Source organism: Conger conger, chromosome 2 (assembly GCF_963514075.1).
Source record: "Conger conger chromosome 2, fConCon1.1, whole genome shotgun sequence".
NCBI lineage: Eukaryota > Metazoa > Chordata > Actinopteri > Anguilliformes > Congridae > Conger > Conger conger.
Genome location: NC_083761.1, coordinates 8829992 through 8974170, shown reverse-complemented (window position 1 = coordinate 8974170; position 144179 = coordinate 8829992). Strand labels below are relative to the sequence as shown.

Genomic DNA, 144179 nt, shown 5'->3' with positions numbered 1-144179 from the left:
CAAGCAAGCTCAGAATCACTTGAATGCACCCTTGCGGTTAAAACCTTGGCAACCTTGCCTTATTTCCATGGCGATATGTCAGGTTAATGCTCATTAGAGTGCACTCAGTCCATGATGTGGGGGTGGGCCAAGGGGTAGGCTGTAAAATGGGGGGGGGGGCACATTTATGAGACAGGAGAAAATAACTTCCTGATTTTATACCCTTTCAATAAGTATTCACATCAGTCAAATTGAACTACATCAATCCCACAACTTATAGTTTAAATACTGTTGTTTTTACAAAAACAAAAACATTTCATATTTGAGCATGTCCCAGGCTGCATTTTAGGAAGAGTTAGGCCACAGAAAATGTACGGTACTCGCCCATAATGTGGGTCGGATGCTGAGAAAGATTGGCAACCAGCTCCAGACCAACTGGGGCCCGATTTCTCTTCCGCCTACAACACCAGACACGCACCGGATACCTCCTCCGCCGCGTTTCTATTTCCCTTTGATTCATCACAGAAAGATTGAAGGAAAGCGAAGAGAAAAAAAGTGGGGTTTTATTTTTTTTTTTTGACAGTTGGAACGTTTCGTTTTGCCGCGTCTGGGGGAGAGGAGAGCGGATGTTGTGGGATTCGGAGTGAGAGTGTCCGGCAGGGCCGAGCGTCACGGTGACGGGCGAGGCCGTCTCGGTCCGGGGCAAAGTGAACGGCCTGCGTCTGGCCCTCGGGGTGCCGGGACAGGGTCGGGCAGGCCTGGCGGTGCCCGGGTGCGGCGGTGGGCCCGTTCCCTTCCCTCGTTCCGTGTGTGATGTGTAATGAGATGGGCCGCTGGAGGTTTCGTTGGGCCTCGTTGTTTCGTGCCACACCCCGTTCGTCTTCATCTCTCCCCCCGATTAAAGGGCGTGTGCTGGAGGAGGCCGTCAGGCTGCGATGGACTGCCTGCGTCCCTGTGTCACGTCCTCTGTCCCCCCAATCTCTCTCCCCCCGCTGTGTTAACCGCGTTTGATTTCAAAGGGTGGAAGGGGTCCCCGGAGTGAGACAACAATCTCAAGCCCTTGTGTGTGTGTGTGTGTACAGTATGTGTGTGTGCGCGTGTGTGTGTGTGCGTGCGTGCGTGTGTGTGTGTGTGTGTGTGTGTGTGTGCGCGTGCGTGGTGCTGGTGACCTCACCGTGTCTCGGTTGTGCCCCTCTGTGTCTCTCCTGGCCCAGGCTGCGTGGCGTTATTACTCCACTGACGGTAGCAGACCGTACCTGAGTGCCACCTGGAGGCACTATGACAGTGTCCTCCCCGTCCTCAGGCATGTATCCTCAGCCAGCGGAAGATACACCTGTGACTTGTACTGTTTTTTTTTTTTACTAATCTGCTTTTCATTTTTTTTCTTTTATCCCTTCTTCCTCTGGCCTTGTTCTCTTTTTTTGTTTTATTTCCTCCTCTCCCATTCCCCTGGTCTGGTGTATTCTGCATGCAGTGTGTTTGGCGTAGTTATGCGGCTGATGAGAATTCGGTTTCCATAGCTACCTGGAAGCCTCATTTGAAGGCGTTGCACACCTGCAGTCCTACAAAGTAGGTACAACTATGGCAGCTGGTGTTGTATTTGGTGTCTGTGTTCCTTTAGCTGTTGTTATCTCCTTTTTCCTGTTAATTGGTACTGTACCTGTATATCTCCCTCTTTAAGTCAACGTACTTAACTCACTTTTCACTGTTCTGGATTCTGTTTTCCTTTGAATATATTCATACATACATTAGTTCATAGTTTTTAATATTGTTTATTATTTTCCAAATGGTTCACAGCCATCAAATGGACCAATATTATCCAGGCTTCTTCACATTACATTAGTTATTTTGCTTATGCTTTTATCCAAAATGACGAAAAGTTGATAAGACTAAGCAGAGACCGATCTCCCCTGGAGCATTGTGGGGTTTGGGGCCCAACAACTGCAGGAATATTATTGTGGCTGCACTGGGGCTTGAACCACTGACCTTCAGGTCCCAGTCATGAACCACGAGGTGATATGCAGAAAGACGTCAGCGCACGCACAAGCTGGTGTGGCAAATCTCTCTGTATCGATTCCAATTACCGAATCGGCCCCGCCATCAAGCCTAAAGTCTCAATCAGCAAGCACCACTCTCTCCTGGAGCTCAGAACAGTAATGGAAAAAAAAGAACTGTCAGTCAGATTGTATCTAGTGAATTGCAGGTTTCTGCAAGGTACTCTGCACCTCCAGAATGGCAGCAGTGACTGAGCCGGCAGGCTGATAAAAGCTATTCATCGCTATTCATTTCCGAGCGGCAGGGACAAAAACATGCCGGTGATTACAGGGAGCCTGGAAATATTGGGCGAGCCATCTGCAGAAACACCAACGTACACACACGCACACACACGCACACACACCAGACACACTCACACATGCACATACACACACACACAAACACATGCACACATGTGCACAGACACCCATACATGCGCATACACTCGCACGCACACCAGACACACGCACACAAGCGCACAGACACACATACACATGTGCACATGTGCACACACACATAAACACATACACAAGCACACACACACACACATCCACACACACACACACAAACACTCACATAAAAGCACACACACACATCCACGCACAAAAAATATGCATGCACATATACATACATGCATACTCTCACACACACATCCACACACACACACACACACACACACAAACACTCACATAAAAGCACACACACACATCCACGCACACACACACAAACACCCAAAAAATATGCATGCACATATACATACATGCATACTCTCACACACACAAGCACACACGCAAACACAAGCACACACGTCCACACACACACACACATACACACACACAAACATACACGTCCACACATATGCAAATACACACGCGCGCACATACAAATTTGACTTCTAACTTCCAACAGGTCATCACTGTTACTGTATGACAGATTAGCCTGAAACAATAGCTCTTAATTTAGAATGTAAAATACAAGGGTGGACCATATGAAAAGTCAGTTATGGGTGACAGAATATTCTAGTTCACAATTTGTTGTCTCTATAGCAACAGCAGTGTCATATAACTTCAGCAGTACAGTATGTCACCCTTAACATCTTGCCTTCTGCAAGTTCAGCCACAGACACTTTTTAAAAATACAAGATATGCACCACCTTAGTCGTAGGTTCCTCTCCTTGCTTTCCTAGTCTGCCTGCATGTGTACTGTGCATTGCTTGCATGTGTGCCTGATGTCTGTGACCAAACCTTGTAGTTGGTCTTGTGGAACTGACAGTACGTCTGTTTCAAGTTGCTTTTTCTCAATGTCTGGCGGTTTGCTTTCGATGCACCCGTTTCTGTGTGTTTGTTTCCACAAAAATGTACATTTTGGGTGTGGCTGACACAGGTGAATGCATTTTTAGTAAGTTCACTGAACAGTTGTGTGTGTGTGTGTGTGTGTGTTGCGTGCGTGTGTGGTAATGTGTGCTTAAAGTAAAGAATTAATCTGTTTAACTTTGTTCCCTTTCTATAACCTGTCGTGTGAAGGAAAGACCAGGGGGAAACCTCTACAAGGTTAGTCTAACTAACTTTTACGAACTCAGTGTGAATGCAAACAGTACGTCATAATAAATGTCTGTATATATTGTTTTTTAAGTTATCACGTGTGTCAAAAATGTTTGTTTTTTGTTTTGATATTAGAAACACGTATACACACGCACTCAAACACACGCTAGCACAAACACACAAACACACACACACACACACACCACTCATATCTACATGCTTTTTCTCACGGTTTTACCTGCTTTTTGCAATCGAGAGAGAACACTGTGACCAGCTGCCCTTCTCCAGCAGTGCCCTTAAAACACAGAGAGAGAGAAAACGAGGGAGGGAGAGAGAGGAGGAAAGAGGAAGAGATACAGAGAGGGATTCATAGAAAGAGAGACCGAGAGAGGTTGAGAGAGAGAGGGGGAGGGCAAGAGAGGAATAGAGAAAGATAGATGCAATAGAGATACACGAGAGAGATTGAGAGAGGGTGGAGCGAGAGAGGGAGAGAGAAAGAGATATATAGAGAGAGAGCATTAGAGAGATATAGAGAGATTGATAGAGATGGGTAGAGTGAGAGAGGTTGAGAGATAGAGAGAGAGATAGAGAGCGAGCCACGGGTGACCTTCTCCAGCTGCGCTCTCCTGAACACACGGAGCCCTGGTCTGTCACTGCTCCTGTCAGACAGGACTGAGCAGGCGGCTGTGGAGATGATGTGTTTTTTCCATCTGGGCTTATTTATATTGCTCATTAAACCACCCCCCTCCCTCCCCCTCGCCCCAGTCACTGCACATGCACAGACTGCCAGAGCCCTTTCACAACCAGACCTGAGCCACACATCAGAGGCCGTCAGTCAGCCGTTCTGCCCTGCTGCAGCTGTCTCTGCACTCTCTCTCTGTCTCTCTCACACTCACCTTCTCTCTTTCACCCTCTCTCTCTGTCTCTCTCACACACACCCTCTCTCTCTTACCCTCTCTCTCTCTCACGCTCACCCTCTCTGTCTCTCTCACACTCACCCTCTCTCTCACCTTCTCTCTTACACTCTCTCTTTCTGTCTCTCTCACACTCACCCTCTCTCTCTTACCCTCTCTCTCTCTCACACTTACCCTCTCTGTCTCTCTCACACTCACCCTCTCTCTCACCCTCTCTCTCTTACCCTCTCTCTCTCACACACTTACCCTCTCTGTCTCTCTCACACTCACACTCTCTCTCACCTTCTCTCTCTCTCTCACACTCACCCTCTCTGTCTCTCTCACACTCACCCTCTCTCACCTTCTCTCTCTTACACTCTCTCTCACACACACCCTCTCTCTCACCTTCTCTCTCTTACACTCTCTCTCACACACACCCTCTCACCCTCTCTGTCTCTCTCACACTCACCCTCTCTCTCACCTTCTCTCTCTTACACTCTCTCTCTCTCAACCTCACTCTCTGTCTCAACCCTCTCTCTTACACTCTCTCTCTCACACTCACCCTCTCTCACCTTCTCTCTCTTACACTCTCTCTCACACACACCCTCTCTCTCTCACCCTCTCTGTCTCTCTCACACTCACCCTCTCTCTCACCTTCTCTCTCTTACACTCTCTCTCTCAACCTCACTCTCTGTCTCAACCCTCTCTCTTACTCTCTCTCTCTGTCTCACCCGCTCTCTCAGAGACAGATACAGTACAGTACAGGTATATAATGCGTTTGAAAAAGAGGCAAGCAGACCTACGTTTCATGCAGTATTACTGGAACATACATTTGAAATTCCGCCCTTCCTTGCATGTGTCACACAGAGCGTGACCCCAAGCCTAGTTCTTGGGCACCAGGCATTATAAGAACGGCTGTATAAGTCCAGTCCTGCTCTTTACTCGAGTGATATAAATATCCATTCTGTTCCATCTCCTAAGCGCGCTGCGATTGGTCTGTCAAAAGCGTCTGTCTGGGAGAAATGGAGTTCTCGAGTCCATTGAGTTCAAAAAGAAAGAAATTACGTTGATTAAGCCCATTTCCCCCCCCCCCCCCGCTTATTTCAATTAGCTGTGAAATTGCGATTGCGTGGTCTCCGGCTGACATTTACAAAGGACAAACACATAAAAAGAGGGGGGGGGGGGGGGTGAAAAACCAGAAGAGAGCTTTTTTCTTTTCTTTCTTTTCGTTTTTCAATGTTACGTAACGGTGGTAAATTAGTGGCCCCTGAGAACGGGCGTAAGACAGCCGGGAAGGCTGCGGGCTACAGGCTGTTTCTCCGAGCCCGGCTCCATACTGCCCCCTCTTCCTTTTCCGGCAAACAATACCAAAATCAGGACAGGAAATGAGTCTGCGCATGCTCGATTTGAGCCCGGAAGATGGAGGGACAGAACCTGATGACTGAAGAGCCGGTCTGTAGAACCTCACTGGCTGGCAGTCGCCACGGCGTCAGCTGTGAAAAGCACTCTGAAAGCCGATTGGATCAGAACGTAGTGCGTTATATTGCATTATCTATGTCTTCAGCGGTGGCCTGGGCCCAGGGAGAATTAGATCACGGTTGTTTCTTATCCATTTATTCATACTCCTTGTTAGATTTACCATAGCAAAAGAGCCAATTATCTCGCTTCTGCAGTGGGTTAAGAGCCTATAAGGATTGTGGTCATTTGAAGACTTGAGCTTTTTTCCCCCAAATGATTTGCTGAACCCAGGGGGCCTGTACTGTACGTCAAACAGCTATCCTCCATTGCAAAGCACGGCAACAGCTGAACGAGCCGCAGCAACCTTCATCCAACCTCCATTGGCCTTCGGTGCTCTTTACAATAATGCACTGAAGCTCATTTTCATACCAACCGGGGCATGCACGGTAAAGTGTGTAGCACAGGTACTCATGGGGAATGGAGTGTGTAGCACAGGGAATCCTGGGAAATGGAGTGTGTAGCACAGGGACTCCTGGGAAATGGAGTGTGTAGCACAGGGACTCCTGGGAAATGGAGTGTGTAGCACAGGGACTCATGGGAAGCAGAGTGTGTAGCACAGGGACTCATGGGAAATGGAGTGTGTAGCACAGGGACTCATGGGAAATGGAGTGTGTAGCACAGGGACTCATGGGAAACAGATTGTGTTGCACAGGGACTCACATCATCAGTTAATTTCATCTCTTGCTCATAAAACTAATGGAACCCTCACTGACCTGATCCAAAGAGTAAATTGCATCTGTCTGAGTGTGTGTGTGTGTGTGTGTGTGTGTGTGTGTGTGTGTGTATGTGTGAGTGTGTGTCTGAGTGTGTGTGTGTGTGTGTGAGTGTGTGAGAGAGAGAGAGAGAGAGAGAGAGTGAGAGAGAGAGTATGCAGTATGTACACAAGTGCGCATGTGTTGGAGTAGCATCAATATTTAATGAAGCGCCAGTCAAAAGATTTCCCATTTTATCTTGCTTCACTGCACTGCTTATCAAACTGTGAAAACAAACCTCTGGTGAACATGTGCAGGCAAATTAGCAATATTGATATCAGCGGATGAATCGTCAAACAGGTTTGTGTCAACAGGACAGCGATTCCATTTCTAAAATATCACTGCTGCTTACACAGGAAATGGCTCTTCTTCTTCTTCGTTGGTGAAATAACACATGACAATCTATTTCCCCTCATTCCTAGTAAGGTTCTTAGTAATAAACAGAAGCTCTTCAGGAGGTATACCACACGGAAACATAGGTACCCAGCACCCCCTTAAGTCATATGATCTTTGGGAATGCTGACTAATCATAGGTGCATGGACTAAAATGTATGTCTCTGACCGCATTGGCATCCTCCTCCTCTTGATTCAGGGGGCGTCTAATTGTAAGACGAAAATGTGGAGATGGTGAGTCTGGTGGCCTGCTTGCACTAAGAACTACTGCATAGAAAACTATTCAAGCAATGTTACTCAATAGGTCTGGTCATGTACGCTGTGTTTTGTCATGTATAGTAGTCAGTGCATACACTTTTATATACAAATATATACATATATACATATACTTGCTTGTGTTTATGTAACATAAGCTCAAAAGGCGTCAGAAAATTCCAAAGGTGATCTAAAATAAGATAATAACACAAATCTTGCAGTTGCTTAATGACCTTAATGACCTTGAAATACAGTGGCTGTATAACATGGAAATTATGTTTAAAAAAAAAAAAAAAAAAACCTGACGACTATTCCCCAGTTTTCTCAAAGAAGCAACTTGATTGTTTGAACAAAAATCTGAACCACCTCACAGCAAGTGACACCAGCCAGTAAAGAGTATGACTCAGACAGCACTTGTGCATCAAAATGCAATATGCTGAAGGGATATTAAAATAAAACATGTTGTCAAGGTCCTCAAAATATTGGCAAATATATAAACACTTGCCACTGAAACAATGCAATACAGTTTAATGCACTGCTGTTACCTATATTTTAAATATCCACGTACTGTATTCACAGTTTATAGCCATAATTTGTTTCTGTAAGGGCGGCCTGTAGTGTAGTGGTTAAGGTAAATGACTGAGACACGCAAGGTCAGTGCTTCTAATCCTGGTGTAGCCACAATAAGATCCGCACAGCCATTGGGCCCTTGAGCAAGGCCCTTAACCCTGCATTGCTCCAGGGGAGGATTGTCTCCTGCTTAGTCTAATCAACTGTACGTTGCTCTGGATAAGAGCGTCTGCCAAATGGCAGTAATGTAATGTAATGTAATATAGATCCGGTTTTCTTTTCAACAACACAATGTAATGTCTACGGTTATACTGCTACACGCCTGCCCCTGGGTGTGTTGTACTCAGGAAGCTATAGTCTCAGTGCAGATGCTCTTAGTGCAAGTAGCCCGTTTGTTCGCTGCCTGTTGCCTGACTGTTTGGCAAACAAAGACCCGGACGCGTCCTGCCCTTCAGGTCCTTCTGCATGAGGTCTCTGTGCCGCATGACTACTGACGCACGTCTCGGTGTATTGGAGCCAGTGACAGATCGCTTCTTTAATACGGGCTATTCCCCGCCTATATACGCCTGCCGAGCTTCCCGCGATCGATATTACCGACTGAGTACGGTCCAGTGGCCCGGTGGAATTCTGGTCACGTCCTGCCTAGTGTCCAGTTGAACAGATGAAACTGGCGACGCGTACTGGAGAAAATGAAATGTAGCATTTTAATATTGTTAAAACAATAAGTCACAAAGCTGGGTGTTCCCCTTTTCTCTCTCGTAGTGTGGTTTTTACGTGGGAAGTTAAGTCCAAGGGGTCTATACTGTGGCCAAGATTGACCATGGAATGTGGTACCCCTTTGTGGTCATGAATAGTTGTTGTCGGGAAGTGCTTTTTACATGAACTTGCAAAACAACCAGTGTTGAAAATGGGCAGTATTATGATCAGCGCCAATATAAATATATTTAAATGATAACAGTATTTATCAGTACTTATTTATCTTAACTCGTATCTAGTATTATATTTTCGTTTTTTATTATTAAAAATATTTCAGTCATTCATAATAATAATAATACTTACATTACTTGATATTATGAATGATACTTATACAGCATATTATTTTTGTACAAGACAATTCAAAGCCCTTTCCAAAGTAGAACAGCAATAACGAGGAAAACTATGAAGGAAAGGCAGGTGAAAATACCTGCAAATGAGATGCACAGATAGGACCGTAGGGGGCAGGGCCCTCAGGAAAGGCCAGGTGTTCTGTGTGCAGGTAACGAGTAAAGCTTGATTTATACTTCTGCGTCGATTGTACATGGAGGCTACGACTTTGCCTACACGTAGCCGCGTTCCCTACGGTGTAGCCCAGGGGTCGGCAACCCTGGTCTTGGAGAGCCGCAGGGTGTGCTGGCTTTCGTCTCCACCTTAAAAATAAGCAACCGATTCAGACCCAAGAAACCAGGTGAGGTGAGTTAACCGTGCAATCAATGGCTTTCATTGATCAATTAATGCCAAGTAACAACGAAAGCCGGCACACCCTGCGGCTCTCCAGGACCAGGGTTGCCGACCCCTGGTGTAGCCTGACGCGCGCCTTCCCAGAAATGTAACTACGCGTTGCGGCGATGCGGACCGCAAGAACTGTGATTGGTCCGCTTGGTAGCATTGCATTTCCGGCTGCTCCGCCATTGGTCAGTTTCAGTCGCCTGTGCTGTGTCCAAAATCGAAATCAGTAGACTTGATGCCTCGTTGCCTGATTAGTAATCTGTCCTTCAAAAAAAGGCGACGTCGGAGGTGTTTTCACAGCACACAATTGAGAAGCACTTTGATGGCAGAAAGGTGTCTGAGTGAAAGTAAAGTGATTTCGTGAATCGTAATTACAAGCAATTTAGCTGGCTGGCTCAAAGAGGCTTAAACATCACGTGTGTTATTTCAGTGTGTTAAGCAATTAAAATGTTGTTTAAAAAGTAAAACTAAAAAACTTTGTGAACTCCGCCGCTGTTTTCAGCCGCCATTAATTTAACAGAATTAAAATACATACAGTTAATCGCAAATGATTATGGGATATAATGACAATGAAAAGCCGGTGTAATTGCAGGGAGACACAACACGGGGCGGTCAGTAAGGTAGTGGTAAAGGAACATGACTGGGACCCGCAAGGTCGGTGGTTCGATCCCCGGTGTAGCCACAATAAGACCCACACAGCCAGTGCGCCATTGAGCAAGGCCCTTAACCCTGCATCGCTCCACGGAGGATTGTCTGGATAAGAGCATCTGCCAAATGCCATTAATGTAATGTAATGTAACACACCAATGCACAAGTATAAATGCTCTCAACAGTGTAGGGTACTGGTATAGGCTACTCCGTAGACTCGATGCAGAAGTATAAATCAGGCTTTAGGCCCCTCCCTACTCTCTCCTGTCTGCTCCACATCGACCCCCCCTCCCACCCCCCTCCACCCTCCCCTGCATGAGGCTGTGGTGAAGCCCATCCACACCGGCACCCGCATCATCCCTGCATGCGCCCCGTCACGCTCCCGGACCCCGACCTGTCGCTCCCCACTCGTCCCGGGCTCCCGGTAACCCTCCAGCTCCCCTCCGGGGCCTTGTTACTCGCTCCGTCCGTTTCGGGAAAACGGTCACCGAAGCGCTGAGTCACCGCGAAGGAGTCGCAGAGCGCCTGGCTTGAGCGTACTGCCTGTGTCACCGCATCCGGTAACACTTTACTTTACAGCCCGTTGGTTACACAGTACTTACCGGGTAAGTGCTCAGCTACTTGTGTAATTATTGGGGAAGTACTTTCATTTCACTGGTAAGAACTATAAAACACAGTCAGTAAGTGTGAAATGTAAGTACTATATGAGTACTTATCTCATAGTAATTACCTCTGATTCAAAATAGCTGCCTGATAAGTTCCTGATATTTACCCAGTAAGTACTACAGTATGTAATTAATGGGCTGTAAAATAAAGCGTTACCCAGCATCCCCTGCACCCCTGCTGCAATGCATGCTGGTCTCAGATGGTCATCTACCCTCCCTGTCAGTCCATCCCTAACATGTACATTGGACGCTTATGCAGGTCTATGGTGTACATTATAATCAAGGGCAAGGAGAGAAGACATTCATTTGTTAATAATGAAATGACAGAATTATTTGTTTTATTCAAACCTCTCAGGATCTAAATAAAGTGAATATCTTTGCTCCCTGGAGTACAGTGGCGATGTACAATATGTAGATCAGTCCTATTTACAATAAGCATGTCTCTCTTACTTTGGGTTGTGTTTGAGGAGATTAAACATATTCACTCTGAAACTGTTGGGTGTATAGTTGGATGTAGTGTATAGTGACTCTCTCTCTTTCCCTATCTCTCCCCCTCTCTCTACCCCTCTTTCTCTCTCTATCTCTCTCCCTCTCCCCCCACCTCTATATCTCTCTCCCTATCTCTCTCACCCTGCCCCCTTCTCTCTCCCCCTCCCTCTCTCTCTCTCCCCTCTCCCTCCCTCTCTCTCTCTCCCCCTCTCTCTGTCTTTCTCCTCCCCTCTCCCTCCCTCTTTCTCTCCCCCCCCTCCCTCTCTCTCCCTCTCTCTCTCTCCTTCCCTCCCTCCCTCCCTCTCTCCCTGGCGCAGTCAGAAGCTGAGCTTTAAGGAGCGTGTGCGGATGGCGAGCCCGCGGGGGCAGAGCATAAAGAGCCGGCAGACGTCGGTGACGGACCGGCGCTCTCCGGGCGCGGAGATCAGCGCAGAGGGCACCAGCCCCGCCAAGGTGCAGAAGAGCTGGAGCTTCAATGACCGCACCCGCTTCCGCCCCTCGCTCCGCCTCAAGAGCCAATCACGCGCCACCCCTGACGGTGAGGCACGCCCACACATCCTCTCATTGGCTAATAAGCTGATTACCCTACTTTGTATAAAACACAAGGGTCCACCACTTTTGCTGTTACAATATTTTAAAAAATTAAGTCTGTTCTTAACCGGCTTTATGTGGGCATTTAGTCCTTTTGCCATGTACAGTATCAAAACAGATAAGTCCCTGCTGTTAAAAAAAAGAAGAATGTCTTTGCTAAGATTTAGCCAAATGTCAAGGTCTCAATTACCTGTGGTGGGACTACTACAGCAAGTCGTGCTGTTTGAAAGAAAAAAAAACAACGCTTGGAACTGCAGTTGGAAGTCTTCTGCCTCTATTAAGACCTGGCCAGGGAAAGAGAGTGTGACCGTGCGTGCCGCTGGCCTTGCGGAGAGGGGCTGTGTAATGAGGGGGTTTGGGCTGCGGTGGCGCTGTTGCCCCGCGCCAGCTCCAGCAGAATGCTAGGAATGTTAGCGCTAACATCCCCGTGCCCGGCTGCCCGGAGACCGGCGTGCCAGTGCGACTGGGAGGGCCGGGCCGATCACCCCAGCCAACTGGCAGGGGTCTCCGTCGAGAAAAAAAAACTCCCTCAGCCTGTAATAACAGGCAAACCAAAACACAGAGCTGGCTGCCCGCTGGGGCCTCTGTCCCTCAGGCACTTTCCATTATGTCCGCCCTTATCTCCATCACAGCAAAGCCAACCGCCAGAATCGAATATCCTCTCCCAGCGTGAAGTACAGCACATAACCTTCTCAGATGGGTAACCTCAGCTCTGCAGGGTTCAGGGTTTTTTTATGCTTTGATACAGATTTTTATTTGTCTTATTTTTATTTTTTATACTTTTTACTGTGGGAACCCACCAGAGGCGTTTCCCAGCTTCCCTCTTCTAAAATGAATCCAGGAAAAGGGATCTGTGCCAGACTAATGCGTGTATTTCACGTTTGTGGCCAATGAACAGGTGTGCACGTATCCCAGAGAACAAACATGCAGTAGCATTGGTCAAATATGTAGATGTTTTGGATTCAAATACTTTCTCCATTTTACTCCACTTGTCTGGAGTATTGGAACCTATGAAATGCTCTCAAAAAGTGCAAACCCAGTCTTCTGGTCCTCTTGGTTGGCTCAATTCCACTAGGCAAGATCAATCGAGCACAGAAAAGTATTTGAGAACAATTACGTATTTGACCCAGGTCTACATCGTGCCCTCACATCCTGCCTCACCTGACCTCTTTCGGGGCCCTGTGTTTGTTTTACAGTTTTAATAAGCAGAAGCCAGTGGCTTTGCGCTTTGAACCTGTGTGTAGCCGTACGCTCATTATCGTGTTTAGGGAGGTGCTGGTGTTTTGTGCTGCTGTCTCCTGTCCCGGACAGACCCTTCCCCCCGTGGCAATGACTTCTGAAAACATTAAAGTGTTAAATCAAAGGATTTATATGATTGCCATCGGGATAAAGGTCACTATGTCGGTGTTGATTTAGCAGTGTGCATTTAGCTGCGTCAGAGGAATTGGAATTGCTAGCACTAGTTGTTAGGGTGGCGGGGGTTCGGGGGAGGTGTAGGCTGAGAGACACAGTCCTGCATTTGAAATATACTTGTGACCCGCTTTTAGACAGCTGGCCTTTTTGTAGCTATAGGTTAAAAACATGTGAAGCTTTAAGTGACATGTGAACATTGTCTGCTCACTGTCTGCACACATCGTCTGCATCTGACATGTTTTATGCATGTGAAATAACTATAAATATCATAAATAACACGATATCAGCTAAGTTTGTGAACTCTGCTTAGGTTTCATGCTTTGATTTTCATACAACGTCAGTATTCCTAGCCGTTACTTTTAGCTACATTAGGGGTATCACATATCTCAAAATCTAGCAAACTAGCAAGTGCATATTAATGTTTGCTAATGAAATTGTGTAAAGCTGCGTTATGCGACGAATTAAAGCAAATTAACGTTGACACCACAGAACCTACAAACTCTGCCGTCTCCATGGTCGCTGAAATGTGGAGGAAACGCAAGGGTGTTTTATTTAAAAATGGTTCCCACCCCTCCCCTCGGTTACTCCCCTAGTTTGGGTAGGGCTCCCTCGCACGATTCGTCACCAGTATGTCACCGGAGGGCTCACTCCTTTGGAGGGAAGAAGCGAAGGGACCCTTTTATTTAGAACAGGGCCTAGGTGAGCCTGACAACCCTTGAAGCCCGCAGGTGGACGCCATTATGTTTGAGTCGTTTCTTGTGTCTTACTGTGAAATATGTGTCTTTGTTTTATACTCACTGGGGCCTGTTTGTCTCTCTAATGAGCGTTTTAAAGAATGTCTTTATCCGTATTGTATTTTGGAGGCTATATAACTGTTCCATTTTGTTTTGTTTAAACCTGCAAAAATGGTTGCGTAGTTCAGCAAGCATGTGGGCTGGATGTTCAGATTCTATCTAGGGAGAAGATCTTGTTCTTAAGCAGAATAAGATGTAACCACAAGAACTGCTAAAATGTCAACAATAATATTCTATTGAACACGCAGATTTCAGGCCGTCCAACTCCCTGCAAAATAACCCTCTTTGGAAGGGTTTTAGTGTGTCAGCATTTTTAGCATGTCTGCCTTTAGCGTGTCAGCTACAATTACAGGAACGAAAGACCCACTTACAGCACGTTGCTGTTTCCTGAGTGTCATCTGAAGCAAGATGAACCCGGCAGTTTTAGATTATGAGATGTGATAGTGTGGATACAGGCTAATATGGGGTCTTTTTTTCTTTTCTTGGCTTCTTTATTTCTTCTCCGAATTTGGTAGCCAATTGTACCCTGTCTAATTCAATTAGAGCTAGTATTAGATACACCGTCCACACCCCGTCCCTCAGCGGCCCTACGAGAGCAACATGCCTTCTTCAAGCCGTCTCGCCACACGCTGGTAACCGTGATTCCGAGGTGCTTTTTTGTGCGGCGATCTAATAACCCTGCCAAGTCCCTCCCCCTGGAGCAGAGTGCCAATTATGCTGCTCCACGTGAGACGGCCAAACTTGGCTTTTTGGCAGGACCGAGAATCGAACCCCGGTCCCCGGTGTGCAACTGCAGCGAACTGCAACCGCAAGTCTGCATCTTAGCCTGTTGCGCCACCACTGCCCTTAATATGGGGGGTCTTTCTAATGCTCTCCTGGGGGCTGCCCCACCCATCACCAATGCTGTCCAAACCTCTTCCTGGAGATCCACCGTCCTGGAGGTTTTGATTTCAACCCAAATTTGGTACACCCATTTCTGCTAATTAGCACTATTATTAGCACAGATGCCCGCTTTGTCAGGGTTGCAGTAAAAACCTACAGGATAGTAGATCCCCAGGAACAGGTTGAGGCAGGCCTACTCTACACTGTAAAAAAAAAAAAAAGCTTCTCGTTTCAATTATGAGTGTCCGTGCTGCCTTCAACTTTTTAACTTGAGAAGGCACGTTTTTTTACATTAATTAGTGAGAATAACATGTCTCCTCAAATTCACTTAACTTTTTAAGGCAGAATGTATAAAAACTTTTCTTTTTTTTTTGCAGCGTATACTCTGAGTACAAAGGAATAGTCTGCACACTGTATATGCTCCCGTGTAACGTGAATTTATTCGCACAAAAAAGTGAAGTTCCGCGCCTAATGGCGTTCGGTCCACTCTTTAAGCTTCCCAGACGCTGACTCGAGGTGTGTTTATTCAGGGCTTTCCTTCGGGCCTGAACCTGAGCGGCACTAATGAGCGCGCAGCGGCCGCCCAACACCCCGCCCGCGACACAGCTGCCGGTCCTCTCGCGGTGTGAAGATGGCCGTCGCGGCTTCCCTCTCGCAGTCGCGACGAGGTCCGGCTGCTAAAATAGCTGGCGCTCCTGCTGCTGGGAAGCTTGTGTGGGTGTGAATAGTCCCGGACACATGGTGAGAGGGTGTCTTCGTCGTCTAATCAGTGCCAGTTTGATCATCTAGAGCAGCGGCAGCAGGCGCAGGTGACTCTCTCTGTCTCTCTTCGCCTGGCTTCTTAAATCTGAACTGGTTTCGGGGTTTTAAGGTGAAAACACAAAATCAAGGCGGGCGTGTATTCCTCCTGGACCAGGACTGGGGAGTCCTGTTCTAATTCAGTTGGGCCCTTGAGCACGGCATTGCTCCGGGGGAGGATTACGCAATTTATAATAGTTATGTGTTAACCATTTTAATCACGATGAGGATGATGATGAGGATGATGATGAAGATGGGAACAATGTGGGAATGTGCCTTGGCTCCGGGTTCAGCGTGGGTGCAGGGGGCCCTCTCTCTCCCTCAGGAGGGCCTTGGGAAAGAGCAGCAGCGTTTAGTGCCGCTCCAGCCCATCGGAGAGAGGGCCTCTGGGGTAGCCCATGCCCTTTGGCCATACGGTCCTGTTGGCTGACTGTGCAGAGTCCCCGGGCCCTCAGGGACGTTCCACGGGACCCCGCGGGGCCGTCTCAGAGCCAAGGCCCGGTCGCTCTGGGGCCTATTGGACCTGGGTCAAACACATTCCTCACATGCTTTTAACTCTTTGCACGCTGGCCAATTTAGGGCCTTTAGATCCTGAAAACTGTTCAACTAAATATGCTGCCAGCAAAAGTGTGCATTCGTATGACTGAAGAACATTACTGTTATTTTAGATGATATGAGTATTTCTCATTGTCAGTGATACTTTGAGATTTTACTCATGTCTATCAGCTTAACATTGTTTAAATAATTATTATGCCCAGGTCTGAAATGTAGCGCATATGCAGTGTGCTGTACACTTACAGCAGAAAAGAAGAAGTTAGATGTAGCTGTGCCAAAGCATGGGTGGGGTGTGGGTGTAGATATGGGTGTGTGTGTGTGTGTGTGGGTGTGTGTGTGTGCATGTGGTTGTGTGTGTTGGCATGTGGTTGTGGGAGTGTGGGTGTGCATGTGTGTGTGTCTGTGTGTTTGCGCAAGTGTGTGTGTTTGTGTGTGTGGGCATGTGGTTGTGCGTGTGTGTGTGTGAGTGTCTGTGTGTACCTGAATGTGTGTGTGTGTGTGTGTGTGCTCTGTTCGTGTGGTCTTATTAGGGTTCTTCCCGGCCATTACTGGCCCCTGCAGCGGCCCTGCTGGGTGCAGTGTTGGGCTAATTAAGGCGGTTCCCATCTCCGCGCGGGCCTCCGGGGACGAGCAGGTCACTCAGAGGCCTTTCACAGTCAGTGTCTCCAGGGGAAGCCTGGCGGAGACGCCTCCAGCAGCCTGGCATTCGGCTCTGACCCGGGGCCGCAGATAGTGCCTTCTTCTGGGGGTGTGTGTACTTGACTCTGCGTTTCGCATTTAGCTCGTTTCGCCCCCGTAAATGCTGTAACTGACAAACACCCGCAGTGGGGTGGGTGACAAATGCGCCTCTTTAGCCATTTTTCGAGTTAACAGAAAAAGTCCTGGAAAGAATGGTTCTGCGTGACCGCAGTGGTGCTGCTATAGTGCTGAACTGTTTCCTGTGAGAGAGTTCCTGCTGCTGGTATCTTTCTGCAAAGTTTGCACGTGTTCCTGTAGCCCACACCCTAATGCAAACCAACTCTTTTCCTTTCATAAAAGTAATAATTTGCTATTTAGCTGACACTTTTATCCATTCAACAAGCATGGAACAATCCCTCCTGGAGCAATGGGTAAGGGCCTTGCTCAAGGGCCCAACAGCTGTGCGGATCTTATTGTGGGTACACTGGGGCTTGAACCACCAAGTCCCAGTCATGTACCTTAGTCACTAAGCTACATGTTGTCACTAAGCTACGTAACATTCATGTAGCATACACTCTTACCTAGAGAGCCTTATCCATTACACTGGGAAAATATCAGTTTTTTTAGTCTTGTAGTGAGACTTAAAATCAAGTTTTAAAAAATCTTAGTTTAAAGTAATTTCTGCTTGACAGGTGATATGTTTACCCCATTGGCAAATCATGACTGTCTCACCTCATTGGCAATTGTTTTGTCTTATTTAGCTAAAAAGTCATATAAATAAGATCCAACCATCCATCCATTATCTTAACCCGCTTATCCTGAACAGAGTCACAGGGGGGCTGGAGCCTATCCCAGCATACATTGGGCGAAAGGCAGGAATACACCCTGGACAGGTCGCCAGTCCATCGCAGGGCACACACACCATTCCCTCACACACTCATACCTACGGGCAATTTAGACTCTCCAATCAGCCTAACGTGCATGTCTTTGGACTGTGGAAGGAAACCAGAGTACCCGGAGGAAACCCACGCGAACACAGGGAGAACATGCAAACTCCACACAGAGAGGCCCCGGCCGACCAGGATTCGAACCCAGGACCTCCTTGCTGTGAGGTGGCAGTGCTCTAAATAAGATTTTAAGAAAATTTTTAAGGCTAAAATACCAGTTAAGACTGACTTATTATTTTTATTTTTTTAATGCTCTTATCCAGAGAGACTCTTATGCATTACATTGCATTACATTCACCCAGCAGCTACTCTTGTAAATGGCTTGTAGGGAAAGTGCATCACCAGAGTAATGTGTGAAACAGCACCAGACCTGGCTCGCATTCCCAGACCAGTGAGTGTCCAGTAAGTGCTCCATCAATAAAGCACTAAATGTAAAACAACGTGCGCTGACCTGGAAACATAAACACATCGCAGATTCATACGGCTAACATCCATATAAATGCTTACGAAGCGTTTCATAACAGTCCTAAATTCAACACGCGGCAGATTCTGGCGTTCCAAGATGCAGTTTAAAAATGCGTCATGTGATGATTCACGCGTTCTTCCATCCTGTTCTCCCACTGCTTTACACCAGGCTGGGGCTACAGCCACCACTGTTCATCTAGCAGGGCCATCTACATCTCCTCTGTCTCTTTATCTGCAATATATGTGTCTGTATGTCCGAATAAAGTGGCTTTCTCTCTCTCTCTCTCTCTCTCTCTCTCTCTCTGTCTCCCTCTGTTTCTCTCTCTTCTCTCTGTCTCTATCTCTCCCTATCTCTCTCCTTCTCTCTCTCTGCCTGTTTCTGTCTGTTTCTCTATCTCTCCCTCTCTCTCACCCTCTCTCTGTCTCCCTATATCTCCCTCTCTCTCTCTCTCTCTCTGTCTCCCTCTGTTTCTCTCTCTTCTCTCTCTGTCTCCATCTCTCCCTATCTCTCTCTGCCTGTTTCTGTCTGTTTCTCTATCTCTCCCTCTCTCACCATCTCTCTCTCTCCCTATATCTCCCTCTCTCTCTCCCTCTCTCTCTCTCTCTCTCTCTCTCTCTCTGTCTCTCTCTCTCTCCCTCAGCTGACACAAACCTGAGTGTGGATGACGGGTTCGATGAGAAGGGCTGCCATTGCGAGATCTCCGTGGAGGACCTGACGCCCGCAGTCAAGTGCGTGATACGAGCCGTCAGGTGAGAGACGGCAGCCTGTGTTCTGGAAGCTTCCCTCCGGTCTTTCTCTGGGTCCCTGAGCCAGCCTGGCACCTGCGGGCCTACCGGCCCAGTGCCAAAACCTTATGAATGTCCTTTCCCTGTGTGTGTGTGCGGGTGTGTGTGGGTGTGTGTGTGTGTGAGAGTGTGTGTGTGGTTTCAGAGGCAGTTTCCCTGCTTTTGGCACTGAGCAGATCTACATCTGCAATTGTGGTCAGGGCTCCCTTGAATAGCACTCTTAATGGGACTAAATTCTATGGGCCGGTTTCATTGCGTTTTGTATGGAGAATCGTCAACATTGAATGTAGTCCAGGACTAGGCTTATTCTGTGTGTGCGAAACTGGCATTGTATAATTAAACAAATAGTAGGCCTAGGTGAAGTGCCGTTTAGTAAAGAATTAACAAATTGATTGATTGCTAAAAAGATCCAGGTATTTTCAGAATGAAACTGATTCATACTCCTCATCCGCGGACTTTGACATAACGGGACACCAATCCCCGTCACCACCTCCCCCTCTATGACAGTTCTGGCCCTGAGGAGTGAGCTGTCCCCCCGCCCAGCGGCCCCTCCACATCGCCCCCTATGGTTGTCCCGCTGCGCTGCGGGTGTGGGAGGGCGAGAGAGAGGTCGTGAGAAATTCGGGCCTCTCTCTCTGAGTTTAGATAAAGATCGGTTCCACAGTCCCCTGCTGCCTAATCTTCTCCACTCGCTGTGCACTGTGTGTTTATTGCCCCATACCCCCCCCCGCAGGTCTCCTCATGGTGCGGCAGGTACTGCGATACCCTCCCGCTAACTTCTCAGGGCGATACGTTTACACACCCTGCCACAGAGCGGGGGAAACGTCTTTATAACCGCAGGTCGTGACGGATGGTGCTTTCTTTTAAAACTGCTAGAATTCAAATGTAACAGAAAGAGAAGCTTTTGCACCTACGGAGGAGTAATAGATAGTAGGGCAGGACGACAATCTGATAGGATCAATAGGAATACTGCGCTCGCAGTTGAAAGACAATACATCTCCATATCACGGTTTCACATCACAAAGCTGTTAAAACACTGCGGTGTTATTTTTCTAATATGAGTGGCAGGATATTTTATGTAACCTTAATCCACACTTTGCTTTTCTAAAGCTGCAGACTCCCTTGGAGGTCCGAAATTGCGGCCGATCATTTTTTGTTTGGTGAGGCCCTCTAGTGGCAGCCTGTGTACAGTGCAGCCCAGCGTTGCGAGCTGGGATTTTGCCACACTAATAACTTCGAGTCTAACATCTGTGCAATTACATGCTTTGCCGATGACAACCAGTCCACAGAGAATTGCTGTTGATGAGAAGGGCTTTGAATGGTGGCTGAACCTCGTAATGGTGTCTGATTGAAAATTTAACTGGGCAAAAAATTTGAAGGTGCATTCTGTCATTTTACCCATGGGCAGGCTAATCAGCTAGCGACCCACAGGCTAAATACAGCCCAACATGGACCAACTGTACTACTGCCCTTTTTTGAACTGTCACAGCTGTCATAGCTGCCTGTCCTGTGCCTGATTAGTTTTTTAATAATAGGACAAAAAAATGACCACACTTGCTATTTCTGGTAAAATGCTTTAATTTCAAAATGCAACACCTACACAGAAATGAATTAAAGTACTATGAATTAAAGCTTACAAGATGTACTAGGTAGACTGGTGCAATATAAGAAAAGAGACATACTTTGAAAATCAAAAAACGACTGAGCAGGGGGCGGCACGGATGGTGCAATGGGTAGCACTGCCACCTCACAGCAAGGAGGTCCTGGGTTCGAATCCCCGTCGGCCGGGGCCTCTCTGTGCGGAGTTTGCATGTTCTCCTCGTGTCTGTGTGGGTTTCCTCCGGGTACTCCGGTTTCCTCCCACAGTCCAAAGACATGCAGGTTAGGCTGATTGGAGAGTCTAAATTGCCCGTAGGTATGAGTGTATGAGTGTATGAGTGTGTGTGTGAGTGAATGGTGTGTGTGCCCTGCGATGGACTGGCGACCCGTCCAGGGTGTATTCCTGCCTTTCGCCCAATGTATGCTGGGATAGGCTCCAGCCCCCTGCGACCCTGATTAGGATAAGCGGGCTCAGATAATGGATGGATGGATGGACTGAGCAGGGGACATGTTTGTTCATGTTTATGAACGTATCAGCTTGATGGAAAGAGCCACATTGAGAAGCAGGCGTTTTGTCACTGTGGATGTTGAGCACTACCCCTGCTGGTCACTACAGGATAATGAAGTTCCACGTGGCGAAGAAGAAGTTTAAGGAGACGCTGCGTCCGTACGACGTGAAGGACGTCATCGAGCAGTACTCTGCCGGGCACCTGGACATGCTGTGCAGGATCAAGAGCCTGCAGACACGGTGAGGCTCGACCGGAGAGAGACACACACACACACACTCAACCAGAGAGGGACGCATACCTGCACACACACACACACACATGTACACACACACACACTCGACCGGAGAGAGAGACACACACACACACACACACACACACACTCAACCAGAGAGGGACGCATACCTGCACACACACACACACGTACACACACACACACTCGACCGGAGAGCGAGACACACACACACACACACACACTCAACCAGAGAGGGACGCATACCTGCACACCCACACACACACGTACACACACACACTCGACCAGAGTGAAACACACACACACACACACACATACACAGACAGAAAGGCTGAGTGCAGAACAGACGGCCTCTGACTCAGTGTCAGGCAAACCCTTAGATGAGACACAGAGGAAGACGCACAGACACCAGTAAAAGGAATGGAGATGACAGGCAGCAGTATTCCCTCGTTCCTCCTATCCCAGTTAACCAGCTCTGTGCCATGGGGGTTACTGTAACGGAGTTCTCCGGTGGGGAACGACTGCAGCCAGCGGCCACCCTGCATTGATCCATGAGCACCTCCTTGTTGCAGCGATGATGTGCATGATTGATACCTCTTGTGTACCCTTTCCCATGCAGGCTGGACACCATTGTGGGTCCACAGCACACCCTGGGCAGCAAAGCCAAGACCCTTTCCTCCCCCTCCCTGCACCCATATTACAGCCAGCATGGAAGGAAGCACTCTTCCACGGGGTCAGCCCCCACGTCACACCCCCCCCCCCCCCCCCTCCACCACATACTCACCCCCCACCACCCCCTACTCTCCTGCATGCTCCTGAAATTCACTTGGGAGTCCAGTGTGGACGCAACACACCTGTACCTTGTTCGTTCACCAGAGGTGGAAAAATCCAGGTTCAGCAAGTCAAAAGTCCTCCCCGGTAATCGCCTACTTACCACAATTCCTCAGCCAGGAGGGAGAACTGATGAGTTGATGGGTGGAAGAAAAACGTGCAGGACTTTTACTTTCTGGACCCTGGACTTTACACCTCTGTTGCTCACCCATCGATCCACTTAGTTTTCAATAGTTCATATTGAATTATTGTGTGCCTTAATATAAACCCCTTCACAAGTACATAATTGCTTAATGGTAATGTATGCAGCTACTAAAGTAAATGTATTGAAAATTTGGACACAAACAATTATTCTAATTGAAACCATTACTTAAAAAATATAGAAAGTTTAAAATACAAATTCATATGTTCGACACCCAGTACAATTTCTCGGACAGTAACTACAGGAAGCCATTTTGAAAATGAGCAGTTTCCAGCATTTGACTCCCATTAACCTTGATGAGATGAGGAATGTTTTCCGCTTGGAAACATCTTGTTATGTTTGTGTGTGTGTGTGTGTGTGTGTGCGTGTGTGTGTTTACACACTTTTTACTCAATAGCTTCCTTAGAAATCTCTTGCATGGGCATGGCTTTGGGGCACTGTCACTAATGAAGCTGATGTGTCTGGGTGCAGCGCTCTCTCCCGATCAGCCACTTTCCTCCCCTGTCACTCATCAGAGCAGGGCTGCCCGACCCTGCTCGTGGGGATCTAGCATCCTGAATGTTTGAGCTTGACGAGATCTCTAGCTGTTGAACGAATGATGTGTGCGTTGTTAGGGTTGGAGTTCAAACCTACAGGACGGTAGATCTCCAGGAAGAGGGTTGGGCAGCCCTGCTCTAGCTGTTGGATGAGGTGTGCATTGTTAGAGTTGGAGTTCAAACTTACAGGACGGTAGATCTCCAGGAGCAGGGTTGGGCAGCCCTGCATTAAAGCAGTGAACTCTGAAGGATTCCAAAAGACAGCGTTTGTATTTTGTCTCATCTGTACATGCACCTGCTCAACAGTACCGTATGCAATTTTGTCAAGACATGAACACAGGGCTGCCAGATGAAATTCCCAGGCCGAGGACAAAATTATGTTATTATTATACAGTACTATTTATCACAGATCAGCACTGTACTGTACACTGTATGTGTCAAGTGTGAAATCTCCTGAACACTTTGCCTGCGACTGCGACCCATGTCACTGCAATATAAATGTCAGTTAAAACCAAATACCTGTATATACCTTTAGTATTTTCAGCTGAGAATAAAACAGTTATTGAAACTGCTGAAGTTTGCACAAAGTGTGTGCTCAAACTTATCAACAGTTAGCCCTGATGGAAAAAAAACAGCTCAAGTTGAAATAGCTGTTGGCCGGTTGACCAGTTCAGACTAGCTCCCAGGTTGACATGGTTTAGCTGGTTGACCAGTTCAGACCAGCTCCCAGCTTCACATGGTTTCACCAGCTCAAGCTATGGTTGACCAGCTACCAGCTCAGACAAGCTACCAGTACAAGCTGGTTGACCTGCTCATACACAGCTAGACCACCTTGGGGTGCGTTTCCCGAAGCCTTCTTAATGCTACGTCGTTCGTAAATTGTACCTTAAGCTCTACCTTAACGTTTCAGCGTGTTTCCCGAAACGTTCTTAGCTAAGTATACCTTCTGTACGTCGTACTTTCGTAAGGTTGGTCTGGACCACTTTTAGCTATACCTTAGCGATGTTGTCAGCTCACTCCGCTAGTGGCCATCACTGTCACGACCGCAAGCCTCTGAAATCAGCTGTTGCTCTTAGTTACATCTCAATCTGTTAAGCAATATATTCACTAATAATTCTACAGTTGTAGTTGGCTAATAATATTACTAAAATGCCACATTAATGGCACTGTTTTCCTACAAATAATAAACAGGTAAATTACAAAGGATGCATGTTGCCTAATTGCCTTTTAAATGACAAACTGACGATTTCCCACTCCCGCTGTGTGCTGGAGCGATGTTTAAACATTGATTATTTTTTCGTTTCTTTGTTTTTTGGTTTTGTTGGACACCGTAGTCCTAATACTGGAAAATAATGTTTCTTTATTCAGCGCCACGTCTAACAATATCTCTATTTCGTTTGCTGTGAAGCTGTGGGACCGCTTATTTCTTTGTTTTTTTCCCGCCATATCTTATGTTAAAATGAAAAATAAGAAAATAAGAATTATAATTTAAACTAATTTTTTAAAAAGGTTTTCGTGTTGGTGCGTTTTGCTTGTTGGTGCGCTTTTATTGAAAACGTTGGCTAATCAGAGAAAATAGTAGTGAATTACACCAGTAATGTGATGGTGCTTCTGCCAAATCAACCCTGATTGCAAAGTAATTTAAGGCACTATGACAAAGATATTTAAATAATGTAAATAAAACATGACATGCCAAAGAAGGCGTAGTATTGCTGGATGGCGTAGCCACAAACCGTATCAGTAATCGTATATATAATTTGGCGAAAATTATATATACGGTTGGATAATTTAGTTTTTAATACGTTCCCACCAGTCGTGATAAATGCAGTATTTTAAAGAATTCCTGCAGTGTTTTTATTAATAAATAACACTACTTTCTCTCATAACGCAGTCAAACAGTCGCTGCATGGAGTGCATAATCGATCTTAGAGCGAGTCGATGGGCCTAGCAACGTCGCACGTAGAAGCTATCCCTTAATCAAGTTCGGTAAGTAAGTGATAGTTCGGGGAACACACGTAGAAAAGTAAACAACTTTAGTTAGGCATACCTTAGAGAGTCTTCGTAGAGCGCTAAGAGACTATCGGGACTACCGCTATCGGGAAACGCACCCTTGACCTTCTCAATTTTCCAGATGGCCAAGCTGGCATAGCTGGATTTTACAGCAGAGAATCTCACTGTTTAGATCTAGTTATTATAAACACCCCCCTTGTTTGTGTTAATTAACCTGCTCTCTGTAGCATGCGTCACTGACTCTGGAGTCCTCGTCTTTGAGTATCTTATCCTCTAACCCTGGGGTTGGTGCCTCTGTCCTGACTTGGTGTCTCTCTCTGGTTTGGTGGCTGCTGAGTCTATGCCTCCTGTTTGCTCGATCATAACGCTCCTTCCCGTGCCTGTCTTTGTCACAGAGTGGACCAGATTCTGGGCAAGGGCCAGATTCCCGTGGACAAGAAGGTCCGGGACAAGCTGCTATCGGACAGCGACACACTGGAGGACGTCAGCATGCTGGGGCGCGTGTGCAAAGTGGAGCGGCAGGTGAGAGAGATAGAGGTAGAGAGAGAGGAAGAGAGATGACAGTGAGCACAGTTTGGCCAAAGAGGTGCGTTCAAGATCGCATACATTAGCTAACGTTCGCGAACATATTCAAACTTTTTTCTGTTCGCCACGAAAGTTAGCTACCGTTTGCTAACTATTTTAAAAGGTAGTGCGCAACGAACAGAAATGGCTGTCGACCGGGAAACAGCGGAGTTGACAAGTTGACAATTATTTGATTGTTATAACACACTTTAATCAATGTAATATTTGTTCTTGCCTTGAAAATAAATCACATAAGCAACGAATCTAAGTCGCATCCATCTGTATTCAAAATGCGTTGTAATGGAATGTTAATTTAAAATCGTTCAACAGTAACTGTTTGCTGCAAGCGTAATTCGTCGTGAACGTTCGCTGTCTTGAACGCACGTCATGGTTCCCAAAAAAGCTCACCAAATGCTGTGCTCACAGTGCCAACAAAGCGATGTTGATACAGAGAAACACTTTCTCTTATGCTGCACCAAGTATGAAATTGAAAGAGAAATTGCACAGTTTCGCCCAAATCTCCCTGATTATGAGAAAGTCCCCGTCCTCATAGGAGAGGAAGGGAGATGCGTGACACTGGCAGTACAATTTATTTCAGTGAGTCAGTGAGTGATAATGATGAAGACAAATACCCATTGTTGTTTTAGTTGTTGAGGTTTATTTTGTTTGTATTTTTTCTTGACTGTTATTATATTCTTCACGATTATTTCCACTTATTTTATCTGAGTCAGTATCTAATTGTAATTAAAAGTAGGATTAATTATTGTTTATGTTTTACTTTTACGTACTGTTTGGCAATATTTACTCATGTATTTCAGAGAGAGAGAGAGAGTGCGTGCATGCGTTTCAGTGTTTGAGTGTGTGTTGGTTACTTTATTCCTTCCTTCATTTGTAGACTAATTTCCCAGACACAGTGAGCCTGAACAGGTTGGCCCTCTAATCATGGGAGGTAAATCCATGTACATTGCAGGCTTATAAGGGAATGTTCTGTTGCTTCTTCTGACAGAAGAATAGGCGGCTCCATTTGGAGGCATCAGTTCAAGCCAACTCAAACGATGACCTATAAGACAGAACCGATCTGATTGCATAAAAGCAATATCCCTTTCCATAGGCAGTCGAAAGCTGGCGGCCTTCCACCATATAGTTGTGACTATCCATGACAGTGTTGCCAATTCAGCTTATTTTGCTCCTTGATTTAAATACATTTATAGCAACCAAGTGACATTTATCAGGCAGGAGATATTCTTCTCTCCTAACTTATGAAAAAGAGGTTTTTCTGTTCTGCTCATTGAGTTTTATAAAGAGTGAAGAGGGACACAGGTAGGTGGAAAAAGCAAACTAAGACATTTTGCTTTTTCCTCCACTAGAGAGATTGTCCTGACTCGACTACAGATTCTGTGTTTTTAAGAGTATGTCATATTATGATAATTATAATGTAATTAGGGTTTGAGTTAGGGTTATGCTTTGTATGAAAGAATATAACCTGATGTATTTTGATATTTTCATTGTCACTGAAACACTCTTTTCTCGGGAACTTGGTAAGTCATACTGCTTAGGCGCCAGGGAAGGGGTTGTGCAAGGATTAGCACTTGACTTTGGGGTTCCTAGAGCACCTTCTGCCCTTGGCATTGTTGACATCCATGGTGCTCCCCCTTCCAGGTTCAGTCCATCGAGTCCAAGCTGGACTCGCTGCTGGATATCTACCGACAGGTCCTCCGCAAGGGCTCGTCCTCGGCCCTGACCCTCTCCTCGCTCCCCCTGTTCGAGCTGGAGCAGACCTCGGACTACCAGAGCTCCTTCCTGAGCAAGGACCTGTCCTGCTCCACCCAGGTGTCCCGCTCCACCAGCGGCAACCTCCCCCGGGGCCTCCACCTCATCCTGGCCCCCAACGAGCTCGGCCTCAACCTCAACGGCTCCCACCCCAGCTCCTTCAGCCCCTCACCCCTGCCCCCCGGCCAGCCGCAGACCCCCCCCGAGGAGGGCTCCGGTAACGCCACGCCCCCGGCTGCGCTCTCGCCCGCCAGCGCCCCCGGGGGGAACCCCTTCCCCAGTCTGGTGCGCCCCCCTCCTCCGCCCCCGTCCGGGACCGGCGCCCCCAACGCCAGGCCGCGGGACGGCCATCCGGCCGAGAGCGGGGGGCCCTACGCAGGCGGGCAGCGGGCGCCGGGCGGGGGGGTGCAGCTGCGGAGCAAGCCCAGCGCCAAGGAGGAGGGCTCCTGGAGGAGGCACCTGAGCCTGGAGACAGAGGGGTCGGGCGGCGGCGGGGGTGCGGTCCTGGGGAAATCCCTGTCCGCGCAGAACCTGGCGCAGCTCGCGGGCGCGGACCGCCCGCCCCCCGCCGTCTCCCCCGGCAACAGCAGCAGCAGCGGCGGCAGCGGCCCCGCCCCCGCGGGCGGAGACTGGGGCGAGGCGGAGCTTTTCATCAGCGACAGGGACCTCGAAGCTCCAGCGAGCGGCGCCTTCGACTTCCTGTCGCGGCCCACCTCCGACCCCGCCTTCGCCCCCGAGCTCCCGAGGACTGCCGGCAGGGGCAGCGCCCACTGCGTTCGGACCGCCGATGGCAGCACAGAGTCTCTGAGCATGCCCCACGTCCGGCTAAAATAGCCATGCCACCAGCCTGCCAAGCCCTTGGCTCTGACTGCAGGCTCAAACTTTGGTCTGGGGGCTTTTTTAAATTTTATTTTTGTGGGGAAGGGTAGTATTAGGCTTTTTTTTTTCTCTAATTAGTTAATTAAAACATGTGGTACTTCCTGAACATTTTGACCATACATCACATATCATTGCATGGAGTATTCTTTGAAAAAAACCACAAAAAAAAACCATTTAAATAAATAATAACCAAGTGGGTAAACAAGGGTAGAGAAGGAGAATGATAGATTGCTAAAAAAAAAAATACAGAAATGGAAAAGCGAGCAGAAAGATGGCATCCTGAGAGATGATGATGTGACCTTTGAACTCGCTCATGCATGAGCACCCTGCATGATGTAATAGAACTTGAGGACGTGCACACCGGGCCTATTCCGTTAGCTGTAGAAACACAGAGTCCATCGGCTGGTCTGCCTGCATGTGTCTGCAAGTTCTACATACAGTCTGCTAGCAGTAATGCCTGGTAATGACACAATTCCACAGTCCAGCTTATTAAACGACTGTCTTAAAATACACCTACAGTGCATTCGCACGGTAAGAAATATAATACTTTCGGTTGAATGTACCAAGCATCGATATGTTCTGCTTCAGCTTCCTTTGGGTTCCCATTCAGACACATATTGAGTTTTACTCAAACTGTTTTATTTTTTGTCAAAAGCACAGGCTTAAGTTTGACGAACTACGATAGTTTAAACTGCCGTCAGACAATGTGAAGAGGTATCACCTGGTTAAACGTGTCCGTCATAGCGAATTACAAACGGGAAAAGGGGACAGGGAAAGCCCCGTTGGGTCGAGAGGCATGAGTGGGCGGAGTTAAGAAGAGGTTGTACTTAATTGAACCCTGTGGGGTAATGTGTCCTCCCATCGTAGTTACTTAGGAGTAGTGGGCAGCCACCGTGGGAGACCTAGGGACCCACTCCAGTTCTGAGGCCAGTGCCTTGGTCAAGGGCAGCGGCAGGAGCACACCGAACCTGACACGCGTGTCTTTGAGTGTGGGAGGAAAGCAGCGTAACCAGGTAACTGGACTAATGGTATATGGCAGAGCCAAACCTGTGATTTCAGTCTCTTCAATCTCCAAACCTGTGATTTCAGTTCTGTCACACAATACTATAGGCTGCAGGCTGCACAACAAGACCTGTCTGTGTGCTACGCTTGATGTTTACACTACATCATTGTACACTAGAGCTTATGCCAGCTGATGGAGAATTATGAGTAGAACGGATTGCAAACAAAATAATGGCTGCTATGAAACAAATGACACCGTGCTCATACAGGACAGATAAAAAATGTCTACTTTTATGCAATTTTTTTGGTAAATCAGTTGTTTGTCCCTTGTTTTTTAACAAGGCTGCGTTGTTATTGCGTTTTTCTCTCAAAACAAATGCCTGCTTCAATGGAGAAATGAGAGAATGTGTGAAAATGTTTCAAAATTATTTATGACTTTTTTTCCTGGACAGGAAGACACTGCAGTCTTAATGCTCTGAAGTGAGAGCAAACTCACCATGACAGCTAAAATAACCACATTTTAATTATTGCTTTTTTCTTTCTTTTTCTACCTACTTTTGGATGTTTCATGTTCCAAGAGCCTTTGCTTAACTGAATGAACATACTGTAGAATGTATATATACTGTATATCATTATGTTAATACGCATATGAAACTTGCAATTCTGTCTAGATTTAATATTGTTGAAGATAAAAAGAAATGCCTCATACTCTACGATTAGGGGGGCACAGGTACGACATAAGGAAGCACAAATATCTGGAAATTTGCAGTTGCCTGCAAAAGGGTGACGTTGTATTACAGAACAGTCATTAGTTATAACAGGTATAATAAATACTAGATTACGTAAAAGAAAGCATTTTAAACCAGTTATAGGTCATTCACAAAACATTGAAAACGAGAATGATTATGGTTAAAAGCATGGTCTGCAGACTGCACACACACATACGCACGCCACACACATGCATGCGCACACACACGGACATGCACACACACAGACATGCACGTGCATACACACATGCATACAGACACACACACAAATACACATGCACACACACATACACGTGCACACACACACTTACTGGTTTATTTCCCCAAGTTTTCATAAAGATATTTTCATGGTGCCTTTAATGCATATATATGTAATTTCTTCTGTTTTTATCCCAGTGAGGATCATTTTGAAGGTGGGATGATCACACTTAAGAATTTCTTAGACCCTCGGATGTCAGTTGATCATGAGTTTTTTTTTTTTCCATAGTTAACTTATTTCACAAAACTGGCCTTAAAAGTGTTTGCTTGAGAATTTCTTCATTATATTTCATCAATCTAATCTATTTAAATAGATTATGTGCACATAACGAAACTTACCTAAACCTTGTAATGTAAGAAAAAAAGTCAAAAGAACTTTTATTCTCATACATCAATAAAGCAGAGAAAAATTTAAAAAAATGAAGTGTGTATTGTGTTGATCCTCTACACGAGCCCTTGCCGTCCTTAGGCAGGTCGGTGGATTGGGGAATATTGAGGGGCTCATTGGTCAATGAAAAGCATACACTCCATCCACTACACCCGCAAGTTTGTTTAAATAGTTACAAACCACTTCCTCTCCCATCACCTGGACAAACACTAAAACATGCCCTGATGCATAGCCTCTGGAAATACACTTGCTGAGAAAGAGCACTTCTGTAAATTGCCCTGTTTTCCCATGTCAGTAATCTTTCTGAGCAGTTGATGGCACATTGGACTCACCCTCACCTGTGAATGGTCTAAATAAATAAGTAAGTTAAAATTCTGTCCGTTACAAAACAGAAAGCAGTGGCAGCTGCAGGAGACCACATAGCTGTGAGATACTTCACATTAATTCAACTGGCATTTACATTTGACATTTTAGTCATTTGGCAGACGCTTTTAAGCCAAAGCAACTTATAAGTGAGTAAGTCGGTAACTGGCAGCTTTTACCTGAGAGAATGAGGGCCATTCTTAGGCCACGGGAATTAAATTGTTAAAGTATGAATTTCATATTTCTAAAATACGTTCTGTGAAAAGTATCTTTGCATTTTAATGGATCTCTGTGGGAATTGGGGGGTGGGACTAGATTCAGCAATAGATTCTGCTGAAACAGGATGGAACACATTTGATGGATAAATGGCTTTAAGTAAATGGTAAATACCAAAAGTATTGTTTATTATACCAACAATCAAGTAAACAAGTTAACACATAACATAACATAACTGCAAAAAATGCCCATGAATGAATCTTACAGCACCCTCCTCAAGCCAGTGGGAACTTTGAGTGTACCCTAAAAGATGGAGAGATAGAAAGAGAGAAAAGGAGCGGCGGAGGAAGATAAAGATACACATTTAGTTACAGATATAAAGAAAGATAGATAGATAGATACACAGATAGACATACTTTCTATCCTTCGAATAGATATATAGACAAAAAGACAGACATATACTGTAGATAGACAGATACATAGACATATATATACACTGATAGACATATAGATAGAAAGATAGATAAATACAGATAGATAAAACAGATATATGAAATCAAGACATGACTGGTAAACCTGACAACAAAATGTTGAACGACATGGCTTAGGCAGTAAGAGATGTCGTCTGGCAGTCGGAGGGTTGCCGGTTCGATCCCCCGCCCGGGCTGTGTCGAAGTGTCCCTGAGCAAGACACCTAACCCCCAAATGCTCCTGACGAGCTGGTATGCTTTGCATGGCAACCAATCGCCGTCGGTGTGTGAGTGTGTGTATGAATGGGTGAATGGAGAAGTATCAATCGTACAGCGCTTTAGATAAAGGTGCTATATAAATGCCTGCCATTTACCGTTTGAACACATCTTACTAAGAATTAGCTTGTCTCAATGCCCGCTCTCTCTCCTTCTTCCATCTGTCAGGTGTGAGCTGCTGCCACCTTTTTATACATTTTTCGATATCCCCATCAGATGCACTTGCAGTACGATCGAGGACCTGGCCCTAGGCCCGCCTGATGAGAGATTGACAGGGATGGGTTAGGCAGGAATGCATTGTTAACCCCTCGCACACGCCATTGAGGTGGTAGCAAGAACGCCCGTAAGCGGAAAAATATGTGGTTCAGAGCTAATGAGCAGCCCTAAGTGTCAGCAGAGGAGTCTGAAGTCGGGGGACTTAGATTTAGAGTGCTAAGGAGCAAGGTTAAAGGTCTGACTGAGGCCATGCAGAGAATGAGTTCCAGCATGACCTTGGAGGAGATTCAACATGCTGAGCGAGCAGTCGGGGAATACCCCAACCCTACAGGGGAGGAGCATAATGCCTGGTTAAAGCAAAAAGATGAGGAAAACAATATAGATGATGGGGAAATGATAATCTGATAATTTATTGGATAGATTTAAAGGACTGACTGTAGAGGAGTTGGGTGATGAATTACACTCGGCTATTAATTGGATGTCCTTTGTAGATTCCTTAAGGCGCCACAAGAAAGAGCACCTGAAGAGTGTATTGAGATGGTGGAAACTCCCTACTGGAGGGGTATATGACGTCAAAGTTTGGAGCGAGTCCAAGGAGAGATTATGACAGGGAGACAAATAACAGTGATGAATAGGCTCGTTAAAAAAGTTGCATAAGAGCTAGTGTTTTCCCATTCGTACTTCTGTACAAGTTTCAGGATATATAAGGAGTGAGCTTTTAGACGTTAGAAAGCAGAAAGAAGAAAAAAAGCAAAGAAGCCTGTCAGGATTTCGCTTAAGAAGATATCTAAGGGCTGTTGAGGAGAGAGCAACGCAGAACAACTATAATCAAGCTGGAGTGGCGCGCTCCCTCTGCAGTTCTCCATATCCAGGATCTGGATATGGAGAACGGAGTTACGTACGCAGTGCGGACTCGGCCCAAGAGATGTGGCGGCGGGACTGATGGCGAAGAGGTGTTCATGCGCATCCCTCATCATACAGAAAAGCTGAGTTGAATTGCTTTTGCGACATGCTTGGAGCCATGAACTGCACCTGGCGGCCAACAGACGGGACACGCGGTCCCTCCACGCTACAGAACACCTTCCTGCTGGACCCACGCAAGAACCTGAAGCCTCCCCCCCTAACCTCAGTGTCAGTGAGGAGAGGCACATGCTGCGGCTGCACTGCAAACCCCCCGACGTTTTCGAAGACATACCAGTGAACATCCCATACAACAGTGCAGCTATATTTAGGGCATGGGAGGTCATTATAATCTATATTACTTGTAAAAGTAGGAAAAGTAATACATAGAAGTTCAACGTTATAAGTTTCCTTTCATTTTTATGTCTTTTATTTATTCTAAATAAACAAGTAGTAGACTTTAGGGATATTCATACCCATTGTATTAATGGAAGTTCAGTAGCTTTTATCTCCGTGAAGGGGGAGCCATAGGATAAGGTAAAGGCCAAAGAGGATGGTGGATATTTGAAGGGTGTACCTTGAATTTAACATCTAGTGGAAAGGTGAATTAGAAAGAGCAAAAGGGGTTATATGAACCTTATGTGAATCAAGTATGTGATTAGCAAACTGAAAGATGATATTTAACCTGTCAGCTGTATAACTCTATTCTTTTGATTATAATAAAGTATATCTGATTATAATCATATGTGAGAAAGGTTCTTTTAGAGGAATACAGTGAATACAGGAAATCATATACCAGATTTGCATCACACCCCTACACTTCGAGACTGGGCTGGAAGTTCAGTAGAACTTACCAGGGCTCCAGGACGTTCGAAGTACTGAAAGGAAAAGAGAGTTCGTCCCCGAGACACCTCCTGGTGGGGTACTGCTTGTGGGAACGTGAGGTCTGAGCTCGGCAAGGGGTCCGCAGCTCATGACAGTACTTCCATTTCATCAAAAAAAGAGAGAGAGAATGGAACAGGTAGGTTAAGGCCATTCACAGGAAAGTTCTAATTTGCTTTTTTAAAACTTAATTCTTGATACACTTATCCAATAGCCCTCTATAAGTATTTCATGAGAGAGGGGGCAGCACACAATCGGAGGGCACCAGAGAGTTAACATCAGCTCACAGCTAAAATAAACATTTCAGAGATCATGATTGATAGTAATATTAATTTTTCGCAAATATCTTGGGTTATTATTTTGGGTTTCAAATTGCTTGTCTCTACTCAAGCCGCCCCAAGATGAAAGGTCTCTCTCAGTCTCTCCTCAGGTGCATCGATGCAGATAGCTTGCGTGATGGTGCCCTCTAGAGTAAAATGTCTAGAGCTACAGTAAGTCAACGAGCATTCACATTTTATTTTCCGATTCGTAATACATTTGACTATAAAATTGGTACTTAATCTAAAACATTTAAATAACAGTACACTAAAAATGTGTTTTATGCAAATAAAATAGCTGCAAAGTAAAAAAACGTGATGTTAACTTCATGCACCAGGAGCTAACTAAGCTGGCCCCTAGGTGGTCTCCCCGTCCATTTTTTGTCTTCCAGCTGCAGCCGGAGCGGCCGGTGTGTGTGGTCAGGAGGAGGACGTCAGGAGGTCCGGTGGGCGATGCCTGGAGGGAGCCCCCAGACGAGGAGGAAGCCAAACCGGAACCGGAACCAGGACTGCAGACCGCAGTGAGAGCACTTCCCTTGATTGGTCATTGAGAGCATGCACGGGGATGTGGACCGGGGTAATTGGTCTGCTCAGCTCCGCCTGGTTGATTAACTCACACAGCTGCCACTGGTTTCCTCTGACACGGGGAAAGGGACAAAAGAGTGGCAGTGGCAGTTGGTGTTCGGGCAGCCAGGAGGAAAACAGGCTCAGATCCACATTATTCTAAAAAGGTTTTGAAGTTTCCCCCCCCCCCCCATCTTTATTTTTGTTGCCTGTAACTTTTGTATTTCTTACTTATCTTTCTTTTGTTTGTGCTTGGGGGGAATGGATTTGTTTTAGGTGTGATGGAGAGTGTGGCAGTGGGGCGGCAGACCTGGGACCGTGTCGGTCCCAAATCGTCCAGAATTCATTGTTGTTTGGCTGTAGAGAAACGGCTATGGGTTCTGCTTCCAGAGCTCTCTCTCGCCATACACCACACAAGCTGCCATTACACTCTCCCACCACAGGAGAGAGACAGAGCTACTGCTGCTCCTGATGTAAAAGCACTACAGTATAATCAGAGAGAGGAAACTACAGTCTGGTGTTAAACTCAGACCTGGCCAGTGCTGACTGTTTGAAGCAGCCCCACAGGGGAGCACAGAATTGGACACAGAACTGATCAGTGGGAGGGTGTCAATCGGCTCGGTTTCAGAAAAGATTCAGTTCATACACACAAAACAATGTGTCCCAGCCCTCTGTAGACCTAATGCTGTTCACACATCAGAGCTCCTCTAACTGTGTGTGACAGGATTTGTATAGAGGAAGGGGCTTTGCATACCTGTCCTGCCTCACTGCTCCACACACTTTAAGACCCCCAGTACTGATCAGTGACTGTCCAGTCCTTTCACAGACACTGACACAGGCAGCATTATGATGATGTCAGTCTTTCTACTGCTGCTGATGCTGGGACTCTTTGTGCAGGGTGAGCAAGATTGAAACATTTTAACTTGGGATTTTGGTTGTATTTTATATTTTCTTTTCTTATTTTTCACAATACAACTGTTTTCACAACAGTGCCATTATTGTCAATTCAAATAGGCCGGAATGTTACACAGGGTTTGGAAATATTAATATCCATTGAACTACATTTCTTTGTTTTCTTTTGCAGAATCAATGGCAGATATTGTTGTGACTCAGTCACCATCAACTCAGGCTGTTCAGCAGGGAGACAGTGTCTCTATCCACTGTAGAGTCAGTCAGAGTATTTACAGCTACTATCTCTACTGGTACCTGCAGAAACCGGGTCAGGCTCCTAAACTTCTGATTTATGATATCTCAACTCGCTGGTCTGGGATTCCTGATCGTTTCAGTGGGAGTGGATCTGGGACTCAGTTTACACTGAAAATCACTAGAGTCCAGGCTGAAGATGCAGGAGATTATTACTGTCTGAGTTTCCACAGTGGTCCTGTGTTCACACAGTGATACAGAGCCGTACAAAAACCTCCCTCAGTCAGACTGCACAGAGACTGCACTGCTGCAGCTGGGAACTACTGCAGGTGCTGAGGGGGGAGGCACTGATCTGTAACACTGAGGTGCTCTGCTCTAAAACACTGAAGTACTTTGTGAGATAATAACTCTAATCTTCTCAAATGTATTACACTTTCTCAAAATGTTAATGTTAGCACATCCAAACCTTCCTCTTAAAATCCGTCCTCATTTCAAAAGAAAAAACTTTTCATTGAAGAAACACAGTTCAGAAAAAAGAATCAGAATCAATTTGGTCAGAATATATTTCTCACTTTCTTTATCTTAGATGTAGGGGCAAGGGGAGGCATTGGTCTTCTTTTTAGTCATGTTTTAGGAGGCCGTTTAATGGTTATTGAAGTCTATTTTCTGTATAATTTCAGCCGAATTTGAATAGGTAATGAAGGATTGATCTCCCCCCCAAATTGTCCAGAATTCAGTGTTGTTTGGCTGTAGAGAAACAGCTATGGGTTCTGCTTCCAGAGCTCTCTCCATACACCACACAAGCTGCCATTACACTCTCCAACCACAGGAGGGAAACAGAGTGCTACTGTTGCTCCTGATGTAGAAGCACTACAGTATAATCAGAGAGGAAATTACAGTCTGGTGTTAAACTCAGACCTGGACAGTGCTGACTGTTTGAAGCAGCCCCACAAGGGAGCGCAGAATTGGACACAGAACCAATCAGTGGGAGGGTGTCAATCGGCTCGGTTTCCCCTGTCTTATCACACAAGAGCCTTTCTTCTGCTCACCTACAGTCTGTCTGCAGGCTGCCTGTATTAGCTGAACAGGATGTACAGCCCTCCATCACAATGTCTCTGAAGGGGCTTTGCATACCTGTCATTTTAACTTGGGATTTTGGTTATATTTTAGATTTTATTTTCTGACTTTTAACAATACAACTCTTTTCATAACTGTGCCATTATTTTCAATTGAAATTTACCAGAATATTACACAGTGTTTGATGATATTAATATGCATTGACATCGAATTCTTTGTTTTCCTTTTCAGAATCAATGGCAGGTATAGTTGTGACTCCATTAGTCTCCATCAGCTCAGGCTGTTCAGCAGGGAGACACTGTCTCTATCAGCTGTACAGCCAGTGAGAGTGTGTACCACTACTCAGGCAATCAGTACTACCTCAGCTGGTAAGAAACCTGGTCAGGCTCCTAAACTTCTGATATATCCCACCACAACTCACCAGTCTGGGATTCCTGATCATTTCAGTGGGAGTGGATCTGGGACTCAGTTTACACTGAAAATCACCAGAGTCCAGGCTGAAGATATAGGAGATTATTACTGTCAGAGTTTACATGACATCGGTGGTAGCTGGGTGTTCACAGAGTGATACAGAGCCATACAAAAACCTCCCTCAGTCAGACTGCACAGAGACTGCACTAATGCAGCTGGGACCTACTGCAGGTGCTGAGGGGGGAGGCACTGATCTGGGACAGAAATACTGCCAGCAGGGCTGTAGGGGGCGACAATGAGCTACAGCCCTGAATACACACCTCTCTGTGCTGAAGAGGAGCTGCTCTGTGTCACATTCAATCCCCACCACAGAGCTGCTGCTGAAACACACACACTTCTGTAGCACAACATCACAGGATCACACAGTGTATCAGTTCATGTGGAGCAATGATCACCCGGCTGCCCTGAGCTCACCCAAATGCAGAGGATGTGTACAAACTCCCAGAGGTGCAGTGAGTGGGCTTTCAAGTAGATTACTTTCAGAGGATTTGAGTTCAATACATACATCAGCATCGATGTCATTATAGATGCAAGTGACTCTCAGCTTTTCTGGACTTCAGATTTTTCTGTGATATAATTTCTCACTTTGACCCGATCATCCTTTTTGTAAGAATGCTCATGGTATTACTGTATTATACACACCAGGCAATACAAAGCATTTTCCTTATTTTTTTTCCAAGCATAAAAGAATAAAACAAAATTATGTTCCCCCTTATTCAGATACTTTAATTTCGGGATTTTTAAAGGGACATGCACATACATCCATTATATTCCAGGCATGATTCAGTGATGGATTGTTATAGCCAGAAAATGTTTGAGTTGAATGAACAAATGTGGCAATGTGTACCTTCTTATGTATGACCCTGAGAAGCCCGACGCAGACCAAGGGATATTCCAAAACAAAGTTTATTACAGTCGAAGTCCAAAGCCAAGATCACAAGACAACCGAGCCAAAACGAGATGCAAAAGGAAAGTCGAAAAAACAAGCAGGGGTCAAAAATTCAGGAAATCAGAAGGAGAAGGTACATACGGGGTAGTCAAAAATCATTGTCGAAAAGGCAGAACCAAAAGTCAAAACCAAATAAACAGACGTACAGACGTGGGAGAAAGGTGGATCAGTTGATTAGACTAAGCAGGAGACAATCCTCCCCTGGAGCAATGCAGGGATAACGTTAGTGAGTTAGTTATGTGATTCCATCTAAACTACCAAATTTAAGTGACTGTTAGTTTGTTAGTTAGACAGACAGTGAGTGTATTAATATGATTAGTACTGTACAATATCTAAATTAGTAGTAGTTAGTAAGAATCGTGCTTTACATTGACTAGCAAGAGAAGCCGGAAGTAAGGAATGCGAGCCTGGAAAAAATGTTGAAAACCCAGAGACTACCCAAGCCACCCAAATAGTGAAGCACACAGAGAGGGGAGTGATGCGGGCTCAGAAACATTCAGACACAGACATCACAGGGGGTCACGAATGCAATAACTGTAATGGAAACAATAACCAGATATGAATGATAATAATGGAATAAACACGAAAACAGACAGAACTCAGGAACATTACATACCTTGAATTTTCTAAAAGGGGATATTTACACAAACAGACATCTGTTATTCACACAGGATTGAAATGAAAATCAGTAAAGCACCCAAACTTGGATATGTCACCATGTTGAAGTGATGAAGGCATTAATGCAAATCTGTTCACTTCATTGTTTTAATTTTAATGAATGCCCTCAGTGCTGACATTGATGTATCAGAGGTAAGAGAATGAACAAAACCCAACCTCCAGACATGAAATCTCTAATCCGAGACTGATGCTAAAGCATGTGTGAGGTACAGCCCCCTCCCTTTCTCACCTCACTACAGAAATGAGCCCTCCTCCTCCTCATGTGCAAACAGCTGTCTCAGGGCTGGGTATTTTGGGCTGAGAAACTGTGAGCAGTGGGGGTGAAACTCAGATTAGCATGTGCAGGGCGGGGCAGGCTGGTTCTGCTGTCCCTCAGTGGGACTGACTCAATCTCAGAATAGAGCAGCACTGTGGCCAGGTGTCTGGGCCGTCCCCAGGGGGTTAGTGTGAGCTGAGCACACATCCTGCTGTACAGAAGTGCTCTGAGCACGCTGCACACATCACTGCTCCTCTCAGCAGGCCTCCAGAGCTGGGGTATTTCTTATAGATCATGTGCTATTATCATTTTATTTGGACAAAGCAATCCATGTAATTATTACAGTATTTTCAAAGAAAAGAACACCCAGCATGCATTTCTGTGTGGTTTCTCCAGACACTTATGTCAGCAACACTCTATATATCTGGGAATTAATATGAATGAATGAATGGGTGAATGATACAAAAATGTATATTCTTTGACAATTTACTTAAAGCTATCAATCATTATCATCTCATATTCATTTTTGAGTGTTTTGTAAAAAAAATTTCAGTGGCAAGAATATAATTATGATTTAACCTCCGAAGACCTGGCGTACACATGCGTGGACTCCATATTTTGGGCTGTACAACCATAATACTTAATTCTTAAGTATATATGTGAACAAAACTACATCATGTCAAAAGATGATGCTTAGTTTTTATACTTATCAGGTCCCAATAAGCCCAAATAGCAAAGAGAAATTAAAAATGCCTACCAAAAAAGAGTGCGGGTCTTAGGAGGTTAATCAGAGAAAGGGAACCCCCAAAACCACAGGATCATCAGAAGCACAAACCTCCATTTTTATAGAGACACAGTAGTTCTTCAAAGAATCTTAATTATGTCAATGAAATTGATCTAACAGCTATTCTCAAAACCACACAAACACAAATAAGAGCACACGTGTGCATATTTGTTTTAATGAACACAAGCAGAGCACATGTGAGATATTAGCACTGGAAGCTCAGGCTGGAGGAAGGATTCACACACAGGCTCAGCTCAGTGTGACAGCAGTAAGGAGCAGAGAGGCTGAGGGCAGAACAGGGTAAAAACAGTGTGATCAGAGTGTGTGAGCTGGGCCTCCACCCGGCCTACTAAGAACAGTGGGCTCTCCTCAGTGTGTGAGGGGGGGCAGACTGGGAGCCCTTTGTGGCCTCACAGGTCAGTGACGCCGCCTTCATCCAGTCTCCCGCACTGAGAGTCAGCGAGCTGCTCCAGCTGTACAGGCCGTCATTCCCCAGGACCCCCACACTCCCGGCCACGCCCGAGCTCCAGCTGGCGTCGTCCACTTTCCAGCGCAGAGTCCAGTCTGAGGGGAAGCCCTTGTTGGCCAGACACACCAGTGTGGCCTTTCCCTGCTCCAGCTCCACACGGGAGGGGGTCAGGACTGTGAGGGTGGGAACTGTGTCACCTGGGAGACACAGAGAGACATGAGCTCAGAGAGTGGACACAGCTCCAACTGTCTGATATTTCATTGCCATATCTGTATAATTTATACTTTATGCTTACAACATAATGTATTAATAGATAATAGTATTATGCTCTGAAAAACTTCAGAATAAGGTTTCTTTAGAGTCCCTCTCATTTACAAAATAAATACGCATTAAATACGAAAACAATACAAAAAAATGTTTTCAAAGGATTAACAAATTCACCAAAAGTATTCACATTTCTCGTTTTTTTATGATTCAAACCACAGGTGTAGAGTAGCTACGGAATGTTATGACATGAGCCTGGGACTACAGAACAGGAATGTGTAATAGACGAGTTATTCATATAATAATGCGGTCAAATATTACGATAATATGATTATAAAATAACGAATTATATCAGCAAACCAACCATAACTTGTATCAAGTGTATGATCCTGTTTCATTTTAAAGTAGCCTATGGAACAGTGGAGGCTGGTGACTTCCAGAATTGAGGAGGCCATTTTTTTCCGCTTGCTCACTTCACTCGCGATGGAATGTTCCCTGTTCTCTTATCTGTCTTTGTGCTGGCCAAAGGCATACTATTTGGAGTGTAAGCTACAGTCAGAAAGTTCTGGCTGATGAAATTCATTGTGCAGAGCTTAGCCTTGTGCCTTCCTGAAGAAATGACATTGCTGTAAGTCTATGAGCCTGCCTGATAATTAAGCTGAGAAATGACATTTGGATGTAATATAAATGCCAAGTGAACATGTGTAAAAGGCAGGAATTTTAATTATGTAGTTAAAAACAATTTTGTTTAGCTTACATTTTTCATTCTTCTACAGCTTCAACATGTAATCACCAATTTAATCAAGTTTAGCATATAAAAAAGATAAGATAACACTTTCTTTATCATATGTAGTTTTATTCAATATATTTAATATAAAATATGTAAAAATATGGTTCCAGTTGGCTTTATCTAACGTTAACGTTATCCACTAGAGGGCAGCACTCTATTCGTATTTAGAGTGAATTTCCTCACAGAGCAACAATTCAGTAATTTGATATGGAAGATTATTAAATTGACTTGTAATAAAACGAAATGGACTACATTAAAAATAAAACTGTTCAATAAATCCCAAATGGTGTCTAACATGACCTATTGAATGTCATTCTCACTCCCTAGTATCTGGAATCTGCATATCTCCAGCCCAAGATCTCAAATTGCGCCAGAATCTCGCCGACTTCCGAGGTCGTTTTAAGCAAAAGTGGCCAAAAACTTCATAAACTTCAGGGATGATAGCCAGGGGTGTTCTCTAAATTTCCTGAAAAGCACAAGTTGATAGGACACTCGTAGCCACTATGGCGAGTGTTTGTTTGACTGAAGTGACTGGCGAATTCTCAAAATGGCTTCTGTGTTGAATAGGAAAGGAAAGGATAGTTGATTCCAAATGAACCAGTAGCATGTGATTGGACGAACAAAATGTCAATCTTTCAGCCCTGGACACAATGCATGGTGAGGCCAGGCCTCCGTTGCCCACCCATTTTCAGTGATCTGGCCAATCACATATTGGCATGAAAAAAAATGCATTACATTGACTTCTATGAGAAGCTAATTTCCTAGGGGAGGCCTGGCCTCCCTTAATACAAACTGATAGGGAAATCTGGCCTGTTGCTTTACAATTGCAATATTGGGTTTTAGCCATGGGAAAATTTAGATTTATGAACAAAACTAAAATAATATGAATATAAAAAATAAAAAATATGTTTTTTGTTAAAATAAATAAATAAAATAAATATATTTATTGTTTTTTTTAAATCTCTCTCTTCTCTCAAATTATTGGGGAGGCCAGGCCTCCTCCACCTCTATGGAGGAGCCTCCACTGCTATGGAAAATGAATAACTCTTTGACTTCGGCATTTTAAGTTTTAGTAATGTGCATTTAGTATCTAAAATAGTACGGTTACGACGATGGGCTAATTCATGTATTGTACTCGATTTAATTGAATGTGCCACAAATAACATCAGGATACGCTTTGAGCCACCGAGTGAACCAAAGAAATTAATTCCTGAAGTTCATTCAGGACTGTATTCAAAATATCAATGCGACAGTTTGAATTTCGTGGACGAGTTCAACATTTTTTAAATAATTGCCGATGTTCTACTATTCATGTTTTCTGTTGACTCACGCATCAGGAAGATAAACATTGTCATTTCCCACATCTAACGTCGGAACAGTAAAGTAGCCTATATTTAAAAAATACAGCAAAAACATAGATATGGACAAAGTCTATCCGAAAGAGAGATTACTTATTTCCAATCGACAGTTTTATTCCGCCACCCGAAGTACAGAATCAATCGCCAGCCGCACAAAAACCTCTCACTCAAGAGACACTGCCGTCCTATGTCCCTGAATTCTGACTTCACGCCGCTTTTCAAACGAGTCAACTAATTGTTTGTAAAACATTTCCTTTGAATTTATGGATCATACGCTAATGTATTCGATTCTACTGAGCGTTTCTGTAGGCAAGATAATTTAAACTCAATGGCTAATCTAAGGACTCCGGGTTTTAAGCTTCACGATCATTATAAAAATTTTCACTCACGACATCTAACGTCGGAAAATGAGAAAATTTTGAAAAAGAAAGCAAAAACATCGATATGGATGTATCTCAAAGAGAAATTACTTGCGTCCAACCGCCACCGAAAGTGCGCCACAGTGATACAGACTCATTCACCGGCCGTACAAAAACCTCTCACTCAAGACACACAGCCGTCCTGTGCCTTTTTCATTCTGACTTCACGCAGATTTTGATTCAACCATTTATAATGTGTAACAGCACACCATTAGGCATATCCTACTTAAATGTATCTTACTCTCTTGAGATTTTCAAATTCATGTTAGTTTTCTGTCTATTGTAACGACTGACTCGGTTGTAATAAGATAAAAATATACAATGCTAGGAATTCGCAAAACCTTTCATTAAAATTAATGTAGCCAATAACAACTGATCGAATTTCCAACTATTTTTGCGGAAAATTGAAGTGAAGGGGTTGCAGGTGAGAACAGACCAGCAGTTTCGTGGGGTTCACAGAGGGTCAGCATCTGTGGGGAAGGTCACACACCCTCAGTGCAGCAGTCCCACATTGAGGGCCCCAGGCTGTGGGCAGTGGCCCTTTTATCTGGCGGTGTGGAGCCTCTAGGTGCTGCTGAAGTCACTCCTGGTGTTGAGTAACTGGTGTAATCACAGAGCTCTGTCTGGGCTGCTCTCAGGTGTTGAGTAACTGGTGAAATCACAGAGCTCTGTCTGGGCTGCTCCCAGGTGTTGAGTAACTGGTGTAATCACAGAGCTCGGTCTGAGCTGCTCCCAGGTGTTGAGTAACTGGTGTAATCACAGAGCTCAGTCTGGGCTGCTCCACTCTGGCCTGTGTGTGCTGTCCATGGTGCTGCAGACATTGGGAATTGAGAGAGAGAGAGAGAGAGAGAGAGAGAGAGAGAATTGAAGTGAAGGGGTTGCAGGTGAGAACAGACCAGCAGTTTCGTGGGGTTCACAGAGGGTCAGCATCTGTGGGGAAGGTCACACACCCTCAGTGCAGCAGTCCCACATTGAGGGCCCCAGGCTGTGGGCAGTGGCCCTTTCATCTGGCGGTGTGGAGCCTCTAGGTGCTGCTGAAGAAACTCCAGGTGTTGAGTTACTGGTGTAATCACAGAGAGAGAGAGAGAGAGAGAGAGAGAGAGAGAGAGAGAGAGAGAGAGAGAGAGAGAGAGAGAGAGAGAGAGAGAGAGAGAGAGAGAGAGAGAGAGAGAGAGATCTGGGCGGGGCATCCAGTCTCTGCAGCACACTCAGTTAAAGCAGCAGTGAATAGTGCACGTGTCCCAGCCCTCTATAGACCCCCTGCTGTTCACACATCAGAGCTCCTCTAACTGTGTGTGACAGGATTTGTATAGAGGAAGGGGCTTTGCATACCTGTCCTGCCTCACTGCTCCACACACTTTAAGACCCCCAGTACTGATCAGTGACTGTCCAGTCCTTTCACAGACATTGACACAGGCAGCATTATTATGATGTCAGTCTTTCTACTGCTGCTGATGCTGGGGCTCTTTGCTCAGGGTGAGAAAGATTCAAACATTTTAACTTGGGATTTTGGTTCTATTTTAAATATTATTTGCTTACTTTTCACACTACAACTCTTTTCATAACAGTGCATTTTTATCAATAAAAATGTATGAGAATATTACACAGTGTTTGATAATATTAATGTGCATTGAAATCCATTTCTTTGTTTTTATTTTCAGAATCAATGGCAGATATAGTTGTGACTCAGTCTCCATCAGCTCAGGCTGTTCAGCAGGGAGACACTGTCTCTATCAGCTGTACAGTCAGGCAGAGTGTTTTCTACCACTCAAGCCTTGGCCACTATCTCCACTGGTACCTGCAGAAACCTGGTCAGGCTCCTAAACTTCTGATATATCTCGCCACAACTCGCCAGTCTGGGATTCCTGATCGTTTCAGTGGGAGTGGATCTGGGACTCAGTTTACACTGAAAATCACCGGAGTCCAGGCTGAAGATGCAGGAGATTATTACTGTCAGAGTGCACATCACATCAGTGGTAGCTGGGTGTTCACACAGTGATACAGAGCCGTACAAAAACCTCCCTCAGCCAGACTGCACAGAGACTGCACTGCTGCAGCTGGGACCTACTGCAGGTACTGAGGGGGGAGGCACTGATCTGTAACACTGAGGGGCTCTGCTCTAAAACACTGAACTACTTTGTGCAATAATAACTCTCATATTCTCAAATCCGTTTTTATTTTATAAGCAAAAACATTTAATTGAAGAACACCCCTCAGTCAAAGGAATTGGTCAGAATCAGTTTTCTTCATCTTTTCTAAAACCAAAAAATTGAACAGGGACTCTATCACCACTTTGTACCCAAAAGGAAAAGATGCACTGATTGAAGAAATTACTGAAATTGTAAATTACGATCATCGTACCAGAGATGGGGTCTTAGACTAAACATACAAGTGAAATATGTTGAATGTACTGTGTTTGTACATATTAGAGGTTTGACCAGGGCTAAATAATAATTTTGCTGGTTTCTTTCACGTCGATCAACATTACATGAATACTGATGAGGAGATCTCGATGCATTCGGGGATAATCCATTCTCTGTAATCGCGCAGCATCTTTGGAAATTATTGCAAATAATCAATTAGATAAAACCTCTGAGGCATTAGAGAGATCATTAAAAAATGTAATCAGAGTTCAGGGCCTAAGATTTGGGGGGGTGGGGGGTGGGGGCAGGTTGGTGAGGTTACTGGTTGCAGAGAAATGTCTCAGTTCAGCAGTGAATCATAGAAATGTTTATCAGTGTAAGTGCAGCTGAGGCCAGATCTGATCTCCACTGATAAAGAACACAGGGAGGGAGGAATGCTCTCCCACCCCCAGCAGTGTTCCTCCTGTTCTTTCCCAAACTCCACATTCAGCTCCATGAGCTCCACTAACCGCACTTTCACCCTTGGTCGTGGAAAAACACTGATACCCCAAAATATATTTCTATCTTTCTTTATCTTAGATTTTGGGGTCAGGGAAAGCATTGTTCTTTGTTGTAGTCATGATTTAGAAGGCACTTTTATGGTTATGGAAGACTAATTTCAGCATAATTTTCACCAAAATTGAATAAGTAATGCAGGATTGACCTGTCCCCCAAATCCTCCAGAATTCAGTGTTGTTTGTCTGTCTGCTTCCAGAGCTCTCTCTCTATACACCACACAAGCTGCCATTACACTCTCCCACCACAGGAGAGAGACAGAGAGCTACTGTTGCTCCTGATGTAGATGCACTACAGTATAATCAGAGAGAGGAAACTACAGTCTGGTGTTAAACTCAGACCTGGCCAGTGCTGACTGTTTGAAGCAGCCCCACAAGGGAACGCAGAATTGGCCACAGAACCAATCAGTGGGAGGCTGTCAATCGGCCCGGTTTCCCCTGTCTTATCACACAAGAGCCTTTCTTCTGCTCACCTGCAGTCTGTCTGCAGGCTGCCTGTATTAGCTGACCAGGATGCACAGCCCTCCATCACAATGGCTCTGCATCTGAGTAAGTGAACTGCAGTGTGGGAAAAGAAGGGGCTGCTGGGAGAATGTGCTGTATGGGAGAAGCAGCTTTTCAGTGCTCTCACCAAGTGATGGAGGATCTTGCAGAAATGACATTTGTTGGTAAACATAATAAAATATAATAAATTAGGACAACAGAAATAATGCTGATGAAAATACCACAGAAAACTTTCCAATGCTGCAATGTAGAAAATATCACAGTTGCCAGAGTGATGAGTAGAAAGTGTCCTCCTACAGTTCGCTCAGTATTCCCTCTGTTAACACAAGGCTGCTCATTCTGAAAACTACATTGTCAATTGTGAAGGAAGGACCTGCTCATGGTGACAAATACACTCACCATTATCTTTCTCAACTGCACATTATTTCACATATGGATATACGTGTCTGTTGCATGTGTGATACCCCGGAATTTATCATTAATTTTGCTGAAACCTCCATCAGAACACACAACAGAAGAATTTATAAGGCATATGTTTATCCACACAACTTAGCCTTTATGCAATCAACCAGTTTGAATGACATATCTTTAAAAGTGCAATTCAATTTCAGAAGATTCAGTGATGACACAAAATTAACTTTTTCTCTTGTTAAAAATTGCTTCCCATGTGACCCAGCCCTCTATAGACCCCCTGCTCTTCACACATCAGAGCTCCTCTAACTCTGTGTGACAGGATTTGTATAGAGGAAGGGGCTTTGCATACTTGTCCTGCCTCACTGCTCCACACACTTTAAGACCCCCAGTACTGATCAGTGACTGTCCAGTCCTTTCACAGACACTGACACAGGCAGCATTATGATGATGTCAGTCTTTCTACTGTTGCTGATGCTGGGACTCGTTTTACAGGGTGAGCAAGATTTACACATTTTAACTTCGGAATTTGGTTACATCTTACATTTTATTTGCAATACAACTACTTTCACTACAGTGCCATTATTGTATTTTCAAATATGCCAGAAAATTACATTGCAATTACATTACGTTTTACAATATTATAATATATTGACCTACATTTCCATGTTTTCATTTTCAGAATCAATGGCAGATATAGTTGTGACTCAGTCTCCATCAGCTCAGACTTTTCAGCAGGGAGACACTGTCTCTATCAGCTGTACAACTAGTGAGAGTGTTTACTTGTCTTCTAATGGCAAGGACTACCTCCACTGGTACCTGCAGAAACCTGGTCAGGCTCCAAAACTTCTGATTTATCTTTCCACAACTCGCCAGTCTGGGATTCCTGATCGTTTCATTGGGAGTGGATCTGGGACTCAGTTTACACTGAAAATCACTGGAGTCCAGGCTGAAGATGCAGGAGATTATTACTGTCAGCAGGGATATAGCACTCCGCTCACACAGTGTTACAGAGCCGTACAAAAACCTCCCTCAGTCAGACTGCACAGAGACTGCACTGCTGCAGCTGGGACCGACTGCAGGTGCTGAGGGGGGAGGCACTGATCTGGGACCGCAATACTGCCAGCAGGGCTGTAGGGGGCGACAATAAGCAACAGCCCTGAATACACACCTCTCTGTGCTGAAGAGGAGCTGCTCTGTGTCACATACAAATTCCTTTCCAAAAGTAACGTCCAACGCCAGCCACACACTTCTATTCACACTGCAGGCACAAGCTGCACATGCTCAGAACAGGGGCAGAGAGCACGCCACAGGCACCCAGACGGCCAACAGGGGGCGCTCCTGCAATGAACGCTGCTATCCCTGCTGGCTGAATCCCTCCCATAAACCCCTTGGGTGACGTAAAGGCAATGTGGACTGACCCTGCAGGGGTGCCAGTCACCGTCAATCTGAGACTATGGTGCTCACTCACTTACCACGAGTAGAGATTTTACCGAGTGATCTACCCAGCAGCCTAGTTCAGTCTCAAGACTCTTTAGAACTTGGACTTCCATCATCCTTATCTCTACTGCATCTCTATGTGCTTTCATGTGGACATAAAGACTATTCAAGTACAGTATAATTCATTGACATCTTAATTTAGATTGTGATCGCCTCTCCTCTCTATTACACCTCTCTGCTTGCACATAGGGGGCGACATGACTCAGACAGTAAGAGCAGTCGTCTGACAGTCGGAGGGTTGCCGGCTCGATCCCCAGCCTGGGCTGTGTCGAAGTGTCCCCGAGCAAGACACCCAACCCGCAAATGCTCCTGACGAGCTGGTCGGCGCTTTGCATGGCATAACACTTTAATGTCCAACATCTAACGTCAGTGGATTAAAAAATACAGCAAAAATGTCGATACGGACGTCTCTGAAAGATTACTTACTTCCAATTGACAGTTTTGTTCCGCCACCGAAAGTGAACCCGAGTGAACAGACTCATTCAGCAGCCGTAAAAAAACTCTTGCTCAAAAGACAGCGCCGTCCTCTGCCTTTTCAAGTGCATTCTAACTTAACGTCGCTTTTCAAACGAGTCAACAATTTGCTTGAAAAATGTGTAACATTTTCTTCGATTTTATGCATCATACGCAAATGTATTCTACTCTACTGAGCGTTTCTGTGGGCAAGATTAAACATCTTTGAAATCAATGGCTAATCTTACTAGGATTCCTGTTATTTAAGAATCGAGAGGATTATTAAAATTTTCATTCATGACATCTAACATCGTAAAACGACAATATATTGAAATAGAAAATACAAACATCGATATGGATCGATCTGAAATAGAAATTACTTACGTCCGCCACCAGTTTTGTTCCGCCACCGAAAGTGCGCCACAGTGATACGGACTCATTCACCCGTCGTACAGAAACCTCTCACTCAAGACACACAGCCGTCCTGTGCCTTTTTCATTTCTTCACGCAGATTTCAAGTCAACCATTTATCATGTGTAACAGCACACCCTTAGCTTTTTATGTATGCCTATCCTACACAATTTTAGCCTACTCTCTTGAGCTTTTCAAATTCATGTTTTTTCTTCTGTCTAGCTTAACGACTGACTCGGTTGTGATAAGATAGAATGTGAAATATACAATGCCAGCCATTCCTAAAAACTTACAGGAAGATTAATGTGTAACAACTGATCGAATCTCCAACTATCTTTGCGGAATATCTTGAAAAATCTTATTGTGTAGAAACTTACTGCCGATTTCCAGTTTGGCCCCGCCACCCGAAAGTCCACCACAGTGATTGAGTGTGATTAACTTGCTGTACAAAAACCAGCCTGTTGTACAGACGGTCGATCCGTCTACAACAGTCCCCTACAGGAGAATTTTGAAACGACCATTACGATGATATTCAGAAAGCTGATCAAGAAGTTGATACGGTGTTCTCCTCGTTAATTTAATTGAATTTTTCCTCATTTGAATCATTCATTTTAAATACATTTAAACTCACATTCTGTTTAAAATGTCCATAGACCCAGAAGAAATGATAAATGATGTGATTGTCACAGGGGCAGTTGTGCGAGATGAGCAGATAAAGATAAATGTCAGTAAAGACATGATAACAGCACACACTATGAGGAGAGCGTATGATTTTCTGCACTATTCTGGATTGAGAGATAATTGTTTCCCTCAAGGCTCATCTGAAGTAACTGTATTCATTCCTGATGTAGGACTTATAATATGATTTGTCATCCCAAACTAGAACAAATGTGGAAAATTGATAGATTGGTTTTTAAGAAGTCCGAACATAAGAGACTGTTGTCCTTTATGTAATAACACAGTAATAAGCTAAATTAAACAATAGTTCTCCAGTCAGCCCAGTTTTTCACTGTGATGTTCACTGAATCCACGACTCTGTTCTTCCAATCCCAATTTCTGGCTAATTATTTATGACAATGATACTAACTAATAATGCCTAATAGCATTAAAACCTTTCAAAAACAGTAACAAAACACATGTTATACAGTGTAGTGCTGCCACTTTGTGGTAACAGAGAGGCAGGAGAGAAAAGGCAACAGCAGAGCTAAAATTGGGCTAATTTTATAATACGCTATTTTATATGCGTATTTGATGAACTGAAAATCAATAGAGAGCCGCAGACTTTCAGGCCAATCCTTTAAATGGAAATGGAATAAAAACATTTAAAATGCCTTTGCCTCATAATCAATCTCTGGGCAAAATACATAAGTTGCTCTGATGCAGTACTCTATTTCGTTTCTCAATGAATTAATTGTTTCTTTTTTCTCTGTACTCCAGAACATTACTTTTTTTTACGAAACAATGATTTGATTTGATTTGATTTGATTTGAAGGCAACTACATCCATATTGAGCGATCTATGTAGGAATGGCATCCCTTCTTATTCCCAGTAACTTCTATTAATTGGACCAAAAGTATTTGGACAGTTGGCCTCTCTGGTCAGGCATGTTCAGTCACATCCTGAGTGCAGGTATCAGAAAGCTGTCAGTTTCTAATCATGATTCTACACTTTTGAATGTACCCCTACCCCTATAAAATTAGGCCTAGATATTACAAGTTCACTGATTCATGAATAGGAAATAATAAGTAGAATAAGTAGAATAAATAGGATTTAAAAGGTTAAAAACTTTGCAGAGGTTTAATATTGCATATTGTGCAATTGTCATAGGATTTCATGGTTAAGTTCATGTATTGTGTTAATTACATGATGTATAACAAATGTATTTTGTTTTCCAAAATACTATGTTCACAATGCTGTACATATTGTAAATATGTTTTATTTTCAAAAGATTCAACTGTAAAGTTTTGCTTTTTGTTTATTGTCATTAGCCAATGACAAGTTGAAGGTCAGGGGTGAGGGGGAAGTGGAAAAAACGAGAGAGAGACGTTGGAGAGTAGAGGAGGGAAGAATAAAAAAGATCGCGAGGAATGTGTTGCTAAGCTGTTGTTTTGAAAAGTTAACAGTGGGAATACGTAGTCCACCTATTTCCAAAGCGTTTGAGTGTAATAACGTGAGTACACAACCCGTGTACTCTACGAGTTGTTCTATTCGACGGACGAACTGTTTAGAACAATTTATTCCGAAGAGGAGTTCCACGTGCCTAGCTTCGCCTACGGTGAGATAGCTAGCTGTTCTGGATTGCTCACGGACTGTGTGTTCGCCAACCCGGAGAGCTCGACAAGTCTGCGTAAACCAGAGGAGATAGCAACACAAGCGATTTCTGTGAATCCAACCAAATAAACATACTTTCCGGAGAGGAGCTTCGCGTGCGCTGCCTGTTCCAGGAACTGTGAGTTGTCGTTGTCCGCTAGCTCAGAGTGAAGCGGAGCCGCCATTTGGTGTGCTACACCGCACACAAGCTACGCGCCAGGCCTGCAACAACCACTTTGAATTGGGGTATTTTAGTTATACTGCCGGCTATAGGGTATTTCATGTCATTGAGGTATTTCATTTCATTGAGGCTTAGCGCCCGGTATCGGTTTGTTTTTGATACTTGAATGTGCATTGCAAACTAGTTTGTTAAGCGTGATTGAAAACTAAATTGAATGAATACTGTACTAAAGGAATTATATTGTGTACATAAGTAAATAGTTCATTACTTTACAAACATGTCAGTGCCTGTGAATGGTTATTTGCAGTTAAGCTTGGGAACATAGAGCTATAGTTTCTTTAGAGTGAGCCATTTAGTAGCCTACACTACACTATAAGTTAAAATGCAAATGAAGTTGAAAGCTAATAATTTAAACGTGAATAAATACCTTGTAGTCATAACAGTCTTGCTATACACTAATTAATACACAGTGAAAAGACAAAATATACACACACTTATTGTTAGAGATAACACTTTGGTTAAAGAACTCAGGTTAGCTACCCCTATTAATTGCCCGGACAGCAAAGGGGCGCTACATAAATCTTTGGAGGCACCACCCTACAGGCGGCCATATTGTTTACATTGCTATTGGCACCATTCATGTTGTGCTTTGTTTTCAGAACAGGTGGGTTTCAAGGCCATAGACCAAGCCTGAGACTGTGAGTTAGTGCTGTGACTGCATTGTATGCTAATCTTTATATGCAGAGATATGATTGCCTGTCACATTGGCATCTTTGAATATAGAAACCTGTCCTTCACAATTTAGTTAGGCAGTTGGGCAAAGTACTCTTGCTCTTAATGGCACCATAATCAGAAATATGCTTCATGGGGAGGTGATATCTAAGCATGTGTTCATGATATACAGAGGCAAGTTTCACAGTTTATACAGTGTGTTATTCCATGTAGCCTTGCAATTAGTTGATATGTTGCATATCGGATATGTTTATCCATCCATGCTCGCACATTGACACACAATGTGGGACGACATTGGCTCAGGCAGTAAGAGCAGTCGTCTGGCAGTCGGAGGGTTGCTGGCTCAATCCCGCCCTGGGTGTGTGGAAGGGTCCGCGAGCAAGACACCCAACCCCCAAATGCTCCTGATGAGCTGGTTGGTGCCTTGCATGGCAGTCAATCGCCATTGGTGTGTGTGTGTGTGTGTGTGTATGAATGGGCGAATGAGAAGCATCAATTGTACAGCGCTTTGGATAAAGACGATAAATAAATGCCAACCATTTACCATTTATTGTCCCTCAAGTGGAAAACAGCTCAGTAAAACAATTACAAAGAGCCATTGGCTAATACATTAGCACTGACAGCAGGGGAAAATATGAAACATTTGTGAAGCGTTACAGCATAGACTAGGTGTTATAATGTTTAGCATTTGTATCTTCAGTGGAGTGCCACCATAGGTAGATTGGAAAGGGCACATTTCAATGTATAGAGAAACTGTGCTACATGTGAAGTACATGTAGCCAATACAACTTATGGACTTCAGGTTATAGCCTTGTACAGTAGATCCCTATTAATACCAGAGAAGCATGGAGAGATATCACCGATTCTCACTGAAGACAGAAATCTACAAGCAAACCTCTTCCCACTTAAAAACTTGAAAGAAAACATAATAAATGAAAAATCATGATAAAAAACCACCCAATGTGAAGAACATGAAGACATGCAATTACTGTTTTTTTGAGCTGTGATAAATTCATTCGACTCTTAAACTGGGATTAATGTGAATTTTACAGTGAAATAGCATAATGCAGACATCACTGATCAGGCACAGACATGAAGGGTAGACATTATGTTCATGATTCAGATATTCAAATTGCAGGGCATAATCCTTTGTAATAACAAGCCATGTCCAAATGTTTTTCTTGAGAGGAGAATGCTGCCGTCCATGCAGCATATCTATTTGTGCATGACTGCCACCTCCAGGGTGCAAAATATTCACACGGAGGCTAGTAAGGATGATGGAGGAATTCATCAGACTCAGCTCAAAGTGAGTCACAACAACAGTCTCTAAAAAGGTGAAAAATTAAAGAGATATACAGTTGCCGGAATACTTTGCTAAGGAAATTGTCATCGTAATAGCACCCCAAGAAGTAATGCTTCCTTTTGGTAATTCTGAGGATTCTGTTTTCTATATTTCACCAGACAATATACTGGACCACTATATCTGAGCTGGAGGTTAATTTAGGATTTGAATATGTTGTATTGCCTTCAGCCATACATTTAGTTACACAGTGATGAAAGGAATTTTGAGTGAATTGGAACAGAATTTTGCTCATTGATCACTCTTTTTGTTGACAGTGGTAGATACGGGACAGCTCCAGAACTACTGCGGGATATTAAACTGACATGCAATATATAATATTTTAAAAGTTATGGATTGAGCAAAAGCAAGCAAAAACCAGTTTCAGGGTCGATCACACATCTCTCCACAAGTTGCAGGTAGGTAAGGTTCTCCTGAGTATTGGGATCAAAGAAGCCTTTGGTGTCATCGCTGGGATCTAAGAGAATCTGATTCATCTTCTCATTAAAGTATCCTCGCTGGTAGGCAACTTCCACAGGTACGCGATGGCTGTGTACCGGATCAATGATGCCTCCTGTGGCAATTTGTGCTTCCAGAAGGCGAATGCCATGATCCTTTACAATTAGCTCCTTCTGTAAGGCCTGGAACAAGGAGAGGGTGTCACCTGTTTCGGGGTCAGTGTACCCTGTGACCGCCCTTTCTGCCGACAGAAGTTTCTGTTTCCACTCCGCACCAACCACACCGCTGGTTACTGCCTCTTCCACAGACAGCTTCCTGTTCTTTACTGGGTCAATCATAAACCCAGTGGCAGCCTGTGCCTCCAGCAACACAAGAGCAGTCCCTGGAGTCAGGAGACCTTTACGTTTTGCTTCACTGATGCTCAGGACCTGCTTGCTGGACTGCAGAAATACACCTGCAATGCTGTTTGTTCCCTGTAGGTATGTATGAACTGACTCAATTTCACTTAAAATTTGGATTGTAACTCTTCCAGTCCTGAGATCTTCATACTGTTTCTGATCAATGATTTTAGATTTAAGCAACTCTTCAGCACTCACGTCTTTCCTGATACCATGGAAGTTTGAGGTACCCTTTGTGTATGTAATTGCTGTAGTTGTATAGGAAGTCTTCTCCTCTGAAATTGTGACTATGATCTTCATAAGATGCTCCATTGTGATTTCTCCAGAGGAATACAGACATACTAGCTCCCTCCTTTTTTCCTCAGTGATGTGCTTGGAATACAGGAGTTCCCAGACAGACAGCCCTTGACCATTGGTCTTTCCTTCTGTTTTATTTGTGATGGTTGATTTCAGAACATTTTTTGTTTTTTCATCAAAAAAGAAGTAGTCTTCTCCTTTTTGGACAATAACCAGTAAAATAAGACCAGTTACGGGGTCAGAAACACATCTCTCCACAAGTTGCAAGTAGGTAAGGTTCTCCTGAGTGTTGGGGTCAAAGAAGCCTTTGGTGTCATCGCTGGGATCTAAGAGAATCTGATTCATTTTCTCATCAAAGTATCCTCGCTGGTAGGCAACTTCCACAGGCACGCGATGGCTGAATACCGGATCAATGATTCCTCCTGTGGCAATCTGTGCTTCCAGAAGGCGAATGCCATGATCCTTTACAATTAGCTCTTTCTGCAAGGCCTGGAACAAGGAGATGGTGTCATCTGTGTTGGGGTCAGTGTACCCTGTGACCGCCCTTTCTGCCGACAGCAGTTTCTGTTTCCACTCCGCACCAACCACACCGCTGGTCACTGCCTCTTCCACAGACAGCTTCCTGTTCTTCACTGGGTCAATCATAAACCCAGTGGCAGCCTGTGCCTCCAGCAACACAAGAGCAGTCCCTGGAGTCAGGAGACCTTTACGTTTTGCTTCACAGATGCTCAGGACCTGTTTGCTGGACTGCAGAAATACACCTGCAATGCTGTTTGTTCCCTGTAGGTATGTATGAACTGACTCAATTTCACTTAAAATTTGGATTGTAACTTTTCCAGTCCTGAGATCTTCATACTGTTTCTGATCAATGATTTTAGATTGAAGCAACTCTTCAGCACTCACGTCTTTCCTGATACCATGGAAGCTTGTGGTACCATTTGTCTGTGTAAATGCTGTATTTTGACTGGAAGTCTTCTCCTCTGTAATTGTGACTATGATCTTTATAAGATGCTCCATTGTGATTTCTCCAGAGGAATACTGACGTACTAGCTCTCTCCTTTTATCCTCAGTGATGTGCTTGGAATACAGGAATTCCCAGACAGACAGCCCTTGACCATTTGTCTTTCCTTCTGTTTTATTTGTGATGGTTGATTTCAGAACATTTTTTGTTTTTTCATCAAAAAAGAAGTAGTCTTCTCCTTTTTGGGCAATAACCAGTAAACTAAGACCAGTTACAGGGTCTGTCACACATCTCTCCACAAGTTGCAAGTAGGTAAGGTTCTCCTGAGTGTTGGGGTCAAAGAAGCCTTTGGTGTCATCGCTGGGATCTAAGAGAATCTGATTCATTTTCTCATCAAAGTATCCTCGCTGGTAGGCAACTTCCACAGGCACGCGATGGCTGAATACCGGATCAATGATTCCTCCTGTGGCAATCTGTGCTTCCAGAAGGCGAATGCCATGATCCTTTACAATTAGCTCCTTCTGTAAGGCCTGGAACAAGGAGATGATGTCACCTGTTTTGGGGTCAGTGTAACCTGTGACTGCATTTTCCGCCGACAGCAGTTTCTGCTTCAACTCCGCACCAACCACACCGCTGGTCACTGCCTCTTCCACAGACAGCTTCCTGTTCTGTACTGGGTCGATCATAAACCCAGTGGCAGCCTGTGCCTCCAGCAACACAAGAGCAGTCCCTGGAGTCAGGAGACCTTTACGTTTTGCTTCACAGATGCTCAGGACCTGCTTGCTGGACTGCAGAAATACACCTGCAATGCTATTTGTTCCCTGTAGGTATGTATGAACTGACTCAATTTCACTGACTCGTTGGATTGTATCTTTTCTATTCATGATATCTTCATACTGTTTCTGATCAATGATTTTAGACTCAAGCAACTCTTCAGCACTCACGTCTTTCCTGATACCATGGAAGCTTGTGGTACCATTTGTCTGCATAAATGCTGTATTTTGACTGGAAGTCTTATCCTCTGTAATTGTGACTATGATCTTCATAAGCTGCTCCATTGTGATTTCTCCAGAGGAAGACAGACGTACTAGCTCCCTCCTTTTTTCCTCAGTGATGTGCTTGGAATACAGGAGTTCCCAGGCAGACAGCCCTTGACCATTTGTCTTTCCTTCTGTTTTAATTGCAATGGTTAATTTCAGAACATGTTTTGTTTTTTCATCAGAAAATAAGTAGTCTTCTCCTTTTTGGGCAATAACCAGTAAACTAAGACCAGTTGCAGGGTCTGTCACACATCTCTCCACAAGTTTCAAGTAGGTAAGGTTCTCCTGAGTGTTGGGGTCAAAGAAGCCTTTGGTGTCATCGCTGGGATCTAAGAGAATCTGATTCATTTTCTCATCAAAGTATCCTCGCTGGTAGGCAACTTCCACAGGCACACGATGGCTGTATACCGGATCAATGATTCCTCCTGTGGCAATCTGTGCTTCCAGAAGGCGAATGCCATGATCCTTTACAATTAGCTCCTTCTGTAAGGCCTGGAACAAGGAGATGGTGTCACCTGTGTTGGGGTCAGTGTAACCTGTGACCGCCTTTTCCGCCGTCAGAAGTTTCTGCTTCAAATCGGCACCAACCACACCGCTGGTCACTGCCTCTTCCACAGACAGCTTCCTGTTCTTCACTGGGTCAATCATAAACCCAGTGGCAGCCTGTGCCTCCAGCAACACAAGAGCAGTCCCTGGAGTCAGGAGACCTTTACGTTTTGCTTCACAGATGCTCAGGACCTGCTTGCTGGACTGCAGAAATACACCTGCAATGCTGTTTGTTCCCTGTAGATACGTATGAACTGACTCAATTTGACTGACACGTTGGATCGTATCTTGTCCAGTCCTGAGATCTTCATACTGTTTCTGATCAATGATTTTAGATTGAAGCAACTCTTCAGCACTCACGTCTTTCCTGATACCATGGAAGCTTGTGGTACCATTTGTCTGTGTAAATGCTGTATTTTGACTGGAAGTCTTCTCCTCTGTAATTGTGACTATGATCTTTATAAGATGCTCCATTGTGATTTCTCCAGAGGAATACTGACGTACTAGCTCTCTCCTTTTATCCTCAGTGATGTGCTTGGAATACAGGAATTCCCAGACAGACAGCCCTTGACCATTTGTCTTTCCTTCTGTTTTATTTGTGATGGTTGATTTCAGAACATTTTTAGTTTTTTCATCAAAAAATAAGTAGTCTTCTCCCTTTTGGGCAATAACCAGTAAACTAAGACCAGTTACAGGGTCTGTCACACATCTCTCCACAAGTTGCAAGTAGGTAAGGTTCTCCTGAGTGTTGGGGTCAAAGAAGCCTTTGGTGTCATCGCTGGGATCTAAGAGAATCTGATTCATTTTCTCATCAAAGTATCCTCGCTGGTAGGCAACTTCCACAGGCACGCGATGGCTGAATACCGGATCAATGATTCCTCCTGTGGCAATCTGTGCTTCCAGAAGGCGAATGCCATGATCCTTTACAATTAGCTCCTTCTGTAAGGCCTGGAACAAGGAGATGATGTCACCTGTTTTGGGGTCAGTGTAACCTGTGACTGCATTTTCCGCCGACAGCAGTTTCTGCTTCAACTCCGCACCAACCACACCGCTGGTCACTGCCTCTTCCACAGACAGCTTCCTGTTCTGTACTGGGTCGATCATAAACCCAGTGGCAGCCTGTGCCTCCAGCAACACAAGAGCAGTCCCTGGAGTCAGGAGACCTTTACGTTTTGCTTCACAGATGCTCAGGACCTGCTTGCTGGACTGCAGAAATACACCTGCAATGCTATTTGTTCCCTGTAGGTATGTATGAACTGACTCAATTTCACTGACTCGTTGGATTGTATCTTTTCTATTCATGATATCTTCATACTGTTTCTGATCAATGATTTTAGACTCAAGCAACTCTTCAGCACTCACGTCTTTCCTGATACCATGGAAGCTTGTGGTACCATTTGTCTGCATAAAAGCTGTATTTTGACTGGAAGTCTTATCCTCTGTAATTGTGACTATGATCTTCATAAGCTGCTCCATTGTGATTTCTCCAGAGGAATACTGATGTACTAGCTCCCTCCTTTTTTCCTCAGTGATGTGCTTGGAATACAGGAGTTCCCAGGCAGACAGCTCTTGACCATTTGTCTTTCCTTCTGTTTTAATTGCGATGGTTAATTTTAGAACATGTTTTGTTTTTTCATCAGAAAATACATAGTCTTCTCCTTTTTGGGCAATAACCAGTAAACTAAGACCAGTTACAGGGTCTGTCACACATCTCTCCACAAGTTGCAAGTAGGTAAGGTTCTCCTGAGTGTTGGGGTCAAAGAAGCCTTTGGTGTCATCGCTGGGATCTAAGAGAATCTGATTCATTTTCTCATCAAAGTATCCTCGCTGGTAGGCAACTTCCACAGGCACACGATGGCTGTATACCGGATCAATGATTCCTCCTGTGGCAATCTGTGCTTCCAGAAGGCGAATGCCATGATCCTTTACAATTAGCTCCTTCTGTAAGGCCTGGAACAAGGAGATGGTGTCACCTGTGTTGGGGTCAGTGTACCCTGTGACCGCCCTTTCCGCCGTCAGAAGTTTCTGCTTCAAATCGGCACCAACCACACCGCTGGTCACTGCCTCTTCCACAGACAGCTTCCTGTTCTTCACTGGGTCAATCATAAACCCAGTGGCAGCCTGTGCCTCCAGCAACACAAGAGCAGTCCCTGGAGTCAGGACACCTTTATGTTTTGCTTCACAGATGCTCAGGACCTGTTTGCTGGACTGCAGAAATACACCTGCAATGCTATTTGTTCCCTGTAGGTACGTATGAACTGACTCAATTTGACTGACACGTTGGATCGTATCTTGTCCAGTCCTGAGATCTTCATACTGTTTCTGATCAATGATTTTAGATTCAAGCAACTCTTCTGCACTCACGTCTTTCCTGATACCATGGAAGCTTGTGGTACCATTTGTGTCCTGTATATCCATCTCCTGTGCAATTTTGATCATTATTTTACCAGCACTATCATTTTTAATACTGACACTTCGATCAATATTTTTGTTGTTTTGCAAATTTGAGGCAGTCTGGTCCTTTTCTTTTTCAGCTGTGGACTTACTCAATGCATCCATCTTCTTACCAATCTGTGAATTGCAAAGAAACATTTCTTAAAATCTTATTCTTGGACAATTGTTCAGAATGCTCAACACTTTTTTTGTTTTACATCAGCCTGCGCATGCCATCTCATTGTTTTACCAACATAAAGAATTAGATTTGATGTCAAACTCATGACAGCAACATAGACTATATTCACAAGTTGTCCCTACTTTTTACCACTGAAATATACTGAAAGCCAATTTGTTTACTTCTGTTCTCCATTGATAGGTATTGGCAATTTGTCTTGGTGGCCAGCTAACAATCATTTTACCATCATTGAAATTCAGACTCATTGTGACCTAGAGCCCTGGACGATTGTGCACTGAATTTCATGAAATACGATGGACCCCTTATTGAAGATTTGAAAGATTTATCGGGCACAATAAGGATGAGGTTGTATATACTTTCATGAGCATGGTTAATCTGCATAGGACCATGTCTCAGCTTCCTAGCAGAGGCAACTAGATTTTCTGATAATTTGTTGAATTAATCGTGCCATTGATCTTAAATAGTGCCCCTGGACCACTATCATCTACAGAACATCAATGACTCACCACAATATTTCACAGTAGGTATGAGGTGCTTCTCCTATGCATCCCATATTGCCACCAAACATGTTGATTGTGTGCATGACCAAAACATTCCATTTTGGTCTCACCTGACCATTACATTGCATTACATGACATTACATTACAAAGTATTTAGCAGATGCTCTTATCCAGAGTGACGTACAACAAAGTTCAATTCAAACACAGGAACAAGTGTGAAGAGGACCCTAGAGGACAGAACAGTTCCGAGTCCTAGCGTGACCATACAGATACAATTAGAACCCTTGAAGAATGCAAACTCGCATACCACATTTGGCAGCTAGAATACCCCGAGTACAACAATCCAATGTGTAATTGTTTCTGTGGAGTGAGTGCATAATTTTAACCAGGTATGTTGGTATCGCTGCGGGCCGTTCCACTAGATGCGGTAAAGTAGATTTTTAAATTGCTATTTTGAACAGCTGAGGTTAGGGCTTGAGCTAGTTTGTTTTATTGCTGTGTTAATCACTGAAACTGGTTGCCTACCTTTTAAATGATTGAACATTTGTTTTAATAGTGCTGGAATTTATCACTAGATTAGTCTCTCTGGTCACGCCTTCCAGGTTGCCTAGGCTGGTAAGGTATCGACACCTCAGCCCCTTGCCATCCAGTGACATCCAGAGCAGGATGGACAACCACCATCTAAAGCTCAATCCAGGTAAGACTGAAATGATATTCATCCCTGCCATTACCTCTCCACATCTGGATCTCTCCATTTCCCTAGGGGATACCACTCTGACGCCATCACCCTGTGTAAGGAATCTCGGCATGGTGATGGACAGCAGACTGTCCCTCTCGGAGAACATTGCGGCCGTGACCCGGTCATGCAGGTTCATCCTATACATACGGAGAATTCACCCCTTTCTCACCCCCTACTCAACCCAGCTCCTCGTCAGAGCATGGCAACATTGGTGCCAGCCTTCCAAGCAGTTAAGTGGTCTGCCACAGCTTACCTCCAAAAAATCATCAGAGCATACACCCCTGCCAGACCTCTTCGTTCGGCCTCCACAAGCCGCTTGGCGTCTCCCCCTCTCCGAACTTCCACCTCCCACTCACGACTACTGTCTGTTCTGGCTCCACAGTGGTGGAACAAACTCCCCGTGGAGGTCAGAACAGTAGAATCTCCTTCCATCTTCAAGCGCAAACTGAAGACGCACCTCTTCAAGCTACACCTCTCCCTGTCCCTCCCTACCTCTCTGTAAACCTTAATTGTTGTCTTTCTTGTATTCCTGTGTATCAGGATGTTTAGTTTGGCTAGGTAAGCAGTGTTTGGCTAGGTAAGCGGTTTTTTCTTACATTTGCGTGTTGTGGTATTACGATAAAAAAAAAACTCCCAAAAAAACCTGATGATCAAATAGGCCCTGGTCCTTATCTTTGTTGCACAGGTAGCAGTTGAAATTGTACTTCCCTCTGGGGTCTTTCAGCGCACTTATTCCTGGTTATGGGTATGCACTTTGCACTTTGTTGTACGTCGCTCTGGATAAGAGCATCTGCCAAATGCCACTAATGTAATGTAATGTAAACAATACAACACAACAATATCTATATATAACTACACATAAATATACTAGGTTAATCATGGTGGTGAGGTAGGGGGGGAAAGGTGCAACCTGAAGAGATAAGTCTTCAGTCTGCCTTTGAAAGTGGTCAGAGACTCTGCTGTTCTGAAATCCACAGGAAGGTCATTCCACCACCATGGGGCCAGAACAGACAACAGTCGTGACTGAGAAGTGCAGATGCAGCGAGGGAGAGGTGCCAGGCATCCCGAAGTAGTGGAGCGGAGGGGTCTTGCTTGTGAATACATCGTGATAAGTGATTGAATGTATACCGGAGCACCAAAGTTTTAAATTTGATGCAAGCTATAACAGGCAGTCAGTGGAGGTTGCTGAGCGGGCTGGTGACATGTGAATGTCTGGGAACATTGAATACCAGACAGGCTGCGGCGTTCTAAATCAGTTGTAGGGGTCTGATGGTGGATGCTGGAAGGCCAGCCAGCAGAGAATTGCAATAGTCCAAGCGGGACAGGACCTTTGCTTGTACAAGGAGCTGAGGGGAGTAGGTGGTGAGGAAGGGTCGGATTCTCCGGATGTTGTGCAAACCATAGTACACTCTTCCAGATATAATTCCAATGGGCTTTCCAAACTCAATATGCTTGGTTTTGTTTATTGTCCACAGTAAGGGCTGTCTTGGTGCCACCCTTTTACGCCTTTTTATTTTATGCTTTTATTTTATGCTAAGTGGTGTGCTTGTGGCTACACCAGGGCTTGGTATTTTCCCAACAAACAGCATCCCAATAAAGTAGCTCTGAAGCTTATGGTGCTCAGAACAGTTTCTTGCCATTTGGCATGTTCCTAAAGGTTGCTATGAGGCAACCACCGGTTATTTAATTCTTAGTTCTCAGGAAAGGATCCACGCCCCAATGCCTAAGAAACAAGACCTACCCTGTGAGTGAAATTCACGGCTCATACTGTCAGGAGAAATGCCAGGAATCAGCCATTGTTTGAGCTTGTTTGAACAAACCAGTTTCGATTTTGTGCTGCATTTTCCAAAGTATTTCATTTTCTTGGGAAATGAGTCAGAAGCTGTTCTCAAATACACTGACATCCTAACTTGAATGTTAATCTGGATTCAAGAAGAAGTGAACAGATGCAATAAAGCCAAAACTAATTGTTTCTTTGGTTTAAAATATACGACTTTTGGTTAATAATTAGACTAGATTTTACACCAGTTGTTTTGTTCAGTACAGAAACTGACGTTCGGCCTTATATTCTAGACCCTAGGTTGTAGATATGAACCTAGGCCATATCATCCACCAGGTAATTAGACTTTACAATTATTATTGCAAATTATTATTATTATCACACCTTTCATAAAAAAGCCATTCATATGGTGTGCATGTATATACATACAGTGAGCTCAATAATGTTTTGGACAGAGAATTACTATATATATTTTTTTTTTCTTGATTCGTCTCTGTACTTTCACAATTGTTGATTGTCTAGTGCAGATTCTCAGCCTTTATTAAAGGGCATTTTTATGTGTTTTGGGTTCTGGTTATGCATGTAGAAATTACAACACTTTTTGTTAATCAGGTATGCTGTAGCCTTGTGGCTAAGGTGCATGATTGGGACCTGGGAGGTTGGTGGTTCAAGCCCGATTGCCCGCTGCTTAGTCTAATCATCTGTAAGTCGCTTTGCATACATTACATTACATTATTGGCATTTGGCAGACGCTCTTATCCAGAGCAACGTACAGTTGATTAGACTAAGCAGGAGACAATCTTCCCCTGGAGCAATGCAGGGTTAAGGGCCTTGCTCAAGGGCCCAACGGCTGTGCGGATCTTATTGTGGCTACACCGGGATTAGAACCACCGACCTTGCATGTCCCAGTCCTTTACCTTAACCACTACACTACAGGCTGCCCATAAAAGCATCAGCTAAATAACTGTAATATAATGTATTCATAGCCCCTACCATTTCAGGACACAATAATGGTTCACAGGTTTTTTCTGTTTGGTGAGGTGTGTTTAATTGCTTGCTTAGTGCAGTTATAACTTTCAATATTCTATATAGACTTGATTCTAGGCTTTTCATTGCATTCAGTCTATTGCCAGTGTTTGTCAACATGAGGTTGATACTGTAAATACTGTAAATACTACATCAATAATATACAGTAACATTCTTGCGGTATCTTAAGACCATCCCCACACATTAAAATCATCTGTACCTCACAAAAGCACTCGCCTTAGTAGCCATCACCCCAGATCCAACTAAATCCATAAAAGCATGCAGACATGATCAAGAGGTGCAGCTGTTGTTCAGACCAAATGTCAGAAATGGGAAGAAATGTGATCTAAGTGACTTTGACCATGGAATGATTGTTGGTGCCAGATATGGTACTTTAAGTATCTCAGAAACTGCTGATCTTCTGGGATTTTCAACAGTCTCTCGAGTTTGCAGAGAATGGTGCGAAAAAAAGAAGAAAAAAAACACAGTAAGCAGCAGTTCTGTGGCAAAACATGACATGTTAATAAGAGAGCTCTGAGGAGAAGGGCAAGACAGAACGTGAGCTTTGTTGTCTTTTGACAACAAAATCGGATTTTTTCAATTTTATGTCCGACAAGCTGAAAGTATTTTGAGAATTTCCATACCAAGTTGACAAGTTTACGATCGAGAGATTTGTTTGACACCTGCGCCAAGTCCGGCGGTACACAGACGTTTCATTCAATCACTTCAACACATTCTCACCAGATCGATCGATAGACAGACAGCAATGGATCAATAAATTAGATTTAGATTAGATTAGATTAGATTAGATTAGATTTAGATTTAGAGATAGATACTCAGCACCAGTATAAAGTAACGTTAGCTCTGTGTCCTGTAGATAAGTATATAATTTGTATAGATAGGCTAGATATATCGATATGTATGTATGTGTGTGTGTGTGTGTGTATATATATATAATTTTATCGGTGAATTGTATTGCTTGGTTCTTTCTTTCTATCTATAAAATTAATTTGATCTAGCTAAACAAATTATATACAAGACACGGAGCTAGCTAGCTTGCTAACGTTACCTGACATAATAAAAAAATCTGATTTTAAATATCCCATTCGCGCAATGTTATACTTACCCCTGAAAAGGGGCGTGTACTTCAGAGTACCCGGATTCGCCGGTCTGGTCTATAGAATATATTGATCTGTGGGTGTATAATAGAAAATATTGAAATAATATTAAAACACAACCGCAATTACATGAAAGCGCACAAATTACATTAAAATATTAACCTCGTTATTTGAACGTGTGTGTGCCTGTGTGTGTGAGGAGAGTGAATTTGTGTGTACATCTGTGCATGTGTGACTGCATGCATGTGTGTGCATGTAGCCTATTTGTGCTTGTGTGTGCACATGCATTTATGTGGGTGTATACATGTGACTGTACGTGTATGTGCACACTGTGTGTGTATATTTATTTATAAAGGTTCTTTGTCTATACAATACGACTATGACATCCAGGCTTAAATCTTTTCAATAATATTTCAATTGGTTTCAATAAGAGGAACTATCAAAATATCGGCTGAAAGTCAATGCAGAAGGTGGCCCATTTTAACTGAAATTACTGGCTAAGACATTAAGACATTAAGCTAGAATGGGCCAGTCAGTAAAAATGCATTTCATAAAATAATTAAGTTTATTTTGCAAAATATTGAAAGAAATTTTAAAGAGACTATCAAGACACAGGTAAAAAAAAAAAAAACTTCTAGATGTTCCTTCTGATGATGTTGCTTATTCATATATCAACCTTATCATTGAAAGCTAAAACATAGCATCATGCTGTTTTCTTCACCAATCTCCATATCAAATGTTGCCCCGCCATTCTTAGCAACATGAGACCAATCAAATCAGTTTCTACATATCAAATACTATTGTGGCAACAGTTGGAGATTCTTTGCAGTGATTGAATATTAAAGTGCCATGATGCCCCAACCTTAACTGACGATTTTAACTGATGGCTCAATTCACCCGACCCAACTACCAACATTTTGTTGTTAATTAAAAAAACAGTACCTTTTGAGGCACAAAATATTTCATCCACAAAAATGGCAGGTAAGGAAACCAACAATGTTGGCATGAGAACTGAAAAGTGGAGCAACAGCAATTAATCTGGTGTGATCTTCATCTAAGTGAGTTGCATATGAATATATGCACAAACCTTAACATGTGGCATAATATTTGACCTAAATGTATTGAGGCCTTTATACATCAGCGGAACAGTAGTTGCATACTAATCGGCTATAAGTTAAAGTATGCATCTTGTGTACTATGTAATAGTAAATAATTCATATTACACAACATTAAACTAAAAATAATTATTTTTAAAAATAACTTTTTACTGAAAATATGCATTATTGTCATAATTACTCTAAGTGGTAAGTTACACTTTAACTTCAAATAGGCTATCAGCTTGAAAGAACTTGACCTACCTTTTCATGAAATGTGCTTCCTTATTGTGTTTGTCAGAAGGGAGGTCTGATATAACAGACTCTAGACCCCTGATAAATAGTCTTTTCTACAGGCTCCACCCCTAAATATAGCCTGTACTGTTCATGTCAATTTGAATTACAGTGAATACATCACCTCTGTGTGAATGTTGAATGTTATCCAACAAAGGTTTTCCATACTGTATCAGCATAATGTACAGATGAATCTAATGTACAGACCAAATTCTCAAAGACATCCATTCAAATAAAAAACATACTTGTATCGCTTGTAGAACAACTTGAAAATACGATGTCCAGACACTTTTGATGTTGATAGGTCTCAGACACCAGGGAGTCATGACATGCAAAGGATATGCAAAAAATTCTAAACATGACTACTTTCCATAATTGCTGTGTCCCAAACATTATGGTGCCATGATATGGGGGGGACTATGTATAAACACTGCTGTAAGTTTTACACGGTGAAACCAAATTATATAAAATTCCCTTTATTAAAACCTGACAATGTGCACTTTAACCACGTTGCAAATCAAAAATCATGTACTACAGAGTTAAATAAAGAAATGATGGAGGGCACTGTAAATAACGTTACTATTAATATTCTTTTATGAAATAGGATGGCAATTGCGCACCATGGTCTCCCCTTCATTTGGCAGATATAGCATGATTCTTCAAAGAATAATCATGATGCTACCTTACCTAAATTCCTTTCCCAACCCTGATTGCAACATTACCTGCACAAATGATTGCTTGCCAACTGCAAAACAGTCTTAGTTTTACTTTTGGTTTATAAAAAAATAATTAAAAATATGTTCAGACAATTTGGGGGTGTGTGTGTTTGATAATGCCCATATCCAGTGTTATGCTTCAATCACATGCTTCTAAGGAAGGCAGGAATCTTTTTTGCCTTGGGGCCAGAAACTTGTGTTTGAGCATGTACAGGAGTGATGGATGGTTTCAGTGGAAGTCGATCCGCTCGAGGTGAATGCGAGATAACTGAACTGATGTTCAGCCAAAGGGGGGAGGAATAAACTGATATATTTCAATTTTTCCAACCTGTCTTCAACAGGACATCACACATCAGAGCAAAGGACAATAGGACAACACCACTGCCTCTGGAAAAAAACACTAACTCAAATTCCATATGTGGTTTATTTTTTCCTGAACCAATTTGCTAAATGTGCAGGCAGGCTTTGTGGCATACAAGGCTGCTGTTGAGTCACCAGTGTCCAGTGTTGGCCTATACTGTATATTCCATCACTCTCAAGGTGCATCCTGTATGTTTGCCGTCCATCTCAAGAGCGGCTGGATGGATCTTCTGAGACCTTATTCTTGTCCTCCTCTGCGGGGACTGAGGGCTCCTAGCCCAACACATCCTCCTCAGTATGGGCTCATAGGATCCTCTGGAGCTATCGGCTGTAAGGAGATGGTCATGTCCTCAATGCCCTGGGAGGACAACAGGAACAGGGGGTGGGGGGAGGTAGGGAGTCGCTGCAGCAAACCGCCCAAAACATCCATACGCCGACACAAGTTCCTCTCTTGCTGACGTGATGACTGCATAACAACCTTTGCCTAATGAAAGAAGACATTCGTCCAGTCAGTTGAATCCATTTTAACATTCCATATTAACTGCCTATGTTTGCCAACGAGCATACAGGACTTTACCCTGGGAGGTTTGGAATACGATTAAAGAAAATCGGGGAGAATACTGAGTGCAGTGTTGAAATCTATCCAGCAAGCATGACCTTTAGCAACCTCTGAAAGCCAGAGGCAATTTTAACAAATTAATTGATATTCCATACTCTTAGCTAGCATTAACATATTGAAACCATACACAAAAAGTTGAATACTGGTTAGCCTTTGTAGCCATCATCCTCCATAAATCAACAAATGACTTGTTTTCAAGTTTAAGCTTGCAAGTTGCAATTTTAATGCAACTCACAGCATAACACCATTCCAGATAAATGTTGGCTAGCTTTTATAGCAACCATTCTCCATAACAATAAACAGCACCAGGGGTGTCACCAAGGTTTGAATACATTTGTGGCTGAGCCAATGTAATTTGGGGCTGTAATGCCGTAATGTTAATTCGTCTGCAGGCTCGTAACTACCATTGAGGACACTCATGAGGTCATAACCTCAGTATTTCAATCATATATTTACACCAGATTGATTTAAATTGTTAAATTTGTCACAATTTAATTTTGCATGATTTTTTATCTGTGTACGGCCTTGTCAGTCTGTATATATAAATATAATAAACAATGAGCCTGATGACAGTATATTGGATCGACTTATTCGTATAACTTTAGGAAGTCTGTATAATGCAACTGGTGCATACAGAGGGTGGACAAAAACCAATTTAACATATTTTTACCCCCTTGTTTTTCTTATCCAAATGTTTTTAACAACCATTAAATGTAGGCTACATAATCTTCAACAATCTCATAGATTTCCCAACAAACGAATTTAGACATATTTACTTAATAAGGTAAGTTAATATTGATATTTAGTGCTTGCACAATCCACAGCAGTGGTTCACAAGGGTCCCCAACTTTTTTTTTTCTAACCGTAAATAGTTAAATGCATTACATAGCTTATGTACACATTAGTTCCACAGCTAGCGAAGGAAAATGCTGTTAAGTTAGCAGCTGATGTTAGCTAGCTGCAACAGACAACGATAAGGATACCCTAGGATAGACTCATTATGTTTTTGGGACGTAACATTAATCAACTTAGTCCCTCATAATTGACACTTACTTGTATTAACCGTATTATCATATGTTTTTTAAATGTACCATGACGGTGTAATGAAACACCTGCTTCAATCATCACACGGTGTCAAGAGCATAATATCAGAGCGAATGCTGCATTCCAGACTCGGAAGTTGAGTTTTTCCAACCTCCTACTAGGAAAAGTGCAATAGAACATCACTCAAACGCCAACATCACGAGAAGCAGTTGTCTGACGTCAGACAACAATGGCATCACCCATGGAGGCACCATCTGCAGTCCCTGCAGCACATTCAGTAAATGCAGCAGTGAGTAGTGTACGTGTGCCAGCCCTCTACAGACCCACTGCTGTTCACACATCAGAGCTCCTCTAACTGTGTGTGACAGGATTTGTATAGAGGAAGGGGCTTTGCATACCTGTCCTGCCTCACTGCTCCATACACTTTAAGACCCCCAGTACTGATCAGTGACTGTCCAGTCCTTTCACAGACACTGACACAGGCAGCATTATGATGATGTCAATCTTTCTACTGTTGCTGATGCTGGGTGTCTTTGTTCAGGCTGAGCCAGATTTAAACATGTATCTTGGGGATATTTTGGTTATATGTTCAATTGAATTTACTTATTTTTCACAATATGACTCTTTTCACAATACAAATCTTTTCACAACACTGCAATTTTTTTCAAACCTGATCAGGATCCTAAACTTCTGATTAATTACGCCAGAGATCGCCAGACTGGGATTCCTGATCGTTTCAGTGGGAGTGGATCTGGGACTCAGTTTACACTGAAAATCACTGGAGTCCAGGCTGAAGATGCAGGCGACTATTACTGTCAGAGTGTACACTACCTCAACAGTCAATATGTGTTCACACAGTGATACAGAGCCGAACAAAAACCTCCCTCAGTCAGACTGCACAGAGACTGCACTGCTGCAGCTGGGACCGACTGCAGGTGCTGAGGGGGGAGGCACTGATCTGAGCAATAAAACTACTTTGAGCAATAATAACTTTCATTTTCTCAAATGTAATACTCTAAATGTTAATGTTTGATCATCCAAACCATAAAATCCATAATTTTATAATAAGCATACATTTTTCATTGAGGGAACACACTTGACACACAGGAATTGGCCACAACCAACTTTTTAAATCTTTTGCACATGCATCCATTAAATTTCAGGCATGATTCACTGTTGGATTGCTATTACCAAAACATTCAGTGAAGAAATCTGGCTTTGTGTACCTTGAATTTTCTAAAAGAGGATATGTAACAAACAGACATCTCTTACTCAGACAGGATTAAATCAATATAAATATCAGTCAAGCACCCAAACTGGGATATGTCACCATGTTGAAGTGTTGAGGCATTCATGCAAATCTTTTCACTTCATTGTTTTGATTTTAATTAATTCCCTCGGTGCTGACATTGATGTATCAGAGGTAAGAGAATTAACCCTCCACCTCCTCATGTTCAAACAGCTGTCTCAGTGCTGGGTATTTTGGGCTGAGAAACTGTGAGCAGTGGGGGTGTCTGGGCCGTCCCCAGGGGGTTAGTGTGAGCTGAGCACACATCCTGCTGTACAGAAGTGCTCTGAGCACGCTGCACACATCACTGCTCCTCTCAGCAGGCCTCCCGAGCTGGGGCTGCCCCTCCTCAACTGACTCCAGATCAGTTATTTCACACACAGTCTCTTACCACCTCCATCTAGTCTCAGGCTGAGTCCACTATGACCAGTATAAACCATTATCAAAAAATCCAATAACAACAAAACAATGCATCAAGTTATATATAAATAATCTACAAATAAAGGTTAAAAGTACATAGTGGACCAATATTCTTTTCCAAAATACATTTTTAATGATCATGTTCTATAATAATATTATTTGGAATTAGTAATTAGTTCTTATAGTATTGTCAAAGAAAATAATACTCAGTTTGCATTTCTGATTTGTTTCTCCATACACTTATGTGAGCAACACTCTACCGATCTGGGAATTATTATGAATAAAAACAGAGATATCTTTTCTTTGTCAATTTACTTCATTATCATCTCATATTAAAAGTATTTTCAGTGGCAATAATATAATTATGATTTAACCAGAGAAAGGGAACCCCCAAAATCACAGGATCATCAGAAACACAAACCTCTATTTTTACAATAACAGCCAGAGACACAGTAGTTAGACACAGTAGTCTAACAGCTATTCTCAAAAGCACACAAACAAATAAGAGCACATGTGAGATATTAGCACTGGAAGCTCAGGCTGGAGGAAGGATTCACACACAGGCTCAGCTCAGTGTGACAGCAGTAAGGAGCAGAGAGGCTGAGGGCAGAACAGGGTAAAAACACTGTGATCACTGGCGCCGTCCACTTTCCAGCGCAGAGTCCAGTCTGAGGGGAAGCCCTTGTTGGCCAGGCACACCAGTGTGGCCTTTCCCTGCTCCAGCTCCACACTGGAGGGGGGCAGGTCTGTGAGGGTGGGAACTGTGACACCTGGGAGACACAGAGATACATAAGCTCAGAAAGTGGACACTCTCATTGCCATGTCCCTATAATAATCTGTCGACGAGTTATTCGTATAATAATGCGGTCATATATTATGATTATAAAATGATCTACAGTGGCTAATGAACAAATACGATATAACGATTGATTTTGATCAGCAATGCAACCATAACGCGTATCAAGAGTAGGCTATGATCCAATTTCATTTTAAAGTAGAATATGTAAAACGAATACCTCTTTGAATAACAATTCGGCATTTAAAGTTTTAGTTTTCAACATAGTAGCCTACGGTTATGACGATGGATAGGCTAAATCATGACTCGTATTGTAGGCTATTTAATTTAATAACATCTGGCTACACTTCAAAATACTAGAGCCGCTAGCGATAACCGAGTGAACCAATGCAATTCATGCAGACTCTATTCTGGATATCAAAGCGATAAAACAGACTGTTTGAATCTCATGGACGAGTTTAAAAAAGATTTACCGATATTCTAAAAATAGGCTATTCGTATTTTTTGTTCACTCACGCATCAGGAAGATTAACATTTTAATTTCCCACAGCAAACGTCGGAAAATTACAGTAGCCGATATAAAAAAATAGACCAAATCAGGCTACTTACTCGCAATTGAGTTTTGTTCCGCCACCGAAAGTACAGACTCATTCACCAGCCGTACAAAAACCTTAGGCTACTCAAGAGCCACTCCCTCGCCTATACCTATTCAATGCAGTCTAACTTCAGGCCGCTTTTCAAACGAGTCAACCATTTCTTTGTAACACATTTCCTTTGAATTTATGCAGCATACGCAAATGTATTCTATTCTACTGAGCGTCTTAGATTAAAAATCACTTGAAATCAATGGCTAATCTGACAAGGATTCCTGTTTTTTTAAGCATCATGAGAATTATGAAAATTTTGATTAACGACATTTAACGTCGGGAAATGAGAACATTAAAAAAGAAAGGAAAATAATCGATATGGATGCATCTGAAAGAGAAATTACTTACATCCAACTGACAGTTTTGTTCCGCCACCGAAAGTGTACAGTTACGTTTTATGCTTGTCATGTCATGTTTCATGTTTAGTTATTGTCTTAGTTATTTCATTGTCATGTCACGTGCTATCATGCTAGTCTAGTCTCGCCACGTTTTTATGTTTTATTTCTTGTTACGTTTCATTTTCATGCCATGTTACATTTCGTGTTTAGTTCTTGTTACGCTGTATTTTCTAGTCTTGTCATGTCACGTTTTAGTTTATTCATGTCACAGTTCGCAAAGTTGTTATGTCACGATTTATGTTTGTTTCATGTTATGTTTTCCCGTTCATTGATTAGCATACACTTTTTCGTGTCTTTCTGCAAACCTTGCGTTCATGCTTTTTCTCTCTCCCCCTTTCTGTCGCTCATATTTCCCTAATTGTTTCATTTTCCCTAGTCTTTCTACTAATATACTAACTTTAGATCAGGATTGGGTAATACTAACATTCTAACCATGTGATCATGTTTACCTTAGCTACGTGTGCATGTCATTTATTAATTTATTATCGCTAGGGCAGGATAGGTTTATTACTAACGATTACTAATTATCTAATTAACTTGTCAATCCTCCACACCTGATTTCCATTCACATGCTTGCCTCAGGCTAATTGTCTGCACCTGTCTACATCTGCATAAAGCTCAGTGTTCATGCCGTATCTTTGCGAAATTTTTGCCGCCTGTTTTTCAGTGTACGCGTAAGCGGTTTTCGAAGCAATGGGCTACCGGTTACGGTCCAAGCCTGTTTACTGACCAAAGTTACTGACTTCTGTTTTGTTGACCACTGCCTGCTGTCTTTGTGCTTTTGCCTCGCGGAGCGGACTTCGGTCTTGACTCTCGCACCGCCTTCGACTCTGAGCCTGCCTACCATCCGTCTGCACTACTGCCCCGCTGACAGCTTTCCTGGTTGCTGGACATTTTGCATGGATTTCGAGACTTTTCTCTCGGTACTGTACTTAGGTTTTGGCTGCATTTACTGTGTATGAACTTTGACTACGCTCATTGGACTATCCCTTAAAGCCCTGACGGGACTTTGTTCACATCTTTGAGTCGTGCATTTTTGGGTCCGACCCCCACGCACCCGTCTCATGTACCAGTGATACTCGCTCATCAGCCGTACAAAAACCACTCCCTCAAGAGCCACAGCCGTTTTCATTCCGACTTCACTTCAGGATTGAGTCAACCATTTGTAAAAGTGTAACCGTATACCCTTAGCCTTATGTATTCTATACAAATATATCCTACTTTCTTGAGCTTTTCCAATTCATTTTGTCAGTCTAGTTTAACGACTGATTCGGTTGTAATATTAACTGAACTGAACGAAGTATACAAGGCTAGCAATTCGCAAAAAAAAAAAAAACTAAAAACCTAATAACTAAAACCTAACGGCTGATCTTATCTCCAAATATCTTTGCGGAAAATTCTAGATGACTACCTTCACTGTTGCCACAGTCCAACAATATAACCGAAATATCACCTCGTTAATTACAGCTAACGTTTCTTACTTATGGTTATGATACGCTAGCATACAAGGCTACTGGATGCAATGTTTGTGCTTGGTGCTTTTGCTTTGTAATAAAGACGATAATAGTGAAGTCCTACCCAGCTTTACATGAACAGTGTTGTTCCTTGGTATCAGTGCCAGCCTCCCTCTCGATCAGCAGGTTGTGGCAATTCACTTTTAGATTGGGATCTATAGGCTTTTGCCTCTATTTTGATCGCCTTATGTTCATTTTGTGTTACCTGGATGTCCTGTATGTAGCCCTCAAAGGCATACTGCAACCCTTTCTGAAACCGCATTTGCTGCTTTGTAAAAGCTCGACAGCAGTTCAGCTGGAAGAGCTGTCAAACACGCCATGTTGAGACTGGAAGTTTGTCGGACTTAGTAACAATAACTAAGGGGGGCGGGGCTTAGCGAAAGGTCAATTAAGGTGATGTTTAGAAATGTTACATTATTCCTCATTTTAATTCATTTTAAACTCACATTGTGTACAATGCCCCTAGACCCAGAAGAAATTATAATTTATGTGTTTGTGACAGGGGCAGTAGTGTGAGATGAGCAGATGAGCTCTTTGGACTGCTATTGCCACGCCCCAGAGACATTCAGGAGCATGTACAGTCACAATGATAATGATTCATTTTTAATTTGTCTTAATCTTCAACAGACCTCATTTCAACAACTTAAAAAAAGTCTTGAGACAATGGCCACTTGAATTTCATTTTGAGTTGTGCCTTGATCAGTCGCACTGTTTCTCCTGAGGTAGTAACACTGAAATGAAAGTGGAAGTTACCATCTGGTGTTGAATGCTGACGGTGTTGCTGCTGACAGCAATAAACAACATAAAACAGGAGTTCTCCATTCAGCCCAGTTTTCCTATTGTTAGAACAAGGTCCTTGCATGATATCAATCTTGAATTTCACTGAGATGTTCACTGAGTCCAGAACCAATCCCAATTTCTGGCTAATTAGTTACTACAATGATACCAAACTCCTAATTTTATTGAAACATATTTATTTTATTCCTGTAAATTAGACACAGTGAGTAGCATTAAAACCTGTCAAACAGTAATAAAACATGTTATATAGTGTAGTGCTGCCACCTTGTGTGGTAAGAGAGGCAGGAGAGAAAATGCAACAGCAGAGCTTAAAATTTGGCTTTGTGGGCATATTTGATGAACACAAAAGTCAAGCAGTTAGGAAATATAAAAACTGTGAGGTGTTTTTCTCCATGTCTTCAACTGTATCGAAGCGGTTGCTGGTGAGAACAGACCAGCAGTTTCATGGCGTTCAGAGGGCCACAGGCTTCCAGGCCAATCCTTTAAATGGAAATGTAATTTAGAAACATTTGAAATGACTTTCCCTCATAATCACTCTCTGGGCAAAACGCATAAGTTAATGCTTTTTTTTTTTTGTTAGAGGTTTTCCACATCGCTGAACAAGCCAAACCAACAGGCATGGGCAAGTCTCCTTGGGATATCATACAGTTTGCTCCACAAAATAACAATTAGCCCCCAACTTCCCCAAGGAGATGGTGGTTAAAATGTAAGCCTTTTCACCAGCAGCGCCCAGGGGACTAGCGTAGCTGAGCGTACTTGAGCGCCCAAGCTACTTTCTTTAACCCAGTGAAGACTGGCAGTCGCTGCCCCCAAGCCTGAGCAAGGCTCAGCTCCACCAAACACACAGTACCTAAGTCTCTGCAGGCGGAGTTTTTCTTTTACGTGATTTTATCAAATCTATCTGTTGCTATACTGCTAAGGTAGCTAGTTTGTTAATCTGTTGCTACTAGTTCACTCAGTTCTAAAAGCTGCTGCCTTCCAGTCATCACTGAGGGAAGGAAAGTACCTTGGGATCCTGGGACCGACAAGATGAACGTGGTATGTTAGCATTAGTAGCAGTAGCCCACTGAACAGGGTATGTTAGCATTAGTAGCAGTAGCCCACTGAACAGGGTATGTTAGCATTAGTAGCAGTAGCCCACTGAACAGGGTATGTTAGCATTAGTAGCAGTAGCCCACTGAACAGGGTATGCTAGTGTAAGTAGCAGTAACCCACTGAACAGGGTATGTTAGCATTAGTAGCAGTAACCCACTGAACAGGGTATGCTGGTGTTAGCGGTAGTAACCCACTGAACAGGGTCTGCTAGCGTTAGCAGCAGTAAGCCAATGAACAGGGTATGCAAGCTTCCCTCCAGTTATCAATATGGATGTGAAGCGTTTCCTCACCGTATTGAATTGTCGCTAGCGCTTAGAGGTGCGGGTGCAGGCAGAGACACGCAGACACCCTGCCGACAGGCGGTCCACCCTCTGGTTTAGGCTTGCGCCTGACATGTTCGTGAGGTGGAGGGAGGCGGAGTCCTGGACAGACACAACATTCTGGGAAGATGGCGCCTTATTTTTTTTCTGGCTGGTGCTGAAGTGAACAAAAAACAGCTCTACACTCTACACTCACCCCTGCAGTGTGGGAGTTCTTCAAAGTACTTTTTGGTGCAGTAAGACAAGAAGCACAGATGGCTACTGTAAGCTGCTGCAGAAAAATGTAAGCGGAAGGGGTCTGAAAGTGTTTTGCGGTGCCGTGTGTTTCTGCAACCCAGTGGATTTCACTAATTAAAGACAAGCTAAAACGTAACTTAGAGCAGCACTAGCTTCTGTAATATGACGTATGCGAGAGTGAAATAAATCTTTGGGGGAAATTTCTGAAGGGGTGGGGAGTCGATTTGACCGACGTCGAATGAGGAGGGGTAAGCAAAGCCGTAGCCTATGGCTCTGGGGGTAAGAATACCCGCCACTGCATGAACGGATATTGGAAGGGAACAAGCCATTGACAGACATACTCGCCCACTGGTACAGGATAACATAAAACCTAACTGTTTTCTAGGAAATGGATGGAAAAAAAAGAGTAATAAGTAATAGAATTTAAGGAATATACATTTTATGGAATATATACTTTAAGTTAGTATATTACTTTACTTTTTATTATTTTATAAAGCAGCATTTGAAATTATTTCACTGAGACCAGGGACTTGAAAGTGACCTTGGGCTGGTAAAGAAGGAAGAATACATAAAAGGCCATTGATTAATCTGACTTAGCTGTAGGAATCATGTTGTTTATATGATGGAACAGGATCTCATTTTGCCATATTTTAGACTCTTGAACTATACTGCCTCTCACTCTGAGCAGAGTATGCACACTTAAAAAACTGTCTTATAATGAATTTCCCTTGCAGTCTGACAAAATTTCATTTGTTCACTCCATTTCTTCTCAGTGGGTTTTTGTTACTTAGACAGGATAGGAAGAGAATACTGTACATCACTGCACCACCTTGTCAGTTGAGATATGTTGTGCAACAGCCATTTTGTCTCTAAAATGTGTTGTGCAACAGCCATTTTGTCTCTAAAATGTGTCGTGCAACAGCCATTTTGTCTCTAAAATGTGTTGTGCAACAGCCATTTTGTCTCTAAAATGTGTCATGCAACAGCCATTTTGTCTCTAAAATGTGTCGTGCAACAGCCATTTTGTCTCGAAAATGTGTTGTGCAACAGCCATTTTGTCTTGAAAATGTGTTGTACAAAATGCAGTTTTATCTTCCACGCAGTTTTGTCACAACAAGGAATGTCCTGTGTCTCATTGATCTGATGTTCAGAATGTGCTTTTTTGATCATTTGCAAGTTTATAGCTTCAAGAGTGCATCAAAAGCCCACGATGCCTTAGACTCCTCAAAGATGAGTAAGACCAGACGCACACAAACCCAACTCTACGTGACGTCTCATTGCTATCAGGCCATGTAAAGGCCAATGAAAGATCCTTATTGGGAATATGCACGAGAACATTCTCACCTGGACTGCAGCTCTCTGCGCTTCTTAGCAATATACTCCTTCTTCACCTTTCCCAGCTCGCGATCCAGGAAGTCAATCTTCTTATTTAGCTCCTTTTTTTGTGACCTGTAAATGTCTAAGTTTGATCGAAGTTCCTGAATAACAGAAAAAGAACAAAAAATAAGGTTTGGATACTGAAAGACTTTCCTTGCATCACAACCTGTTGATAAACTTATACTTATACCTTTATATTTTCTCTTGTCAAATTTTTTTGTTGATTATAATTTTCTAATGGACATTTTCTTTCATTGAGTAGTTGTTACACTGGATGAAAGAGCTGTACCAAAGAGACACATACTGCATGTACACTGAATAAAATCACTTTACCTCAGGACCACGGATGCTTTGTGCGCACACATATGTGGTCAGGACTGCATATAATCAAATGAATAACATACCGTAAATACCCACGGCGCTTTAAAGATGTGTTTAAAGATTCTTTAAAGGGAGAATATGAAGTTCCCTGACTACGCCAATTTCTCAGACCTCTCAGACACTGAATATTAATGGGGCTACACTCACTGAGCAGAACTGTACACCAGCTTGTTAATTGAAATATTTAATCAGCCAATCATATGACGGCACGGATGGTGCAGTGGGTAGCACTGCCGCCTCACAGCAAGGAGGTCCTGGGTTCAAATACCCGTCGGCCAGGGCCTCTCTTTGTGGAGTTTGCATGTTCTCCCCCTGTTTGGGTGGGTTTCCTCCTGGTACTCCGGTTTCCTCCCACAGTACAAAGACATGTGGGTTAGGCTGATTGGAGAGTCTAAATTGCCCGTAGGTATGAGTGTGTGAGGGAATGCCCTGTGATGGACTGGCGACCTGTCCAGGGTGTATTCCTGCCTTTCGCCCAATGTATGCTGGGATAGGCTCCAGCCCCCTGCGACCCTGTTCAGGATAAGCGGGTTAAGATAATGGATGGAATCAGCCTGTTTTTCAGACCAAATGTCAGAATGGCAAAGATATGTGATCTAAGTGACTTTGACCAAAAGATTGCTGGTGCCAGACAGGGTGGTTTGAGTATCTCAGAAATTACTGATCTCCTGGGATTTTCATGCAAAACAGTCTCTTGAGTTTCTCGAGAATGGTGCGAAAAACATCCAGTGAGCAGTAGTTCTGTGGGCAAAAACATGTTGTTAATGATAGAGGTCAGAGGAGGATGGCCAGACTGGCCAAAGCTGACAGGAAGGTGACAGTGATGCAAATAACCACACATTACAACTGTGGTATGCAGAAGAGCATCTCTGAACACACAACGTGTCGAACCTCTGAGTGGACAGGCTACAGCAGCATAAGTAAAAAGGATAAGTCTGATAAATACCAAATAAAGAAATACAAATGTATGCATGAAGTCAACTGGACTATTTTCAACTGTTACAGACTGAAGCAAGCAGTGATCTCTGGAAAGAAGGAAAGTCACAAGACCCTGAGCTGTGTTTTCTTATCCCTCAGGGTCTGCTGGTAGTTCTTAATTTTCTCGGCAACCTCTGGACCTGGCTGACGGGCCAAATCCTGCTTGAGCTGCACATACGATTTCTGCCTCTGCTGCAGAAGGAAAAAAAAGTGCACTTGTTTGACTGTAAATAAGTAAATGTGAAATATGTCTATCATAGATTGAAATAAGGCATACTCTTCAACAACAATATTGATGTGTCATGGGATATCATGAGCTAGGAGACGGATAGATTATCTTGAATCAGCTGTAGGCTGCAAAAGATACATAAATAATAAACTTGTTATAAGAATGTGTTATATTATAAAGTGAGCAGTGAATCAGAAACTCGACTCCATTTCTATTGAGTGGTGAAGTGTGTAGAGTGCAAACTCCTTAAGTGAGCCAGTCAAATGGTTTTGTATGGTTGGGAGCACCTCCACTGACACCTGTTCATGTGATGGACTGGGATAGGTCTCCTCAGATCCGGAGAGGGGAAACAGCGGGTTTTTAAACAGCCAACGAGAAGAGACAAATGAATCTCAGAGCAAAGGGGTGTACCTGTAATAAGACCTCTGTTTCTTCTACCTGCTTAGACGTTGTACTCAGGCACTTCTGCAAGTGGTGAATCTTCTGGTGCAGCTCGTAGGTTGCAGGGTCACAGATCTGAGAAAGCCGTTATGAAGGTGTTAACTCTGCCCAGGGCGAGGAATGCCCATCTCATCTCTATAACCATCTATGTCATTTGTAGATGTTTTCTATTGTACAGAGAAAACATTTCACCATGGAACAGATAACCTCTTGGGGGTGGCAGTGTAAAAAATAAAAACTACTATAAAATAAATAAAGCCTCACATGACCACACACACTCTTTGAAAAAAGGATTCTGAAAGGGTTCTTTGGCTAGATTCCATAGGGCAACCCTTTTTAGTTCCTTATGGAACCCTGTCATAGGTGTGAAACTCCCAGACAAAGAACCATTTAACTAGATATGGCTCTACTACGGAATCACATGGTTCGTATTGGAACCATTTTAGATTGAGTGCATAATAGACAGTTATATAAATTTATATTAAGACAACGTAGAGGTTTCTGGTAAGTATGAAAACACAACCTGAAAAAAAAAAAAAACACAATTGCACCTTAAGGTTCCTCCATCGGTGAACATTCTTCGGAATCTGAATGTCTTCTTCTAAGACTTTGCACATCATCTGCTCCTGAAGCAGGTCCTTCTGTAAATGATTCACCTCACGCCTTCCAAGAGATAAAAACTAAATTCCACATTGCAAGCCTTAGATCTGTTGTTACATTATATGCAACAGCTTGGTAATGTTTAGAGAAGGGCATAACAAGCCTTTAAATTACACAAAGCCATCAAAGAAAATATACAACTAATTACACACTCAGTGATCACTTTATTAGGCAGACTTGTACACCAACTTGTTCATGCAAACATTTAAGCAGTGGTCAAGAGGTTTAGCTGCTGTTGTTCAGACCAAATGCCAGACTAGGGAAGAAAAGTGAGTTTGACCGTGGAATGATTGTTGGTGCCAGACAGAGTCAGAATATCTCAGAAACAGCTGAACATCCAGTGAGCAGCAGTTCTGCGGGCAAAAACACCTTGTTAATGAGAGAGGTCAGAGAAGAAGGGCCAGACTGGTCAAAGCTGACAGGAAGGTGACAGTAACGCAGATGAGCATCTCTGAACACACAACAAGTCAAAGCTGTAAGTGGATAGGCTACAGCAATAGAAGACTTAATAAGTCTAATAAATACCTAATGAAGTGCTCACTGAGTGTATATGGAGAGTTGAAAAGTTGTCTTGTACTATGCACATTTTATTTCCTGTGAAACATACACATTATGTCCACCTGTACAAATGAAAGTCACAACAACAACTCAGGCTCTATAGGTTTATATGGGAGATATGGATGAAGAGCAGGAGTGGCTAACCGGAGATCTTCGATATTTGACACTTCTTTGTCCACAATTTTCTTCTCTTTGGCCAGCTTTTTGATGTCATCCTTCAGCACCTGGGTTTTGTCGGACATCTCGTTGTAGAGCATCTCACGTTTACTCATCACGTCCTGCTGGATTTTCATCCTCATGTACAGGGACTCCAACTCCTTATCGCGCTCCACCAGCTGCCTGCCCAGGTGATCCCGTTCGCGGATCACCTTGGCAACAAAAAATAAAAGATTTGAGAGTGAAAGATACTAATGGGCTTGAAAACTGCCAGAAACAAAAATGCTCAAAATATTTTAGTTGCTCATAAAAATATAAAACCATTACCTACTGTTGTTTCTTTTTTGCCTTAAACATTTTCATAATCCAATTGTCATAATTAGTTCATTTGTACTGAAAACTACCTGTGAAGCAAATTTACATTGACAGAATGGCAGACTCAACAAGTTCTTTCTTCATTCTTCATTCTTTTTTTGCTCAGTCATGTTAATGCTGAACACAAGGCCCTTCATTGACTGATGTTTGCATTATACAGTAAAATAAAAATAAAAACTTTGGTGATGCTCGTGGGGCTGTTTGAAATATTAGCCTCCTAAAGGGACTGCGTCAGTTCAGGACTCACAGGACTGTGATGGTAGGCCAAACACACATTCTTTTTTGTGACTTTCGAGGAGCCGGGAGCTTTTGCTGCATCAGCTACAGCCGAGCTTTGGTTTAACGAGTTTGGAGTCTTCGCATTTTTACCCCGGGGCAGACGGTAGGTTGCAGCATTGTAGCTCATTGACGCTGAAAGCCTTTCCCATACCTGGCTCAACTGCTTTCTCTGTGTGACCAGCTCGGTGTCAGTATCGTCTAGGACCTTGAGAAGCTTGCTCTCTTCTGCTTCTTGAGCTTCAATGACATGCTTCGTCTCATGAACCTGCTCCTTCAGTTTATCAAGGTCCACCTACAGAAAGGAAGGAGAGAGCTCAATGCTTATTACAAAAAAATGCATCTGCTCTCTCATTTTCATATATCCATCATTTAAATGACCAGCTCACAGCGGTAACCTCCAATGCATAATGTAAATGGGGATCTATTGGATCACATGTTGCTGTCAATTAAGCACTGAAAACAACAGGCTTCTGTCACTGTTTCAGTAAGTCCTGTTGTAACGTTTCATGTTAATTTGTCCATTTATAACTGCTGACAAAAAAATATTTTCACGAAAAGCATTTAGAATACAGCTTGTGATACTTATGAATTATTTATATTGTTCAAAATTATCAGTACATTAACAGGCTGCGGTGGGTGTCCCCTTACATTGTAAGTCACTCTGCATAGGACGGACTGCTGAATGACTGCAATATAATGTCAAATGTTGAATAATCATTTTGTGCCACCATTTTACGGCAGAAGGGGATTTCCATTGTCAATGTACATGGTCTTGAGATGTTTACTACATCTGCTCTACCTTTAGCCGCGTGTTCTCGTCCTCCACGTTGAGCAACTCGAGAGTTTCCTTCTCGAAAGCAGATCCCTTCTCGTGCAGCTCCTCCTTGAGCTGGTCAGCGTCACACTGCATCATCTTCAGCTGCGTCTTCATCTCGCTCATCTCGCCCTGCATCCACGGGGGAACCGGCACCGTGTGGTTTAAGGCCAGTTTATCGCCCAGCAACAGAGCGGTCACTGCGACCGACCGATGTGCTGTGGATGTCGCTGGTCGCAGTGGCACTTGGTTTATTCTCAGGGGGACCGGAGTGCGTTTATACGTTTTTGCTAAGAAAAAATATTGTGGGACAACAGAACATTCATGAACGTTCTCCGATTTCAGTTGAGTGATGCTCTGCCACTGGACTATAAACTGCCCTTTAGACAGAAGAACATGGAACATATCAAGCTTCTCCAAACAGTTCTTGATTAAAGAACACAGTGTGAACAACGTGTTACAACAGTGGTATACCGAAGAGCATCTCTAAACACACGTAAGTGGATAGGCTACAGCAGCAGAAGACTTAATGAGTCTAAAAAATAATCTACTAAATACATAATGAAGTGCTCACTGAGTTTATGTCAGAAAGTCACGCATACAGAGATTTATTAAAATGTTCCTTTGCTGCATGCTGAATTAAGCCTTTTTATTATGACATTTTGTGACTAAACCTTCTGCAAACTTCAGTAACAGACAATGGGATTTCAGAAATTAAGAACCCAGCAGACCTCCATAGAGTATACATTTGACATATTTTAACTCTTTAAGTGTTAAAACACAGTTTCCATCAACTAAATAAGTAAAACAGTCATGCGGAAGACACATTTTGTTCTGAGCAAGTTATATCTGAATAATCTCCGCTGAATGCAAATGTCTGCACACCCTGACCTGTTAAAAACAGCCAGGATGGAGGACTGAGATGCCCGTACCTGCATCTCATTGAGCTGTTTGCTGTAAATGGTTTTGTCAGACCTCACAGCCTCATACAGATGCTGCTGATGTTTAACTTCCTTCTCCACGTCACCTATCTTCTTCCTGTACTCAAAGATCTCCACCTCCCGCTCTCGGGTCTCCTCCGTTATGTGGTGGACCTGGCAAAGTGGGGGCACAGTTACTAAAAAAATGGCTTGTTCACAAACCTTCGGGTGACAGCATTAAATGACAGCGTGACGTCACACCAGCAAATAACTTACTTCCAGGTGGATAACGGCTCTGGCTCTGCTGCCGTTGAGGAATATGAATGAGAGCCAGTGTTTTCCGTGTTATTTAACGAAGTCAATGTTATAAAATATAAAAAATCTAATAATATAAAGATAATTTGATAAACTGAACAAAATTGTTTTATTTAATGTGATTTATATGATGTGGTCTATCTAGCTAATGTAATGCTAACATTAGCTGTCAGTACCCCCCTAACGGTAGCCAGCCAACATCATTAACATGAATAACCAGTGCAAACTAGCAAGCTAGCGTTATTGGAAACCGTAGCTATTACTGTAACGTTACCACCAAAACTAGCTAGCTAACTAATTTTACAACAGGCAAGGTCGGATTCAACGTTTCATGTTTGTAAAGTTATCCCCCCAGTCTTTCTCTAAGTTATACGGGCACCGATGAGTGTCTGGTGTTTATTAGCTAACGTTAGCTGCCAACAACGTTTCTGAAGGACACAAGCAATCAGGATTTCTGCTTTTGTTTTTAGTTTTTCCCCCATGTTTCAGACACTTTTAAACTTATGTTTGGTGTCTCTATGTCAGCTGTCATTGACTGTGCCAAGCACTCATCAAAACTGAGACCCCCCTGTAAGTGGACTGTATCCTGGGTTATCGTCCCTTTTAAGAATAGGGAAAATCCCAGTCAACTGTGGGCCTGATTACATTTGGCATTAGAGTCCAAAACGCAACACGATTTCAGCGTAGTTATCTAGCTAACTGTTTCTACACATCTGTGGTTCAGTCAATTTTTAAGTAGTCTAACATTCCTTCGTTCCGTAGCTGAGTGGCCACCCAGAAGTATCTTAGCGACCTTTATTTACAAACATTCTGATTTCATCATGATGCTGTCACTCAAAGGCAAACGCTCACCTCTAAACACCACCCTCTATGCAAGAAGAGGGACAAAACTTTGGTTGAAAAAAGTAGACTTGATTGAGCATAAAAAAACATAGTAAGCACATGACAAAAACCCAAAATTAACATCTGATTTTTAATCAAAGAAAATTCAAAAGTGAAAACAAAAAAGCTTAAAATACAGTTAAACATGACATGTTTTCAAACAATCTAATATTTTTTGGTTTGCAAAGTTATTATTTTTCAGTTTCAACCTTTCAATTACAATCAACTACAAATATAAAGTCTCTAATCTGGCTCCATATATTTTGAGACCTCATTAGCACAGCCAGAACTTCCAGTCCCACCCTGTGACTCTCCCTTGCTCATTGGTAACAGCAGTGGCTCTCCTGTGCTCACCTCATCCAGGATAGAATCAGCTTCACTGATGTAGTGGTCTCGCTCCTTCTCATGCTGGGCGATTATCTTCAGCTGCTTCCGAGCTTCGTCCTTGTAGCTCTTGATCTCCTGCTCCAGGTTCTTCTTGGACTGCTCGTGAAGCTTCACCACGCACAGTTGCTTCTTCGCCGCCGTGGAGGCCTTAATTAGGTTCTGCGCAGAAGACGGAGACGGGTGGAGAAATTAGAGAGGGGAATACCCCCCTTTCTGAAGTCAGGTGTAAGTGTAAGTTTAGTGTGTTTAGCACAGGGGCTCGATGATGTTGAGCAGCCATGTGCAACAGGAAATATACAATACTGGGAATAAATGGTGAGCCTACCTTGTTCAGAATGTCTTTCTCACGCATCAACTCCCTGATGGCCTTGTTATCAATCTTCATCTGCTTTTGGTCAAACTCAATTTCTGTCAAAATATCATAAATAGGCACTATTTCAACTGAGGCCACAGGGATTCTGTTTTTAAATGTATCCTGTAACAAAAAAAAAAATGTGTTCAATGTTCAACACCCTGCAGTGCCACGTCGAGCCAACGTGGATTCACAGTCCTGTTACTTCCACGGGCAGAGACACAGAATCCAGACAGCAGGGGAAAAGCACTCAACACTGTGACGTTTGTGTATGTGTCAGAAGGCACAAGTGTGTTATCAGAAGGAAACATTCCAGATCAATGATTAGTCTCTGCAGTTATCATGAATATCATGAACAGAAACAGGTTTTTTAAAGTGAGCCTGCTCCTTGCCTGTCTCCAAACCAGCTGTCTGGCTCTTCAGCATGTCTCTCTGATGCTCAGACTCCGTCTTGAGGTCCTCGAGCTGGTGGAGCTTCTTCTGGTTGTTCTCTTTTATCAGCTCGAGCCGGGATATCTCCTGACACACGGTCTCAGTCTCTTCCTCTGAGGTCTGCCAGGAAATACACGCGTTAGCCTGCCGCTCCCGTTAAAACCGCTGGCTGTCTCTGTCTCTGTCCCTGTCTCTGTATCTCTGTCCCTGTTTCTGTCCCTGTATCTGCAACTGTCTTTTTCTCTGTAACTGTCTTTTTCTCTGTGTCTGTCTCTTTATCTGTTTCTCTATGTCTGTCCCTGTCCCTGTCTCCTTATCATTATGATGAAGAGTTTTTTTTACAGTGGCTATTGGCAGTAATCTTTTTTTCAGGAAATGATTAAGCCTAAAGTTAACAGAACTAAACTGAAGAATCTCTCATTCTGAATGTAATTTAATCTTGGACTAGCCTTAATCTGTGTCTGTGAAACTGGCCTTAGATGTGCCAACACAATAAACACATGGGTATAAACGAGGTAAATAGCTAATCATTTGTCAAGCCAATTCTCATAAAGCTCATGAATCTTTTATTGTGTTCTATCATTGTGCCGCAGAAACATTATATTGACAATAACCACACAATACAGCAGCCTTTCTAAGAAATTTCGAGGCCATACATTCCATATTTTGTGGAATGGTGTATATACATTCCCCCCTTGTGGTACAGCAATTAACTGCAGAACGTTATTTGCTCACTGCTTTAATTTGATCTCGCTGTCGCATGTGTGCACAGCCTTACTTCTAACTGACAGACAAATACACATTCATCCTCCTACAAGAAGCCAGGGAAGCACTCTTTCCACGGCAGCCCTCTCATCTTTAGAGGTACGCGCTCTGCTCCGTGATAGATGATGGCACTTGGTGTTCTTATGACTGAACTCAAAAGGTTTTACATCTAAATTTCACCAGTCAGGGGAAAACTTCAAAAGCTAAACTAGACAGCACTGGCTCAGAACAGCCTTCTTCTCTCTGGGGGATCATCTCATGTTGACGGCCCGATGTCAGATGCCAGATACACACGCATATCTTCTTAGCATCTTGAAATGAAAGTCAATGCAGACCTTATATGTGTCGTTTTTTGTTGTCGGTTGCACATGTGTGTGGAAAACGTCACAGACTTACAGCATACCAAAACATATACAGGACTACATTCATTTGCTCTGAATATGCCATTTAGAACAGAGGTCTATACACTGCCTATTGCTTTTTGTTCTGTTATTTTTCACAATAAATTTATGGACATTATTCATATACAGGCACAAATTCATGGGCATTATTGCACAATATATATAGTCCTTGTTTCTTGCACAGATTAATAAATAACAAAATGCCTTTCTTTTACAGTGCAAATTCAGTCTTTAAATACACCAAGATTGATGTCATAATGTCCACAAATTCTTAATTCAGCCCCGTTGTGCTTTGATGAGAGTTTGTCAAGACTGCGCCACCCATCTGCAACGCCTGCAGATTAAAGGCATGGCAACGGCACCCTTCCTGTCAACGTGTGATTTGATAGCTCTATACATTGTAGTGGAGAGCAATCTCACCGGCGATGCCTCATATCTGTGGACCTTCCTTTTGCCGGCATATCTATCATGCCTCCCTTTTCTCATTCCTTCCAGAACAGAGATGGTGCATTACCTTCAGATCAGATGTCCTCTGCTGGTTCTCCAAGGACAGGTGCTCCACCCTCTGAGCAGCCTGCTCGTTCACCAGGGCCAGTTGGGCGTTCTTGGCTAGCTGGTCCTCCAGGTTCTTTGTGACTGCCTCGATGAGAGTCTGCAAGGCCGTAATCAGGAGCATAATCAGGAGCGTAAGTCTCACAGGCTAGGTACAGCGTTGCGTGTTTTAGTGGCACGAGCAGGTCGGGCCTTACGAGTGTAGGAACCACATTTCCCATAATCCTACAGGACAATTCCGCAACGTCCACCGCGCATGACGTCTAGCTCGGTTCAGCCAATCCCGTAATGGCGGGAGCAATAAACTTTCCCCGTATAAGAGCAAGGCATGTTCTCGGGATTGCCCTTCTTCAATTCACTTGCTTTTTCCAACGCTTGTTTCTTCACCTCATCTGCTCCGATACTTGGACAGAGGCTGAGTTCTACACAGCACACTACCAGGCCTACGGACACACCTAGTTACCTTGCGGTAACTTAGTGGCCTAGAGCAAGTGGAAACTGGTGTACGCGGAACGCTACATCAGTTTACCCTTGCAAAGCACAGGAACAAACTTTTATACACGGAAAAAGAACCAGCGGACATTTTTTCCAGAACCGAACAGACCACACGACAACACGCAGCCCATGGGAACATCCCAGCTCTGCGCATCTGCCTAGGACAACAGTTCACATTACCATCGCTGCTCCTATAAGGACAGCACGTCTTTTGGATCCAGCAATGCGTATGGACTCAGTAAGACATTCAGGCATAGCCAGTGTTTAGCTTAGTCTTAACTGTTATTGTGAATCTGTGTTTGCTTTGTCTTATCATTTGAATGTATTCTGTTAGCCGTATATGTACGTCTTTCGCGCATATATAGAGTAAACTACGCAAGTAGTCTCTTCTCACAACTAACACTAACACGCCCACTTTTACTTTTCCTTTGTTCAAGAGACACGCGCGCTTGCGCATGCACACACACACATGCCCTGCTAACTTACCCTACTAACTTCCCTTAGTTCAACCCCATATGTTCTGTGTTTGTACGTTTACTAAATTTGTGGTTAGATATTCCTGATAACAGTAATTTTATGAGACTGATTACTTTTTGCAGTTATACTGCTACACTACATTAATTGGCGCCCCGGATTCGTAGAGTAAAATCCCTACATTATTTGGCGGCCCTTGCGAGGACCCTACACGAGCGTGTTGATTGTGCAAACAGAAAGGACGGTTGCTTACTTATTTTGTTGGCTGATTTATATTTTGAATGCAGTTTTATATTTGTTGTTTCTCACGCATGCCAAGCATTTCACAACCAGATCTCTGCAATGCCAGTGACTGGCAGATGACAGCAGAATTGTGTCACAACACAATTGGGTTTGTCCTCCAAAAGTAGGATATGGTTTAGGCAGACCAGTCAGGTTGTGAAATGCCAAAAAAGGGTTGTTTTCTGAACGCAACACAAACGGCCAATGGCTGACTTGTTATTCCAGACTTGAAGAAGATGCAGGTAAAATTGTGTTCCAGTGTGGCATGGGTGGTGTCAATTCAATGAATGTTAATTCCACAGTACAGAAGAGGGTCTTTGTATGTGTTTGTGCTCTAATACATTGACTCGAAGGCATGAAACAACCCCAAGATTTGGGAAGTCATCACCCTGATGCACCATGACCATGAGCCCCTAGGACAGCTGTAACCAACCCTGTTCCAGGAGATCGACTGTAGGTTTTCATTTCGACCCTAATTCAGCACTCCTGGCTCTACTAACGGGCATTGCAACAAGATCTGCAGCTATTGAATGAGGTTAGGGCTGCACTGAAAAGCTACAGGAGGGTAGATCTCCAGGAGCAGGGCTGGTTCCCGCACACCCAGGACGTCCCAGGCATGTCCTTCTCACCCTGTCGGCCTGGAGTTTCTCCTGCAGCCTCAGCTGCTCCTCCTGGCTCTGCTCACACTTTGCGCTCAGCTCCCTGATGGCCTGGTGCTTCTCGTCTTCTTCTCTGTGGAGCTGCTGCAGCTCCTGCTCTGCCTTCTCCTTCCTCAGAGTGGTGCTGGAGCACTCGTCCTGGCAGGCCTGCCTGTCCTTCTGAAGCTGCAGCCCCCCGACGCAGACAGACAAGACCACCACTTAGACAAAGCACACTGGCAGCACACCAGCCCCTGATACAGACAGACAAGACCACCACTTAGACAAAGCACACCGGCAGTACACCAGCCCCTGATACAGACAGATAAGACCACCATTTAGACAAAGCACACCGGCAGTACACCAGCCCCTGATACAGACAGACAAGACCAGCACTTAGACAAAACAGAGCTGCAGTACACCAGAGCTATGCCAACCTAAAACTGAGACAGAGTCGGGGTGACATTGGCTCAGGCGGTAAGAGCAGTCATCTGGCAGTCAGAGGGTTGCCGGTTCAATCCCGCCCTGTGTCAAAGTGTCTCTGAGCAAGACACCTAACCCCTAAAATGCTCCCTACTAGCTGGTTGGTGCCTTGCATGGCAGCCGATCGCATTCATAGATTTTCAGGTATTGGTGTGTGAGTGTGTGTATGAATGGGTGAATGAGAAGCATCAATTGTACAGCGCTGTGTTCAAAAGACAAATTCACATGCAATGATGTGCAGTATCTGATTCATTATGTGTTAGATAATTTAGAGCACATATATACACTCACCGAGCACTTTATTATGTATTTATTAGACCTGTACTGCTGTAGCCTATCCACTTCAGTTATGATGCGTTCTGTGTTCAGATATGTTCTTCTGCATACCATTTACATTTACATTTTAGTCATTTGACCGACGCTTTTAATCCAAGGGCGATTTACAAGTGCATAGGTTCTTCCACAGGTTAAAAGCATCCTTGTAATGTGTGGTTATTTGCGTTCCTATCACCTGTCAGCTTTGATCAGTCTGGCCATTCTCCTCTGATGTCTCTCATTAACAAGGCATTTCTGTCTGCAGAACTGAAGCTTTGTTTTTCTAGAGACTAGTGTTTGTGAAAATCCCAGGAGATTAGCAGTTACAAAAATACACAAACCAGCCTGTCTGGCACCAACAATCATGCCACGGTCAAAATCACCAAGATCAAATTTTTTCCCCATTCTGATGGTTTATATGAACATTAACTGAAGCTCCTGACCTGTATATGCATGATTTTATGCATTGTACTGCTGCCACATGATAAGATAATCGCTTGAATAAGTAGGTGCACTAATAAAGTGCTCAGTGAGTGTATATACTGTATATCACAAGACACTGCTGGACTAACTAGCCTATCTCAGCTAATTTAAGATACGTAGGTTAAACAGCCCCAGTTCTAGGTGTTAAATGAACTGTCAACTGAATTTACACAGCCCCTTAAGGACCATACAGTAGGTACTCCCTTAACATTAGAAACACTATTTGAGTTAATCTAATCAAGTTTATTTCATTTTTCTGCAATACCTTAGTGATTGCTTCCATGGCCTTTTCTTGCAGGAGCTCCATCTCTTGTAGATCAGACATGGTCTTTGTGATACTCTCTCTCACAATGGCCGCTTCATTTAGGAGTTCATCCCGTTCCCGGGTCAGCTCCTCTTTTTCTTTCATCAGATCATCCAAACTGTCAAAAAAACGACCAAATACACTGGCATCACTCAACTGAAAACTGATTTAGAACCAACAGAACTCAATAAGTAACATGGAACAGTTACACAACGTCCAAGTTACCATTTTTCTTTTCATTTTGATGGGAATTTAGAAAAAAGATGCGACGTAAAATACACGAGCGACGTCAATATTTCGTCAGTAGGCCTACCGTGAATATCGTGCAAAATCGCGCAATTTTTTCCTCACTCACTTCATACTTTCAGCAGATGTTCCCTGCATGAGATGATCCTTCAAGTTTGAAATATCATGCTGCAAAGCTTCAATCGTCTCTTTGCGCTCAAGAACTCTGTCTGAAGCCAGGTTCGATCTTTGCCAAGCGAGGTTTACGTCCTGAAAACAAAAGAGTACTCTATATATTGAGCAAACAAACATATTATGCTGTTCATAAGATGCAATGTAAAAGCAGCACATTACGTATGTCCAATGGAAAATAAAATAAATCGGCGTATGGCCTGTGCAAAACATGGGATATACAACGAAAGTGACTACGACACCTTCTGCAGGGCGGAGAGAAGAGATTCATCATCTTTGATCAACTTGCGAGCAGTATCCAGTTTGACTTTGTTCGATGCTATCTTCGCCTCTTGACCCCGACATGTTGCGCGGAGCTTCTTCTTATGCGCTTCGGATATCTGTAATTTTTGGAAAAGTTTTACGTATTCTTTTCGGTAGAGGTCCAGGTTCTCGTCGCCTTCCAGTTCACGAATAAATTCCTGAAATTCCGCCATTTGTTCCGCTGGGACATCCTCCTGTGAACAATAAACAAATACTAGTTGGCTATATGACAACTATACATTTTCAGTATTAGTAGGCCTAAATAGATAGATTAGATGGATAGATTGCCTCAGCTCCAGTGGATTTTTTCACCGTCCTTTGCAAACTCTAGAGACTAGTGTACGTGAAAATCCTAGATCAACAGTTTCTGACATATTCCAACCACCATGTCGCCACCAACAATCATACTATGGTCAAAGTCACTTAGATCACATTCTATCTATCTATCTGTCCACTGCTGCCTGTCTGTCCATCGATCGATCGATCCGGTGTGTTGAAGTGATTTAACTTAACGTCAGTGTACCGCCGGACTTGGCGATAGAGTAGGTGCAGATGGAGACTGCCGCAGGTGTCAAACAAAGCTCTCGTTCTCAAAAACTACTCATCGGAAATATAATAAAAACAATATCTGATATTGTTGTAAAAAAATATGGCTAATCTAGGTAAAATAATCTATTCCCGCTGTGTTAAACTTGCCCCCGAGAAGGGTCGTTGCTAAGGCGGTGACGTGTTGCAGGTCTGGTCTATCAGTGAGAAGCCACATTCAAAAGTAGCCTATGTCAAGACAAATACTTGACAAAAGACAAAAATGGCAAATATTTTGTTTTTGTAATTTTTTGAACGGGCAATGAGGAGAGAGAGGGTCGTTGAGGACAGAACAAACCAGGGTTGCTGACATTCTGCCGTGAACAATAAACAAATTTCAGGCTATTGGATGAGAGGGCTAAAAACTATACTAACTCATCTTATCAATAACTGGCTCCAGCATTTCATTTGAAAATATGCCATTTGATGAATGAGTTCATCCAAAGCACCTTACAATAGCATGAGCACATAGATTTCTCAGTATGGCTGGCACTAGTGGGAGCTGAATTCATAACCGTGGCAGTGTTGGTGCCATGTGCTACCAGTTGAGCTACAGGACTACAATATAGGCCTCGACTCTGTTACAGCAATTAAACTATGAAACCAAACCTTGCTATAGCTATATTAAAGATAAATCTCCATAACTGAACCGTCAGTAATGTAGCTTAACTTACCAAAGCACAATTACACACTGGCTAACGCATGCTACGTCTGTCGTCTTAGTTTGCACTGCCACTAATGTTACCTTCGATATTTCATCAGCAAGTTATTTTCCAAAGACAGCGAACATACAGTCAAGCAACTTATTTTGACTTGTGTCTGACGTGTACAATAGTGACCGGTGTGTTAGACAAGTGACTTGGTTGACAGAAATGGTCAACCAAGTCTAGAAACATGACCCGATAACTTTAATGATAAGGTAGTCCTACCAATCGCAGAGCTAACGTCATCAAACTGACAGGCTAACGTTATGTCAGCGTCAGTCTGTCAATCTTTCCAATAAGAGTTTCCAATTTGCATTTTCTCCAACAAATGTTTCAAATCTGTAATGCCTTTCCGTGTCTACTCCGAAAAGCAAACACGGGAAGCTGAAAAGCAAATTATTAGCTAGCCAGTCCTGATTAGCGAAGTAGGGTATGTAGTTCATATTTGTACCAGCCATTTCCTTAATTCGTCATTAACAGTTACTCATAACAAATTGACGCGATAACAAATTGAAAGGGCATGTCTCACAGACTTTCAGCCCTATAAAGGGGCGTATCACTAAATACACGTCACACACTTGACACTGCAATATGCTAACCTGGGGCTGAGAAAAAGTAGCCCTGTAGTTGAAATACAGTTCAGTGGTTTGTCTTATGACCATTAGATGGTGTTATTGTTCTTGGTTTCACCATAATTCAAACTATGAAATAATACGACAAACGAGACCTACAAAAAGTTACCTAAGGGTAACTTTTAAAAACGTTTTTTTTCTTTTCTTCAAAAGATAGGGAGGGCTCAGCGCCATTAGCCCATTTATACCAGCCTCATAGCTGCCAACTCTCACGCTTTCGGCGTGAGACACACGCATTTGCATGTGCCTGTGAAAGCGTGAGAGTTGGCAGCTATGCTATATCATATGACAGCTATATATATATATATATATATATATATATATATATATATATATATATATTACTATTAGTAGGCCTGTGTTATATTACAACAATAACTACGACTATTAATACTAATTATAATAGTAATAATGACAGCTGTTGCCTGTCTGCCAAGTTACAAATCATAAGCCTACCTCTGACATTGTTTGTTCTAGTTCACGTCCACTTCTACTGATAAAACTGAAGAATGCGATGGACCGTTTTTCTATTTCGACGTTAAGTTTGAACTGTTTCCATGGTAACAGCCAAGCGTCATATTATATAGACAAGACTGTCGAATCCAGGTACTTTGACTTACGTATGAGCGCAAGTGAATTGATACCCTACACTAAAATGGCGGCGCATTTAGTTATTTTAAAATGGCGACTCCCATGCTAAAACGTGCCGTGTATTCCGTTATGGAGCTAGCCAACATCTGAAATGGTGTTATGCAGTCAGTTGCATTAAAATTGCAACTTGCGTATTAAAAACAAGCCATTTGTTAATTTATGGAGGATGACAGCTACAAAGGCTAACCAGTATTCAACTTTTTGTGTATGGGTTCAATATGTTAATGCTAGCTAAGAGGTAATTGTTGCTGTTGTATTTTGTTAAAATGAATAAAAGAAGCGAATCGATTAAAGAAAGCACCAGAATATCCCACGCACAAACTGCGTCTGGTAATTTCTAGTTACTTCCAACTCCGGCACCCCTTGTCGGAGACCGGTATCATGCGGTGTCGGTGTGGCAGTATTGGCCTGATAATTGTGGGGACACTGAGGGGCGAAGGCTGCCCCTTTTTTTCTATTGAGCCCCTGCCCCGCAAAATGTCTGCACGGCCAAACGTGATTTCCATCAGTTGTCAATGAAATTATCCCCACCAAAAGCAGTTAGCTCAGCAGTATAGAAGCATGTCTGCTTCTGTTTTTATTGGCAACAAGTGAGGATTCTTTTTCTCTGATAGGAAGAATATTTCCTGGCAATTTGTTTAATCTTGGCTCTCATGGAAATGCCACATTGTTGCTTGTTGCTTTGATATTAAACATCAAATAATTTGGCTTAGGCTACAGAGGTTGTTAAACCAAAGGTCATGCAGGATACATATCAAGACGGATTCAACAATCCGTATTTTCTTTAAATATATAAAGTACAGAAATTGACGGCATTCACCTTGAGGGGATCGACTTCCACTGAAACCATCCATCACTCCTGAACATGCTCAGACAACACAAGTTTCTGCCCCCAAGGCAAAAAAGATTGCTCCTTTCCTTTGTCTGAACTTTAAAAAATATATATATAAACCATAAGTAAAACAAAGACAACATCTGTTTTGCAGTTGGCAAGCATCATCTGTGCAGGTAATGTTGCATGCAAGGTTGGGAAAGGAATGTAAGTAAGGTAGCCTCATGCATATTTATAGGAGAATCATGCTTTATCTGCGAAATGCCTGTGTTTTACAGGTTATGGATACATTTACTACCTACAAAACAAGATTTAAAACAAGGCAAGGCTGGTTCATTTCCCAATTTCATGAAGGGGAGACCATGGTACACAATTGCCATCCTATTTTAGAAAAGAATATTAATAGTAAAGTCATTTACAGTCCTCCATAACGTTTGGGACAAAGACCCATCATTTCTTTATTTGCCTCTGTACTGCGCAATTTGAGATTTGCAACGTGGTTAAAGTGCAAATTGTCAGATTTGAATAAAGGGCATTTCATATAATTTTGTTTCACCGTGTAAAACTGCAGTGTGTAAACATAGTCTCCCCATTTCAGGGCACCTTAATGTTTGGGACACAGCAATTATGTAATTAAAGTAGTCAGGTTTAGTATTTTTTGCATATCCTTTGCATGTCACAACTTCCTGATGTCTGAGACCTATCAACATCAGAAGAGTTTGTTGTTCTACAAGCGGTACAAAAATGTTTTGTATTTGAATGGATCTCTATGAGAATTGGGGGGTGGGACTAGATTCAGCGGTATATTATGCTGATACAGTATGGAAAACCTTTGTTCCATCAAGAGTTCAAGGTATCAAATGAGCCTCAAACCACTGTGCTGCTGCCAGATAAGCAAACAAATATTTTCTCCTGATTATTTTTCAACCAGAAAATTTGTCACAAAAAAAGTCAACATTCACACAGACGTGATGTCTTCACTGTAATTAAAATTGACATGAACAGTACAGGCTATAATTAAGGGTGGAGTCTGCAGAAAAGACTATTTATCAGGGGTCTAGAGTCTGTGTTATATCAGACCTCCCTTCTGACAAACACAATCAGGAAGTACATTTCATGAAAAGGTAGGTCAAGTTTTCTCAAGCTGGTAGCCTATTTGACGTTGAACTGTAACTTACCTCTTGGAAGAATAATGACAATAGTGGGTAGTTTCAGTAAAAAAAAGTTAAAAAAAAAAGAATTATTATTTTTAGTTTTATGTTCATTCATTCATCCATTCATTCAGATTAATTATTTATTATTACACAGTACAGATGATGCATACTTTATTATTATATTATATTATATTATATATATAATATTTATTATTATATATTATATATATTATATATATTATATATATTATTATATATTATTATATTATATGCAGATTATGTAACTACTGTTCAGCTAATCTATATAAAGGCCTCAAAAAACATATGTTATGCGACATGTTAAGGTATGTGCATATATTCATATATATTTTAGGATGAAGATCACACCAGATTAATTGCTGCTGCTCCGCTTTTCAGTTTTCATGCCAACATTGTTGGTTTCCTTAGCTGCCATTTTTGTGGATGAAATGTTTTTTGCTCCAAAAGGTACTGTTTGGGTGAATTTAGTTCTTCGGGCAAAGAAATTAATAGTCAATCACTGCAAAGAATCTCCAACTGTTGCAGTTGTATTTGATATATAGAAACTGATTTGAATGGTTTCACGTTGATAAAAATGGCGGGACAATGTTTGATATGGAGATTGGTGATGAAAATGGCATGATCAGTGCCCTAACATGCTCAGTTTTAGCTTTCAATGATAAGGTTGATCTATGAATAAGCAACATCATCAGAATGAACATTTAGAAGTAAAATTTTATGATCCGTGTCTTGATGGTTTCTTTCAGATAAATATCAACATTTTGCTAAATAAACATTTTTTAATGACATTTTTACTGACTGGCCCATTCGAGCTTAATGTATTACATTAAATGAGCCAGTAATTTCAGAAATTGGCCACCTTCTGCATTGACTTTCAGCAGATATTTTTTATAGTTACTCTCATTGAAACCTATTCAAATATTATTGAAAAGATTCAAACCTGGATATGTCAGAGTCGTAATTGTATAGACAAAGCACCTTTATAAATATATGTACAAACACACACATTACATGCATACACCCACATAAATGCATATGCACACACAAACACACACATGCACAAATAGGCTACATGCGCACGTGCATGCAGGCACACATGCACAGATGTACACACAAATTCAATCTCCTCACACACACAGGCAAACACACATGTTCAAACTATTTTTCAAACAAGTTTTGTTTTTTAATGTAATTTGTGCACTTTCATGTAATTACGGTTGTGTTTTAATGTTATTTCAATATTTTCTATTAAACACCCACAGATCCACCTCAACCTCATTCACATGTAAATCATACATGCAAGTATCTACATGCAGGCACCCACACATTTTGTGACCAAGTCTTCCACAGTAGGGTATGCATTGCATTGAGATTTGTATGAACATTATCCTCAGTATTAGATTAGCCCTGTGATGTCAGTCTAAGGTTATATGATGGCTGTGGCCGACTGTATCCAGCATGCCATGTCAGGTCCACATTTTGCAGACAGGCCACTGCCCCTTTTCAGTTTCGCTTAGTGTAGGTGTAAATTACATACACTCAGTGAGAACTACATTAGCTATTTATTAGATTGTAAAGCACGGATATTTACGTTACTGTTACCTTCCTGTCAGCTTCAACCAGTCTGGCTCTTTTCCTCTGACCTCTCTTATTAACAACATGTTTTTGCCACAGAATTGCTGCCCACTGTTTTTTTTTTTTGCACCATTCTCTGCAAGCTCTAGAGACTGTTGTGCGTGAAAATCCCAGAAAATCAGCAGTTTCCCAGATACATAAACCACCCTAACTGGCCCCAACAATCATTCCACGGTCAATATCACTGATAATGCATTTCCTCCCCTTTCTGACATTTGGTCTGAACAACAGCTGAACCTCTTGACCATGTCTGCTTGCGTTTATGCATTTAGTTGCTGCTACATTATTGACTAATTAAATATTTGCATTAACAAGCTGGTGAACAGGTCTAACTAATAAATTGCGCGATGAGTGTATATAAGCACACCAACATCCATATCAAGTTTGTGCTGTTGCCAATGAATCAAAAACAAAAAGGCAATCAATATAGATAGATAGCTCTTCATTTATCCCCGTGGGGAAATTTCAGTCCCATAGAATAAAAGGAATAAGGGAATAAATAGGGGGAACATAATAGATAGAAATACTAAAAATACTAATACATTATGTTAAGAACAGTTATGTGTGTCAACATATGAAAGTATGAAAGTGCAAGGTGTCCATAATAATAAATAGTCCATAATAATAATAAATAGTGCAAGGTGTCCATAATAATAAATTGTCCATTTAGATGTGACCAGTGTGGGCCTCAGGAAGCACCATGCTGGCTGGAGGAATCACCATGGCAGGCGGCATTATACAGACGAATGGCTGAGGGAATAAAGGAGCGTCTGAAACGGCATCGATGTCCCACAGTCATATCTTAGGTCTGGGGTGATGGCCATTAAGCCTAGTGCTTGTGTGACGTTACAGATGGTTTTAATTTGTGGGGATTGTTTTAAGCTACTGCAAGTATGTTACTGTATATTATTGATGTAGTGTTTATCGTAGGGTTAATGTAAGCCTAGTAGGAAATGGCATAAAGTTTATTCAAGTGGCAGAAAGTAGTAAAAAATTGTAAATAATGAATTACAATTTATTCAAATACTGTATTCCAATATTAACTTTGTCTAAGAATGGCAATCAAAGATTTGCCCATTTATTTCCTGTGCAGGGAACCGAGACCATGTATTTCTCTTTAAACTACTAGAAAACATGACAGGACAAAATATTTGTTTGCAAACCCAAGAAATGAAGGTCAGTTCCCAGCTCATATTCAGCTTTGGAAAATGTACCCCTCTAATTGTTTTTTGGAGTTTTGAGAGCAAGCAATCAATACAAAAAGTAAAAAGTGTACTCTGGGGATTGACTCTAGTGGCCTGCCTACCTGAACTACCAGTGGTTCTATTCCAGTATCATAAATGTTTGATCTTAAAAGACAATACAGTTACAGTATGTTTGGCAGTGAGGCTCTGTTCTGGAAGCCTTTCAGTCAATCCATTACAAGGCAGGGAGTCGCAGCAGTAAACCCTAAGATTAAACTAAATCAGGGTAAATTTCTTGGTACAATGATGAAAGCTATGCCGTGTGCTTGACCTTTGGATTAGCTGCCTCTGTAAGCCCAAGGCCAATTTAATTAGTGAATTAATACTTAGTATGTGCACCAATAAGCCTCTTGGTATTCCCCCTGGAAGCCTTGAAGTAGGATTAAACTAAATCTGGATAATTATTGGTGTGATAATGAAAGCTATGCAATGTGTATGACCTTTCCATTAGCTGTTCCTGTCAGCCCAAGGCCAATTTAATTTGTGAATTAATATTTTGTATGTGCACCAACAAGCATGTTCGCATTTCTCAGAGGGCTAAAGATTGGACCACTTGACAAGAAATAAAATGCTCCTACATTACAGTAAATGATTCCTCTCTCATTGCCAGTAGACATGTGTTGTCCTGTTGTTCTTTCTATTCTGCTGCTGCTATCCGCAGTTACATCAATCAAGACAAAGTGAGCCAGTACCTGTGGCACCCATGCATTCCCAAACCATAACAGTCAAGATTTACAGATCAGGATCGGGGGGGGGGGGCTTTGGATGATGGGCAGTTCCTTTTTGGCTCCACACTCTGCTATCACTAACTTACATTACATTTATGTCATTTGGCAGACGCTCTTATCCAGAGTGACGTACAGTTGATTAGACTAAGCAGGAGGCAATCCTCCCCTGGAGCAATGCAGGGTTAAGGGCCTTACTCAAGGGCCCAATGGCTGTGCGGATCTTACTGTGGCTACACCGAGGATCAAACCACTGACCTTGCGGGTCCCAGTCATGTACCTTAACCACTATGCTACAGGCTGCCATCACTGGCCTGCTTCATCTCATCTGTCCATGAGACCTTTCTCCAGAACTCTGCAGGCTCCTTTAGGTACTTCTTAGCAAAATGTAACCTGTTTTTGCAGTTAACTAGTGGTTTGCATCTTGCAATTTGACCCTTGTAGGTCTGTTCATAAGTCTGTTCATTACGGTTTTTCTCTATTAATTATTTCATTATCACCTATATTGCCTACCTGGCCCATACTGAGCTCACCGTTGTTCTTTATTCTTAATGATTTTAGGTAAAGCCAATGGCTTCCTTGACTTTCATTAGCACAAATGTGGTCCTCATGTTAACAAATAATGGAAAAAGACTCCAAAGGCAATTAAAAGCCTAGAATCAAGACTAAACAGAATATTGAAAGTTATAACTGCACTAAGGAACAATTAAACACACCTCACCAAACAGAAAAACCTGTGAAGCCATTTTTCCCAACAATTATACTGCCCTGAAATGGGAGGGGGCTATGAATACATTATATTACGGTTATTTAGCTGACGCTTTTATACAAAGCGACTTACAGTTGATTAGACTAAGCAGCGGACAATTGGGGCTTGAACCACCAACCCAATCATGCACCTTCGCCACAAGGCTTCAGCATACCCGATTAGCAAGTGTTGTAATTTCTACATGCATAACCAGAAGCCAAAACGCATAAAAATGCTCTTTAATAAAGGCTGAGAATCAGCATTTTAACCACGCATGAATTGCATGATAGATAATCATCAATTGTGAAAGTACAGAGACAAATCAAGAAAATATAGATACAGTACATCTTTGTCCAAAACATTATGGGGCTCACTGTATGTATGTACAGTTCATATCTACAACCTAGGGTCTAGAATATAAGGCTGAACATCAGCTTCTGTACTGAACAAAACAACCAGTGTAAAATCTAGTCTAGCCAGTAAAAATCTACTCTCAAACTTTAAAATGTAATTTTTAGGTCTGAGAGGACCTTTATGCTTTTGTGACCTAATGCAGATATATTGCGGCCACATGTGACAAGATGTGAAATCTGAATCATCTATTCTGCTTGGTCTCTTTCAGGCATATTAATTACAGGAGCTACTCTGTATGTCAATTGTGAGATTATTATTTTCAACCATACTTGCTGGACAGAGCTTAAATGTTGGATTTGGATTTTACAATTCCTTATACTGGAAAAAGCCGTGTTAGCTATATATCTTACATTTGTGGATAAAGAGTTTATTAAGTTGCACTTGCTGAAAAGACATTATCCCACATGATTTAAAACATTTGCAAATCTACTGCCTATGTCAAATTATTTACCAGAAGTAGTCATACAGTAGTATTTTCAGTTCACTTCTTCTTGAATCCAGATTAACATTCAAGTTAGGATGTCAGTGTATTTGAGGACAGCTTCTGACTCACCTCTGAACATTTAATTTCCCATGAAAATTGCAAACAATGAAAATGAAATACTTTGGAACTTGCGGTGCAAAATGCTTGTTCAAACAAGCTCAAACCATGGCCGATTCCTGGGATTTCTTCTGTCAGTATGAGCTGTGAAATGGAAGCTGATATGCAGATAATGTCATTTCACTTACAGGGTAGGTCTTGTTATGTATTGGGGCATGGATCCTTGCCTGAGAACTAGGAATTAAATAACCGGTGGTTTCCTCATAGCAACCCTTAGGAACATGCCAAATGGCAAGAAACACTCCCTAGCTGTGCACAAGGAGATCTCCTTAAGATCAATGGCACAATTAATTCAACAAATTATCAGGAAATCTTGGTAGAAAAATCTAGTTACCTCTGAGACATGGTCGTATGTAAATTATCCATGCTCATCTAAGTATTTACAACTTCATCCTTATTGTGCCCCATAAATCTGAAAAATGTGTTTCACAATAAGGGGTTCATAGTATTTCATGAAATTCAGTGCACAATCTTCCAGGGCTCTGGGTCACAATGAGTCTGAATTGCAATGACAGTTGAAACTTCTGAAAGTGGGTGTGAACTATCACAAAAAAATATTTCCCATGTTTTAATTAAAAACAATGTGTGTCCTGTTCACTGGTAAGTTAGCTGGCTACCAAGACAAAACTGCCATTACCTGTCAATGGAGAAAACAAGTAAACATACTGGCTTACAGTATATTTAGGTGGGAAAAAGTAGGGACTACCTTGTGCATAATTCTTTGTGTTGGTAAAACAATGAGATGGCATGAGAAGGCTGATATGACATGAAAAATAAAAACAGTGGTTTATGTTGAGCATTCTGAACAATTGTCCAAGAATAAGATTGAATGTTTCTTTGCAATTCACAGATTGGTAAGAAGATGGATGCATTCAGTCAGTCCACAGCTGAAAAAGAAAAGGACCAGTCTGCCTCAAATTTGCAAAATATGAGGGAACATTTATCTGCAAATGAGAGAGATTGTAAAAATATTGATCAAAGTGTCAATATTAAGAATGATAGTGCTGGTAAAATAATGATCAAAATTGCACAGGAGATGGATATACAGGACACAAATGGTACCACAAGCTTCCATGGTATCAGGAAAGATGTGACTGCTGAAGAGTTGCTTAAATGTAAAATCATTGATCAGAAACAGTATGAAGATCTCAGGACTGGAAAAGTTACAATCCAAAGTTTAAGTGAAATTGACTCAGTTCATACATACCTACAGGGAACAAACAGCATTGCAGGTGTATTTCTGCAGTCCAGCAAACAGGTCCTGAGCATCTGTGAAGCAAAATTGAAAGGTCTCTTGACTCCAGGGACTGCTCTTGTGTTGCTGGAAGCACAGGCTGCTACTGGGTTTATGATCGACCCAGTGACGAACAGGAAGCTGTCTGTGGAAGAGGCAGTGACCAGCGGTCTGGTTGGTGCCGATTTGAAGCAGAAACTTCTATCGGCGGAAAGGGGGGTCACAGGGTACACTGACCCCAACACAGGTGACACCATCTCCTTGTTCCAGGCCTTACAGAAGGAGCTAATTGTAAAGGATCATGGCATTCGCCTTCTGGAAGCACAGATTGCCACAGGAGGAATCATTGATCCGGTATTCAGCCATCGCGTGCCTGTGGAAGTTGCCTACCAGCGAGGATACTTTGATGAGAAAATGAATCAGATTCTCTTAGATCCCAGCGATGACACCAAAGGCTTCTTTGACCCCAACACTCAGGAGAACCTTACCTACTTGCAACTTGTGGAGCGATGTGTTACTGACCCCAAAACTGGTCTTAGCTTACTAGTTATTGTCCAAAAAGGAGAAGACTACTTCTTTTTTGATGAAAAAACCAAAAAGCTTTTGAAGTCAACCATCGCAACCAAAACAGAAGGAAAGACAAATGGTCAAGGGCTGTCTGTCTGGGAATTCCTGTATTCCAAGCACATCACTGAGGAAAAAAGGAGGGAGCTAGTGCGTCAGTATTCCTCTGGAGAAATCACAATGGAGCATCTTATAAAGATCATAGTCACAATTACAGAGGAGAAGACTTCCTGTACAAGTACAGCAATTGCACGCACAAATGGTACCACAAACTTCCATGGTATCAGGAAAGATGTGACTGCTGAAGAGTTGCTTAAATGTAAAATCATTGATCAGAAACAGTATGAAGATCTCAGGACTGGAAAAGTTACAATCCAAAGTTTAAGTGAAATTGACTCAGTTCATACATACCTACAGGGAACAAACAGCATTGCAGGTGTATTTCTGCAGTCCAGCAAACAGGTCCTGAGCATCTGTGAAGCAAAATTGAAAGGTCTCTTGACTCCAGGGACTGCTCTTGTGTTGCTGGAAGCACAGGCTGCTACTGGGTTTATGATCGACCCAGTGACGAACAGGAAGCTGTCTGTGGAAGAGGCAGTGACCAGCGGTCTGGTTGGTGCCGATTTGAAGCAGAAACTTCTATCGGCGGAAAGGGGGGTCACAGGGTACACTGACCCCAACACAGGTGACACCATCTCCTTGTTCCAGGCCTTACAGAAGGAGCTAATTGTAAAGGATCATGGCATTCGCCTTCTGGAAGCACAGATTGCCACAGGAGGAATCATTGATCCGGTATTCAGCCATCGCGTGCCTGTGGAAGTTGCCTACCAGCGAGGATACTTTGATGAGAAAATGAATCAGATTCTCTTAGATCCCAGCGATGACACCAAAGGCTTCTTTGACCCCAACACTCAGGAGAACCTTACCTACTTGCAACTTGTGGAGCGATGTGTTACTGACCCCAAAACTGGTCTTAGCTTACTAGTTATTGTCCAAAAAGGAGAAGACTACTTCTTTTTTGATGAAAAAACCAAAAAGCTTTTGAAGTCAACCATCGCAACCAAAACAGAAGGAAAGACAAATGGTCAAGGGCTGTCTGTCTGGGAATTCCTGTATTCCAAGCACATCACTGAGGAAAAAAGGAGGGAGCTAGTGCGTCAGTATTCCTCTGGAGAAATCACAATGGAGCATCTTATAAAGATCATAGTCACAATTACAGAGGAGAAGACTTCCTGTACAAGTACAGCAATTGCACGCACAAATGGTACCACAAACTTCCATGGTATCAGGAAAGATGTGACTGCTGAAGAGTTGCTTAAATGTAAAATCATTGATCAGAAACAGTATGAAGATCTCAGGACTGGAAAAGTTACAATCCAAAGTTTAAGTGAAATTGACTCAGTTCATACATACCTACAGGGAACAAACAGCATTGCAGGTGTATTTCTGCAGTCCAGCAAACAGGTCCTGAGCATCTGTGAAGCAAAATTGAAAGGTCTCTTGACTCCAGGGACTGCTCTTGTGTTGCTGGAAGCACAGGCTGCTACTGGGTTTATGATCGACCCAGTGACGAACAGGAAGCTGTCTGTGGAAGAGGCAGTGACCAGCGGTCTGGTTGGTGCCGATTTGAAGCAGAAACTTCTATCGGCGGAAAGGGGGGTCACAGGGTACATTGACCCCAACACAGGTGACACTATCTCCTTGTTCCAGGCCTTACAGAAGGAGCTAATTGTAAAGGATCATGGCATTCGCCTTCTGGAAGCACAGATTGCCACAGGAGGAATCATTGATCCGGTATTCAGCCATCGCGTGCCTGTGGAAGTTGCCTACCAGCGAGGATACTTTGATGAGAAAATGAATCAGATTCTCTTAGATCCCAGCGATGACACCAAAGGCTTCTTTGACCCCAACACTCAGGAGAACCTTACCTACTTGCAACTTGTGGAGCGATGTGTTACTGACCCCAAAACTGGTCTTAGCTTACTAGTTATTGTCCAAAAAGGAGAAGACTACTTCTTTTTTGATGAAAAAACCAAAAAGCTTTTGAAGTCAACCATCGCAACCAAAACAGAAGGAAAGACAAATGGTCAAGGGCTGTCTGTCTGGGAATTCCTGTATTCCAAGCACATCACTGAGGAAAAAAGGAGGGAGCTAGTGCGTCAGTATTCCTCTGGAGAAATCACAATGGAGCATCTTATAAAGATCATAGTCACAATTACAGAGGAGAAGACTTCCTGTACAAGTACAGCAATTGCACGCACAAATGGTACCACAAACTTCCATGGTATCAGGAAAGATGTGACTGCTGAAGAGTTGCTTAAATGTAAAATCATTGATCAGAAACAGTATGAAGATCTCAGGACTGGAAAAGTTACAATCCAAAGTTTAAGTGAAATTGACTCAGTTCATACATACCTACAGGGAACAAACAGCATTGCAGGTGTATTTCTGCAGTCCAGCAAACAGGTCCTGAGCATCTGTGAAGCAAAATTGAAAGGTCTCTTGACTCCAGGGACTGCTCTTGTGTTGCTGGAAGCACAGGCTGCTACTGGGTTTATGATCGACCCAGTGACGAACAGGAAGCTGTCTGTGGAAGAGGCAGTGACCAGCGGTCTGGTTGGTGCCGATTTGAAGCAGAAACTTCTATCGGCGGAAAGGGGGGTCACAGGGTACATTGACCCCAACACAGGTGACACCATCTCCTTGTTCCAGGCCTTACAGAAGGAGCTAATTGTAAAGGATCATGGCATTCGCCTTCTGGAAGCACAGATTGCCACAGGAGGAATCATTGATCCGGTATTCAGCCATCGCGTGCCTGTGGAAGTTGCCTACCAGCGAGGATACTTTGATGAGAAAATGAATCAGATTCTCTTAGATCCCAGCGATGACACCAAAGGCTTCTTTGACCCCAACACTCAGGAGAACCTTACCTACTTGCAACTTGTGGAGCGATGTGTTACTGACCCCAAAACTGGTCTTAGCTTACTAGTTATTGTCCAAAAAGGAGAAGACTACTTCTTTTTTGATGAAAAAACCAAAAAGCTTTTGAAGTCAACCATCGCAACCAAAACAGAAGGAAAGACAAATGGTCAAGGGCTGTCTGTCTGGGAATTCCTGTATTCCAAGCACATCACTGAGGAAAAAAGGAGGGAGCTAGTGCGTCAGTATTCCTCTGGAGAAATCACAATGGAGCATCTTATAAAGATCATAGTCACAATTACAGAGGAGAAGACTTCCTGTACAAGTACAGCAATTGCACGCACAAATGGTACCACAAACTTCCATGGTATCAGGAAAGATGTGACTGCTGAAGAGTTGCTTAAATGTAAAATCATTGATCAGAAACAGTATGAAGATCTCAGGACTGGAAAAGTTACAATCCAAAGTTTAAGTGAAATTGACTCAGTTCATACATACCTACAGGGAACAAACAGCATTGCAGGTGTATTTCTGCAGTCCAGCAAACAGGTCCTGAGCATCTGTGAAGCAAAATTGAAAGGTCTCTTGACTCCAGGGACTGCTCTTGTGTTGCTGGAAGCACAGGCTGCTACTGGGTTTATGATCGACCCAGTGACGAACAGGAAGCTGTCTGTGGAAGAGGCAGTGACCAGCGGTCTGGTTGGTGCCGATTTGAAGCAGAAACTTCTATCGGCGGAAAGGGGGGTCACAGGGTACATTGACCCCAACACAGGTGACACTATCTCCTTGTTCCAGGCCTTACAGAAGGAGCTAATTGTAAAGGATCATGGCATTCGCCTTCTGGAAGCACAGATTGCCACAGGAGGAATCATTGATCCGGTATTCAGCCATCGCGTGCCTGTGGAAGTTGCCTACCAGCGAGGATACTTTGATGAGAAAATGAATCAGATTCTCTTAGATCCCAGCGATGACACCAAAGGCTTCTTTGACCCCAACACTCAGGAGAACCTTACCTACTTGCAACTTGTGGAGCGATGTGTTACTGACCCCAAAACTGGTCTTAGCTTACTAGTTATTGTCCAAAAAGGAGAAGACTACTTCTTTTTTGATGAAAAAACCAAAAAGCTTTTGAAGTCAACCATCGCAACCAAAACAGAAGGAAAGACAAATGGTCAAGGGCTGTCTGTCTGGGAATTCCTGTATTCCAAGCACATCACTGAGGAAAAAAGGAGGGAGCTAGTGCGTCAGTATTCCTCTGGAGAAATCACAATGGAGCATCTTATAAAGATCATAGTCACAATTACAGAGGAGAAGACTTCCTGTACAAGTACAGCAATTGCACGCACAAATGGTACCACAAACTTCCATGGTATCAGGAAAGATGTGACTGCTGAAGAGTTGCTTAAATGTAAAATCATTGATCAGAAACAGTATGAAGATCTCAGGACTGGAAAAGTTACAATCCAAAGTTTAAGTGAAATTGACTCAGTTCATACATACCTACAGGGAACAAACAGCATTGCAGGTGTATTTCTGCAGTCCAGCAAACAGGTCCTGAGCATCTGTGAAGCAAAATTGAAAGGTCTCTTGACTCCAGGGACTGCTCTTGTGTTGCTGGAAGCACAGGCTGCTACTGGGTTTATGATCGACCCAGTGACGAACAGGAAGCTGTCTGTGGAAGAGGCAGTGACCAGCGGTCTGGTTGGTGCCGATTTGAAGCAGAAACTTCTATCGGCGGAAAGGGGGGTCACAGGGTACATTGACCCCAACACAGGTGACACTATCTCCTTGTTCCAGGCCTTACAGAAGGAGCTAATTGTAAAGGATCATGGCATTCGCCTTCTGGAAGCACAGATTGCCACAGGAGGAATCATTGATCCGGTATTCAGCCATCGCGTGCCTGTGGAAGTTGCCTACCAGCGAGGATACTTTGATGAGAAAATGAATCAGATTCTCTTAGATCCCAGCGATGACACCAAAGGCTTCTTTGACCCCAACACTCAGGAGAACCTTACCTACTTGCAACTTGTGGAGCGATGTGTTACTGACCCCAAAACTGGTCTTAGCTTACTAGTTATTGTCCAAAAAGGAGAAGACTACTTCTTTTTTGATGAAAAAACCAAAAAGCTTTTGAAGTCAACCATCGCAACCAAAACAGAAGGAAAGACAAATGGTCAAGGGCTGTCTGTCTGGGAATTCCTGTATTCCAAGCATATCACTGAGGAAAAAAGGAGGGAGCTAGTGCGTCAGTATTCCTCTGGAGAAATCACAATGGAGCATCTTATAAAGATCATAGTCACAATTACAGAGGAGAAGACTTCCTGTACAAGTACAGCAATTGCACGCACAAATGGTACCACAAACTTCCATGGTATCAGGAAAGATGTGACTGCTGAAGAGTTGCTTAAATGTAAAATCATTGATCAGAAACAGTATGAAGATCTCAGGACTGGAAAAGTTACAATCCAAAGTTTAAGTGAAATTGACTCAGTTCATACATACCTACAGGGAACAAACAGCATTGCAGGTGTATTTCTGCAGTCCAGCAAACAGGTCCTGAGCATCTGTGAAGCAAAATTGAAAGGTCTCTTGACTCCAGGGACTGCTCTTGTGTTGCTGGAAGCACAGGCTGCTACTGGGTTTATGATCGACCCAGTGACGAACAGGAAGCTGTCTGTGGAAGAGGCAGTGACCAGCGGTCTGGTTGGTGCCGATTTGAAGCAGAAACTTCTATCGGCGGAAAGGGGGGTCACAGGGTACACTGACCCCAACACAGGTGACACCATCTCCTTGTTCCAGGCCTTACAGAAGGAGCTAATTGTAAAGGATCATGGCATTCGCCTTCTGGAAGCACAGATTGCCACAGGAGGAATCATTGATCCGGTATTCAGCCATCGCGTGCCTGTGGAAGTTGCCTACCAGCGAGGATACTTTGATGAGAAAATGAATCAGATTCTCTTAGATCCCAGCGATGACACCAAAGGCTTCTTTGACCCCAACACTCAGGAGAACCTTACCTACTTGCAACTTGTGGAGCGATGTGTTACTGACCCCAAAACTGGTCTTAGCTTACTAGTTATTGTCCAAAAAGGAGAAGACTACTTCTTTTTTGATGAAAAAACCAAAAAGCTTTTGAAGTCAACCATCGCAACCAAAACAGAAGGAAAGACAAATGGTCAAGGGCTGTCTGTCTGGGAATTCCTGTATTCCAAGCACATCACTGAGGAAAAAAGGAGGGAGCTAGTGCGTCAGTATTCCTCTGGAGAAATCACAATGGAGCATCTTATAAAGATCATAGTCACAATTACAGAGGAGAAGACTTCCTGTACAAGTACAGCAATTGCACGCACAAATGGTACCACAAACTTCCATGGTATCAGGAAAGATGTGACTGCTGAAGAGTTGCTTAAATGTAAAATCATTGATCAGAAACAGTATGAAGATCTCAGGACTGGAAAAGTTACAATCCAAAGTTTAAGTGAAATTGACTCAGTTCATACATACCTACAGGGAACAAACAGCATTGCAGGTGTATTTCTGCAGTCCAGCAAACAGGTCCTGAGCATCTGTGAAGCAAAATTGAAAGGTCTCTTGACTCCAGGGACTGCTCTTGTGTTGCTGGAAGCACAGGCTGCTACTGGGTTTATGATCGACCCAGTGACGAACAGGAAGCTGTCTGTGGAAGAGGCAGTGACCAGCGGTCTGGTTGGTGCCGATTTGAAGCAGAAACTTCTATCGGCGGAAAGGGGGGTCACAGGGTACATTGACCCCAACACAGGTGACACCATCTCCTTGTTCCAGGCCTTACAGAAGGAGCTAATTGTAAAGGATCATGGCATTCGCCTTCTGGAAGCACAGATTGCCACAGGAGGAATCATTGATCCGGTATTCAGCCATCGCGTGCCTGTGGAAGTTGCCTACCAGCGAGGATACTTTGATGAGAAAATGAATCAGATTCTCTTAGATCCCAGCGATGACACCAAAGGCTTCTTTGACCCCAACACTCAGGAGAACCTTACCTACTTGCAACTTGTGGAGCGATGTGTTACTGACCCCAAAACTGGTCTTAGCTTACTAGTTATTGTCCAAAAAGGAGAAGACTACTTCTTTTTTGATGAAAAAACCAAAAAGCTTTTGAAGTCAACCATCGCAACCAAAACAGAAGGAAAGACAAATGGTCAAGGGCTGTCTGTCTGGGAATTCCTGTATTCCAAGCATATCACTGAGGAAAAAAGGAGGGAGCTAGTGCGTCAGTATTCCTCTGGAGAAATCACAATGGAGCATCTTATAAAGATCATAGTCACAATTACAGAGGAGAAGACTTCCTGTACAAGTACAGCAATTGCACGCACAAATGGTACCACAAACTTCCATGGTATCAGGAAAGATGTGACTGCTGAAGAGTTGCTTAAATGTAAAATCATTGATCAGAAACAGTATGAAGATCTCAGGACTGGAAAAGTTACAATCCAAAGTTTAAGTGAAATTGACTCAGTTCATACATACCTACAGGGAACAAACAGCATTGCAGGTGTATTTCTGCAGTCCAGCAAACAGGTCCTGAGCATCTGTGAAGCAAAATTGAAAGGTCTCTTGACTCCAGGGACTGCTCTTGTGTTGCTGGAAGCACAGGCTGCTACTGGGTTTATGATCGACCCAGTGACGAACAGGAAGCTGTCTGTGGAAGAGGCAGTGACCAGCGGTCTGGTTGGTGCCGATTTGAAGCAGAAACTTCTATCGGCGGAAATGGGGGTCACAGGGTACACTGACCCCAACACAGGTGACACCATCTCCTTGTTCCAGGCCTTACAGAAGGAGCTAATTGTAAAGGATCATGGCATTCGCCTTCTGGAAGCACAGATTGCCACAGGAGGAATCATTGATCCGGTATTCAGCCATCGCGTGCCTGTGGAAGTTGCCTACCAGCGAGGATACTTTGATGAGAAAATGAATCAGATTCTCTTAGATCCCAGCGATGACACCAAAGGCTTCTTTGACCCCAACACTCAGGAGAACCTTACCTACTTGCAACTTGTGGAGCGATGTGTTACTGACCCCAAAACTGGTCTTAGCTTACTAGTTATTGTCCAAAAAGGAGAAGACTACTTCTTTTTTGATGAAAAAACCAAAAAGCTTTTGAAGTCAACCATCGCAACCAAAACAGAAGGAAAGACAAATGGTCAAGGGCTGTCTGTCTGGGAATTCCTGTATTCCAAGCACATCACTGAGGAAAAAAGGAGGGAGCTAGTGCGTCAGTATTCCTCTGGAGAAATCACAATGGAGCATCTTATAAAGATCATAGTCACAATTACAGAGGAGAAGACTTCCTGTACAAGTACAGCAATTGCACGCACAAATGGTACCACAAACTTCCATGGTATCAGGAAAGATGTGACTGCTGAAGAGTTGCTTAAATGTAAAATCATTGATCAGAAACAGTATGAAGATCTCAGGACTGGAAAAGTTACAATCCAAAGTTTAAGTGAAATTGACTCAGTTCATACATACCTACAGGGAACAAACAGCATTGCAGGTGTATTTCTGCAGTCCAGCAAACAGGTCCTGAGCATCTGTGAAGCAAAATTGAAAGGTCTCTTGACTCCAGGGACTGCTCTTGTGTTGCTGGAAGCACAGGCTGCTACTGGGTTTATGATCGACCCAGTGACGAACAGGAAGCTGTCTGTGGAAGAGGCAGTGACCAGCGGTCTGGTTGGTGCCGATTTGAAGCAGAAACTTCTATCGGCGGAAAGGGGGGTCACAGGGTACATTGACCCCAACACAGGTGACACCATCTCCTTGTTCCAGGCCTTACAGAAGGAGCTAATTGTAAAGGATCATGGCATTCGCCTTCTGGAAGCACAGATTGCCACAGGAGGAATCATTGATCCGGTATTCAGCCATCGCGTGCCTGTGGAAGTTGCCTACCAGCGAGGATACTTTGATGAGAAAATGAATCAGATTCTCTTAGATCCCAGCGATGACACCAAAGGCTTCTTTGACCCCAACACTCAGGAGAACCTTACCTACTTGCAACTTGTGGAGCGATGTGTTACTGACCCCAAAACTGGTCTTAGCTTACTAGTTATTGTCCAAAAAGGAGAAGACTACTTCTTTTTTGATGAAAAAACCAAAAAACTTTTGAAATCAACCATCGCAACCAAAACAGAAGGAAAGACAAATGGTCAAGGGCTGTCTGTCTGGGAATTCCTGTATTCCAAGCACATCACTGAGGAAAAAAGGAGGGAGCTAGTGCGTCAGTATTCCTCTGGAGAAATCACAATGGAGCATCTTATAAAGATCATAGTCACAATTACAGAGGAGAAGACTTCCTGTACAAGTACAGCAATTGCACGCACAAATGGTACCACAAACTTCCATGGTATCAGGAAAGATGTGACTGCTGAAGAGTTGCTAAAATGTAAAATCATTGATCAGAAACAGTATGAAGATCTCAGGACTGGAAAAGTTACAATCCAAAGTTTAAGTGAAATTGACTCAGTTCATACATACCTACAGGGAACAAACAGCATTGCAGGTGTATTTCTGCAGTCCAGCAAACAGGTCCTGAGCATCTGTGAAGCAAAATTGAAAGGTCTCTTGACTCCAGGGACTGCTCTTGTGTTGCTGGAAGCACAGGCTGCTACTGGGTTTATGATCGACCCAGTGACGAACAGGAAGCTGTCTGTGGAAGAGGCAGTGACCAGCGGTCTGGTTGGTGCCGATTTGAAGCAGAAACTTCTATCGGCGGAAAGGGGGGTCACAGGGTACACTGACCCCAACACAGGTGACACCATCTCCTTGTTCCAGGCCTTACAGAAGGAGCTAATTGTAAAGGATCATGGCATTCGCCTTCTGGAAGCACAGATTGCCACAGGAGGAATCATTGATCCGGTATTCAGCCATCGCGTGCCTGTGGAAGTTGCCTACCAGCGAGGATACTTTGATGAGAAAATGAATCAGATTCTCTTAGATCCCAGCGATGACACCAAAGGCTTCTTTGACCCCAACACTCAGGAGAACCTTACCTACTTGCAACTTGTGGAGCGATGTGTTACTGACCCCAAAACTGGTCTTAGCTTACTAGTTATTGTCCAAAAAGGAGAAGACTACTTCTTTTTTGATGAAAAAACCAAAAAACTTTTGAAATCAACCATCGCAACCAAAACAGAAGGAAAGACAAATGGTCAAGGGCTGTCTGTCTGGGAATTCCTGTATTCCAAGCACATCACTGAGGAAAAAAGGAGGGAGCTAGTGCGTCAGTATTCCTCTGGAGAAATCACAATGGAGCATCTTATAAAGATCATAGTCACAATTACAGAGGAGAAGACTTCCTGTACAAGTACAGCAATTGCACGCACAAATGGTACCACAAACTTCCATGGTATCAGGAAAGATGTCACTGCTGAAGAGTTGCTAAAATGTAAAATCATTGATCAGAAACAGTATGAAGATCTCAGGACTGGAAAAGTTACAATCCAAAGTTTAAGTGAAATTGACTCAGTTCATACATACCTACAGGGAACAAACAGCATTGCAGGTGTATTTCTGCAGTCCAGCAAACAGGTCCTGAGCATCTGTGAAGCAAAATTGAAAGGTCTCTTGACTCCAGGGACTGCTCTTGTGTTGCTGGAAGCACAGGCTGCTACTGGGTTTATGATCGACCCAGTGAAGAACAGGAAGCTGTCTGTGGAAGAGGCTGTGATCAGCGGTCTGGTCGGTGCCGATTTGAAGCAGAAACTTCTATCGGCGGAAAGGGGGGTCACAGGGTACACTGACCCCAACACAGGTGACACCATCTCCTTGTTCCAGGCCTTACAGAAGGAGCTAATTGTAAAGGATCATGGCATTCGCCTTCTGGAAGCACAGATTGCCACAGGAGGAATCATTGATCCGGTATTCAGCCATCGCGTGCCTGTGGAAGTTGCCTACCAGCGAGGATACTTTGATGAGAAAATGAATCAGATTCTCTTAGATCCCAGCGATGACACCAAAGGCTTCTTTGACCCCAACACTCAGGAGAACCTTACCTACCTGCAACTTGTGGACCGATGTGTTACTGACCCCAATACTGGTCTTTGCTTGCTTTTGCTCAATCCATAACTTTTAAAATATCATATATTGCATATCAGTTTAATATCCGTTATTTGTTCTGGAGCTGTACCATATCTCCTCTCAACTGTCAACCAAAAGAGTGATCAATGAGGAAAATCCTGTTCCAATTAACTCAAAATTCCTTTCATCACTGTGTAACTAAATGTGTGGCTGGAGTCAATACAACATATTCAAATCCTAAATTAACCTCCAGCTCAGACATAGTGGTCCAGTATATTGTCTGCTGAAATATAGAAAACTCCCTCAGAATTACCAAAAGGAACCATTACTTCTTGGGGTGCTATTACGATGACAATTTCCTTCGCAAAGTATTCCGGCAACTGTATATCTCTTTTTAATTTTTCACCTTTTTAGAGACTGTTGTTGTGACTCTCAGACTTTGAGCTGAGTCTGATGAATTCCTCCATCGTCCTTACTTGCCTCCATGTGAATATTTTACACTCTGGTGGTGGCAGTCATGCACAAAGACATCTGCTGCATGGACGGCAGCATTCTCCTCTCAAGAAAGACATTTGGACATGGCTTGTTATTAGAAAGGATTATGCCCTGCAATTTGAGTATCTGAATCATGAACATAATGTCTAATACCCTTAGAGTCTGTGCCTGATCAGTGATGTCTGCATTATGCTATTTCACTGTAAAATTCACATTAACCCCGGTTTAAGAGTCAAATTAATTTGTCACAGAACAATTTGTTTTTTATCATGATTTTTATTTTATTATGTTTTCTTTAAAGTTTTTAAGTGGGAAGAGGTTTGTTTGTAGATTTCTGTCTAAAAGCTGTCTTCAGTGGTCCACACAGAGAATCGGTGATATCTCTCCCTGCTTCTCTGGTATTAATAGGGATCTACTGTACAAGGCTATAACCTGAAGTCCATAAGTTGTGTTGGCTACATGCACTTCACATGTAGTGTCGTTTCTCTATACATTGAAATGTGCCATTTCCGATCTACCTATGGTGGTACACCTACCAGGCAGAAAGCAAGGCTGTTTCCAGAGAATGCAACAAGCATTTCTGTAAGAGTGTCACTCCACTGAAGATCCAAATGCTAAACATTATAATGCCTAGTCTATGCTGTAACGCTTCACAAATGTTTCATATTTTCCCCTGCTGTCAGTGCTAATGTATTAGCCAATGGTTCTTTGTAATTGTTTTACTGAGCTGTTTTCCATTTGAGGGACAATAAATGGTAAATCGTTGGCATTTATATAGCGTCTTTATCCAAAGTGCTGTACATTTGATGCTTCTCAATCGCCCATTCATACACACACACACACACACACACCAATGGCGATTGACTGCCATGCAAGGCACCAGCCAGCTGATCAGGAGCATTTTGGGGTTAGGTGTCTTGCTCGCGGACCCTTCCACACACCCAGGGCAGGATTGAACCAGCAACCCTCCGACTGCCAGACGACTGCTCTTACTGCCTGAGCCAATGTCGCCCCACATTGTGTGTCAATGTGTGAGCATGGATGGATAAACATATCCGATATGCAACATATCAACTAATTGCAAGGCTACATGGAATAACGCACTGTATAAACTGTGAAACTTGCCTCTGTATGTCATGAACATGATTTTGAGTTCATCAAATACGCATATAAAATAGCGTATTATAAAATTAGCCCAATTTTAGCTCTGCTGTTGCCTTTTCTCTCCTGCCTCTCTGTTACCACAAAGTGGCAGCACTACACTGTATAACATGTGTTTATTACTGTTTTTGAAAGGTTTTAATGCTATTAGGCATTATTAGTTAGTATCATTGTCGTAAATAATTATCCAGAAATTGGGATTGGAAGAACAGAGTCGTGGATTCAGTGAACATCACAGTGAAATTCCAGTGTGAGGGTCCTTGTTTTAACAATAGGAAAACTGGGCTGACTACTGTTTAATTTACTGTTTTATTACTGTGTTATTACATAAAGGACAACAGTCTCTTATGTTCGGACTTCTTAAAACCCAATCTATCAATTTTCCACATTTGCTCTAGTTTGGGATGACAAATCATATTATAAGTCCTACATCAGGAATGAAAACAGTTACTTCAGATGAGCCTTGAGGGAAACAATTATCTCTCAATCCAGAATAGTGCAGAAAATCATACGCTCTCCTCGTTGTGTGTGCTGTTATCACGTCTTTACTGCAGTGCACAAACTGAGCAGCACAGCCACTGTGCTGGAGGCCTGTGCATCCTGTACTGTTGACACAGGCAGGAAGCAGGCAGCCTGCAGATGAGTGAATAACCAGAGTCTCTCTGGCGTGATGAGAGAGATGAGCCCACTGAAAGCCTCCCTTTCTGATCAGCACTATGGCCGCTTACACAAGTTCAATTGGCCATTGCCTCAAGGCTGCTTTTTTAAGTTTCGAAATGAGGTCTGTTTAAGATAGAACTTAAAATGAATTAAAAACGAATAATTATCACCGTGGCTGTGCATGCTGCTGAATGTCTCTGGGGCGTGGCAATAGCAGGAATCCATGATGGATCCACGAAGAGGAAGTGAAGCGCTAATCTGATCATCTCGCACAACTGCCCCTGTGACAATCACATCATTTATCATTTCTTCTGGGTCTATGAACATTTTACACAGAACGTGAGTTTAAATATGTTTAAAATGAATGATTCAAATGAGGAAAAATGTAATTAAATTAACGAGGAGAACACCCTGTCCACTTCTTGATCAGCTTTCTGAATACCATCGTAATGGTCGTTTCAAAATTCTCCTGTAGGGGACTGTTGTAGACGGATCGACCGTCTGTACAACAGGCTGGTTTTTGTACAGCAAGTTAATCACACTCAATCACTGTGGTAGACTTTCGGTGGCGGGACCAAACTGGAAATCGGCAGTAAGTTTCTACACAATAAGATTTTTCAATATATTCCGCAAAGATAGTTGGAGATTCGATCAGTTGTTACACATTAATCTTCCTGTAAGTTTTTAGGAATTGCTAGCATTGTATATTTCACATTCTATCTTATCACAACCGAGTCAGTCGTTAAGCTAGACAGAAAAAAAACATGAATTTGAAAAGCTCAAGAGAGTAGGATAAAATAGTGTAGCATATGCATACATGAAAAGCTAAGGGTGTGCTGTTACACATGATAAATGTTTGGCTTGAAATCTGCGTGAAGAAATGAAAAGGGCACAGGACGGCTGTGTGTCTTGAGTGAGAGGTTTTTGTACGACGGGTGAATGAGTCTGTATCACTGTGGTACACTTTCGGTGGCGGAACAAAACTGTCAGTTGGACGTAAGTAATTTCTATTTCAGATACATCCATCTCGATGTGTGTGTTTTCTATTTCAATATATTGTCATTTTACGATGTTAGATATCATGAATGGAAATTTTAATAATCCTCTCGATTCTTAAATAACAGGAATCCTAGTAAGATTAGCCATTGATTTCAAATGATTTTTAATCTTGCCCACAGAAACGCTCAGTAGAGTAGAATACATTTGCGTATGATGCATAAATTCAAAGAAAATGTAACACATTTTTCAAGCAAATTGTTGACTCGTTTGAAAAGCGACGTTAAGTTAGAATGCACTTGAAAAGGCAGAGGACGGCGCTGTCTTTTGAGCAAGAGGTTTTTGTACGGCTGGTGAATGAGTCTGTTCACTCGGGTTCACTTTCAGTGGCGGAACAAAACTGTCAATTGGAAGTAATCTCTCTTTCAGATAGGCTACGTCCATATCTATATTTTTGCTGTACTTTTTAATGCACTGCAATTTTCCGACGTTAGATGTTGGACATTAAAATGTTATCATTCTGATACGTGACTGAACAAAAAACAAGATTATTTGAATAAGCTTGGCAATTTAAACTAGCCCACTAGATTCAAACAGTGTTTTTAGCGATCGCATTGATGTTTAGAATACAGTCCTGAATTAACTTTATTCCGTGCAGAACTAAAAAAATTGCATTGGTTCATTCGGTTGAATCAAAGCGGCTCTGTAGCAGTTTGAAGTGCAGTCAGATGTTGTTTGCGTCACATTAAATTAAATATAAAAAGTCACGACTGAACCGGACTATTTTGAATTCTAAAAAATACAATTCCGAAGTCAAAGAGTTATTTATTTTACATGCTTGAATGAAATAAAATCGTACCTGATGCACGTTATGGTTGTATTGCTGATTCAATTTGATCGTTTTATCGTATTCAACTTAAAAAAATTTTTTTTGAATATATTTATAAAATATGATCGTATTATTAGATGAATTAGATGAATAACACGTCTATTAGCTTGCTACATTACACATTTCTGTTCTGTAGTCCGAGGCATAACGTTCCGTAGCTAATCGGCACCATTGGTTTGAATCATAGAGAAACGAGAAATGAATTGGTGAATCATTTAAAAACATTTTTTTTATATTGTCGTCGTATTTAGTGCGTATTTATTTAGTAAATGAGACGGACCCCAAATGAACCTTATTCTGTAGGTTTTCAGAGCATAATATCATTATCAATTTATGTATTATTTTGTAAGTATAAATTAAAAGGATATGGCAATACAATCAGACAGTTGGAGCTGCACAAGTGGAGCAAAATACAACTGTAACTACTCAAAAACATTTTTGTTGTGGTGATGAATTTTTCATTGTAAATTGCAGTCACAGGTTCTGATAATAATGGAATGCAAATAGAGAGAACCTTTAAACATGTGAATGTGCTTTATCCTGTACAAGATGAAGCAAACCAGGACACAATCTCTTCAGCCATTGCAAATGAGTAACACCTGATATTCTCTGTGTCACATTCCTGTCTTGCTGTAAGGGCAGAATGATTGGCGCATGGGGGTGTGTCCACTCTCTGAGCTCATGTCTCTCTGTGTCTCCCAGGTGATGCAGTTCCCACCCTCACAGTCCTGCCCCCCTCCAGTGTGGAGCTGAAGCAGGGAAAGGCCACACTGGTGTGTCTGGCCAACAAGGGCTTCCCCTCAGACTGGACCCTGCGCTGGAAAGTGGACGGTACCAGCTGGAGCTCGGGCGTGGCCGGGAGTGTGGGGGTCCTGGGGAATGACGGCCTGTACAGCTGGAGCAGCTCGCTGACTCTCAGTGCGGGAGACTGGATGAAGGCGGGGTCACTGACCTGTGAGGCCACAAAGGGCTCCCAGTCTGCCCCCCCTCAGACACTGAGGAGAGCCCACTGTTCTTAGTAGGCCGGGTGGAGGCCCAGCTCACACACTCTGATCACACTGTTTTTACCCTGTTCTGCCCTCAGCCTCTCTGCTCCTTACTGCTGTCACACTGAGCTGAGCCTGTGTGTGAATCCTTCCTCCAGCCTGAGCTTCCAGTGCTAATATCTCTCATGTGCTCTGCTTGTGTTCATTAAAACAAATATGTACACGTTTGCTCTTATATGTGTTTGCGTGGTTTTGAGAATAGCTGTTAGATCAATTTCATTGACATAATAAAGATTATTTGAAGAACTACTGTGTCTCTGGCAGTTATTATAAAAATAGAGGTTTGTGTTTCTGATCATTCTGTGGTTTTGGGGGTTCCCTTTCTGATTAAATCATAATTATATTCTTGCCACTGAAAATACTTTTACAAAACACTCAAAAATGAATATGAGATGATAATGATCGATAACTTTAAGTAAATTGACAAAGAAGAGATATTTGTGTACCTATTTTTAAAATTCATATTAATTCCCAGATATATAGAGTGATTCTGATGTAAGTGTCTGGAGAAACCACACAGAAATGCATGCTGGGTGTTCTTTTCTTTGAAAATACTGTAATAATTACATGGATTGCTTTGTCCAAATAAAATGATAATAGCACATGATCTATAAGAAATACCCCAGTTCTGGAGGCCTGCTGAGAGGAGCAGTGATGTGTGCAGCGTGCTCAGAGCACTTCTGTACAGCAGGATGTGTGCTCAGCTCACACTAACCCCCTGGGGACGGCCCAGACACCTGGCCACAGTGCTGCTCTATTCTGAGATTGAGTCAGTCCCACTGAGGGACAGCAGAACCAGCCTGCCCGCCCTGCACATGCAAATCTGAGTTTCACTCCCACTGCTCACAGTTTCTCAGCCCAAAATACCCAGCCCTGAGACAGCTGTTTGAACATGAGGAGGAGGAGGGCTCATTTCTGCAGAGAGGTGAGAAAGGGAGGGGGCTGTACCTCACACATGCTTTAGCATCAGTCTCAGATTAGAGATTTCATGTCTGGAGGTTGGGTTTTGTTCATTCTCTTACCTCTGATACATCAATGTCAGCACCAAGGGCATTCATTGTGCAAGCAGAGAGGTGTAATAGAGAGCAGAGGCGATCACCATCTAAAGTAAAGATGTCAATGAATAATACTGTACATGAATAATGTTTATGTCCACATGAATGTACATAGAGATGCAGTTGAGATAATCATGATGGAAGTGCAAGTTCTAAAGAGTCTTGAGACTGAAATAGGCTGCTGGGTAGATCACTCTGTAAAATCTCCACTCGTGGTAAGTGAGTGAGCACCATAGTCTCAGATTGACTGTGACTGGCAGCCCTGCAGGGTCGGTCCACATTGGCTTTACGTCACGCAAGGGGTTTATAGGAAGGATTCAGCCAGCAGGGATAGCAGCGTTCATTGCAGGAGCGCCCCCTGTTGGCCATCTGGGTGCCTGTGGCGTGCTCTCTGCCCCTGTTCTGAGCATGTGCAGCTTGTGCCTGAAGTGTGTGGGTGGCGTTGGGCGTTACTTTTGGAAAGGAATTTGTATGTGACCCAGAGCAGCTCCTCTTCAGCACAGAAAGGTGTGTATTCAGGGCTGTTGCTTATTGTAGCAACAGTAGCTCTCTGTCTTCCTCCTGTGGTTGGAGAGTGTAATGGCAGCTTGTATGGTGTATGGAGAGAGAGCTCTGGAAGCAGAACCCATAGTGGTTCCTCTACAGCCAAACAACACTGCATTCTGGAGGATTTGGGGGACAGGTCAATCCTGCATTACATATTCAAATTTGGCGAAAATGATACTGAAAATAAGTCTTCCATAACCATGAAAGTGCCTCCTAAATCATGACTACAACAAATAATAATGCTTTCCCTTACCCCAACATCTAAGAAAAAGAGAGAAATATCTTGTGTTTTTCCAGGACCAAGAGTGAAAGTTCGGTTAGTGGAGCTCATGGAGCTGAATGTGGAGTTTGGGAAAGAGCAGGAGGAACACTGCTGGGGGTGGGAGAGCATTCCTCCCTCCCTGTGCTCTTTATCAGTGGAGATCAGATCTGGCCTCAGCTGCACTTACACTGATAAACAAGTCTATGATTCACTGCTGAACTGAAACTTTTCTCTGCAACCAATAACCTCACCAACCTGCCCCCACCCCAAATCTCAGGTCCTGAATTCTGATGACATTTCTGAATGATCTCTCAAATATCTCAATGAGATTTTATCTCATTGATTATTTACAATAATTTCCAAAGATGCTGTATGATTACAAGGAATGGATTATCCCAGAAGGCATTGGGATCTCCTCATCAGTATTAATGTAACATTGATCATCGTGAAATGTTTTTAAATACATTTTGATTAAGCCCTGGCCAAACCTTTAATATGTTCAAAAATTTCATTCAACATATCTCATGTGTGGGTATAAGAGTCTAAAACCCCATCTCTGGTACAGTGGCCATAATTACAGTCTTTTGTTCGATCTCTGAATATTTTCCTTGTCTTTTCAAAGTGGTGATCGAGCTCCTTTTCCTTTTGTTTTTTTTTTTAGAAAAGATGAAGCAAATTGATTCTGACCAATACTGTTATCTGAACTGTGTTCCGTTCTTTTAAATTAATGACGGATTTTAACAGGAACCTTTGGATGTGCGAACGTTAACTTTTTGAGAAAGTGTAATGCATTTGAGAATATTAGAGTTATTATTGTACAAAATAGTTCAGTGTTTTAGAGCAGAGCCCCTCAGTGTTACAGATCAGTGCCTCCCCCTCAACACCTGCAGTAGGTCCCAGCTGCAGCAGTGCAGTCTCTGTGCAGTCTGACTGAGGGAGGTTTTTGTACGGCTCTGTAACACTGTGCAAATACATATTTACTGTTGATGTAGTGGCAACTCTGACAGTAATAATCTCCAGCATCTTCAGCCTGGACTCCACTGATTGTCAGTGTAAACTGAGTCCCAGATCCACTCCCTCTGAAACGATCAGGAATCCCAGACTGACGTCTTGTGGAAAGATAAATCAGAGGTTTAGGAACTTGACCAGGTTTCTGCAGGTACCAGGCGAGGTAGTTGCCGTAAACACTCTGACTGAGTGTACAGCTGATAGAGACAGTGTCTCCCTGCTGAACAGCCTGAGCTGATGGAGACTGAGTCAGGACTACTTGAGCCATTGATTCTGAAAAGAAAATGGAAATGATTAACATGAAAAAAAAGTGTTAACATGAATATTTCACCCAAGTTGTTATATTACTTTACATTTGAAAAGATGTCTCAGTGTCTCTCACCCTGTACAACGAGTCCCAGCATCAGCAGCAGAAGAAAGACTGACATCATCATAATGCTGCCTGTGTCAGTGTCTGTGAACGGACTGGACGGTCACTGATCAGTACTGGGGGTCTTAAAGTGTCTGGAGCAGTGAGGCAGGACAGGTATGCAAAGCCCCTTCCTCTATACAAATCCTGTCACACACAGTTAGAGGAGCTCTGATGTGTGAACAGCAGTGGGTCTATAGAGGGCTGGGGACACATGCAATATTCACTGCTGCTTTTAATCTGACATTCAAATGTCAAAATAATGGTTTCTGAAAGTGAACTGTATGGTTATATGTGTAGATGGTCAAGAAGGGCTGAAGTTGTGGTAAGATTGTGTAAAATATGAGTTAAATTAATGTACTTTTTGTATTCTGATGGCAGTTTTATATGGGAGTTTAAAAAGTCAAGGACCTCAGTCAGGCACAAAGAACTATTCAGTTGTACTATATCCATATGCATTTAATGAAAAGTTAAATACTGTTTTCTTGTATTTCCTTTTTTATTCACTCTGAAGAGCATCTTTCTCTATATTTAATACTCTTGTATTTCAAAGACTGAAAATTAAGCAGCTTGGGGGAAACAGAGCTGTCCACAGAAACCCTTATTACATGTTCACACCAGGATTGATCTGTAATTCGTCCCTGATCTGTCTTTCCTCCATCAATGCTGGACGCACAGAGAAGCCAGCAGCCACTGATGTTCATTCAGCTCTGGAGCAGCTGAGCAGCACAGACACTGTGTCTGTGAGCTCACATTGTGCAGTTGGCTCAGGCAGACCGCTGGCACACAACCAACCAGAGGATTGACTTTTCCTCACTGAGAAAGGGACAACTGGGCCAAGTGAAGCCCTCCCTCCTGTGGTGACGATGCACACAGTTATACGAGGCCCTTTCACACAGCTGCTCACAGGATTGGACAGGACTGCATATCAGACTGTAGTTTCAGCTCTTTTATGATGGTGCTGGAGTATCAGATCAGAAGCAGCAGTGATGCTCTGACTGGTCAGGGGGTGTAACAGCAGCCTGTGTAATGTGTGCTGGGAGTGTTCTGGACAGAGTGACTCACTGTTCTGGACTGTGTGCTGTCCACTGCTGCTGGGTTCTGTGACATCTTTTGTTCAACTCTTTTACAATTAATTCACCTACAAATTGGTATCTTATGACAGAGCTCTGCTTCAGACTAATTTGCATCTCTCACGTAGGGAGCGATTATGAAGCAAAGCAAATATGAATTATTCTCAAATAAATTCTCAATCAATGGTTTGGATGAACTGAAAGTAATAAGTAGTGCCGCATGTTTTGATTAGAGACCCTGACTGGTTTAATAATAATCCCCTGTTGCTCAGTGTTACCGATCAGTGCGTCCCCCCTCAGCACCTGCAGTAGGTCCCAGCTGCAGCAGGGCAGTCTCTGTGCAGTCTGACTGAGGGAGGTTTTTGTACGGCTCTGTATCACAGTGTGAATACGTATTGACTGTTGGGGTAGTGAAAACTCTGACAGTAATAATCTCCTGCATCTTCAGCCTGGACTCCAGTGATTTTCAGTGTAAACTGAGTCCCAGATCCACTCCCACTGAAACGATCAGGAATCCCAGACTGCCGAGTTGAAGAATAATAAATCAGAAGTTTAGGAGCCTGACCAGGCTTCTGCAGATACCAGCTGAGGCGATTGTCAACGTGCATACTGTGACTGACTGTACAGCTGATAGAGACAGTGTCTCCCTTCTGAACAGCCTGAGCTGATGGAGACTGAGTCACAACTATATCTGCCATTGATTCTGAAATTGAAAACGAAGAAATGTAGGTCAATGCGCATCTATATTTCCAAACCCAGTGTAATATTCTGACATATTTGAATATAGAAAAATGGCAATGTTGTGAAAAATGTATTGTGAAAAGTAATCAAATAAAAGGTAAAGTATGACAAAAATCACAAATTAAAATGTTTGAATCTTGCTTACCCTGAGCAAAGAGTCCCAGCATCAGCAGCAGTAGAAAGACTGACATCACCATAATGCTGCCTGTGTCAGTGTCTGTGAAAGGACTGGACAGTCACTGATCAGTACTGGGGGTCTTAAAGTGTGTGGAGCAGTGAGGCACGACAGGTATGCAAAGCCCCTTCCTCTATACAAATCCTGTCATACACAGTGAGAGGAGCTCTGATGTGTGAACAGCAGTGGGTATTAATTGAAGCTTTGCTAAAATTATATTACACTTTCATATCCTTGTTACTGCTGAAATGTGGCTGCTTTTGTACTAATGTTTGTTAAAATCTGTTTATTAATACATTCCCATGTTGGGTGTTCTGATAGAAGTAGTTCTATGAAAGATCAGGAAGTCAGTGCCCTGAGAATGATCTGTAAAACCCCACAGCTAACCCAATGACAGAATTTAGCGGGGGCCGAAGGGGGTTTTGCGTGCTTGTCCTTCTGGCGTTGCTGGGAGAACATTAGTTGCGTTAATTATTATCCTCCGTACAAGAACAGAGCACAATTATGTTTAAGAATATACTGGGTCCGTTGCCATGGGTTGGATATGGATTGACCTGCCCCATATCCCGCTTATAGCTGGCCAGAAACGGATCAGTACAATTCTTAATATTCTCCGTTCTCAAACGGGGCCGTATTGTACGCTTAGTGGTTACTGTAGTTTTACTTGTTTATCTGACTCCATTTAGGGCGGCACGGATGGTGCAGTGGGTAGCACTGCCGCCTCACAGCAAGGAGGTCCTGGGTTCGAATCCCCGTCGGCCGGGGCCTCTCTGTGCGGAGTTTGCATGTTCTCCCCGTGTCTGTTTGGGTTTCCTCCGGGTGCTCCGGTTTCCTCCCACAGTCCAAAGACATGCAGGTTAGGCTGATTGGAGAGTCTAAATTGCCCGTAGGTATGAGTGTGTGAGTGAATGGTGTGTGTGCCCTGCGATGGACTGGCGACCTGTCCAGGGTGTATTCCTGCCTTTCGCCCAATGTATGCTGGGATAGGCTCCAGCCCCCCTGCGACCCTGATCAGGATAAGCGAGTTCAGATAATGGATGGATGGATGGCGCCACCATTACTCAATAGATGCTCCCGGGATTAGCATTACTGCTGAAATCTCAGTTCGGTGGAGAACTCAGAGGCTGAGGGTCCAGTCAACGCAATACATACAAACCTGCCATGATAGTTGCGAGCCCAGGTCGGCGTAGCATTAACTGGGCTCCTTAGAGCTAATTTGGCAGGAACCAGCGCCGTAACGCCCATGGGTTCCCTTCGCACCAGATTACAAGAGCCGTGTGTCCCCCGACCCTTTAAGGGACAGAAATTGCTGGCCGCACAGCTTAGAACTACCACAGGTGTACCGCCCCGCCGATCGGTCGGTCTTTGGCCACCATTTCCCCCTGAGTATTCAGTTGTAACTTAGGCTGAAAAGGTACAAGATGAATTAGAGTCATGGAGATCACGCAAGTTCCAAACAAAATAGTTTATTCGCAGACAGGTAGGTTATTAGCTTTAGAATATCACAATCTAGTACAAAATACACAAATTAAAAATAGAAATAGAGTAAATAATCATACCTAGCCTGCTTGGACTACACACAAACACAGAGTATAGAATATGCCATGTGGAAAGTCGAATACGATCTTCCTGATACTTACATACACGTACAATATGCTGTGTGGGAAGTCGAATACGATCTTCCCAGATTGGTCTGTCTCCCTTGCTTTTATGCCAAATCATACGTTTGAAACCAGGTGGCAGTGCCGTAAATCAACCTGGAGGGGTGGTCAAATCTGAAATTTGGACCCCCACCATTGGGGGTTGTTGAGTAGGGAAAATTAGATGATTACCAAGAGAGGACGTGTAGGTTTTCCCTTGGGATACTGAAACTATAGTTTATTAAATTCCATTTGGTATGAAATGTATCTCATCCGATTCCTTGATTTTATCAGATCACATCCATACCAAACAGATTACCCTTATGTTTTATTATGTTGCAGTTATCATGAAACTTCCCTCCTGATTATCCATTTTACATGCAATTCCTGTTACCATTACATAAGACTTAATGCAATAATACAAGGATCACATGGGCAATGTTTTCAAGGTGTTACCGGGTCTATTTACCATAAACCCCACCTCTCAGGCCCCTCACAAATGGCAGCCCTTCCTGACCTTAACCACTATGCTACAGGCCGCCCCATCATATCTATGAATGCTGTAGTTGGGAGTTTTCATGATAACTGCATTATGCTGTAAATATGTATTTGTGCCTCTCATGGTAATATACCTTTTGGATAAACCTGATTTGGGTGAATGAAAGGAAAGGAGACATCCCAGACTGTTTGGTTTCTTCTCCTCATCTCCGAAATCCAGGCCTTAGTTCTTGACCCTAAAAGTGAGTCACCCATCTATAATTTACAGCCAGGCCCACCAGGCAGGGGGCTAAAACACATGGCTTCTACAGAGACAGCTTTTGCCCAGTTTCCCCTCGGCTCCTGAATGGTTATGATATCAACGGTAGACTGTTACAAAAACTAGACCATTACACCAGTCACACTGAACCAGAATAGAATCAGAATAACACCAAACATCACTATATTCTGACCTGGGATTATCATGAAACATCTTTATACCATCTCCAATATTCCTGTTCTGGAATGTGAGAAAAGGGGGCCCCCAGGGCCCAAGAAGGCGCCTCTAAGAATCCTTCTCTAGCTCTCCCCCACAGGCATGTGTGCCAACGGTGGGGGCTAACAATGTATGCTCCAGGAGGGGGAAGTCAGCAAGCTGACCAGCGCATGAGACCAAATGTTACTTATGACTGTCTTACAGATCCAATTGCAATCCATCTGAAATGTGATCTAAGAACTAACAGTATTATGGTGTTTATTTCCCTTTTGTCACCATGAACAGATACTTTCTTTTTATTTGACATTGTAGTATTCAGATGAGTAGAATGAGAGCCTTGGGTTAACACAAGGAATACTCGGCTAACTGTTGAAGGCACTGGAACGTTTTCCTGTCATATTTTCAACAGTGATTTTTTTCTGTTGTCCTAATTTTTTATGTTCAATCATATTTATCAGCAAATGTCTGCAATGGTAAAATGGTAAATGGCAGGCATTTATATAGCGCCTTTATCCAAAGCGCTGTACAATTGATGCTTCTCCATTCACCCATTCATACACACACTCACACACCGACGGCGATCGGCTGCCATGCAAGGCCCTGACCAGCTCGTCAGGAGCATTTGGGGGTTAGGTGTCTTGCTCAGGGACACTTCGACACAGCCCGGGCGGGGGATCAAACCAGCAACCCTCCGACTGCCAGACGTCTGCGCTTACTGCCTGAGCCATGTCACCCCTGAGCAATGTCCTCCATCACTTGGTGACATTTACATTTACATTTTTTGTCATTTGGCAGATGCTTTTAATCCAAAGCGACTTACAAGTGCATAGGTTCTACCACAAGTCAAAGCATCACATCCAGAACTAGGCAAATACACATGGAATGCTGTTCTAAACATATAGTCGTCATCATAAGTGCAATTTTTTTGGGGGTTTTTTTTTGGGGGGGGGGTTAGACAAGGATAGGGATATCAGAAAGGAGGGGCACGGGAAATCAGGAAGGAGGACTAAGGTAGAGTTTGAAAAGGTGTGTTTTGAGTTTTGAGGGGGAGGGATTCTGCGGTCCTGACAGTGGTAGGCAAGTCATTCCACCACTGAGGAACCAGAACGGAAAACAGGCGTGAACGTGCAGCTCGATCGCCAGGTGCACGTAGAGAGGGAACCATAAGGCGACCAGAGCTGGCAGACCGGAGTGGTCTAGCTGGGGAGTAGGGAGTGATCAAGGATTGTATGTAAGCTGGGGCGGTCCCCTTAGCAGCCTGAAATGGCAACACTAGGCCCTTGAATCGGATGCGTGCGGCAATAGGAAGGCAGTGGAGGCCAATGAGAAGCGGGGTGACATGAACCGACCTGGGCTGACTGGTGTTCAGGCGGGCTGCAGCATTCTGGACCAGCTGGAGGGGCTTCATGGCATACGCTGGGAGACTGGCTAGGAGGGAGTTGCAGTAATCCAGGCGGGAAATGACGAGTGCCTGGACTAGGAGCTGGGTGGCTTTCTCCGTCAGGAGATGACGGATACGGCATATATTGTAGAGAAAGAACCTGCAGGTTCTGGCAGTGGAGGATACTTGTGGAGCCAGGGTGAGGCAGTTATCAAGAGTCACCCCAAGATTCTTTGCCGTATGGGAGGAGGAAACTACAAAGTCCTCAACAGTCAGTGAGAGGTTGATTGACGGAGAGGATTTAGCAGGGATGTAAAGAAGCGCAGTTTTGGCAAAGTTGAGCTTCAGGTGGTGGGAAGTCATCCACGCAGAGATATCAGCCAAGCAGGCAGAGATCTGTGTGGTAACTTGGGTATCGGGGGGGAAGGAAATAGAGAGTTGGGTGTCATCAGCGTAAGAATGATAAGAAAAGCCATGGGAAGAGATAACAGAACCAAGAGACATGATGTATAGTGAGAAGAGGAGAGGCCCAAGAACTGAGCCCTGCCAGACTCCAGTTTGTAGGGGGTGAGGGTCAGAGACTGAGCCCCTCCAAGTCACCTGGTAGGAGCGACCAGAGAGGTAGGAGGAAAACCAAGCGAGTGCAGACCCTGTGACACCCATCCCGCACAGCGATGAGAGCAGAATCTCATGGTTGACTGTATCGAAGGCGGCCGACAGGTCGAGGAAGATGAGGACAGAGGAGAGGGATTTGGCTTTAGCAGAGTGGAGTGCCTCAGTGACCGCGAGCAGGACAGCAAGAAGTGAGACAGGCCGGTAGTTGTTCAGGGCAGAGGGGTCAAGAGTAGGTTTTTTGAGCGGGGGTGTGACTCTGGCCCTCATCAGGGAAGAGGGCATGGTGCCGGAAGAGAAGAAGGTGTTGATTAGAGAGGAGCGAAAAGGGAGAATGTCATCGGATATAGATTGTAGGAGGGGAGAGGGGATGGGGTCAAGAGGACAGGTGGTCGGGCGGTGGGATGGAAGGAGTTTCAATGTGTCAGCGTCAGAGAGGGGAGAAAAGGAGGCTAGGGAGTTGGGGAAGGTAGGAGGGTCAGCAGGGGGAGAGGGTTGTGAGAAGGAATTGCGAATGGCATCAACCTTCTTTTCAAAGAAGGAGACAAAGTCATCAGGTGTGAGTGATGAGGGGGGTGGGGGGGGAGGGGGGAGGGGGGGCCAGAAGAGAGGAGAAGGTTGAAAACAGTTTGCGGGGATTAGAGGCGGCCGCGTTAATTTTTGAGTGAAAGAAGGAAGATTTAGCGAGAGAGACAGAGGAATGGAGAGATGATAAGAGGGCATGGAAGGAAGCCATATCACTGGGGAGACAGGACCTTTTCCATTTTCTCTCCACTGCCCGCAGTTCGGTTCGGACAGCTCGTAGAGCATCAGAAAGCCAAGGACTGGGGGGGGGGAGGCCTGAGCTAGTTTGGCGGTGAAGGGACACAGAGAGTCAAAGGAAGATGAGAGGGAGGACATGGGAGTTGTAGCAGCATCATCGGGAGACAGTCGAGAGAAAGACTCCGCGGATGGTAGGGAGGAGAGGATTGTAGATGAGAGGGTGGAGGAAGACAGGTGGTGTAGGTCCCGCCGACAGGTGACAGAGGATGGTGGGAGAGATGGACGGGTATTAGAGGAGAGTGGAAGAGAAAAAGAGATGAAGGAGTGGTCAGATATATGGAGTGGTGTTACTGAGAGGTTGGTTGTTGTGCAGCTCCTTGTGAAGATGAGGTCAAGAAGGTTGCCTGCTTTGTGAGTGGGAGGGGAAAGAGTGATGGTAAGGTCAAAAGAAGAAAGGAGGGAGAGAAAGGTAGACTGGCTGGACTCTGAGTTGAGGTTGAAGTCACCCAGGAGGATCAGGGGGGTGTCATTTACTGGTGAGGAGCTAAGGAGGATGTCCATCTCATCCAAGAAGCTCCCCAGAGGACCCGGGGGGCGATAAACAACAATAATAAACAGTTTGCACAGCAAGGTAACAGAAACCCCATGAAATTCAAAAGAGGAGAAGGCGACGGATGAGGAGAAGACACTAGATCTCCATGAGGATGAGATTAGGAGACCTGTGCCACCTCCTCTGCCAGAGGTTCTGGGTGTGTGGGAAAAAGAGAAGGCAGAGGAAAGGGCAGCCAGGGTGGCTGTGTTCTCTGGTGAGTTTCAGTTAAAGCAAGAGAGCACTGAAAAGCTGCTACTCCCATACAGCACATTCTCCCAGCAACCCCTTCTTTTCCCACACTGCAGTTCACTCACTCAGCACTGGCCAGGTCTGAGTTTAACAGCAGACTGTAGTTTCCTCTCTCCGATTATACTGTCGTGCTTTAACATCAGGAGCAGCAGTAGTTCTCTGTCTCTCTCCTGTGGTTGGAGAGTGTAATGGCAGCTTGTGTGGTGTATAGAGAGAGAGCTCTGGAAGCAGAACCCATCGTGGTTCCTCTTTAGACAAACAATTATTCAAAATTTCACTGAACATAATCTTCAATAATCATGAAAGTGCCTCCTAAATCCTGGCTACAATGAAGAACAAAGCTTTCCCTTACCCCTACATCTAAGATAAAGAAAGAGAAAAAACAAAATTGTGATTTAGCCCTGGTCAAACCTCGAATATATAAAAACATTCCATTTCACATATTTCATGTGTGGGCTATGGGTCTAAGACCCCATCTCTGGTACAGTGACCATAATTCACAATTTCAGTCTTTTGTTCAATCTCTGCATATTTTCCTTGTGTTTCCAAAATGGTGATAGAGTCCCCGTTCCTTTTTTTGTTTTAGAAAATATGGAGTGAATTGATTCTGACCAATTCATTGTCATGAGTGTGTTCCTTTCAATGACATATTTTTGTTTATGAAATAATAACGGATTTTAAGAGAAAGCATTGGATGTGCCAACATTAATATTTAGCAAACATGTTTTAGGTTTGAGAATATGAGAGTTGTTATTGCATAAAATAATTCAGTGTCTGTGTTTTAGAGCAGAGCCCCTCAGTGTTACAGATCAGTGCCTCCCCCCTCAGCACCTGCGGTAGGTCCGTGCTGTCTCTGTGCAGTCTGACTGAGGGAGGTTTTTGTACGGCTCTGTATCACTGTGTGAACACCCAGCTACCACTGATGTAATGTAAACTCTGACAGTAATAATCTTCTGCATCTTCAGCCTGGACTCCAGTGATTTTCAGTGTAAACTGAGTCCCAGATCCACTCCCACTGAAACAATCAGGAATCCCAGACTGGCGAGCTTTGGAAGCGCTGGACCCGATATGCATATTGTATAAAGCTGTTGAAACTCCCACTTGTGCAGAGCTGTTATTGTGTTGCAGATTTCTATCCCAACATCTTTACTTCGAATCTCACTGAATACCAAACCTGAAACCGTGCATGGGGGAGTCTGGGACTCTGAGTAAAGACCTCTTCCCGGATCACTTAAGGAGATTTTTGGGATATCAGAGAGGCCAGGAAAGGTATCATTGAGAGACGGGGTGAGTGACGGGATTTTCCTAAAGTTTAAATTATGAATGATGTTCTGCTTTGTGAGAGTTGGAGACAGCGAATTTTGGTACTGTGAGTCGAGGAGGACTCTAAATTGACGTTGTGCTTTCCTCCTTGACGACAATGATACAGTTTTTTGGAAAACTCAATATAGTCCAGGACTATGGGGAATAGTTGCGGGAAAGGCGGTTGTTGTTGTGCATGTTGTAGTTGTTGTTGTTGTGCCTGTTGTCATTGTTGTGAAGGAGATACATCAGAGGTGTATTTGTCCGGAGATGCGGCGAGTATGGACTTGGCAGTGCAGGGAGTGCAAGGCCTGTGGGCATGTGGAAAGAAAAGTTTAAATTTGAGAGAAAATTGTTGGTAGAGAATACTGGTAAGTTGTTATCAGAGATAGAAACAAAAGCAGGTAAAAGTGAAAAGAAGCATAGGAAGTGTGGTTAACAGAAGCAACAAAAAGGAGAAAAGCTTTACAAGAGGCAAAAGACAAGCGAAAGGCAAAAAGGAATGACGTCATTTCAGGTGGTAAACAAAGAAGAAAATGATAATTATAGACCTCCGCAAACCACAACATTAGGTCCCGTGGAGGGAGAGGCAGTTAACCCTCCCCAGAATATGCCACCACCATATTCTGGGACTGTACCTAAATTGACTCCGAGTCTGTCTCCGGCTGGGCCAGTGGGTAACCATATACCCACCAACGCCACCCAGCAAATCATTAAATTCTGATTACAGACCTGAGAGCTTGTCCGACTGACAGTCCATGCAGTGCATGGACTAAAGACAATTACACTGTTGATCAGTACCCTATGATACAAATGATCAGTACCCTATGATACAAATATGATACAAATGGGGGCGTGGCGCAGCTGTTTCGTGTTTGTCTGAGGAGGCTGTGCTTAAAAGAAGCAGGTAAGGGGCAGATGAGAGAGAGAGACGCGGGGTGAATGTCGTTGAGGGTTTTTAAACAGTTTGGCTATTTTTCTTTTTGGATGAGTGGTTCTTGTTAACGTTTCTTTGTTCTCCTCCTCCTTCGGTTTGGGCAGCGGTCTCCCGAGGTTGGGGCGGCCGGCGTGGCTGTGAACCCGGACAGAAGTACCGCTGCACAGAGAGACTTTTGGAGAGAGCTGCGCCGGGACAGAGCCGCAGAACGTTGCGGGAGTTGGGGAAGGAGCGGCTGGTCCTAAGGACACTGCGCTGTTTCTCTGGAACAACATTGCGAGGGGAGACGGCAGGCGCTGACGAGGGCGAACAAACTTTCTGTCTCCTGCTCTGCACAACAGTAGGCGATATCCAGCACCAGGGCCGGCGCTGACTCGCTTCCCAGCGGCTAGGCACAGCTGGGGCTCCTATCACAGAACTGAGCTTTTGTGCAACGGCCAGCAGAACAGTCTGGGCCACGGGCCAGTAGCCATAGACCAAAGGACAGTGGGAGGCGACGGGCCTGGGAGGGGGGAATTGTTTTTTGTTATTTTGTTGGGTTTATTTTCTTTTTTTTCTCTTTTTTTGTGTAGTGAGGCCCAGTCAGGAGGTGTGGGCTCACTACCTTTATTTTTGCTTTATTTGTGTGTGTGTGTGGTAGTGCGAGTTGGGAGTGTGTGTGTGAGACCCCGCCTGAGTTCGGTGACTTCCCCCCAGTGGGTACAGGGGTGGCCTGAGTGGGACATTACATTACATTATTGGCATTTGGCAGACGCTCTTATCCAGAGCAACGTACAACAAAGTGCATACCCATAACCAGGGATAAGTGCGCTCAAAGGCCCTAGAGGGAAGTACAATTTCAACTGCTTTTTTTTAACGAACAAATAAACAAACAACAAAGCAAAAGTGACCAAACCTAACTATCCAATTACTGCTTACCTAGCCAACTAAAAATACCGATACACAAAGTAAATCACAAAGACAACAATTAAGGTTCACAAGGAGGTAGGGAGGGACGGGGAGAGGTGCTGCTTGAATAGGTGCGTCTTCAGTTTGCGCTTGAATGTGGGGAGAGATTCTACAGTTCTGACCTCAATGGGGAGTTCATTCCACCACCGTGGAGCCAGAACAGACAGTAGTCATGAGCGTGAGGTGGAGGTTCGGAGAGGGGGAGGTGCCAAGCTGCATGTGGAGGCTGAACGAAGAGGTCTGGCAGGGGTGTAGGGTCTGATGATTTTTTGTAGGTAAGCTGGGGAAGACCCCTTAACTTCTTGGAAGGCTAGCACCAATGTTTTGAATTTGATGCGAGCCATGACAGGCAGCCAGTGGAGGGAAGTAAGCAGGGGGGTGACGTGTGAGTATTTGGGAAGGTTGAAGACCAGACGAGCTGCGGCATTCTGGATAAGTTGGAGGGGTCTGATGGCGGACGCTGGGAGGCCAGCCAAGAGGGAATTGCAGTAGTCCAAGCGGGACAGAACCATCGCTTGGACCAGGAGCTGGGTCGAGTAGGGGGTGAGAAAGGGGCGGATTCTCCGTATGTTGTATAGGAAGAACCTGCATGACCGGGTCACCGCCGCAATGTTCTCGGAAAGGGACAGTCTGCTGTCCATCACCACACCGAGGTTCCTTGCACTGGGTGATGGCGTGAGTGTGGTATCCCCGAAGGAAATGGAGAGATCCAGATGGGGAGAGGTATTAGCAGGGATGAATATCATTTCAGTCTTACCTGGGTTGAGCTTTAGATGGTGGTTGTCCATCCAGCTCTGGATGTCACTTCGGCAAGCAGAGATACGGGCTGAAACTTGTGTATCAGAAGGTGGGAACGAGATGAAGAGTTGGTTGTGGTTTAAACTTTTGGGTGTGTGCATGTGTGAGGGGTAACCCTTAGTGGCTTGGTGTGTTGTGCTGTGTGTGCTCCTGCCTGCATGGGGGCTCTGTGGGGGAAGGGGGGTGCCTAGTAGGTGGGACTTGGGGCAAGTAGGTAGGGCGGGGTTGGTGTGAGGTTGTGGCGTGCTCTGTTTTTTTAACAATAAATGAAATAAAATGTTTGCCCTTTACCTGCTTTGTCCTGAGCTCCTAGTGGTGGGTGGGTTCTTCATAGAAAATAGGACTGTGGAGGGGGCGGGAGTCAGCTGATGCTTTTCCCGCTCCTGACGTAAATTTACATCCTCCCTTGACCAACTCGAGGGGGTAACCACGCATTCCCTGTGTAACACTGAGTGTCAGTAAGGGAAACCACGCAAATCAAGTATAACTATTTATTTTACCAGGTAGGTCACTTAGTTAATCACATTCTAATTCCAAATTAAATATACATAAGTATAACAAAAGAAATCACGGAGTCTTAAAAGTCATACCTGGTAATAAAGACTACATATGGGGGTCTAGCAACAGAAACCCTGTACATAGAAACTATACACATAGTGTGCATGGCGGTCTGGCTACAGACCCACCCAGATTTCTTGGTTTCCCCTGCTTATAATCCCAAACCAGGCCGTTGATCTCCATCTGAAAATGGACCAAATCCAAATTTAGTCAATTTGGATTTAGAAGCATTGCTCTCCAGGTGGTGGGTCCTGGTCAAGAGATGGAGACAGGTAGCTTCACATACTTAATTCATTGCAGTGACTGAACCCTGACAGTATTGAGACAGAGTGATTGACAATACAACAGATAGCCTTCCCTTGTCAGCCCTTCATGCCCCCTAACAAGGAGCAGAGAAGGGACTATGGCCTACTGGAATAGAATTGTGCGTTACTGTGGAAGGTTGTAAACTTTTATGGCACCACCGACAAAAGAACGCCACTTCACCTGCCCGCTGCCAGTGTGGAACAGTGCAACTAAGAAAGGGTATTCCAGCCAGTCCACCTTACATATTCTACATGTGTGTTGAGTCTAAGGTGTTTTATAGCAGAGCCCCTCAGTGTTACAGATCAGTGCCTCCCCCCTCAGCACCTGCAGTAGGTCCCAGCTGCAGCAGTGCACTCTCTGTGCAGTCTGACAGAGGGAGGTTTTTGTACGGCTCTGTAACACTGTGTGAATACATATTTACTGTTGAGGTAGTGTAAACTCTGACAGTAATAGTCTCCTGCATCCTCAGCCTGGACTCTAATGATTTTCAATGTAAACTGAGTCCCAGATCCACTCCCACTAAAATGAGCAGGAATCCCAGACTGGTGATTTGAGATTTGATGAATCAGAAGTTTAGGAGCCTGACCAGGTTTCTGCAGGTACCAGGAGAGGTAGTTGCTGTGAACACGCTGACTGGCTCTACAGCTGATAGAGACAGTGTCTCCCTGTTGAACTGCCTGAGCTGATGGAGACTGAGTCAGGACAACTTGTGCCATTGATTCTGAAGAGAAAATGGAAATCAGTCAATGTGTTATATTCCTTCACATTTGAACAGAAAAATGAAATTTGAAAAATAACCAAACATCCAGGTTTTTTTAATTTTTTTTTTAATATCATTAAAATCACATTTCAACAAAAAGTAACAATATCATTTTCAATGAGATCAGAGTCTCTTACCCTGTGCAAAGAGTCCCAGCATCAGCAGCAGTTGAAGGACTGACATCATCATAATACTGCCTGTGTCAGTGTCTGTGAAAAGACTGGACAGTCACTGATCAGTACTGGGGATCTTAAAGTGTGTGGAGCAGTGAGGCAGGACAGGTATGCAAAGCCCTTCCTCTATACAAATCCTGTCACACACAGTGAGAGGAGCTCTGATGTGTGAACAGCAATAGGTCTATAGAGGGCTGGGACAAGTGCATTATGCACTGTTTTTGTTAACCACTGATCACTTAATCTTTTCTGAAATTGTATTGCACTTTTAAACATACGTCATGCAACCTGATTAATTGCATATGGGCTAAGATGCCAAGTGTGTCTGTTTTGTGTTCATCAAATATGCCCACAAGGCTTCATTTTAGCTGTGCTGTTGCTTTTTCTCTCCTGTTTCTCTGTTGCACTCACTGTATAAAGATCCCAACATGTGTTGTATTCCTGTTTATCACAGGGTGTAATGCAGCACCACTAAGATATATATGTTCAGGAGTTGGTAGTTTTCTGAATAATTAATCATACACTGCTTTACTCAACTTTAGCTTCTTCTGCACTAACACGGTTTGGCAAGCTCAGCACTGAGTAAATATAAATTGAAAAACTGTAATTGCAAATCACTTTTTAATTCACTGAATAAAAAAAATAATGATTTTATCTTCATTGAGGTGAAAGATGAGAACAAATGTTGAATGAATGCAGGCTAGAATCTCCATTTTAAATGAAAGTGTGAGGATCTTTGATTGGAACTGGAAAACTTGGCTGACTGTAGAAAGAAGCACTGCTTTATTTATCTTATTGCTGTGTAATTACATCAAGGAAAACAGTCACTTTAAACAGACTTTAAAAAATACAGTCTATTATTTTTCCTCATGTGCTCCAGTTTGGGATGACAGGTCATGTACTATATCATGGATAAAAGCACTAATTTCAGATGTGATCCTCAATGGAAACTATTATCTCTCAATCCAGAATAGTGCAGAAAATCATACGCTCTCCCCATAGTGTGTGCTGTTATCACGTCTTTACTGCAGTGCACAAACTGAGCAGCACAGCCACTGTGCTGGAGGCCTGTGCATCGTGTGCTGTTGACACAGACAGGAAGCAGGCAGCCTGCAGACGAGTGAATAACCAGAGTCTCTCCCACGTGATGAGACAGATGAGCCCACTGAAAGCCTCCCTTTCTGATCAGCACTATGGCCGCTTACACACTGGCCTGTGGAGCAACAACAGTGCTACTGATCAAGGCACAACTCAAAATGAAGTTCAAGAGGCCATTGGCTCAATACTGCTTTTTTAAGTTGTCGAAATTAGGTCTGTTGAAGACAAATGAAAAATGAATAAATATCACAGTGGCTGTCCATGCTGCTGAATCTTTATGTGGTGCGGCAATAGCAGGAATCCATGATGGCGTCCATCTGCTCATGTCGCAATCACGTCATTTATAATGTATTCTGGGTCTAGGAGCATTTTACACAGAATGTGAGTTTAGATATGTTTAAAATGAATGATTACAATGAGGAAAATAAAATTTACGAGGAGGACACCGTATCCACTTCTTGATCAGCTTTCTGAATACCATCGGAACGGTCGTTTCGAAGTTCTCCAGCAGGGGACTTACTAACACTGCGCAGTCGGTCGGATCAAAAATCTGCACAACAGGCAGGTTTTTGTGCAGCCAGTTAATCATATTCAATCAATGTGGTGGATTTAAGGTGGCGGGACCAAACTGGAAATCGGCAGTAAATTGCTAGTCAATAAGACTTTTCAAGATATTCCGAAAAAATAGTTGGATCAGTTGTAACACATAAATTCTGCTGTAAGTTTTTGCGAATTGTTACCATTGTATATTTCACATTCTATCTTATTACAACCGAGTCAGTCGTTAAACTAGACAGAAAAAAACATGAATTTGAAAAGCTCAAGGGAATAGGATACATTTGTGTAGGATATGCCTACATAAAATGCTAAGGGTATGCTGTTACACATTATAAATGGTTTACTTAAAATCTGCATGAAGTCAGAATGTTAAAGGCAGACAGTCTGTGTCTCTTGAGTGAGAGGTTTTTGTACGGCCGGTGAATGAGTCTGTATCACTGTGGTGGACTTTCGGTGGCGGAACAAAACTGTCAGTTGGACGTAAGTAATTTCTGTTTCAGATACATCTGTATCGAAGTTTGTGCTTTCTTTTTCAATATATTGTCATTTTACGATGCTAGATGTCGGGAATCAAAATTTTAATGATTCTCGCGATGCTTAAAATAACAGGAATCCTTGTGAGATTAACTATTGATTTCAAATTATTTTTAATCTTGTCCACAGAAACGCTGAGGATAGGTTAATACATTTACGTATGATGCATAAAATCCAAGAAAATGTTTTTCAAGCCAATGGTTGACTCGTTTGAAAAGCGACGTTAAATTAGAATGCACCGAGGACGGCAGTGTCTATTTAGCAAGAGGTTTTTGTACGGCTGGTGAATTAGTCTGTTCACTCGGGTTCACTTTCGGAGGCGGAACAAAACTGTCAATTGGAAGTAATCTCTATTTCTGATAGACTACGTCCATATCGATATTTTTGCTGTATTTTTTAATATACTGCAATTTTGGACATTAAAATGTTGTGATTCTGATACGTGAGTGAACAAAAAACAAGATTATTTTAATAAGCTTGGCGATTTAAACTAGCTCACTAGATTCAAACAGTGTTTTAGCTATCGCATTGATGTTTAGAATGCAGTTCTGAATGAACTTTTTTCCGTGCAGGACTAAATAATTGCATTGGTTGATTCGGTTGAATGAAAGCGGCTCTGTCGCAGTTTGAAGTGCAGCCAGAAGTTATTTGCGTCACATTAAATGAAATATGATAAAAGTCATGATATAGTTTATCATCATCATAACTTGACTATTTTGATTTCTAAAATTTAAAATTCCGAAGTCAAATAATTCTTTATTTTACACACTTGAAAGTATATCGTTTTTTTTTTAATCATATTAGTTGATCATTTTATAATTATAATATATGACCGCATTACTATATGAATAACGCATTTCTATTCCCAGAAATAACGTTCCGTAGCTAATCGGCACCATTGGTTTGAATCATAGAAAAAAGAGAGATACTAATACTTTTTGCTGAATTGGTTAATTGGTTAGTTGGTTTAAAAACTTTTTTTATATTGTTGTCGTATTTCCTGCGTATTTATTTTGTAAATTAGACGGACAACAAATTAACCTGATTCTGTAGGTTTTCGGAGCATAATACCATTATCAATTAATATATTATTTTGTAAGTATAAATGATAAGGATATGGCAATAAAATATCAGACAGTTGGAGCTGCAAAAATGGGGCAAAATGCAACTGTAAGAACTAAAAAACAGTTTTTTCTTGTGGTGATGAATTTCTCATTGTAAAGTGCAGTCACAGGTTCTGATAATGATGGAATGTAAATAGATAAAAAAACTATGGACATGTTAATAAGCGTTATACTGTATGCAAAATAAAGCAAACCAGGACACATTCTCTTCAGCCACTGTAAATGAGTAACACCTGATATTCTCTGTGTCACATTCCTGTCTTGCTGTGAGGACAGAATGATTGGCGCATGGAGGTGTGTCCACTCTCTGAGCTCATGTCTCTCTGTGTCTCCCAGGTGACACAGTTCCCACCCTCACAGTCCTGCCCCCCTCCAGTGTGGAGCTGGAACAGGGAAAGGCCACACTGGTGTGTCTGGCCAACAAGGGCTTCCCCTCAGACTGGACTCTGCGCTGGAAAGTGGACGACGCCAGCTGGAGCTCGGGCGTGGCCGGGAGTGTGGGGGTCCTGGGGAATGACGGCCTGTACAGCTGGAGCAGCTCGCTGACTCTCAGTGCGGGAGACTGGATGAAAGCGGGGTCACTGACCTGTGAGGCCACAAAGGGCTCCCAGTCTGCCCCCCCTCAGACACTGAGGAGAGCCCACTGTTCTTAGTAGGCCGGGTGGAGGCCCAGCTCACACACTCTGATCACACTGTTTTTACCCTGTTCTGCCCTCAGCCTCTCTGCTCCTTACTGCTGTCACACTGAGCTGAGCCTGTGTGTGAATCCTTCCTCCAGCCTGAGCTTCCAGTGCTAATATCTCTCATGTGCTCTGCTTGTGTTCATTAAAACAAATATGCACACGTGTGCTCTTAGTTGTGTTTGTGTGGTTTTGAGAATAGCTGTTAGATCAATTTCATTGACATAATAAAGATTCTTTGAAGAACTACTGTGTCTCTGGCAGTTATTATAAAAATGGAGGTTTGTGCTTCTGATGATCCTGTGATTTTGGGGGTTCCCTTTCTCTGATTAAATCATAATTATATTCTTGGCACTGAAAATACTTTTACAAAACACTCAAAAATGAATATGAGATGATAATGATAGATCGCTTTAAGTAAATTGACAAAAAGATATATTTTTGTACCTATTTTTTAAATTCATATTAATTCCCAGATATGTAGAGTGTTACTGACATGACTGTCTGCAGAAACCACACAGAAATGCATGCTGGGTGTTAATTTATTAGAAAATACTGTAATAATTACATGGATTGCTTTGTCCAAATAAAATGATAATAGCACATGATCTATAAGAAGCACCCCAGCTCTGGAGGCCTGCTGAGAGGAGCAGTGATGTGTGCAGCGTGCTCAGAGCACTTCTGTACAGCAGGATGTGTGCTCAGCTCACACTAACCCCCTGGGGACGGCCCAGACACCTGGCCACAGTGCTGCTCTATTCTGAGATTGAGTCAGTCCCACTGAGGGACAGCAGAACCAGCCTGCCCCGCCCTGCACATGCAAATCTGAGTTTCACTCCCACTGCTCACAGTTTCTCAGCCCAAAATACCCAGCCCTGAGACAGCTGTTTGAACATGAGGAGGAGGAGGGCTCATTTCTGTAGTGAGGTGAGAAAGGGGAGGGGGCTGTACCTCACACCTGCTTTAGCATCAGTCTCAGATTAGAGATTTCATGTCTGGAGGTTGGGTTTTGTTCATTCTTTCACTTCTGATACATCAATGTCAGCACCAAGGGAATTCATTGTGCAAGCAGAGAGGTGTAATAGAGAGGAGAGGCGATCACCATCTAAAGTAAAGATGTCAATGAATAATACTGTTCATGAATAATCTTTATGTCCACATGAAAGCACATACATTTACATTTACATTTTTGTCATTTGGCAGACGCTTTTAATCCAAATTTACAAGTGCATAGGTTCTACCACAAGTCAAAGCATCACATCCATAACTAGGAAAATACACATGGAATGCTGTTCTAAACATACAGTCGTCATCAGCAGTGCAAAAATATTATTATTATTATTATTATTTTATTTTTTTGGGTTAGACAAGAAGGATAGGGATATCAGAAAGGGGGGCGGGGGAAATCAGGAGGGTGGACTAAGGTAGAGTTTGAAATGTTTTGAGTCTGCGTCGAAATAAGGGGAGGGATTCTGCTGTCCTGACAGTGGTAGGCAAGTCATTCCACCACTGAGGAACCAGAAGGGAAAACAGGCGTGAACGTGCAGCTCGACCGCCAGGTGCACGTAGAGAGGGAACCATAAGGCGACCAGAGCTGGCAGACCGGAGTGGTCTAGCTGGGGAGTAGGGAGTGATCAAGGATTGTATGTAAGGTGGGGCAGTCCCCTTAGCAGCCTGGAATGCCAACACTAGGGCCTTGAATCTGATGCGTGCGGCAATAGGAAGCCAGTGGAGGCCAATGAGAAGTGGAGTGACATGAGCCGACCTGGGCTGACTGGTGATCAGGCGGGCTGCAGCATTCTGGACCAGCTGGAGGGGCTTGATGGCACACGCTGGGAGACCGGCAAGGAGGGAGTTGCAGTAATCCAGGCGGGAAATGACGAGCGCCTGGACTAGGAGCTGGGTGTCTTTCTCCGTCAGGAGATGACGGATACGGCGTATATTATACAGAAAGAACCTGCAGGTTCTGGCAGTGGAGGATACTTGCGGAGCCAGGGTCAGGCAGTTATCAAGAGTCACCCCAAGATTCTTGGCCGTACGGGAGG

At 43.3% G+C, this 144179-nt stretch overlaps 4 protein-coding genes and 2 gene segments (V, D, J or C); 3 read left to right on the top strand and 3 right to left on the bottom strand.

Moving 5' to 3' along the window:
* Positions 1–30713, top strand: part of kcnq5b (potassium voltage-gated channel, KQT-like subfamily, member 5b) — a 154766-nt gene extending 124053 nt beyond the window's left edge. For 2 of the 5 annotated variants that reach the window (XM_061230083.1, XM_061230087.1), the window contains exons 8-16: positions 1454–1548; positions 3537–3563; positions 7140–7196; positions 11540–11760; positions 18987–19095; positions 21347–21478; positions 22109–22222; positions 25464–25590; positions 27292–30713. In XM_061230083.1, coding sequence (XP_061086067.1) covers positions 1454–1548; positions 3537–3563; positions 7140–7196; positions 11540–11760; positions 18987–19095; positions 21347–21478; positions 22109–22222; positions 25464–25590; positions 27292–28236 — 1827 coding nt within the window. In that variant the 3' untranslated portion in view covers positions 28237–30713. The remainder of the gene's footprint in view (positions 1–1453; positions 1549–3536; positions 3564–7139; positions 7197–11539; positions 11761–18986; positions 19096–21346; positions 21479–22108; positions 22223–25463; positions 25591–27291) is intronic. The other 3 variants (XM_061230084.1, XM_061230085.1, XM_061230086.1) reach the window with 3 other exon arrangements.
* A 9621-nt stretch (positions 30714–40334) lies between these two features.
* LOC133114787 (Ig kappa-b4 chain C region-like) lies at positions 40335–52249 on the bottom strand. The segment is given in 3 exon segments: positions 40335–40924; positions 50132–50196; positions 52161–52249. Coding segments are annotated over 3 exon segments (471 nt in total).
* Positions 52250–53511: 1262 nt separating this feature from the next.
* On the bottom strand, positions 53512–67205 carry LOC133122762 (epiplakin-like). Its single transcript, XM_061232909.1, has 3 exons — positions 67171–67205; positions 65821–65886; positions 53512–60588 (listed from the first exon to the last, which is right to left on the bottom strand). The coding sequence occupies exon 3, from the start codon at positions 60574–60576 to the stop codon at positions 54667–54669; it is 5910 nt and encodes a 1969-aa protein (XP_061088893.1). The 5' UTR covers positions 60577–60588; positions 65821–65886; positions 67171–67205; the 3' UTR covers positions 53512–54666.
* Positions 67206–75959: 8754 nt separating this feature from the next.
* On the bottom strand, positions 75960–93073 carry LOC133114781 (cilia- and flagella-associated protein 58-like). Its single transcript, XM_061224423.1, has 18 exons — positions 92840–93073; positions 92536–92675; positions 92142–92298; positions 90587–90781; positions 88669–88806; positions 86949–87108; positions 86530–86612; positions 86172–86363; positions 84633–84794; positions 83686–83832; positions 83038–83178; positions 82221–82444; positions 81410–81521; positions 80829–80933; positions 80261–80380; positions 78797–78930; positions 77186–77372; positions 75960–76280 (listed from the first exon to the last, which is right to left on the bottom strand). Exons 1-17 carry the CDS (start codon positions 93071–93073, stop codon positions 77201–77203), a joined length of 2616 nt encoding a protein of 871 aa, XP_061080407.1. The 3' UTR covers positions 75960–76280; positions 77186–77200.
* Positions 93074–103900: 10827 nt separating this feature from the next.
* Positions 103901–116901, top strand: LOC133114776 (epiplakin-like). Its single transcript, XM_061224411.1, has one exon. The coding sequence runs from the start codon at positions 103901–103903 to the stop codon at positions 115679–115681; it is 11781 nt and encodes a 3926-aa protein (XP_061080395.1). The 3' UTR covers positions 115682–116901.
* On the top strand, positions 116649–121038 carry LOC133114769 (Ig kappa-b4 chain C region-like). The segment is given in 3 exon segments: positions 116649–116654; positions 118894–118945; positions 120537–121038. Coding segments are annotated over 3 exon segments (375 nt in total).
* The last annotated feature ends 23141 nt before the right edge of the window (positions 121039–144179 follow it).

What these genes read in the sequence shown, in the direction of transcription:
- LOC133122762 (XM_061232909.1), bottom strand. Translation starts at nt 60,576, where the DNA reads ATGGATGCATTGAGTAAGTCCACAGCTGAAAAAGAAAAGGACCAGACT.
- LOC133114781 (XM_061224423.1), bottom strand. Translation starts at nt 93,073, where the DNA reads ATGGCGGAATTTCAGGAATTTATTCGTGAACTGGAAGGCGACGAGAAC. An exon ending in ACCGATGGAGGAACCTTAAG is followed by an intron (nt 80,934 to 81,409) that starts GTGCAATTGTGT and finishes CGGCTTTCTCAG; the next exon opens with ATCTGTGACCCTGCAACCTA. An exon ending in CGCAGAGAGCTGCAGTCCAG is followed by an intron (nt 77,373 to 78,796) that starts GTGAGAATGTTC and finishes TGTTCACTTCAG; the next exon opens with CACCAGCCAGAAAAAAAATA.
- LOC133114776 (XM_061224411.1), top strand. Translation starts at nt 103,901, where the DNA reads ATGGATATACAGGACACAAATGGTACCACAAGCTTCCATGGTATCAGG.